Source organism: Pieris napi, chromosome 6 (assembly GCF_905475465.1).
Source record: "Pieris napi chromosome 6, ilPieNapi1.2, whole genome shotgun sequence".
Lineage (NCBI taxonomy): Eukaryota > Metazoa > Arthropoda > Insecta > Lepidoptera > Pieridae > Pieris > Pieris napi.
Window position 1 is genome coordinate 3,552,058 of NC_062239.1, and position 144,179 is coordinate 3,696,236.

Below are 144,179 nucleotides of genomic sequence, written 5' to 3' on the forward strand. Positions count from 1 at the left end.
TAAATAGTAATCTCGGTCCGATAACTCGCAGTCTTTAAGCAGATAAGTATGAGGTTTTTAGATACGTATTGGAAAGTGGAGGTCTGTAACAAAACCAAATTATATCATCATCATGCAAATAATTCACTTTAATGATCAGGCTTATTATAATCTCCAATCCCATTTTAATTAAATCTATTTACTAATTGCGCTACAATAATATTCCTGTAAGTGTCAGATATATACGAAATTTGTTCCGGGAAAATCAAATATTTTATTTTGAATTAACTGGGTGTTTTTGGAAAAAAAAATTAGCTTCTATTCATGACATCGTAGTATAGCTATAAGTTTTAATCGAATCGCTTTATTACCAGGAAATAAATCTAGGTGGATTGTCCACCTATTTGCCTCCAAAGAAGATATGGTCCACGAAACAGACCAAAACAGAGGTCAAAGGTATAGTACCATTTAGACTTTTGGATGGCAAAGGAAAACGTCATGTGAAAACCGGCATTTAACCCAAACACAACGGCGTGTACCAGCCACAGACGCCTGATCTACTTACAGAGTTGGAGATGACTGATTAGATAATTACTATAACGGAACTTAAGTCTATTCTCTTAAAATACTAATAGAATTTTAACACATTAAAATATCTCAGTTTTACAATTATTTAACTTTATTTTATACTAACTGTGCTTCATGATTTCACCCATGTTTGGTCACAGCACGATGTATGCTGTGCCTGTAGCCTTTTACAATACTTAGCTAAATGTATCGACCATACTGCCTATACACACACACATATACATATTTCTATTTAGAAGCTTGTAATCGGCTCTTCCATTCAAACAATCTTTTCAGTTTTGTAAATCAGTGTAGAATGAATTTATGTAAATGTTTCAAGTCGTAATAATTAATCGTATTTCCAGTAGAATACTTCTAATCCAAATTTAAGTACAGCATTTGTCCTATTAGAGCACAAAATTCGTTATGTAAATTCAATTATAACATTTTTACGTCAGAAAATTCCAAGATTTAACCGATAAGAGCAGAAATTCCAAAATGAGTGCAACTTAAGTACTTCGTATAGAAATTCACTAGCCGTGAAAATCCGGCCCTCTGAGGTATCAAGTACCCTCAAAGGTATGAAAGAGGGTGTCCTAATGGAACGCTCAGGCACTCAAGATGCTGTCCACTCCCAACCTTAATTCAAGTTTTGCGAAACTATGATTTTGAAGATGTTGAATCCAGATTACGAGGCTACAAAGCTGATATTATCACTGATGACCGAAATAAAAATATAATTTATTCTTATACGTAATGTACGCTTATGAACGTTAGTAAAAAAAATCTAAATCTACATTGTTATGTAAGTATTAATAAGTATGTTATAATAAAGTATTTGGGTCAACCAGAGACAAAACAGTTTATTCTGAGGATTGGATTTGAGGAACTAATTAAAATACTTTGTTCCATTATACCATAAAATTGAATCGTGTCCTTCAAATTAATCTCTCTCTGGGTAACTCATATCGGAGTATGAACTGTATAATGATCTGGCGCGAATAATTTTCCTCCACCAATTTAGGTCCTACGTTTCTTTTACAACGGTATATAATTTTGAGGACGACGAGTCTTTGACTTGATCAGTCTATCTCGTTGGCGAACGTCCACGTTTTGCCTTCGGTGTTGCCAATCACGATGTGCTTTTCCAGGTTCTCGTCGCCCCTACGCATTGTTTGACCAAACTACGAAATGATGCGTTGTCGGCTTATATTTGATAAACGGGTTTTAATATGGAGCTGGGGAGCTTTAGCGGTCTACGGTATTCTTAACATCAACCTAATTCTTTGCCTTTCTTGGGCTAAGACTGTCCACGTTTTTGCTACATATAGGAAGATAGAAAATACAAGAGCACGGCTCAGTGAGATTTTGGTTTCAATACCAAATCCTATCCTCTTCCATATGTTACCAAAACATGTCAAAGCATCTTTCGCCATTCCAATTCTCCTTCTTATCGGAGATAATACTGCCATCATTGTAGGTTTGCGATCCCAAGTACACAGCGGTTGACAATATTTAAACTTGTAAATCTGTACATTGATCAATGATCACAATGATCGACATTTCATCGCTTCAAATAGTCATCATGGTATGAAGTGCTATGCGTTCCGTTTTCAATTAACGAATTTTCGAAAACTGCCGTAATAATAAGCCAATGTCCTGATAGAGCTTCGAACATTTTGTAGCGATTTTTTAATATTTTAAAGGCTAATTTGAATCATCCTCATTCTCGGTACGAAGAATGAGCTTCTTCGTACACGCTTGCACTGTTAAGATTTAATATTTACGTACTATCAAAGCGATAGAGGATAGTCTTTAAGTACTAAATCTGATGTTTTATACACATTTCTGAAATCCATTTATATTTAACTTATTGTGAGATTAATAATAATTATAATTTAATTTGTCGAAAGTTTTGCGAAACAATTCGACTTAGGGTATTTAAAGAAAATTACTTCTTCTTTTTCTTTATCATTTAACATCGGGTAAGCCCTTCGTTCTGTAGAAAAAGTTATAACACTTTTGTATAGAAAAGATTCGAATAGTATAGCTTAAAATGACAATAATAAACGTGATGCAGAAAAAATCGTATATGGATATTTGATGCGAATATGTAACTGAATTTATGAGCTTGCACTTATTAATTGTAAATACACTACAGTTAGGACCAAATTTTTAAATTACTACTGCGGTACGTAGATTAAGTAAATATTTTATTATCAAAATATTATTTCTATACAAGTCGTTGGCATCTGTCCTTTATACCATTTTAAATAACCGTAAATATACCGTATATAATACAAGACTGAAACATTGATGGGACTTGTATTTTTTTGCAATTGTCTGTGTGGTAATATTCATTGTTCAATTGTTATGATCGCTAATTACAACGTGCACTCAGACTTATTGTCAAATTGAATTGATTTTCGATAGTTTAATTAATTTTCTCGTCTGTCATCACTATAAAAATACTTTCAAAGTTCGATGAACATGACCGTTATTTGTTATCTCTAATAGTTCTATGTAACATTTTGTAGTTCTACTTGTTGAAAATTTAGATAAGTAATATTCTTTCATACTTATCTTTGGTATTACTTATGAAGATTTTCGTAACACGCCCAGAATACGAATATTTTATTTATAATTCCACTTCTAGCAATAGTAGCAGCCTGTCACGTTATTTGCGAACTTATACAAAATTTTGGCCTTAAGCAAAGACGTCCCTTAAGGTCGGCGATGCGCTTGTCGACGTATCCTGATGTCCATGGGTGGCGATTGCCATTTTTACAAAATCCTTGTTGATCCTTTATAAAATTAACAATGTTATTTAACTGATAATACTGTGTTGGCGACGTGGTTAAAGCGTGCCACTCTTATCTCTGAGGTCGTGACTTCGAATCACGAGTGAGCACTATTGGAATTTTCTTTCTGTGTCCGCAATCAGCACTTGCTCCTACGGTGAAAGCAAACATCGTGAGGAGATTGGCATGTCACAACCCAAAAATCGATGTGTCAGACATAAAAACGATCGAAGAAACGGATGCAATCTGAGACCAACACCCGTTTAGGGTTGTAGTGCCCCTGGATTACTACATAAGATATATATATATATATAAGATATATATATAGATAGCTCTTCTAAACTTATATCTATCACTTATCAGCTTCTCAGTCTTGTTGAACTATGAACATGCTTAACCTTCAATTGTCATCAAGTCTCTGTACGTGCAATGTTCTAAATAGCTGCTATTCTTACATTTTATCATGTTTTGTTTAGTGGGAATATTATATACACCTTTATTTAAGTTTAATTTCCTTAAAACTAGGCTAATGAAAGCTATTTGCGAGATGTAATAACGATGATTTAATATAGCGAAGCTATTAACCCAATACTTATTCGGAAAAGGAAGGAAAGAAGAAAATAAATCTCTGTCGTAATACCTTAGTTTTGCGAGCATTAACTTAGTTATTTTTGTTTATGCACACTTTTATATTATTTTTACACGTGGTTTTTACTTATGTTGAAAGACTGATTTCAGCTGATAATGTATGATAACTAGCTGACCGGGCAAACGTCGTTTTGCCATGTATATCATTTATAATTAAAAAATAGGAGTTGATCGTAGAGGGGTGAAAGTTAGGGGTTGTATGTATTTTTTAATGCTGTATCATAAATAAACAGAAAAAAATATCTAAAAATAAAAAAAATATTTAAGGGTGGACTACCCTTAAAATTTAGGGGGATGAAAAATAGATGTTGTCCGATTCTCAGACATACACATATGCACACAAAATTTCATGAGAATCGTTCGAGTCGTTTCGGAGGAGTTTAACAACAAAGACAGCGACACGAGAATTTTATATATTGGATTATGACTTTTAAATAGCGTAGCATACGCATTAACATCACTTGCCTTTAATTCTCTCTCCTTCTATTATATGCATTTAGCCGATGACCAACATTTGCCAGTTTTTTTAATAAAAATACTGTGTGCTGTGATATTATATTATTCAAAATTAAATTCAACAGAAGTCCAAAAATAGTTCGCAAAATTCCGCTTAAACGGAATATGGAGAATAGCAAACGAATAAATAAATGGGATCGTAGATCTTTAGGGTGTGTATTATTTAGTAGGCGTACAACCTTTTTACAAACTTTCCGCCTGACACACGTGGCCCACGGGACTGACACGCGGCCTTCCCTGAAAAATTGATTCACATTCCAAAACAAAATTAAAATTACGATATTTCTTAGCGCTCTTCGCTTTACAACTTTGGCAATGCCGAGCTCATTATAGAACAAGCTATAAATACAACCTGGAGCGTAACCCTGCTCTAAACCGCTTAAGGCTAACGTGAAATTAACCCGGAAATGCTGCTTCGAGGCGTTGAAGTCTTGGGAAGTTCGCTTGCATCTCGTACGAATTTAACCCAGCACTCTTTAGTAACGAGTTATTGATTAAGCGCCTTTAGCAACGTTTAGTTGGATATTAATGTACTGAAAGAGTGATCTGAGATTATAACTTGTGGAGTTTTGTTTGAATGCCGAAGAATTCACTTGTTCTAATGGTAAGTAATTTTGAAGGATTTTCGTATAAGCCGTAAACTGTATTAAAATGAGTTTTTCTTTATTTATTAAAAAGTCAAAAAATCATTTATTCATATAGGTAACACTTATGAACGTCAAAAAAGAAATATACATTAAATGCTTCTAATTTTACATTTACTGCCAGTTCTCAAATCAAGAGCGTAGAAAGGAAGAGAAGAACTGGCAATAAACTCTCCGCCACTCTGTTTAATCGCCAAGTTTTTTGTTTTACACAACGTTTGTAAGGAGCTGCAAAATTTACACCTTGTTTATTGTATTTATTTTCCCCAGATATCTTATTTTCTATCTTTAATATATCAAACACAAAATGTATTTAAGTTTACATTTTATTAATAAGTAAATTTACTCACACAAAGTCACAGGCATTAGGCAGTTCATAACAATAATTTAATTCTAACAGTACGTAATTTCCCGACATTAAATCATGTGCCAAATTAAACTGAAAACTGGGCCGAGTCACGCCCTTGTATAAAATGAATAAGATAAATCTCACTGGCCAAAAGCTTTCACGTATCGCGGAAATAAATTAACCAGAATCACGATCCCATTTCACAGTTTCAATAAGATTTGTTTTAATTATTCGATTAATGTGTTTATTCAAATTGTAGTGTTATCACTTGTTTGGGCTACCACCTCAGTAATCACTCGAATTTATACGACTTTTCACCGTTGACTATTTATAAATGATAAATAATTTTCACAAATGTTATTTAAACATTAGAGATGTTAATATGGTCAGTTCGATTGTTGGCGAGTTATTTATATCTTTAGGTTAGGTAAGTATAGCTCTGCTAGAAGGGATTCTGACTCATTCTTGTAAGCATTGGACCCGACTTCCGTGCTTGCGAAGCCGTGGCTTGAACGGCGACAATGCGGAAAAAGCTAAGTTGTTGTGCCTCAGGTGATTGCTGGTGGTGCCGTGGGGTTCTATGCAATGGTGAGTCCCTCATAATCCCTTCACATCAAAGCAGTCGCGCCGCCGGATATGCATAACGCTTTTTCACACGAAAAATAGTGAAGTAAAAAGCAGATACTTGTAAATATTTTTGCATACAATAAAGCAAGTTGTTGTGCATACATAGGTCAGTATACTGTACTGCTGAATTTGTTAATAAACATGCGTTTTGTTATTTTTACAGACCAATTTATACATTTAGAGCTAGCAAGTAAAATAAAATCACAAAAATCTAATATTGCTAAATAGGTCTCATTGAAGTTTGTAGGCTTCGGAGAAATTAATTTAGCCAGTAATTGGTTGTATTCGTATATAGAGACATTCCGTGTTGGCGTATATGTTTTAATTTAGTTTGGTACAAGTGTATGTTATTTATTATTTTTATTTTACAAGCGTTTCCGATTTTTTTTCTTTTCCTTACAAGGATGGCCTAGGTAGGATATCTTTGGATTTTTTCTACATTACAGGATATTCCAACTTAGACCAGACACAAGATTATGAGATTTTATGAGATAGATTACTAGATAACCAATTAAATTTAATTTCAATATTGGTTAAGAAATGATATATGGACCCATCAACATGGGTCGAAAAATATTTTTTTTTCGTTTATAGTAAGGTCAATTTTCAAAATAATAAATGTTACTAAATTTACATTTACAACCAGTCATCAAGTCAAGGACGTAAAACAGATGAGACATATAACCTTAGTTCATTTTCATCTTTGGTCAGGCTTGTCGATATCGTTTTTGCATCAAACCTAAACATATACAGGGTGGCCAAAAAGTCGTGGATCAAACGCAAATAGGGGATAGATGAGGTCATCAGCTGCAAAAAATTGTTCTACGGGAGGTCTCTAAGCTCAACCCCTGCAGAGCTATAATTTATTTTGCGTTTTATAAGAAAATTTATTTTTTTTACTAATTCTTGTTAAAATTCGAAAAAATTTACATCCTGTATCTATTTCATAATATCCACTTGATTGGCACTGATGAGTTATTGCGTTAGACATACTATTTAAAGTTGTTTATTGAGTGTATTAAAAAATATTAAGTTATACGATATAATTATTTTTCAAATCAAAACTTTTTGTTTACTTTGAATCCCACTGTGAAAAAAAAATTACTCTACCGAAAAGTGACCCTGTATTACAAGTTTTGGCGCATTTAATAGGGATTCTAAAAAGGTATTACACATGGCCATGAGCCAAACGCATGAATATCATAATAATGCGATATTATAAATGTAATAATAAATAGAATTCGACAAATAATTGTTTACAGGGTGTTTATAATAAAAATATTCACAATTCTGCTTCTTACTAAGGATACTACACTATTGTATGTTACAAAAAATATTATGTCTAATGAAAATTAAAATGCAACAAGAGTGTTTGTACGAATGTTCTAATAGCCTACATTTACTAATGAAGTAATAAAATGTGCACTTGGCACGTGTTTAGCTCGTCGGAGCATCTTAGACAACAGTAGTGCTCTTAGCCTGCCATAGAACGGAATGAAATTTGTGTAGAAATAGCCTAGTACAAGCTATTGGATTTAATTAATAGCCAGCCTAAGATAGCGCTAAAGTTTGCTTCGGCTTTCTAAAATTTAGTCCTTTGAAAGTTGAAGCTTTCGTATTTGTAATACTAGTGAATTTTTCAAGTGTGCTGCTAAATCCTTTAGGAAATGCAATGAATGGAGACTCGGTACTGATTTTGGCAAAAATATTCCGATCTTAATAAAACCTTGTTGATGACAATGATTCTGATTAAGAATATTCTAGAAGTAACATAGTGAAAAGGCTTTTGAGCGTAATACCAAACCTACGCACAAGTTAAAGGATTAAGCTTTGATTTTTAAATATGACTCATTAACGAAGCATTTTAATACACATATCACTGAATAATATAAAACAAAGTCGCTTTCTCTGTCCCTAAGTATGCTTAAATCTACGAACCCTACGAGATTTATCAAAATAATGTGCTAAGTATTGTGCACATTGAAAAGGTCTTCAGAAAACTCCGCGATGGTATGTGTCTATCTCTTATTGATATCCCACAATAACATTTTTTTGTCATTTACTTTTTACGACGAATAATGGCTAATTTTCGAAGCGATTTTAACCAATACAGCATTAATCCTTATCCAATTAAATACCTTAAATACATTGTTAATTAAATATAGATTTATATGGCCCTTTACAGCAGAATATGATTTTAATGAATATTTTAGAAGATATTACAAATTTAAAAATTGCGGGACGCAGCGCGTCGGAGGCCGCGGTTCTCCCTATACTCTATAGCACTTTGAATTTAGTATCAGCATTGAATCCGTGCGAAGCCTGGGCGGGTCGCTAGTAATCCATAAAACCTTTGTATGAAACCTTCCAAATGTATAGGGCAATGCATAGGGCAGGCGCAGGCTTCGTCTCTTTCAGTCTTTTTACAAGAAAGATTATATTCAGTTCTATGCCTGATAGGCGATTATTTAGGTTATATTACACGATATTTTGCTTCACCGTACAACTGTTAATTTCGCATTACATTAGAGTTGAAATTCACTTACTAGCTCGCCTTTAAACGAACTAACGCCAAAAATTCCCACTTTCCGCAATAATAACGATATGTCAGTATAAACAAGACTGACCCTCATCAAACGGTATACAAATAGTACAATTATGCATCCCTTTGCGGCTGGCTATTTATTATTGACGTAAAAAGGTAAGCATAGCTTCGCACTCAACTGGGAGCTGTCTCGACTGTATTTTAGCCCAAACTGTCTGTCAAGTATACAGTTTCATTTCGGATTCCAGCCGATTGGGAGCTTTCATGAATATAGTATGAGTGCCCTCAAAAAAGTAAATGTATTTGACTTAACGCAGTCCCACATTTATTTTTAAATAAAAAATTGATGAGTGTTTGAGTTTAAATTGAAGTTTTTAAATGCTATGTATGGAATGAATATGTTTAACTTTATTGATCTAACAATGAAAAGCTTAGATTCGTCAGTGTAACATACAAATGTAATGTTCGTTAACATAGTTAAAAAAATCAAAGTTATGTATGCGTTGGATTTGAAACGGTTACTGGACAATAATATATACTTGTAATTTAATATAACAATAAATTTAATATGGATATAATAAAAAGGAGTGAAAAGTTTCCAATTGTGGGACTTAAAACGTTTTCTAACGTCTCTGTAATTTATAAAAGTAATCATAACACTAGCAATACTTATGTTAAACATAAATCTAACAAAAACTTTTGAATTTTTAAAATGTTTCTCCCATTCTTCCGGGACATTGGCAAAATCCATGTTTTGTATTGCGAAGCCATTTTATAACCCTTTTAGTAGCCTTATTATATTATATAGGCACAGAAGGCTATTCTGTGCCTATATAATATATGATTCTATGACATGCTGGTTTACTGAAGATACGTACATAGCCGTACGAGCAAGTTTTTTTAAATATAAAATCATCTAATGGGGTTCGAATGCACGACCTGACGATTGAGAATAGTACGATTGGGCAAGTTACACTAAGTCTAGTCGCGTAGTATATACTTAGTTGTATGTGTGATTTGGTATGCCGCAGCTTAGAAATGGATATAAAGAAATATACGGGACATTAATGTGGAAGATGTATGTACATAATAAATATGCCTGGTATGAGTAAGTATACACAGACTGCATGGGCCTGCTTTCGGGATTGCTTAGACTTTATGTGCCTGAAAAGTATTTCAGATCCGAGAGGCATGCCTTGCTGTCTCAGTGAAGCTCACGAGCTGTCCTAAGCCCGCAGTCACCGCCCGCAGTCGTCCGCTCATGATCTCGCTGGTTAACCGTTTCCTAAGTTCTGCACCACAACTGGATATATTTGTGATAGGTCTGGGAAGTTGTTAGTAGTGTAAGTTAGTCTATAATTATTGTTTGGCATGTATCTAATATATAAAATTCTCGTGTCACAGTTTTCGTTGCCATACTCCTCCGAAACGGCTTGACCGATTTTGATGAAATTTTTTGTGCTTATCCGGTATCTATGAGAATCGGCCAACATCTATTTTTCATCCCCCTAAATGTTAGGGGTAGTCCACCCCTAAATTTTATTTTTTATTTTTTAGACAAAATTTTTAATTTCAATTTTTTTATGATACAGCTTTAAAAAATACATACAACCCCTATAATTTTTTTATTATAAATGATATACATGGCAAAACGACGTTTGCCCGGTCAGCTAGTAATGTATAAATAACAAATAACCACTACCGGCTCCCTGTATATAGGCTAACAGGAAGGCTTCACTTGCTTAATAGTTGACGTAGTCTAGAAGAGTCTTTGTCTAGATTGTCTTTTCAAGCAAGAGTAAGTCCGTCTCTTTGGGCCAGCAATTCCCACATTCCCTGCGCTATTACACAGCCCCGGCGCAGAAGCCCATAAAGGATTTTCCCTCTTAAAAACTTGACTAACGATAGTCAACAAGATTCAGGGTGCTAATGATCATAATGATATTAACGTTTGACCTATATGAAACTACAAGAAAAACTAGATTTTTGTAATACACACATCCACATGATGAAGGGAGCATATTTTCGTAATTTAGCGTTTACTCAAATGAAATGATAAAATTGCGTATTCAAATCAGGATTTCAGTACATTTATACATGTCTCAAATAACGTATCAGCTGTGACAGGTACAAAGTGGAGATTTTATCGTGGTGGTAACACGGAATGGGAATAGGTATAATCTACAGTCATATTGTATGGATTTTACGTCATAAGCTTTTCTACAATACTCGTTATTTTCAATTTACGAAAATTAAGAGAGTACTGCACTTATTTATTTATGTTGTCTATTAGGTAGTAATAACATTCACCAAGAAATACTTACATCTCATCTTTATAGCACAAACATATAGTATCAAATGTACTGAGTAAAATTATGCGAATTAACAAAAGAAATATGTATGTGTCTATAGTTAACAGAGCATCGACATCATCCCTATTATCCCTATAATATTATGGCTTTAACCCTTTTTATCAAACGTATATTATATTGTTAATAGTGTATTTGTTACCATGGTTACAATGTTATTCTCATATAAAATAATGGTTACCATGGAAACAAGTACCGGACAAACTTCAGCGCGGAAGTTATATAATGCCACATGTCTTACCTTTCTGCATAACGTACTTTTATATATTGCGTATTATGAAAGTCAGGTACGAGATTTTGAAATAAAAGTCATATAAAAATCTAAGCTATAAACCAATTAGATCACTTCAACATTCATCCGACCGCTGTCAGTTTAACAATGAAACGGCTAAATCTTTTAATAAAAATTCCTTTGAAAATTCAAGTTCTTTGCTGGGGACATTGTGTTGAGAGACAGATATTTTTGTAGCTTCCCACAATATTATGTTAGTAGATAAAATTCAGTGTGCATTTATTTGCCTCAGGGTAGAGTGCAGTACTTTGTAGACTGGGTGTACTCTGTTTGTGTGGGGCGACAGGAATTTAATAAATACGAATTCTAGAGCAACTGTCAAGATCCGAAATAATGTTTTTACGATATTATTTTAATTTTCTATCTGTCTATCAGAATAAGATACAAAAATTGTCAAAGCTCCAAGCACAAAACTAGTTGATACTTTTGTCAAGTATTTCATGTAAACTATACCACTCCTTGCAATTACATTACTCAATAGCACAAATCCATTTGATTGTGTTACATCGAGTAAACTTCATTGAAATAAAAATTATTTTCAATACGGAATCTCGTTGTTCTCTTGTTTCACGTTGACCAGTCATCCCGAGCAGTTTGTTGTAGCTCTGCCTGAAGATAAAATCTACTAATTATCTCGTAAATAAATAGAATTGGATTGATTTGCATAATCTGGGAATAATTCGTGTTATAAATAAAAGCAAATTTTAAATTATGTACATTGACTTGTTTACTGTTTGTTATAGATTATCCATTTACATGGTCAGATAAATAGGAAAACGGCCGATTTGGGGCATGGTAAATAAATTAACATTTAAATTGTTTTCGTCCGCGTATTTGCATCACAAAGAGTGTCATCGGCATGAGCTGAACAATAAATAAGGTCTAAGGGTCACTTTCTTTAAACCCATGTCTCAAATTTACATTTATATAAGTTGTTGACATTGAATGAGTTTAGTTGCTATTAAATTATGTTGGAAATTATTTAGATGACAACGACGGCGATTTGCATAATAGAATAAAGTTGAGAGTTGAACAATAGCTTCTATTTTCATATTACTGAAATCTCTTTCGAGGAAATCTACGTTGTATCCGTTTATATGACGCAACTTGGTAATGATAACACACTTATCGTGTAACTTGTGTAATTGAAACTAAGAATGTCTGATGAAATGCCTGATTAGGAAATCTTGTCGTTGGATTTTGAGTTGCCGATTTTTGGGATATGTGTCTGGCTGCGTGTAACCTTTCTCTACATGAAAATACTTTTTTACACGCTTTATATTAGCTTCACCGTATGTATGTATGTATGTAACCGACTCCTTCGGACTCGATTTTGACCCACTTTAACAGATTTTACTCAAATTTTGCGCACCTGTCAAAATTCGATAACAATGCAATAATCCGAAAAAAAATAAAAAAATAAATAATAGTTTTAAAAAAACACGCTTTTAAAGCACATCAAACTAAAAAGTGAAAAATAATTCCTAATTTAGGCTGAAAATGGTAATGAACAAAAAATACTGGTATTATTGTGAAAAAGCGTGGGGCGCTCTGTGCCATATATTTCGTCTATAGAGCAACCCACGCTTTTTCACAATAATACCAGTATTTTTTGTTCATTACCATTTTCAGCCTAAATTAGGAATTATTAGTACTGAAAATCACCCTTTTGTGGCGATATTTCTAACGTCATTTTCCTAATGATACCGATGTGTAGGCCCTATTTATTAAATCCTCCCCCTGTAGTTTCCTACATCGTCGATTTGTACTAATTATACAGATGGAAACAGTAAAGCACCAATGCGATCGAGGTAAAGGGACAAAAGAATGTCCTTCGTTGCGTGATACGCTGTGGCTTTCGCTAGTGCAGAAGCAGCAACTTCTGCTGTGCATTAAAAGCACTCTGTCACAGGCATCAAACGAATTATAATTATGTTTTATTTATTTCTTCTGAGTCATTAATTTTAATTATTGTATTGTTTTAAAATAATAATTACCATTGTAATAAATAAACCTAATTCTACGCAAACAAATGTGCTTCTCTATGCATTCTATATTTTATTTAGCATCGCAATTTTAGATTACAATAGTGAAGCTGACAGCGGTTCATACAAAACATGTAATACAATAATATACGGTTAGTTTGATAAGCTTTGACATGATGTTTGATATAGGCTCTGCGGCATTACAGCAAATATTAACAGTACATTAGCTTCGAAAATAATTACGTTGCATACGGCCCCTTGTTTCATTGAATTAGGGCAATTACAATTTATTTACTGTGTATCTATGAAATTGAATTTGGAATTAGGGCTTTACAGTTCAAACGTGAAGCTAATTTTGGTAGAAATGTGCCTACGAATGAAACGAATGTTTTTATTGTTATATACAGTTATCTGCAGTATAATGAGTTTGTAAGTTTATTATGTTAGTTTAGTTGATAGTAATTAACAGCAAAGTTGTTTTAGATAGTTTATGACCGTCTTTAGGTAAGCTAATTGGGCGAATGTCAACGAAGCCCTGGATAGAGTTCTATTCTCACCTCTGGGCAGGAGCGCCCCAGTACCAGCTCCTTCCGCTTGACCGTATTCAACGAAGAGCTATTCGAATCGTCGACGACTAGTCACTTTCCGAGTTCCAGTTCACTTCTACCGCATTTACCATGGAGAGTGTTCAGAGGAGTTGTTCGGACTAATACCTGCTAAGTTTCGTTATCGGACGTCAAAGTAGAATACAAAATACCACGTGTACCTATCACTTCGACGTCCGTCGTTCCACAACTGATCGTTTCTTAAGGCAGTTTTTGCCGCGTGCCACCACTATGTGGAACCAGCTGCCCACTGAAATCTTTCCGAACCAATTCAACTTAGGGTCTTTCAAGAACATAGCGTACTAATCCTACTTCTTGCAATTAATTGTACGTTAACATCAGGTGAGCCTCCTGCCCCTTTGCCTCCTATTACATAAAAAGAATCAATAATGTATACGTCTCTATACGATATTTCGTCCAAATAAAAATGATCGTCAACCGAACTTTCTTCCTTTGCAAGCCATCTGGTTGCATGAGCGACGGTTACTACTTAACTCTAAGTGACCCGTTGGTAAAAAAATCTCTATTTAATCTAGTTTGAGTTTAACTAGGATAATTAAAATAACTCTTCATAATAAAATACACAATATAAACCCCTTAAAAAATTAGTTTTATTATCATGAATTGAATAATACGCTAAGTTAGCCGATCATGGCCGTGGTATACGCCAAGGTCTATTCTGATAAATTAGTCAAGACTACTTTGGGAGTAAAAAGGGTTGCCACAGTGGGTTCATCGTGTGACTCTCAGCCGAGTCTGTGCTATTGAGCTGCTGAGAACCAATTTGTAATTCACTCTGCGCTCATTTAACACGTGCTCTAATACGGGTTGCAGACCAAGAGCTTAGCTAAGTTAGTTTAGCTTAGCTCGCATAGCTGACGCAGTTTTCCATACTTGTGTGCAGACCGCAAACTGTGCGAACTAAGCTATGTGAGCTAACTATAATATGCGAAGCTAAGTTAGTTGTGTATGCCGATGCGCAGCTACACGAGCTAAGCTAAGCCCCTCCCGCTACCCCGCACTCCCTTTGCACACACTGACTGAGCTTTGGCTTAGCTGTTGGTGTGCATGCTATTTATTTCTAGCTTAGCTTAACTTAGCTTGCTTGGCATAGCTTAGTTTAGCCTTGGCATAGCTTAGTTTTCGGTCTGCAACCGGCTTGAAGGTGAACAGCGTGGTAAGGTTTAGTCGTATAAATGAAATGTCAGGCACAGAAGGTAATGTATTCTCAAAAATATGATAAAAGAAACATGAAATCTAGGCCAATTACTACTTAGTGTATTGTTATATTTTTCCTGGTAAACGGTTTAAGCAAATTTGGACAATATCGAAATTTGATATAATCAGAAAATACAGTTGCGTGCACAACAAAAACAATCGTTAATGGGATTTGTTTTTACTGTTTATTTCGGGCTCGTTAGTATAATAACGTGATTCGGATACTTTGTGTTTTGCTGGATACATGGAAATTATTATAACAATATGTTTTTATCAACGATGTTTTTAACGTATTTTTTTTAATCAGTTCATAAAGATGCATGCTTACTGTATATTTGTTAAGCATTAGCACAAAGATTGCATTAGTATTAATGTGTTTGCTTGTACAATGGAAACTAATATAACCCCGGTTTTACTTCTCTCTTCTCTTCAATTCTAGAGATTCTGTATCAAATATCTGGGTGCTTCTTGCGTGAGCAATTGAGCATTATATTATTATGTGAAAAACTGCTTGCTTTTTGTTTTTAGATTTTTATCGAGTCTCCGCCAGCTTATATAGAAGTCTTTAGTTCTCCGTTATCTTCGTTCGCAATTGGAATCACACTTAAGAAGGTCTTTTTCTACTCGCAAGACTTTCTCTTGCAGATGTTTTAGACGCGAAAATACTGGGCAATAACAACATTCAATGAAACATGTGTCTGCTATGCCCAGGTTAATGGTTAATTAAATAAAATAAATATTATTATTAAACAATTTATTGATTTATTTACATTTTCCCATAAGCTACCTTATAAACTAATTCTACAGAGAACAGGGTAATAAAATGGCTTATTTATATGTCAGTATTTACATAACATCTTCTAAAACTAAATAACGCTTATTTTAAATAAATTTAGGCTATTTTTAAGAAGCAGTTAAGAAAATTAAATATAAAAAGTTTACTTTTTCATAGTAAGTAAAGGTTTTGAGTAATCCCATAGTTCTCGTGTTCTATGCTTGATTAGTCGTGTAAGTGCTTTTAGCTCTTAAACTGACTTTTTTAACTTACTGATCTAGCCTGGCTAGTATATGATAAGATTTATTCGGGTATTTAATAAAATAATGATACTTGAAATGGTTGGCCGCATCAATTCTGTGAAAAAATGCGAATTGTAAATAATTTATGTAGAAAACAATGGCAAACCATAGGCTATTTTTTTCCTAATTCACTGAGATTAATTGAATCTAATAAGTTTCTAGATTTGAGTAACGAAATCAGTTAATATACCTTCATTACCTACTCAAACAGGTGATTACTGCCTGTGCGTAGGATTCACATAACAGTAAGTTAAAAAATAAGGTAATTAAACACCAAACACTGAATCAATCTTTAATATGGACAATGTTAGTTTTATAAAATAAAATGTTTTGCAAACAAAAAAATATTTCCAATACAACATCGCTCGTTCATGTTGATAGATATATCATCTAGTTATTGGTGACAATCTCGTTAGTTTGGCGTACCGTTGGTTCAGAACAATGAGTCTACATAATGGATATTGTTTTTCACGAAATTTCCAAATGTATTAATTACATCTAGGTTCTATATTGAAAATAGTAATTGCCAAATATAGTAGGTTAATCAACGTTTTAAGGCGTCTATATCTGTCCAACTGAGTTTACAATGAGGCGAAAAAAGATTCATGGTTATTCCTCATACATAATAATTATAAGCACTGTCGTTAACTAGACCACTAGACCATGGCCCGAGCGAGTCAACTCTCAGCCCTGAGAATTATTATATATTTCCGCAATTAATAGTCGCTCGTACGGCGAAGTAGAAGTAGTAGAAGTTCCTTTCATTATTACGATGATCAACTACTTGCCTATTAAGAAAAAAAGTGATCGTGAAACAGATCTAATCCTAGACCAAGACCAGAAATCCAAGACCTAGAGGTTGTAGCGCCACTTTTTTTTAATAATAGGAGACAGATAATAATTTAATATCTCTGCTTTAGTCTGTAAAGATCTACGAGTTATAGAAATTACTGGAGTAAGAAGATAGCAACCTAAAAGTATTATTGAGACTTTACTGTTCAATCAAAAAAATGTAAGGAGATATTCTTAAATTTATTATTGGTGTATAGCTATCTATGTACAATGTATTGTTATTGATATGCTTCTTTAAGATTAAACGTCTTTGTACATATTACAGTTTCGTAGTGTACTGTTATTGGGTAAGTATAATATAAAAAAAATCATTATGATATTTATTTTAAAATTACTGCCGCGAAAATAAAACGTCAGATTCAACTTACAGCTGTACTGAGCCGTCCATCAGAGTTAACTGTTACGCCATGAATACAATTGGATGTTAATATGTATTTTTCAATGCATAATGTAATAAATCATTAAATTTTGACTTGTTCTCTTGATAAATGAATGTATCATTAGAAATGATACATAGACGATTGAGTACATCTGCAAGTAGCTGCATTAATCAGTTAAAAGGAATTTTATTTCTTTGTTTTTTTACTTAAATTAACCATTACGTAAATTATTTACAAAATATATACTAGACTGAAACTTAATCTGAACTAACACAACAAAATTATAAAATTTACATAGAAAAATCTATATCACTTAACTTATCACCTTGAATATTGGATATCGTATTTATTTTCTAAAATTAAATATGTTTGTAGTCTATGTAGAAAGTGACATAATGTGGGTAGTAATAAAATTGTTGTTGATGTTCGAAGCGAGCGCGCACTTGACTCCACAGTCGGCAACCAGTTGTTGTCGAGGACGGACTGCTCTATGACATTTTGCATTGTATCTGTGGATTGTTCATATTTATATTTAATTACTTCTTCTTGACTTCTAAAATGCCTTTAAGAGTAAAATACTATTAGCAAATAATCAGTAGGTTTTAGGTTCGATTGACAACGAAATAGTAATGGTAATGCAAAACATTTTGCAGGAAACACAAGCTGATCACCATGGCTTAAATCGGCACTTTATTCGTGCCTGTATCAAGGAAATATTGATTTTTATTACAAAATGAATACTACTTTGTGGAATGATACCTTTAAAGTATAGAGTTTTTAAATTTTGAAATAATTATTTATTACTTACCAAAAGTGGTTACGTCTGGTGTATAGAATTTTTGCTCAGCGGGCTGCAACGCTACTATGTAATCTAAAACAAAGTAGTTTTAGTTAAGCTTACATTTTCTACACCTATTGTTATGAAAATATTATACAATTTTAAAAACTTATACACATATTATAAGTAAATACAAATATTATTTACCCCTTAACAACGATATAAGTCGATTAAAAAAAAATTACCCGATTATTATCTTTTAGCCCTTTGAATTCAACTTATAAACGCGTTTTATCTGATAATTCTAAATTTTCTCCTCGTATTTTAGAAATTTAAATATTAGCACGGCAAGGTAAATTTAACAAGGGTACGCATATACTATGTTAACTCTATTACTTGCTATGACTGGCTTTGCCGTTAGTATTAAACTCACGTCAGAAACACCGAATTGCTACATTATATTCCACGTTCATAATACATATAAGATCGACTTCTGCATAGAGTAAGCAAGATTTAACCTATTAACTTTAAAGCGCTTTTAAACCACTAGGTGTAACTTTAAAAATTATCATGAAAATATTATCATAACTGCATTATAAGCTTCTTTTACACTCTACCCTAACACTTAATACCTTTACTTTTATACTAATGTACTCTTTTCGTTTTCTCAAATTGTTTTTATTCCGGGATGAAGGGACACATGAGTAGGTACTTTAGTACAATTAATTTTTTTACTAAAAGACATAAGTAATACTCATACCAAATAACGTACCGAGACCTATTATAAGTAATAACTTACGTGGCTGTGTAGTGAGTTCTGTCGTGGTGGGCGGCGGCGTTGTCGTTGTCGTCGTCGTAGTTGTTGTTGTTGTTGTAGTTGTCGTTGTGGTAGTGATTTTTATTTCTAGAATAAATTTAATAAAGTTATTTTATTTGCGAACATATTTTTCTTTATTAACAAAGTTATTGCGTATCATATTATCCTCAGTAAGCAAACTCTTCTAGGAAAACCTGTGTTTAAAGCAATTTAGAAACAAAAATGTGACATGATTGGATTATACTGTTAACACTTACCATACAACCTCAAAGTTCCCTCTGCTTTGCCGAAATTATTACTCGACACACACGTATAGGTCCCAGTATCTTCCATAGAAAACTCCGATATTGTTAAAGTAACCTTTACTTGATATGCGGACGTCCTCACTTCTTTGATTTCATGTTTGTTACTGTAAACAAATGAAGTATTAATAAGCATTATTTGTTCAATATAGAAAAAAAGCGGGTGAGCAGCCTTTCTGTACCTAACGCATGCTGTAAAATTCTGGCTCTAAGAGATCATCAATGGACGACATAAGAATTTATAGTCATAAACCTAGCCAATATTGCTTTAGAAACATTGAAAAAGCATTACCAAGCGAAAATGCTCAGTAACCGATAGGAAAAGAGATTTTCTGTGACTTATCGTTAGCTCTGATTGTAGATTTAGTACGTTCAGCAAATAGCGCACAGAACGGCTGTCAATCTCCACTTGTATTTCACAGTAAAGTGCCGGAAAATTCAGCTTCGACAAGTTTCCAAAGTGTAAAATAAAATCCAGCATGTAACGCTATCGCATTCTTAATGGTCGGTCGGTTAAATTTGATTCAGTCCCATACGAGTTTGATTTTAAACTTTCGGCAGAGCTTTTTGTAAATAGTTCATTGTCTGCATGTTGATCAATTAATGAGCAATTGATATTTTTCGTTATTTTTTATTGAACCTTAAAAATTACGTTTTGTTTGTATTTGTGTTTTGTTTTCTAAAAAATGTTGATTGAAACTTCTTCTATCACGAGTACTTTCGAGAGACCCTTAAAAAAGAAGGCACTTACGTCCCCTTCTATCATTATAACTTTTTAATTTGTAAGTATATTTAATCTAACTTACTTACCTAGCCAGAATCATTGTTTTATCCCCACTCCGTAGCCAAAAGTTTATAGGGTGTGGATATGCTTCAACGATACATTCTAAAGTGGCTTGTGAACCCGTAGGAACTCCCATCACCTTCGTCGACGTCAAAATTGATGGACTAACTATAAGAAACATAAATAAATTTAGAGTTAAATGGTCTGTCTCTGCATTCATATGCACAAAATATAGGGGATAAATGGCGTGATCCGAGCCTTTTTATATGTAGACTAGATAAGTAATTAAGCATTTAACATCTATATCTTTACTCATATTAAAACATATAAAATATTAGTATGTTTTTACTGATAGCTCAAAAGCTTCTGAACCGACTTCAATCATTCTTTCATCATAAGAATGTATATAACATTCCTGAATTCGATCCCTCAGTGGCATATGCCATATTCATATGTTTTTATATACATATTAAAAAATAAATGTCCAGTAGAGCGAAGCTGTGACAGTTTCCTATCAGTACAATACCATAATACCATATTTTATAGAGACACTAGCTGCAGCAAACGTTTGTATTGCCATGTATATTATTTCTAGGAAACATTTTTTTTAGTTCAATAAAAATGACAATAATAAAAATATAGGGGTTGATCGTAGAGGGATGAAAATTAAGGGTTGTATGTATTTTTGTATGATGTATCATAAATCACTTAGGGGTTTGAAATATAGATAGTAGCCGATTCTTAGACTTCCTAAAGAATATGCATAAAAAATTTTATAAGAATTGGTCGAGCCGTTTCGGAGGAGTATGGGAACGAACATTGTGACACGAGAATTTTATATATTAGATTCCTTATAAAGCATTGGAAATAGAACTACAAAGATAAATCAGTGGCAATGTAAATAAATTTTAACAAATGAACTTAGCTTGTATTAAATTAGCTAAGCTAGCTAAATTGGCCCATTTCAGATGCCATTTATGTAAGTATTTTAATAATTGATGTCTATACCTGACCATTATGTTTAATAGCCATTGCGGTAAGCCATAACGTGTAAATTATGATTAAATTGCGACAATATGTTGACACTAATATCTTCTAAGGAACAAGAGTAGGGATTAAGTCGTCACTATTAATTTGACGAGATAGGGACAGTTAGAATACCTCGTAAAGAGCTGTGCTGCTAGTGTGTTTTTTATAATTTTTTCTTTTAAATTTCCTAGAAAAATAGCATACGCAAGGAACAAAAGTAGGCCCGCTGTTGGCGAAGATATCAAAAGAAAGATGTTTCAATTGTTTTAACTACAAACCCTAACGTCTAAATAATTCGACATTGGTATATAATGATTGTACAGTTGTACACGATGGACGTCACAAAAACGCGCAGTCCCACATCGTCCAAATAAAATGTTACTTACAATTAACACTTAGCATGATCCTCTTGCTAACGGAGGGTGGAACGTCGTTGGAGGCTATGCAGAGATAGGCACCCATTTGTCTTCGATCGACCTTCGTGAGATTCAGTGATGGCCCAGTGTACATGTCAACTATAACAAAGAAGTCTCTCAGTACATAGAATAGGAACAGGAAAATGCACGTCGTATTGTAAAATACTTCCTTAGGGTGGAGAACTCGGTTTATAAGACCCTTATGCTGAGTATATTTATTATATGCACCAACAGCACTATATGATTACAATAAACAAATACATAATACCTAGGTAACACTGAAAATGTTCAGAAAATGAAAAACGGCTTAATGTAGAAAGTTGCCAATACTTTTACTGTTTTTCGAAGTAATCTCCATTCCTCTCTACACATCGTCGCATTCGATGGAACCACTGAGAAAAGCAGTGGGCCCATTCTTCCTTAGGTCTCTTCTAGGGAATTTTCCTACGCTTTCATCTTCAGGGCTCGTAAAGCAAATATGTTGGGTTCGTAGCATTATTTACAGCTTTCATCACCTGTGACGATGTCAAATGCAGCATTTGAGTTACCGCCGTTGAACTTTGGCCACACCAGTCCATGCGAAGGTGTTTCTGGTCGTTGGTTAAAGTATGGGGGAATCCATCTGGTACAAAGGTTCCTGACGCCTAAATGTTCGTGTAATATTTTTTTGATCTTGACTCATACCAATGCCTAGGCTTGCCCGTATCTGCTGATAGGTCACTCTCTTATCTTCCTCTATCATGCGTCGCACAGCACTGATGTTATCTTAAGTAGTCGCTGTTAAAGGACGTCCTTCAAGCATCCGCTGTCAATGATCCCATCATTGAGATTGCTAAGTCCACGCTTAAACTCATTGAAGCAATTGTAAATAGTGGCACGAGATGGGGCTTCAATAAGAAATGCTAATTGCAGCCTATCATAGCTTTGTTGTTGATTAAGCCCACAACGAAAGTCATAATAAATCATTGACCGAAAATTTTCTCGCGTTTGGTTCATTTTCACGTGTAACAAGAGTTTTAGATTTGCCGCCAATTCACAAAAACAAATGACAAATGAATGCAATATACTAGCATTAGGTTACCAAAAAGTTCTAAAATTGAAATTCAAAAAAAAATCATCAGCAATGTTTCTAACTGGTCCATTCTAAACATTTTCATTTTTCAGTGTTACCCACGTATAAGGATAAAATATTAACAAAGATTTTATATATTAGTTTATATATAGATTTTATATACTCGTTTACAGACAAAAACAAAACAAAATCTGTAATAGTAATCAATTAGTTAATATGTATGTCCAAATATCTCATTAAGCGATCGGCTATACAACGTTCCCGCATATACCACATATTTACATACAGCAAAACAAAAGTTGAAAATACAAGTTAATTAATTGAAATTTAATAAATCATTTAATTTAATTAATCAATTTAATTTAATATTGTAAAAATGTATGATAAACATTTATTCATCATACTACAGTGAACCTTATCTTTATAAAACACGATGCCCTATTAGAATTCTAGGCAAGTTCACCTAGTTGTAAATCCGAATTAGTGTAATTATAATACATTATCCTAGCTTGTGAATTCATCTACATTTTATTATATACTAAAGGTCGTAACTATAACATTTCTAACTATAACACAAAGGAGCTATTTGATGTTTTGTTATTTCACTTTCATGTCGCTAAGGAAATGAATAATCATAACAACATATAACATTACACAGTGTTTGTAAGCAGTACATAAACTACTTCTATATATTTGTATTGTACATAAAATGTGATTACCGTACATTAGCTGTTAGATTTTTGTTTATATTATTTTTTTAGATTCTACTTTATTTTAGTTATAGTGTGACATGTTCTTTTATGTTTTTTGTTTGTTAATTATATGTATGTGCAGTTCTTGTACTACTTCTGTAGGTGTTTTTTTTATTGTTCCTTACAAAGAAGAGATTTCTGGAAGGATTGCTTTTTTATGTATGTTTTTGTATACGGTAATGAAGTGTAAACGTTAAAGTTTATGATTTAGCATCAATAACGACATGGATCCTAATTTCATTATGCGTTTATGAAGTTTGCTTCAAGGAGTTTTAAATAACATTTCCTACATACAAAATATACCAAGACAATGCTGTATGGTTTACGTTGTAAATAATTTTAATATAAATTTCTTAAGTTTCAGCAAGCCTTTTAATAATTAACTTTTCTTCTTGTACGAGTTCTCGTAAGCTTAACTTTGTTTTCAATTCCCTATAGAATAAACAAGCATTTAGTACGAATACCTTTTTATTAGGTTTTAAAAAGTAGAAAGGTTTAAAAGATAGACTAGAGTAGCTTTCATCAAACCTTTCTATCAATTTCAATTGATAATAATTCAGCCTTACTAGCATTCTAAAAAGAATACAACAAGTATTATACGTATATACACCGATGGCAGTAAGGTAATGATTATGTGAGATATGATATATGATCCCCAAAAAGATGTAAGCTTTGTTCTAGATAAATTAAAACCGGTTGTCTGTAAAGTCGGTTTACTGACGATAGTTGAACGTGATAACGTCATAAGAAAATACTGATGGAATGGTTGCATTTTTCAAAAGAATATTTTAATATTATTTGTTTGATAGATATTTTGTATGGATATACAGGAGGTAAATGGAAATCACAATTGAATTGATCAAGTTACATTTATTTGTACGCATATACATGTATACATGTCAATTTTTTTACGAACGAACGCTGCCGAACGCGAAGGCCGATATGGCCTCTTTGTTGCTCGTTCCGCGCTCTCGCTTGCACTTCAAGCTTTAAATGGAATGCCTCAGAGCGAGGTAACGCCGCATGCGTCATGTTTTTTCGTGCGTGCAGCTGGCTCCATCGAATTATAAGACGTTGTCACGTCAAAAGTACTTTTACATTTTTACAGCCAAGGTATATAATCTTGACGTCTTGTGAATTGTCTGAAGCATGTTAGTATAATTTTTAAAACTATTAATTTATTATATTATTAATTTTAGTAAAGATTTTGTCATTTGGTTATTACGATGTAAATAACTTCTTAAAAAATACATGGATAAACTTTTGTAAAGAGGATCAAATAGGGAAAAGAAAATGGTACGGAAGTATCCACAGCAGAATTTACCGAAAAGACGCTGGTAATATGTGATTTGGCCACAACATTGCAATCGCACTCCTCGCAAAACTTTAATATTAAGCAATATAAGGCACTACTTTCAATAACCACGAGATCGCAGACACGATCCATATTTACTTAAAATGTGAGAATTAGTGCCCAAAAAAAAGAATTGGTAAGGTCTCGTTACGAATCGAGTCTATGGATAAGTTATTGTGCTTTTCCACACTATAATAGCAATTTTTTAACAATACATGCGTATTATTTGGTCGTTGTAACATATATCCTACAATTTGTATTTGCAAGTCTACCATTATTTTTCAGTATCTTCTTATATTTGTATACTTCTATACACAAATATAAGAATACGTGTTGATCCGTCACCGATAATAACAATTTCAACGTAGAAATATATTAATTTTTAAATTCCATATTTGTATTTCTTAATATAGTTTATTGTCTTCTATTTTTATTGTATAATTTCTTTTCTCTTTTATCATTGTAATGTTTCTCTTTCAATGTTGTGCACACTTGTCACTGATGCACATCCATGTATTGTGTTTTTGTATGTATGTTCTCTGTAAGTGTGTGTATGTATTTCGATAGTGTGCCTTTTTAAAGTTATTAAAAAATTGTTATTACAAACGCGGTAGATGTTATTAATCTTAGCTGATCACGCGTTTGCGACATTCGATGCCTTAAAGACAGAGGTCTGGGATTCGAATTACGAAAATTTATTATTAAAAAAGTCTGGACACAGAATGTGTCTGTTTCATACCTTAATTGGAAGTTTCCATAACTTCCAATTAACCTACATAAATGTTACGAATATTAATGTTTGCTTTGGATCGATGTTTACTAAAATAATAATATTATGTTCTCAGGTACATGTTTGAATTAAGTTCTTTGCTAAAGGAAAATCAATTACCGTAGTAAATCAAACTCAGAAAGGCAATTACACGAGAAACATCCGATAATTGTTTCGCTTCGCTTATCAGTATATCTTTCAGGCTAAGTGCTTTTATTATTGAAATTTTCTTTGATATTGGTTGCCTCGATCGTTTTGATAAATATGATTGTAGCTTATTTTGATTTAAGTTTTCGCAGAAATAAAATCTTTTTGAGCAGTGATGGACTTGAAGTTAAGCCGGCGACTCTCAACGTTGAGGTCGAAGGTTCGAGCTCTAGCTAGGCACTACTTGAATTTTTTTCTATGAGCACAAGAAAACATCGTAAGGAAACGGCTAGTCCTATACCCAAATATCTATGTATTCTTGTTAAAGAAAGTACTTTATCTGAAAGCCACTCAACGATTTTAGCGCCAATTTAATATTATTATGTAACATATTATTATTGCAATACCTTTGTGCAACTCCCCAGCTTCGTTTCTCAACATAATATTTGTACCGTCTTCTCTCCTCCATAGTATCCGTGGAAGTGGTCTACCCTCAGCCTTACAAGAGATGCTCACATCCATGCCTTCTCGGGCCACCAGGTCACCGCTTGTGCCTTCATCTACGATGTTTGGAGGTACTGTAAAAAAGATTTTATTGAATACAATAACACTAGAAGAAAAACTTGAATAATTTTAACTGTTGAATAAATTTTAAGTTAGAGTTATTAAGTTTATATAATTATGATAATATTTGTATGTCCCATGTGTAATGGATTATAAGATACAACAATTGTCTATGCCGGACTTATTATTTATCACATGACATTTTTAAACAGTTCTTGTGTCTATTCTAGTTCATCAAGAAACATTTGGCCAAATACATTAACGATATCCTATCAATTCTAAATTGCTAATTGAAAGCTCTTACTTAATTTTAATCTTTAGATAGAAATATTAGGCGAAGAGATTTTTTGTTAAATTTATGAAAAGCCACTCGCATCGTAGAAACAGAAAATATATACAGAAAAGGCAAAATATGTAATTTAATATCGAGAGCTATAAAAACATTCGATTCAAAGCAAAAACTTTTACTACAAGAGTTTTATATACGAAAAAGGTAAAAATATTGAATTGGATCGTTAGTTAGGAGTTGTGATCGTTGAGCTTAGAAATTACTTTGAACTTTTATTAAAATCAATTTTCGGGAAAGGCTCTATAACAACCTTAACGCTTTACGCCGACATTTTTCTAGGCGAATAGACTTACGTGGTTTATGGAGCGAACTTTCAGTCTATATCTTTTCAATAAACTTATACACGAGGCGAAACTTTTTCTTTCTGTATAATCAGCTTTTTACAGAAATGGCTGTTACAGACGTAAATCTTATATATATATTAGGTAGTTTATTGTTCTGTCACTTTTTCTTAAATCTTAGTCTGCCAACATATTCTTAGAAGTTATACAATTTTATTAGGTATTGAAAGAATAAAATATGATTAAAATAAATAAGATGCTGCATACATCTTACTTTATGAAACCACTAAAATTATGATAACCATTTACGATTTAATACAACACACTCGTTTTAATATAGACGAAACTAAATTTTTATGTACATGAGTTTTGGGGGATGTGATTAAGGATGTTTTTTTATATTAATTTTATATTTGTAATATGTATGCTGAATGTCGTGAAAGTGGATAAAGCGAGAGAGATATGCCAGGATCGTAGCAAGTGGAAAATCGGTACTCTCTGCCTACACCTTCGGGAATAAGGCATGAATGTATAGATAGATAGATATAGTATATGTTGTATTTCCAATTTTCATATAGTTTAATGTAAATTATAATTGAATACGAACAAGGTTTTTTATTAAAAAATATACGTGAGAGTGAGCACCTTCAAAGAACTTATGTATTAATTTAAGATAAAAGGTTCATAATAGAATTATTTAGCTAAAAGCCTTTTAAGTTATTAAAAATAAATTGTGATCCTGCAAGTTGCAAGCTAAGATAATTGGTTCTTAATAAAATTGCTTGGTTTTCTAGTACTAAGAATTTAACGCAAAGTATTCTATTCTATCGGATAGTAATTATAAAATCAAACAATTCTTGACTTAATTAAGTTTCTTTTTCAGACACAGTTCTTTCTGGCTTGCTGTTAACTTTTTTATTACATATTATAATAAAGTGAGTTACAAATGAGGTCTAGTAAGATAAATTTAAAATTTTCATTAAACTAGGATCTGTGAATATTAGTTATGTAACCGATCAAATAATTTTCCAATTAAAAACATAATTTGACAAGTACAAAAGTATTTGTAATAACTCAGTACGATATATTTACGCAAGCCTACTTAGACACCTGCTCGTAAATCTCTAAATATCGACAAATTCAATGCGATATTACCAGATAATAAATCTTTAGAAGAAATTTCCTCGTATTTTACAGCTGAATACTTCGGTAGCTTTCGGTTATTTTCATTCCAACTGTGGGCATTATAAAAAACAATGGAACTCGACGTGAACGAAGTAATTTATATATCATGGGATTGTTATGCCGGGGAGGTTTTTACGATTTTATTCGTTATGTTTACAGGAGGGAAATTGTTACCGTACCTACGCCTTTATACACAAATTATATAAACATTTGAATGCTTTCTATGTGCTATGTTAAATTGTGTTTTGAAAATTATGCGTGGATTTATTAGCATTATTAAATTATACTTAATTTAAAATGCAGAAATAAATAAAATAGCCCGTAGAATAATAGTAATATTGATTAAGGAAAAGAAACTGCCGTTGATGCATTTAATTTATGCGCGGTGTACCTACTTAAAAAAAATTAAAATTATTTTTTAATATAGGTAACGCAATGTACAAGAACGTCAAAAAAGATATAAATAGGAAATGCTTTTAATTTTACATTTACTGCCAGTTCTCAAATCAAGGTCGTAGACCGGAAGAGAAGAACTGGCAATAAACTCTGTTTTACACAACGTTAGTAAGGAGCTCCAACCATTACACCATGTTCCACATGACATCATAAGTAATTAATAATAATAAAATAAATTAAAAACAAAGATTTGTCCTCTATTAGCAGGAGGCATGGTGAAATAGGAATAACTTTAGTGGATGAGTCTTGCTAATCTAAAAACTGTAATTTCCCGAGTACAATAATGTTTATTTATACCCGCAATTAGTTAGACCCAAAATTAAATAACGACTTGTTCGAGACACAGAATACAGTCAATAAATTTTGCCTATAATTAAGGAAATTATATAAAACCTATGCAAAAATCTGAGACCAAATCGTAAAGGTCGTCGTATGTCGTCGGCGCCTTGTATCTACCTAGAAGTGTTACATAATTAATCACGTCCATACTTTCTTCGACTACGTACTTAACTTCGAGTTCCTTGTTGGGGCAGTCATAGGTTCCGATTTAGTACGTTCAAAGGCGATTCGAAAAAGGTTTTAATTAAAGCAGCAAAATATTTATTGTCAGGCAGTATCGAAGTTAACACATACTAGTACAATACACACACATAATATAGAGGGAATTTCCTATATATAGTTTTCCGCTAAAAAAACTCCCTTTGTCGCTACTCCCCTCTTCGAAGACACTCTCCTTAAAGCCTCAGCTAGCATCGGAATACTGGGCGTTGACATATCGAATAACGTTCAGTTTCGCGGTCATCTGGAAGGAAAGGCTAAATTAGCCTCCAAAAAGCTTGGTGTGCTCAGCAAGGCGAGACGGTACTTCACTCCGGGCCACCGCTTGCAACTATATAAAGCGCAAATTCGGCCCCACATGGAGTACTGCTCTCACCTCTGGGCGGGAGCTCCCCAGTACCAGCTCCTTCCACTTGACCGTATTCAACGAAGAGCGGTTCGAATCGTCGACGACCAGTCACTTTCCGTGCGGCTTGATCCCTTGGCGTTGCGTAGAGATGTAGGATCTCTCTGCATCTTCTACCGCATTTACCATGGAGAGTGTTCAGAGGAGTTGTTCGGTCTAATACCTGCAGCTGAGTTTCATCATCGGACGTCAAGGCAAAATACAAAATACCATCCGTATCACCTCGACGTCCGTCGTTCCACAACAGAGCGTTTTCTAAGGCAGTTTTTGCCGCGCACCACCACTATGTGGAACCAGCTTCCCACAGAAGTATTTCCGAACCAATTCGACTTAGGGTCCTTCAAGAAAAGAGCGTACCAATTCTTGAAAGGCCGGCAACGCACTTGCGAGCCTTCTGGCATTGTGAGTGTCCATGGGCGGCGGTATCACTTAACATCAGGTGAGCCTCCTGCCCGTTTGCCTCCTATTACATAAAAAAAAAAAAAAAAAATATAAATTACTAGCTGACCCAGCAAAACTTTAACCTAATAAAGTTAGAGATATATTGTCGCTGAGTTTTTTGTAGGCATTATCAAGCTCTACAACTTTCTCTAGAACTGATTCATATATCGTCAAGGCAGTGTTCGTAAGAAACGTTGTCGTTCCACAGTTTCTTTGGCTTACTTTGCTCATTCGACTATCACGATTAATTTTTCGGGTTACTATACGAGTATAGACACTAAAATTACGTGGCTTTCTATTACCACCATGTAGGTGGTTTATAAACCTCATAAACTTTACCTCTTTATAATATTAGTATAGATATGATAAATTGAAACTGTAGAAAAGTCTGATGAGTTCGGAATACGCATTCATCGAGGAAGATAAATTGTACTTATATAAACTTTATCTTTGATCGAACAAAGCTAACGAAGTTTTCCTCAGAAATATGAAATTGCTGTAACTTGAAGACAGCTGTTGTTCCTATTTTACATTTATTTTATTAAGAGATAAGGGGTTTAACTCACTAAGATTAAATAAGTTCAACTTTGAATCTGACGTTAAAATTATTCAATTTTTAGACGATTTGCACAGTTGTTTGTTAATACAACTACTACTAGATACTATTAAGAGATATTTCTTTTACTTCGTTGCGAAATCAGTAACATTTGAATAGATAAATAATAATTAAACAGGCGGCCTTTTGCAGCTTTCGGGCGATCTCTTCAATGCAATCACCATGAATGTATGGTTGACATGAGGTAAGGTGTGAGTCAAGCAACTTCAAGTCTTGGAGCCAAATAAAGGTAAGTAATAAGTAATTTTGAAGATAAGTAAGTACCTGGAGAATCTATGCAAACGGGTGGTTCAGCAACTTCAAGTAAGAAATAAAAATGAAACAGTTTTGCAGCCTGCGGACACCAGGTAGTTCGTCTATAATAAAATATCTTCCATATTGCGAAAGAGGTATAAGCAAATAGATAATAAAAGATAATATCAAACACATTCCTTCATATGTAAACGTATATAGGGATCCATTGCTCTTTGAATATTTGTCCTTGTCATTCTCGTAAGGTTTTCCCATCACATAGACAAAATGAAATTATTTGAAAACTATAAATGATAAATGATAAATGATAAATGATTTATTTCTGTAAGTAGGTTTTTACAAACACTTTTACACGTCAAACATTTTTTTTTTTAAACTAGATGAGATCGACGTTTCCTATCTGACTGCTCTGAGAAGAAACGCCGAAACAAACTCAGAGGTCACAGTCTCTTTTAAAGTCCAGACATAACAAGATTATGTGAAGACCATGTAGATTGATGTCTGAAATGGTCTTTTGAGGAAAGAACCACACAGATTGAGTGGACCTGTATAAAAAATCATTTAAAAAGTTAAAAAGGAATTGAAAATGATAAAAATTAACGATACTAAAGTTTGTTTATACTTAGGTACGTATACTAGGTACTGAAAATAGATCAAAGTTGAACAGTTTCCATATTTTAGAATATACCATTAAATCAAATCATCTTTATATAACGTTAGGCCACGTGCTTATAAAGTAGATTGTCATACTCAAAAATGTAATTCTAACATATTATGTTCATAAAGTGTGAAGTTAACAATTATAAATAATAAATTAAATCTTCATATAATGTATACACTTTAAAACAATTAATTTCCTCTGTTAAAATTGTGTTGCGAAAGAATGCATTCTTCTATATAAAAGACATTATTTTTTTGCAAGAGATATTTGTCTATGTAGGCCATAAATTATCCTACAAAGTAGGGACTAACGACAAATTCCTAATTTATACGACCCGATTAACTAAGTGATCGAACGGGAACAGTCATTTGTTTCAGAGGTTATTTGAGTGAAATTCCCCCGTTCTTGCTGCAGATATATTCAATGGCAATATTCGGGTAAAATCGATTTATGGTCTGATATAGGTTAAACCCCCCTTTGATCTCGCGTAAAGGCAGCGTTAGAACTCTATTGGAAAATTAATATTGCGCTAGTCCTAATAGTTTTTAGGTAGGGGTTTTATGCGGAAACCAATATGTGTATTAAACTTTTACATGCGTTTATTATTCTACTAGCACTTCTGTGGACCAGTTTTTATGCTTTTAGTTATTATGCCATTGATTCTTCCCTTATCACAAGCATCAATTATTAATAACTTCTTGAATCATAATATAAATATTTTAATAATGCTACAAATACATAGGTCAATTGGAACCAATTATTGTTAATTTCCATTTCTAAATAACCACATTATTTTCTAATATTATCTAAATATGGCGGGATATGTAATTAATTTTTTACAAGAATCCATATTGTTACATGTTTCCTAAGTATACAGATTAATTAGTAATAACACAATTGGGTCATTTATCGAGTTTTACACAGAAAATAATTGTTAGATCATGACACTGAACGCAAACAATTTTAATTGAGATATAAGGCAAGGGCCGCGATACCATCGTATCAGTTAAATTCTATAAAAAAAATATTTTTCTAATAGCTGCGCAATTTTATAATCGGGATAGGTTTTCTAACGCATAGGTCGAATGCCAATTTCAATGACAGATATACCATTATCAAGGGCTAATTCATATTAAACGAAATCTAATTTAAAATCAATTTAACGTCACGAAGTGTTACACGCTTACATTGTGTTTGACTCAATATTATTAGAAGAAAACACCGGTTTTGATAACATTCACAAAGTGTGCAAGTCATTGTAATGCTATGTATAATGGATATGGATCTACAAACCAGCCCTCAATTTTTGGTCTGCAAAGGCTACCAAGACACCAAGGATCTATTTCAGACAGGAAACATGTTAATCTTATCAGGGCCGTACAGTGACTGGCATTTCCTTCTATTTAAATCTACGATTTCAGTATTTAATATTATATTACAATTATTCTACAGTCCACATAGTATCATCAATACATGTTTTTAGACACTTACTGACAGGTTATTGATACTAAATAACTGTATAAATAATAAAGTATATTTAACCATGGATTTTGATAAAGTACATTTAGATCCGTATTTAAAACCTTCGTTTTATAAATTTTGTTTATTAATTGTCTACAGTCGAGTTCTTTGTTTGGTGAGTCGTATTAAGCAAATATCATTTCAATTAAACACACAAATCATATAAAAAGTGCTTGGCTAGCCCTGAAGTTACCCCAGAAAACATTGAGAGTTTCGGAGTTTTTGGAGCTTGCGGAGTTATTGTCTGGTTGTTATCTGAATAAATGATTACCAGTATACAATTCACTTAGATAAGACCGTTTTGTTCCGTATTTTAGGTAGTTGACAATACCCTGAATAATTTTATAGGTTGTTGTTATTTTATCGAATCTGTGTCTGAGTAATATCTTTACAATATGGAACTAGCCCCAAATACATTTTATCTGTGTAGTGCATTCATCTTAACGGTTATATTGAAAAACGTTTGAAGTGAAAAATGGCCTGATACAACAATTTTCCTAATGTTATTAATTAAAGTTATATAAAGGATAGTATCACTCATGTTTTGTTTGTCCCGTTATCCGTTATTGTGTATGGGGTAAAAAAAATTTCAGGTTTACGTCTTGTAACTAAGTCACCAAGGCGATGATAATGGGGTTGACTAAAATAATTATGTTCGAATTTTAAAATACACTCACCCAGAACATCGACACACCCAATCTGCTTCTTCATAGTGCTTGTATTAATTTGGCACATGTAGCAGCCACGGTCTTCAATTTTCAAAGGTCGTATGTGCAGCTGCCAGGACGAGGGAGAGTCGTTGGTGACGGCATACCGCGAACTGTGCGTTACTAACCGTGTATGAAGGGTCAGTATTGTCTGATCGTCGGCTCGTATCCACGCTACCTATAAATTAATTAGAATATAGAACAGGTGTTGAAAAAACTTTTTACAAATTTAGAACTTCGAAGACGTAACCATTTTATATTCGAATATCTTTTTTTTAGTTTCCATCAGCTTGACACTCTGCTGCATTTAAATATCGAATGTTAAAAATACTAAGAATAGGTTCCTGGGTCAACCTGGATGCTTTGAAAATAATAATATCAAATACTATATTGCATATATTTATTTCTCTTGTACAGTAAAATAATTTTTATTAATTAAATGCTATGCCATGCTTATAATGCTGAAGAGACTTCCTGCGTCTGGTTATACTTTTGGAGCGTAAATCCTGCGATTTAGGTAATCGCCACGCTTATAAAACTAAGTATAGGTACCTTTAAAAGAGATAAAGATTAAAATGATATAAGTAACGAAGAATAGCATTTATTACGTTTGTAAAATTGAGCATTTTAATCAGAATTATTTCCGGTTTTATTACACTAAACTACTTCTCTCTTTTATAAATTTTGTTCATGATATTAAGAAATTACTAAATAGGTATCTCTATTATGAGTGTGCCAAACATATTACACATTAAAGAAAAACATAACGAATTTCTAAATCACTTTCGTTTTCTTAAAACACGACTGTACAAAAGTCGAAAGTGCTTTTCGTGAAAAAACATTCCGTTAAAAAAACTTTGTGTATTTCGAATTAAGGATTACTAGGACAGTACTTTAGTTAAAGCGGTGCAATTAGGTTTAGTGTGTTCACAGTTATATATAATCTTATTTGTCGTGTAGTTACTAAATAAACCATAACTGTAAAATTTTGAATACATAAAGAACAAATCTCGCCCACGTACCATTTTGTAAAAAATATTTTTAACCAGCAAAATTGTCCAGAAATATATTACTTTTTACGCCTAGATCCAAATAGATTCGGAAAGGCTTGCGGCATTTTATAACGAACCAAAAGAGGTTTCAAGGATTTATTCGAAAATAGTAACCTTTTAAAAGCAATGACTTAAAATTATGATGAGTTTTATTTTACGAAATTTGAATGGATCTAAACGACGTCTTATACGATTATGTCAAAAAAACTTAAGTCCTTTAAAGGATAAAAATGAAATTGTAATTTAAGTATAGTGTGCAAATTAAAATCAGTTTGAAAAACTAATTTTTATAAAAATTTGTAAATAGTTTTTCAGAAATAATCTTATCGATTTTAACTAAATATATTATTTAGAATTAAAACTTTACTCTGAATTATGTATTTATTATTTTATCTTTCGAAATAATAGAATCGAGTTTAGATTTATTTTACTAGTACGCTTGTTATATATATATAATATAATTTTTTTTTTGAACAGAGTCAAAGAGTTAAGCATAAAGTAAATAAATAGAGAACATTTTCAAACCTATTAAAGTTTTATATTTGTTGACTCAAGCTTGAGCTTTTCTCGTTCAATGTATTAGCATCGCCGTATATGCTGGCAGCATTAAGTGGAATCAAGAATTTCAAAATATCGTTGTGTTACACGATAAATATATCTTTAACGTATAATATCTTTGAAATAATATACGAATTCTGTCATTAACTGCGTAGCTCAATACTATTTATCAATGTCGAATTTGCTATTTTCTGCTACATTAGTTCAGGATTAGCGGTTTAAATCTATTTCTAAATTCGAAATGATCTAGGCTTAGTGGTTTTGATGCTTAGTGGTTCAAAATGGTCAAATACAGTTAAATGTGTTTCGGGATAATTATCGCTAAGTTTTATAATATATATAATATATATGTTCATATATAACCTAAATATGTTATAGCAGTAAATAATTTTAACGCGTTTTTAATGAGAACTTACACAGATATAAATATATGTACTAAAAGTATAAAATGTATTTTTTTTAGTTTAGGTGAGCCATGTATTTATATAGATATTAATGGATTTTATTGCATAGAAAATATGTAATTAAAATCAACGAAAAAACCTTATGTTTTTGCCAATGGACATAAGAATAACTGCTTGTAAAATATCAAGTTAACATTGTCCTAATCATAAAAAATTGTAAAAAGATTACATATTCCAATTAGGCTTGTTGCGTTCTCTTGAAATCAAAATAGCTTGTATGGCAACATCAATAAATATTGAAATGGAGGTTAAATTGAATTCAGATGAACTAGGAATGATAATTTAATATTCAAGATTACTTTGTTTGTTAACTCAATTCAGAAATACTGCAGAAAGCAAATGAGGGAAAAATAAAAAGACGTAACAAGCCGACGATATTATGCAAATGGGTTTAATGGTTGGACGACTGATGTTTCAAATTGTGATTCATAGAAAAAGATTTTTTAATTTCAATAATTGTAGAAGGGAACAATGTAATAGTTTTAATGAGGAATAATTTGACTTCTTTGGACAAGAATCAAAAAGAGTTTTAAACTTTATTTCCAATAGAATTATGGAGATTGTTACATAAAGAGGCGTAATCCCTGTGATACCTAATCAATGACCAAATTTTAAACTGCTAAAACTATACAGAGGTTTTTTATGACGTAAACTTAAAAACACTGTCTGAATTGTATCTTTCATAACTTAGATAGAAACTCTCGTTATTAATATTAAAAACAAAATATAAAAATTACTCAAACACTTCTCCATAAATACACAGTATGACACATAATCCCATAAATATCTCAATGTAACATCCATAAATGAAAAAATCATAAATTTCTGAAGCCAGTAAGGTTCGAACATGACTTTTATATCAAGACTGTTCCTGCACTCCATAGTCCCAGAGCGAAGACTAAGGGCTCATGCCCACGAGCCGGTTTGAACACGGCCCGGTTTTTGGCCGGCGCCGGGTAGAAACCGTCTGAGCTTGCACACAAGACGGTTTGTACACAACCCGGTTTCATTGAGGTGCCGCCTTCATACGCTCTTTTCATTCAATGAATTGTGGACGTATAAAATGTTGAGTGTTAAAAAGAGGAAATGTATTATTGCGTGGTACATGTATAAATAGCTTAAAAAAGACGAGAAAAAATACATAGACGACATTGGGTACCTCCCATGTTAACAGAAAGAGAAGATCATGGTGCATTTCATACGCTCATTCAGAAGCAACTTTGACGAGAAATTTGAGAAGTACTTTCGAATGAAAAAAGAAACATTATAAAAATGTTACATATTTTGGAACCCAAACTTAGACATGTAGATACAAATATGCGCAGTAGTATATCTCCAATTAATAATTCCTGGTCGACTTCAATAATTATATAATATAATATTGCGTTGTGCGTACTGCGTAGGTAGTCGACACGCGCCGGGTTTAGGCCCGGTCTCGTGTGCATGCGCTCATACACTGCCATACTCCACTGCGCACCGGGCGTAGACGCGGCGAGCACTGTGCCCGGTTGCGCGGAAAGCCGGCGCTAGCGCCGGCGTCGTGTGCATGGCGTCATAGTGTCCCATACAAGACTGTCGACCGGACATAGACATAGGGTCGTGGGCATGAGCCGTAAGGGTATTTTTCAGTATTTGTACTAGCCCCGTTATCAAGATAGTGCCACCACTTTTTTAACAATATTCTGGTTCTATATTCTATTTGATTGACGAATGTATACTTACTGTATTCAATAAACAATAATAATTACATTTTGTATGAAACGACAAATACATCAGGGAATCCATTTAAATAACTCAAAAAAGCACTTACTAATTGTTATCGGTTACGTAGTTAAGTTGAAAGTAGAACCTCGTTAAGTCGAACCTCGATAAGTCAAAAACCTCCAAATCTCGAAAAAATGTTTTGTTCCCTTCCCTTAAAACACCAAAACCTCCATTACTTGAAATCTTGACCCTCTGTTAATCGAAATAATCACCGAGTCCCTCCAAGCCATTTTGGTACATATTTTCACTCTATAACTCGAAAAATTAAATTTGACCTCTGTATCTCGAACATAGGAACGTTTTATTTTACAACCTTTACAACTTGATCATTTGGAATTTATTATCTCTATTGTTCGAACAAAAATAAGTTACCGACTTTAAGAACTTGCCGACAATGTGAGTACACTATTGTTTCTTAGAAAACATTTTAGGAGTATACAATAATAAATTTATGACTCATGGAAACACGTGTTTGCTTGCTTTGTCAGGTGTTCAATTTTGATTCCCTTTGAAATTTTGCTAAGCCAGTCATTTGTTTTCGACTTAAATACTGTCAGAAGTAGTTTGGTTCTACTGCAATACACATCAATTAGTACAACAGTTAACATGAGTGCTGTGAAACGTAAACTAAAAACTTTGAGTCTTGCTGAAAAATTAGAAGTGCTCGAAGCTGTGAAGAGCTGTCAAAAAAAGAAAGATGTTGCTGAACAATTTGGCCTGCCAATGAGTACTCTTTCAACAATAATAAAAAATGAATCAGACATCATGAGAAAAATACAAAACGGTCAAAGTTTGTCCTGCAAAAGACGACCTCCATAAGTTGAAAACTCTATAACTCGAATTTTTTGGCGTCTCCCTTGATGTTCGACTTATAGAGGTTCTACTGTATATTGAAAAATAACGATCAGTCGTTGTGTGAGTTTTAATTAAAATTTGTATTACTTCGCCAAATGTTTTCAAAGGGAAAACAAAAATTAAATGACGTGACATAAGTTTGTCAAAAGACTTTCCTGTTTGTATCGCAATAAATTAATCAAACCTTTGATGTCAAAGGAATTTCTTTTGTTTTATTTGTAAGGCAATTTGTAGCTGTTAAACAATAAGAAATTAAATATTTCTCCTCTTCCATTATGATACTGTTTTTCCTAAATTGTTTTTTTTTTATTTTAATTTCAGAATAAATATGCTGACGTTTCTTGTGTTTATTGACTGCTTGTCTTGAAATGAAAGCCTTTAAACTTAACACTTTAGTTACAAATAGAATATACATTTTTATATTGAAAGCTGGAAAGTTTTGAGAAGTAAATACTTAAATACATGACTATTGCTATGACAAAGGTAAGAATATGCCTAACGGGAGAAAAAGTTTGGAAGGCTAACATAATTCATGTTACCCAGTAAAGTTAATAAAGTAATAAATCCTCTGAAATATTGGATCAGAGCTAAAAGGTCCAATAAGTTCGCATTATATTTGAGAAGGTCACCCTGAATTAAAGTTATAATATATGATGCCTCTGTAATGTCAAAACTTGCGTTCTTTTGGTATCAAGAAGCAGGGTTATAATTTACTTTAAGACAGCAATTGTACATTTTTAAAACTTACAATTGCTATATTTGCTTCAACGTAAATGCAAGACGGTTATAGCAGCTAACTTTAAGCTAATATAAAATAATTATGTATGCATTATCATGACTAATAATATAATGATATATATAGTTAAGAGTTTAACCTTTACGTTAGCAGTAAATTTTTAAAACTTTTGATGTTATACTTTTTTACAACAACATTCGAATAATAATAGAATTTATGTTACACTTAATATAAGAGAATAATAATAAATATTTATTTATTTAATTTTTCTAATGTAAACTGAACTTTATTGACTATAATGACTCCTTTTCCAGTCTTTGATTATTTAATTGTAATTAATTATTTGCATGCAATCAAAAACTATTTTTAATAATGCCAAAGAAGTATAACTTCTTACGCGCGTACATAAGTACACGCACCCTTCTTTTTTAAACTCCGTTCTTACTTCATCTAACCACTAATGATAGGCGGTTTTAGCAGCTATTTTGTATCGATCGATGTTGTAATTAGTCTTGTAATATTATAAAAGCTAGCATAGCAAATGCTGGGTAATAGTGGATATAGAAAAACTGAAATATTCATAGCTTAAATATAGTTTTAATTGAATAATATTTGCTTCGTCTAAGTGAAAAATATTACATACATTAGATTTACCGTGGGAAAACGTGACCTAATTAGGGTTTTACATTTAATTACGAAATTATAACGCTGTAAGTCAAATAAAATGCAGTATGTAGTGTTTTGTTACTTAAAACCTGGATATTTTAAAACAAAATTAATTTTGTCGCAATTAAACCGTAAGTTTAACAAATTATTATTTAAACGGTACATTTAGGACATATATGTTTAGATATTCATCTGCGAAACTACCGACTTCACAGGCTTACATATAACTATTATGGTTATTATGCCTCGTACTACTGCAAATTTTCGTATTTTTTGCAAAGTTTGTATTATCCACGCACTTGTTATATCTTTCTTATTTCTTTAGTAACTGACCCATTCATTAGTAACCATTCATTGGATTTTTATTGGACCTATGCTTTCTTGTTTATAAAGGATACGTGATTAATAAATGTTTCAAAATTAATTATTTCCTTAGGAGATTAATGGTTTTTCTCGATATATTGTTATTGGTTTTGATTTATCGTAATAAGCGTTTGCTATGCGCCCAAATATGACTTACGTCACTTTACATTATTACAACTGCGTTACAATTTATTGCGTTGTTTAAAACATGTAAACGTACAGACATAAGTGACTGTGTATTCTTGTCTGACTAGTAGTATAAGATCCCGATATACAACGACCTTCACCGAGATGCTTATTTAATGAAACGTATTTTATATATTTTAATTTAATATGTCAATAAATATATTTTTTTAAATCTTTTTCAATCAATATTTTTAATCAGGGTAGTATTATATATGTATCACTATAACTTTCTTTTTTAATAAAGATGTATAATATACTTTAGTGTCACATAAAAAATATACACATACATAATTAATTGATTTTAAACAACCTAACGTTTGCATATTCTATGGGCTTCATACTTTCGATTGGTATAGAATTTATCTAATAATCATACCGGTGAAATGTTTAAAAAATTTTTTTTTTATATTAATTAAAATAATCTGGACTAAAATTTGCTAGGCAACCCATATGGATTATATTTATGGATCTTAGACCATAGGGAGGAGGGAGTTATTAAAAACTTACGTTTATTCCTTAGTGAAATCGTAAAATAAGTTCAATTTTACAGTTTCAACAAAAATAATAATTATCTCCATTTCATCTCGTTACAAATAACTCGTGAATAAAAGACGAACTGTGAAAAATGGACGTACTAATGCTCACCTTCTATGAATTTTTTATCTATCCGGCGTAATAAAAGCGGAATTTTGAATGGGAAATAGAACGAGATATATTAGGGCGAGGTGTCAGCTTAAATTATTGAGATTAAAAAACAAGATCCAAGGAAATGAAACGCAAAAACATTCCCTTCCATTTATCATAGGAAAAATACAATATCCTAAAAGAAATCGCAACTGCTTGTCATCTTCCCTAATCCTACTTTGACAGATCACATCTACCCTGTTCTTTTTGCTTTGTATTGAGAGTCCGTAAGCTTAGTTACAAATACGGCGTCAATATCCTTTGTAATAAAGATACATACGACCTTTTCAATATCGATGAGTGATACTTGCAAGTCACCGGGATCATCGCTAAAACAGTGCTTAAATATCATTAGCGTGATAAATCGACGCTTAAAAGACGTAGCCTCGTTTGTCATGAGGGCACTAAATGGCGGCTATTTACGTACCGCTCCAAGTAAAAACAAACGAGTGAATATAAAGTGTTTGGAATTTTGTATTGAAAGATCATTAATTTACCCTCCGCCAATGCTGTCTGCGTCAGCTTTTGGTTCAGACAGCTTCACTTTATCTGTCATTGCGAGTTATTATTAATATCCGATTTTGATAGCAGTTTAAAATTCAATTTATTAGCAAAATAATCACAATATAAAACAAAAAATATTACACACTAGAAATATCACCACTCTATATAATAAGGATACTTAATCTTATTCGGAACTATGTAAGTAATTATGAAAACTAAAATGATTGCACATTATTAAATTAATTACACCTCACAAGTATGTTAAAAACTACAATGAAATGACGTTTGTACCAGAAATAATTTGCATCGCTTATTCGATTCGAAAACTTCGTAAGATTATAGATAGATAGATAGATAAGATATTTTGGCGTCGGGATGTGACGACCCCATCGCCCACTGGTGAAATAACCTGTGACAGAGGTTATTTCATCAGCGCAATCAGTCAACCCCTTCCTAGTGGGAGTGCCATGCTGTTGCCTTCGGGCTTCAGCCAAATGGGCAGGCACGACCGGGGCAGTACCACTGTCTCTCAGAAAACCGGCGTGAAGTGATGCAATAGGTTCGCCCTATTGTACTCGCGTTTCGTGCGGTGAGAGAGACTCCCGGAGCCCATCCCTCTCCCTCCCCCCCCTCTACAAGAAATATGAAGGTGCAGAAAAAACAGAAACTACCCCAGGGGGGTACCACACGCGCTCGCGGTGGAGAATCCCCCTCTGGGCGTCCAACACCGGGACACACAGCACCCGGTGGTGGACGCACAGGCTGCCCTTCGTATTCTGGGGGGGGCAATTCTGCGCTCGATAAAAACAACAGTAATCGTTCTCGGGGCAAACGGAGCAATTTAACAAAGGCACCCCCGTCCACACTCGCCGTGGACTTCACAAATGTTAGGGGGCTCAATTCCAACATCAACGCTGTCCACCATCATCTAGAGACTGCGAAGCCGGCCTTGCTCTTTCTTACCGAGACTCAGATTTCCTCCCCGGCTGATACTTCCTACCTCTCCTACCCGGGGTACAAATTGGAACATTCATTTGTGCCGCGGGCTGGAGTTTGCGTGTACGTCAGAGAGGATATCTGTTCTCGTCGCCTCGGGACGCTTGAAGGAAGGGACCTATCTAACCTCTGGCTGCGCGTAGACTGCGATGACCATCCGCGATTCTACGCATGCCTGTATAGGTCCCATAGCGGAAATACCGAAACTGACCGACTCATTGAGCACATCCAAATGGCTACAGATTCCCTGCTCGAAAGGGTTCCTACCGCTGAAATCGTGATACTTGGCGATTTTAACGCCCACCATGCCGATTGGCTCGGTTCTGAAACTACCGATCACGCGGGAAGATCCTTTCACGACTTTGCTTTAGCCTACGACCTGACACAAATGGTCCCTGCGATTACGCGAATACCAGATGTGGATGGTCATAAACCCTCTTTGTTGGACCTTCTGCTGACTTCACATCCGGAGAACTACCAAGTCTCTGTTGAACCGCCATTGGGTTCATCAGATCATTGTGTGGTCCGGAGCATTGTGCCGTTCACGCGCCCTCTACGGCCTAGCTTCGCGGGCTGTCGCCGCGTGTGGCACTATAAGTCAGCAGATTGGGATGGGATGCGGTCTTTTTTTGCGTCCTACCCTTGGGGGCCCATTTGCTTTTCGTCGAGTACTCCAGATGCCGTCGCTGACTCTGTCGCCGAGGTGGTCCTGCAGGGTATGGATCTTTTTATTCCATTATCTTCGGTGCCGGTCGGTGGCAAGTCCCAGCCTTGGTTTAGGCGTTCTTGCAAAGCGGCTTTGCGCCGTAAGCATGAATGCTTCAAAGCCTGGGCAGAAGCGGTGACATCCTGTGATGTGACTATCGGCGAACGTAAAAAAGCATACAATTCAGCCTCCAGGTCCTTCAAGCGGGAAATCGCTAAAGCAAAGTCAGAGCACATTGCCAGATTTGGTGAGAAGTTGGCCCACCTCCCTTCGGGAACTCGAGCCTTCTGGTCTCTTGCCAAAGCTGTCCAAGGGAATTTCTGTCAGCCCTCAATTCCACCATTGCATAGGGAGGATGACTCACTGGCCCATACCGCGAAAGAGAAGGCCGATCTTCTATGGTAGGGGAGCCCATGATGCTAAATGGGGATTTACTCGAGCGTCGTAGAGACCTATTGGGATGCAAAGCTTAGATAAAAAGAAGAAAAAAATGTTATATGATAAATTCCTTTTCATCGGTGGGGGAAGCGGCTATAGATAGTTAAATATGTAAAAAAAAACTGTTGCATGGACATCCTCGAGCGCGTCAGATATTGATAGCATCTATGCCCTACGTATTTTTAATAATGTACGTATGTTAATCTGATCGTTTGCATGATGCGGGTGGTTGTATTTAAGGGTTGAAAATTAAAAAAAAAAAAAAAATATCGAGCGCGTCAGATTTTCTAAGGGAGTGTTAAGTGCACCAAAAAAAAGCTCTCATTCACTAATCTGACGATTTCGATGGGACGCAAACCCACAGCCATTTTCTTAATTTGCAAAAAAAAATCGCAATTTTGAAATACTCAAGCGCGTCAGATTAAGATATATGTGGTTCATCTTTATGTTCTAAACGTACTGTCTCATAATCTGACGATTATCTAGAGGGATTCGCCTGATCTGACAAAAAAAAATTAGAAAAACGGTTCACCTAAAGGGCCATCCCTGCAACTTCCCGCTAATTCCATTCCTGGGCGCTTAAAATTGATATTTTGAGCTCGCTGAGTTCAAAGAAATAACATTTCTATGCATTTGAGCTCTCCCAGCTTGAAAGTCTGATAGAAGTTTCATAGAACACTATTTTTGGAATTTTCAAACCGCAATAACTTTTGAATGGATCAAGCAATTTTCACGCGGTTGGCAGCATTCGACGCAGTTTTATCATCCTCATAAGTAATTTTGCAATTTTAATTGATCGAACCACAAATTTCGGAGTAATCCCGAAAAAACACTTTTTCGGGTTTCTTTCGTGTACGATATCTCTCGAACGAATCAACCGCTTTTGACCAGCTTGGTGGCGATCGACGTGGTTTTTCAAGCTCAAAGGCGGATTAGTTTTTGAAGTTGATCGATAAAGAAACCACTTTAAAAAAAAATATTTCTTATTTTTTTAAGATTTTTCAAAATTTCTCAAAATCTATCGGTCCGAATCGGTTCAAATTCACAGGAAATGTAATTTTGAGGGAAATATTTAGAACGCCGTTTAGTAGATTCCGATCGGTTTAAGGAAATGTAGGCATCACGCAGCTGCACGCATTTAACTTTATCGACGAATTTTTGTTATTTCGGCTTGCGGAAATCGTCAGATTATATATTTTTCATTATTCTTGAATTATTTCCTTCAAAATAAAAAAAAAATTAGCTACGCTCGAGAATGTCGAGATGACGTTTTTTTTTTACAACTTTGTTGCCCTCCCCTTTTTTTCCGTCACTCTCAAATTGTCAGATTAGTGGAATATACACTTTTTAGGATGTAATTAACTCACCCTACCTTAATCTGACGCGCTCGGGAATTTCTGATGGTCAATTTTTTTTTACTAATCTGATCCTGTCTCCTTCACGTGCGGCCTTATATATGGGCCTCATATTTTGTGGAGGTACTTAACCGGGTACAAGGTATCCCCCTATATATTAATCTGCCGCGCTTTAGTAAATCCCGAAATCCCCTCTTGGGCTCCCCTACCATAGGCTGTCTCTTTGCGTCGAACTCCACTCTGGATGATCAAGGGAAGGAACCACCGACACTATTGCGGTGTGATACTACGATGGCCGAAGTTATATTCCGGCAACGTGCTATCCGTAAAGCTTTGTCTTCCTTGGACATCCATAAGTCGAGCGGGCCTGATGGCATTCCCCCAATTGTGCTGCGTACTTGTGCTCCTGAGTTGGCTCCGGTCCTAACGCGCCTTTTCCGGTACCTTTACACGCTCGGCGCTGTTCCGAAGTGCTGGAAGATCGCTTCGGTACATCCGATCCCTAAAAAAGGCGATCGCTCTGATCCGTCCAACTATCGCCCAATAGCTATAACCTCCTTGTTCTCCAAAATAATGGAAACCATTATTAACAGCCAGCTCTTGAGGTATCTAGAGGGCCACCAGCTGATTAGCGATTCCCAGTACGGTTTTCGTCGTGGTCGCTCGGCTGGTGACCTCCTTGTATACCTTACACATAGGTGGGCAGAGGCAATTGAGTCCAAGGGGGAAGCGCTGGCGGTAAGTTTGGACATAGCGAAAGCCTTCGATCGGGTGTGGCACAGAGCATTGCTCTCGAAGCTTCCAGCCTATGGGCTCCCTGAGAAATTATGCAACTGGATTTCCAGCTTTCTCGCTGATCGAAGCATCAAAGTCGTCATCGACGGAGCATGCTCCGACCTGAAACCTGTGAATGCTGGTGTCCCACAAGGCTGTGTCCTATCCCCGACCCTGTTTATTCTGCATATCAATGATATGTTGCAGCTTAGCAACATCCATTGCTATGCGGACGACAGCACTGGGGATACTTTTTACACTGGCCGGGCAGGTATTTCTCGGGCTGTTGTCGATGAGTACCGGAACAAACTTGTGTCTGAAGTCGAAACTCTTCTACGTGGAGTCTCGGACTGGGGTAGACTAAATCTAGTCCAATTTAACCCCAAGAAGACACAAGTATGCGCGTTTTCCGCTAAAAAAACTCCCTTTGTCGCTACTCCCCTCTTCGAAGACACTCTCCTTAAAGCCTCAGCTAGCATCGGAATACTGGGCGTTGACATATCGAATAACGTTCAGTTTCGCGGTCATCTGGAAGGAAAGGCTAAATTAGCCTCCAAAAAGCTTGGTGTGCTCAGCAAGGCGAGACGGTACTTCACTCCGGGCCACCGCTTGCAACTATATAAGGCGCAAATTCGGCCCCACATGGAGTACTGCTCTCACCTCTGGGCGGGAGCTCCCCAGTACCAGCTCCTTCCACTTGACCGTATTCAACGAAGAGCGGTTCGAATCGTCGACGACCAGTCACTTTCCGTGCGGCTTGATCCCTTGGCGTTGCGTAGAGATGTAGGATCTCTCTGCATCTTCTACCGCATTTACCATGGAGAGTGTTCAGAGGAGTTGTTCGGTCTAATACCTGCAGCTGAGTTTCATCATCGGACGTCAAGGCAAAATACAAAATACCATCCGTATCACCTCGACGTCCGTCGTTCCACAACAGAGCGTTTTCTAAGGCAGTTTTTGCCGCGCACCACCACTATGTGGAACCAGCTGCCCACAGAAGTTTTTCCGAACCAATTCGACTTAGGGTCCTTCAAGAAAAGAGCGTACCAATTCTTGAAAGGCCGGCAACGCACGTGCGAGCCTTCTGGCATTGTGAGTGTCCATGGGCGGAGGTATCACTTAACATCAGGTGAGCCTCCTGCCCGTTTGCCTCCTATTACATAAAAAAAAAAAAAAAAAAAAAAAGATGAGCATGTTTAATGTACTTAAATCATAGGTGCGTCACACATCTAAAAGTGTGTAAATTAAAATTGCATTCCAGTATAACGACTACGAACATATTTCAAAAAGTTTTAAGCAAAACTTATTAAGCATAAACCGCTTAACTTACAACTATAGTGACCTTAGAGTTGAACGCTTTATGAGTAATTCAGCTTGAGAAAGTCTCCACAAGTAAGAAAGACAAATTGCTTTATAGAAATAAAAACTTTAAGATGTGTAGTCTGTGCTGTCATTTGTTTTCATTTGACATATACAGTATTCATTTTACTTTTGACAGTTGACACGCCTGTGAAGTTCTATAATTAAAACCAGATGATTTATTTGGAATATAAAATCGAATTGGTAACGCATATAACCTTACTAAAGGAATCGAGTGTCAAAAGTAAAATGGTATAGACAGGCTTAAGTTTAACGAGTTTTCTCCATCAGAGGTGTATAAACTTGGTAATGGAAGCTTTTCTAATCCAGTTTGTTTCGAGTTAGATTTGAAATGGCTCTGTTCGATTCAATTTTTCAGAGGAAGTAATGTAAGTTGAATGTTTTCGAGAGCTGTTGTATTGGAGTTTTTCGGAATTTAAAAGTTTAATTCGGTAACATATTTATTGGAACGAATCGCTCTGACCTACATAAAGTACGCGATTATGTCCTGTGTAGCCTAAATAAAATAAATAAATAATGTTCGTAAATATTTTTCCATTGATTGATTGGAATTTTCCATAGAAAATTGATTCAGTATATCAGCTTTCTTTGTTGAATACCGTAGTAGATAGTAGTAGTAGATGAAATCACCACAAGAATTGGGTTTGTTTTAAAAAACTGATAAGTCTCGAAAAAAATTTTTTTACTACGTCTATCATAAGCCCAGGCTTAACTAACTTAGTTATTGCTCTAATTCGTATTTCATACCTTATAATCGCCAATATCAGAGACGGAACAAGTGAGCACTGCCTCTCTTCCCAAGGCAACTGTGACGTTCTCAATGGGTCGAACGAAGTTAGGCTCCACATCCCGCTGGGAAGCTGTGGGGCCGACTCGGCTTAGGGGCGACGTGGTCTGATATCTCATGTTGCTTTTCACCACTGAAAATAGATTATTTGTTAAAAATATACTCATCGATTATATTATCAGCATCTTACTATATTATTACATTTACAGGATCGTAGCGTAATTAAATATTTGTTTAAGTCAAACCTACGCATGGTAAATGTAGTGATAAAAGTGGATATATAATATATATATTTATATATATACCTATATATATCTTTTGTGTTGTAGCTTATTAAAGGTCATGTAAAATTTATTGATTTTTGAATTTTCATTTTGTTTCAATTATTTCCATAACTATTATGCGTGAAATATATTGAATTCGTAAGAACTAATGAAACTTAAGTAACTAATGAGAGTTTGTATTTATCGAAAACCCATCTTTAATATTAACTAATTTCTATTATCGACACGACGTATCCAATTTCTAATGAAACCCCTAAGTTACGCGATGAAAGAAAGTTAATTGCAAAACTTACTGTAGGTACTTGTAAAAGTAGTAAAAAGATCTTTAGACGCTATCTATCTTCCCATCATCGAAATCCATTTAACTTTGTACAGCTGATTTTCTTTCCTTCACCATTGTGTTTTATTTGATTTCATATTAGATAAAGACTACACATGTTTATTTTGAATTTTTTTTTTTTTTTATGATTGGACAATTCACACCAATTGACCTAGCCCCACGCTAAGCTGGTGAAGCTTGTGTTATGGGTACTAGGCAACGGATATACATACATATTATAGATAGATAGACATATAAATACATATTTAAACACATTTAAACACCCAATTTAAGCACAACACCAAATGCTCATCACATCGATGTTTGTCTCAGCCGGGGATCGAACCCGGGGCCCATGGATTCACAGTCATGGGTACTAACCACAAGACCAATGAGCCGTCTTGGCCAAAATTGGAACTGTTAATGTCACATGCAGAAGCCAATTTACTTAATTCTTGAAGGAACTATTTGTCAAAATAGCTAGGTCTAGTAAAATACAATTTATCAAATTTAGTACATTAATGAATAAAACTGAGCTTTATCTTAGTAAATTAGTAGAAAAACAAAAACTGTAAGGAACGAGTGATGGGTGTTATACTCAGATAAAACATGTAAAAGTTTTTCTTTGATCTTTAAATTGCTTTGAAGGCTTCTAAAGCGTTTGTGTCTTAGTTCTAAGACTCAAAGGCTAAGGCTTTTATTTAAGTTACATACAAGTAACTACGATAAAATATATTAAACTTAACATAATAATTTATAATCCGGTGGCGCTACAATCCTATATGGGTCTTAGTCTCAGATTGCAACCGATTCTTTGATTATTTTTATTTCATAGACAAGGCATGTCGTCGATTTTTTTATTTGAATTAACGACTCTCTTTTTTTAAATAAAGTATAATACTTTCTGATGGTTATCATTAGTCGGTCATCGTACTATTCAAATGCAACTATAAAAATAACTTACTAATTACCCTTTAAAAAGGAATTGGTGTCAAATTATTTTCTGTGTAAAACTTCTGAAAAATCCCGGAAAATTTCTACTATAATTAATTATAACTTATATATCATTAACAATCCCAATCCAATTTTTACTACTTCAATTTCAAAAATTCTTTATTTTATTGCACAATGGATCCTCAATGGAATCCTGGAATGTATCAAACTTATAACTAGACACGTTTTTAAAGCCGTTTTGCTTTTTAAAAACTTATAAAATAGATAAAACTAAAGTTATAATGTTTCGAAAGGTTTTAACAATAACAAACTAAATTTAACAATAAGGTAAACTACCTGTTAACAATGCAATCTTTAGATGAGATTTGGATTTTTGTCTTTTTTTAATTTTTACTACTAGCGATTTATATTTCAATCCATTTCTCAGAAACTACTTTTCAATAACCGTCAATCTGATTTTATAAACCATTTTTGAGAGGACCGATCGGTATTTTTGGATTGATATTTGTATGAAAATTCTACACCGACGCTTTCTATAAAATATCTTCGAATTTTGACATTTATCAATCTAAATTTGCGATCTTCCCTTTTTGATTGATTCACGATTGTTGCGGGGCTTTTTTGATTTGTAATATTTACCTAGCACGTGTTAAGTGTACAGCATACCATGTCTAAAGTATCAGATCTTAAGAATAATGATTTTCAATTTATCAGTAATTAATTCAGTCATTCATTTGTTAGTCATTTATTTGAGTTATGAATGTTATGAGATATGAATGTCTTTTTATATCACAAAGGAGAATATTAACTCTATATAGGTAAGTTCTTAGCTAAGGTTAGTAATATATATTACGCTAAGGTATAACATGGACGTAGTACGGACATAAATTGGTTTTAGTGCAAGCTTCACCTACATTAGTTTCCGCTTAATATAAACGGACGTAAAGTAATCTACGCTAGGGTAATGCTGGGAATTTAATGACATTACAAATTAATATTTATTGAGACACGGGTTTTCTTATTAGAAATGTTTTACTGAAAACCCATTAACCGATTTCTAGAATTATACAGCTTAAGCGAAATTATTTATAATTGTATTTAATAGAGTGTATTATGTACATGATATATATGTGCTATATATATGATGTACTGGGGGTCATCGATACATTTCACTGTAATATTGAATAGGTAATTTTTAGATAACAATTATTAGTAAGCTAGCTTGGCATAGTAAATGTAGTTTAAACATCTACATTTACTATGGCAAGTCGCACAAAGTAAAATTAAAATTAGTTTCAGTGATCGATTTTTGTAGGCAGTAATCAGCCTTCTGTTCCCGACCGGAAACAATTCCTGTTTAATCGGGTATCCTGGAATATTCTTGATAGTCATATTAAACAGTGTAAAGTCCAAACAGTGTTATGTCGCCCTATATTGTATATAACTTAACAATCGAGAAGTCGGGAAGGTTTTTAATCTACGTTAGGGGTTCTAATGTGCTTTTAATCAATAGGCAAAGAGACTCAATAGGAAGGTTTGTATGTAAAATGAACTACGAAGTTGAAATGGCGATCCGTATATCAAAATCCAATACATTTTTCTCGACTCTGAATTCTAGTTTCCCTTTTTTTTAACAGGCTTTTCCTTTACATGCCCAGTATGAAATTGGCATTACTAAAGCAGTAGTACATTTTTGGTACCAACTAGCGTTTACAATCATCGTTTTTAAAAAAAAGGAGGCTCTACAATCTTTTTTTAAGGTTTTTAAGGGCCTTAGTTTGTGTATGTTTCATGGCATGTCAATCTAATAGGCAAGTAGGTGATCAGCCTCTTGTCTTCAGCCTTGGGTCTAAGGCAAGCCGGTTTCCATTCACCGTTAGAGCGCGAATGTTAAATGCGCACATAGACAGAAAGTCTATTGGTACACAGCCGGGGATCGAACCTACGACCTTCACGCTGAAGCCACTAGGTTAACATTGCTCTCATCATTATAAGGTTAGTAACCTAAAATATATATTTAAAAGACCGATATTGGAGTTGAAATAAAATTTATAAATAGCTCCTTAAGTAATGAAACCCCAAGAATATAATTTAATTTCACAGTTCTGCGAAAACATTTTCACAATTTTCACTACCCGAAGATGTGAATCATATTTATTACATTCCTATTACATCTAAAGTTAATTAACTTCTAAGTGATGACAAATTATAATTAAAGCTCTAACAATTGCTGGAAATTAAAGCTTTCAGAGTTTTCTCCTAGACATATAAATTATATTGTCACATACTGTTAGTGTTATCAGTGTGATGATGACAAAAAAAATCGATAGCCTTATCAGGCATAATACGATTGTCAAAAGATTAAAATTTGTTTATTGTATGTGAGCATTATCTAAATTTTTTTACTCTTTTACACAATCATATACATTCTAGAATGAAAATATCTGATCAAAATAAAATAACCTCAGTGAAGTTTTTTTTTAAATAACATGTGCCTTATGATGATTGTTATTTTTTGAACACCGATTTCCTAATATATAAGTGGGCGTTCAATGGAGAAAGTTGTTTAGTCTTACATCAAAAGAAAGTTTCAGGAAAAATTATTATAATTATACCGAACCAATTTAATTAATTAACGCTAACACTTCAAGAACGTTTTAATATTTGGGAATTATATTTTTTGATGAACTTTTTGATGTTATTAAACTAAATAAACGAATACATAAAATTATCTTACACTTATGCTACTACAATTTGCATATAAATACGATAAATAAAATGTAATCAAATCCAATTAACTACACTGTTGACAGACAACTTTTTACGTATAGATGGCATTTTTATTTTGATAGAATTCAGTAGATATATATTGATTCCGTTTATATTGTCTTTATATGATATATTTTGGATATCCTTGAAAAGCCAAGAAATTAATTTTGTAAACAATTTATAAACTCTTTATTCGACTCGACACAATAGCTGTCAAGAGCATCCTCCACTGAAAATTGGAAATTAAACTTTACAAATAACAACTTAAAACAAATGAAAGTCAAAGTCAAGTTCGTTTATTTACTTAGAATCAACATGATTACTTATGGACGTCGCTTGTCTAAGTTTACAGACAGATAAACTCGGCCTGAAAGGTCTAATATGAATTTGCTACGGCATGCAGGATATTATATGACAGTCTGGTTGAAAAATTTATACTACGGTCACCATTTTAAAATATGATCATTCCATTTAAGAAAATAGCTTATGGTAATAATTTCTGACTATAATAATAGCAAATGTGTGAAATTATACTTTATTTACATCTATTGCATAACAACCATTTAAGCCATATGCTATTGTATTAGAAGCCGCAGTTAGTATATTATCTCGTAATCATTAATATGTTCAAGCTACTCTACAAATGATGAGTTACCGGAACTGAAACGAGTAGTTAGTATAGTTAAGAGCACTTGCGATCCCTTTAGCAATGTGATTGTCAATGGGCGGCATACATATAAAAAAAGATTACCACAAGAATGCTTACGTACAAGCGATGTATAGGCGCGCTTCCGTTTCGTTCCAAATACGGGAATGGAGCGTGTATTGTTGTCATCTTTTGGTCTTAAACTAATATAATATTAAGTAAATAAAGTATTAAGCAGAACATTAAGTAACTTAACTAAAAGTACATAAATATTATATAGAATATCATTGAGTTTCTGAATGCTAGGATTAATGTAAATTAAACTTATTTGAGTTTCAGACTGCAATTATTGAGTTGGCTTGAAAGTGATTTTAGCTGAATGCTTCTATTCATAGAGTCTCTGGTTTCCACTATAGTAAGTAGAATATAATTCTAGAGGCGAATCTGCAAGATTTTGATCAAATGAAACTTAGAGACTTTTTCATACATTTTTATTTCTAATATTGGTTCTAAAATCTTGTGATAGCGTATGAAAAGTTTGTGTTGATTGTAGTTGAATACAGTGGTATTTATTCTTTTACCAATACAGAATTATCCCTAATAAAACAAAATTAAGTCGCTAATTCGTTTATTTTTTTTAACTAACATAAACGCGCATGTAAAATCCCAAGTCTCTATATCCGAGCTTGTTTAAAAAGATGTAAAATAATTTACTTTTATATAAGATCCAAATTAAATATAGGTGGCTTATTATTTAGATTTTATTTATCTATTGAGTTATTAAATCGATTTTTCTATGTAAAAATGGTAACCACTATCACAATAAGGTATAATTTAGTCCACATAGCGTAGTTTGAAGGCGTAATTGTGTTTCTTTTCAGATAAAATCTGGTATAGCAAACCTATACACGTATATCACGTGATTTATAAACAATAATTCAAAAGAGCTTTAAACTCATCAAATATTAAAGCGATGGTATTAAAAATAAATGTGACATACAATGCAGATCGTATGTTATTCCGTAACAAAACCCGTCGTCGTTACTCGTATAGCGTTTCACCTCCAAACAATTGTTCATGAAATGTTCATGTAGGGTTTTAAATTTTGCAACTTCGAGTTTACAAAATGGAAGTTTGGGGTTATTTGCTTAACTGTAGTCTCATGTCCCCTAACAGGGTAAAGGATACATATATTATTGACTTTAAATTTGTAGTTAAAATAGGCTTGAACACTTTTGATATCATGTTTTAAGTATTAGCTTTTCGTTACTATTTAAGTCATTCTTAGAGATAGACTGGAGTCATGGCTCAGTTGGTAAATCAGTTAAGTGTCTCTGGGTCCAATACTAATCCTTTTGTTGGTTACAAGATCTTTTTACAGATAAAAATCGAAAGTACTAGAAATCAATTAGTATTTTTAATTAACAGAACCCGTTTATTATCTTTATTGTTTATACCTAGTGGAAAGCTGAACACTAATTAATTTTAATTAAAATTGCAACGAATATTAAATACTGTTTTTAAATCGAATAATATAGCGTTGAATTATTTATATCAGAGTTCCCTATAATAATTAACATCTACATAATATTCTTACCAATGTTTTGTGATACCGCCCGCCCTTGGACACTCTCAATGTCAGAGGGCTCGCAAGTGCGTTGTCGGCCTTTTAATAATTGATACGGTCTTCCTGTAGGCATCTTAGTCAAATTTGATCGGATACACTTTATCAGGTGCTAGTGTCACATAGTGGTGATGGGCGGCAAAAACTGCCTTAAATAATGCGCAGTTGTGAAATGACGGACGTCGAGGTGATACGGGTGTAATTTCCTATTCCGCCTCGACGTCATATGACAATACGAGTGATTTTTATGCTTCATTTAAGAATTTTTATGTACAAAATAATATATAAGTATATTTATTGTAGCTAAACACGCAAAATAAAAATCTTTTTATTTAGTGCGCATACAACAACTTTTACAAATTTCATTTAATATTAAAAAAAGGTTCACAAATTTCTCCGTAACGTATTTTTTTTTTAATAGAACGGGGGGCAAACGGGCAGGAGGCTCACCTGATATTAAGTGATACCGCCGCCGCCCATGGACACTCTCAATACCAGAGGGCTCGCGAGTGCGTTGCCGGCCTTTTAAGAATTGGTACGCTCAAAAATTGGTACATGTGCGCTTGCATGGTACAAATAGGATCACTACCACAATGTTGTCAAGCAATATCAATGTGAACTTTTGACAAACTTTACATCTAAGTACTCAACATGCTGGCTTATGTCCAAACTCCTTTGTAATCCTTGCAACGCGAAAACGTCCGGAAACGTACTTATAAGTTACAAACTTAACTCAAAGCATACAAAGTTTGCCTTCCGGGTATATTTTTGCGGGAAATATCCAAACGTTAAGTGACAAATGATCATGTGAACAATTCTGAATTACAACAATGTTCCAAATTAGAACATTAATGGGTATTCAGTTAAATCTTAGATTTATCTTTGAAATTAATCAATATATAATATGTATTGCGAGAACCGTCGATCTCCACCGCGATCTGGAGCTCCCTACCATAGCCAATGGATGAAGTTGGCGTCCACACGCCACTTCGACAAGGCTAAACATCACCCCAACCCGTTGGTAAGAAAAAGCATCAATTATTACCTCTTCCCGACAAAAAAGGCCTGTAGGAGGCCCCGACACGTCCTAACGGATCCGGTTGATCCAATCACCGTAGTAAACGAGAAATTAAAAGCCGCGCAGAAAATAATAATAGTCAAAAACAGATTAGGGTCTTCGCCGGGGAAGGCGAGGACCTTTACTTCGCACTTCGCTCACTCCGGTGAGCTTCCGTCCTGCCCTTCAGGCGATTGACCACCCCGCGACGGCCCAAGCCGAGGTCCGAGTCTCACAGGAGACACCCATGCGTGTGTGCATAATCGTGGGAAAAACGCCCATTCAGGCCGAGCTACGTTTGCCAAAACAGCCCGTGCTGAGCTGTAAAGGCCCTTTAGGTAAACAGCGAGATTCCATAAAAAAAAAGCTTTATAGTAATCGTGGCCAGCGAGAAACAGTTTTAAGGCCTTGACTGCAGCAGAAGATTGAACATATTTAGAGAATTTTAATGGGAAAGTCTATAACTACCTATACTGTAAAACATAATATTAATAAATGATGAAAAAAAAGAATGTAGAAAAGTACTTCTTACATTAAAATTCTCTTAATAATAATAATTATCGAAATATAATATATAGAGAAAATATTGTTTTAGGGCGTATGAAAGAATATTAAAATTTGATTTACGTTTTCATATACGAAACTAAAACTCGAATACCTACTCTAAATATTGTATAAAAATATTAAGAGAATTCAAAACATCAACGACACTTACCTCGAATTTATATCTTTTACGAATTTTATTTTACAAAGTAAGTATTTACAAATTTACAAAAAATGTTCTCTCTTTAACATTTTGCAAATATTTAGAGCATAACATTCGAAATTCAAAAGCTTACTTTAAACAATTTTACATTTCACGAGCTTCCCGGAAGTGTTAATCGATCATCCATTAATCACGAATTCCGTGTATTATCTATATTTTATAATTCAACATTATTTTATAGCACAAATAAAAAACGTTTAGTTTAATTGTCACATTTTACATATGAAGCGATTGTAATAAGTATTTAATTTAGTATTTGATTCATTTATCTGCCACTCGCAAAAAAAAATACAATTTAATACCTTATTAATTTTATAGTCGTTATGTTCTCTACGTGTACATGCCTACGGTCACTGACGGTCGGTCTCTGGACGACCGCGATTGCTGAATAGCAGCCGCACCGTTCATTTATGTAAATATTATAATAATATATTAGTCTTTTTAACAAGAGTACTGTAATGTTTTCCAACCACCGTGGTTTAGTCGTTAACGAACATGGCCTGGCCAACTTGGATATAATTCAAAAATATGTATCTCTGCTCTGTAGTTTTGAATTTCCGCCACTATCCAAGCTAAATAATTTTGCGAGGCATTTTAAACATCTTGTGATGGGCTCTTTTGTTCTCTAAAAGCGTGGTAAGATAACGTCACTATTTCCGGATGTATGGGGTCACTAAATCGGCCTGTGCCGGAATGGACTGGCGACAATGGCTGTCATATATCTTGGTACGCGAAATTCTAATGGCTTTATTAACGTTAGTTGCATGCGACTTCGAATGATTCAAGGATTCAATTTTTTTATTGAAATGCTTACATTTAATCTATCTTTCACACTATATTTTATTTTTGTAAGGAAAAGAAAATAATGCTTTCTTAGTAATGTCTTATAAACTTACAACGATGAAATACCTTATTAGCTGTTAATTTATATAAAACTTAAAACTATCTATAAATCTACACGATAGTGTTGGCCTAGTGGCGAGCGACTCTCATCCCTGAGATCGTAGGTTCGATCCCCGGCTGTGCACCAATGGACTTTCTTTCAATTTACGCATATTTTAACATTCGCTCGATCGGTGAAGGAAAACATCGTGAAGAAACCGGCTTGCCTTAGACCCAAAAAGTCGACGGCGTGTGTCAGACACAGGAGGCTGATCACGTACTTGCTTTTTAGGCCTGAGGCCCAGACCTAAAAAAGCGAGACTGATTTAAAATCTAGATAAAAATAACATTAGATATATATAACCTTCCTATAACATCCCCTATTACGTCTGAGTGCATTGAACTAATCAATAAATTACTGATAAATAGACACGACCTATTAGCACGCAAAGTTGTTGGGGCAGAGTAACGATGACGTCACATTCGTACCCTGTCCATCCCCAGCGATGCCCCTGCACATCTGTGTCACTACAATACATATACAAGGGGAGCTTAGGTGATTTATTGCACCTTATACTGATTGAAACTGATTCTGACTTCAGTTAATTTACTAGCGCTTCCCAAATTATTCGAAGCACGTTTAGTACGTGGGCGTTCTTCAATATTCTATTCTATAAGACATAGAAATATTGTATATGGTTGTGTCATGTTATTGAGGCAATCGAACCATTTAAGTTAGTAATTATTTTTTGGGGAAAGGGATACTCTTCTTAAATAAAATCCCTTTTAATAAATTTAAGAAATGTATTAAAGAAAAGCTGTGTAAACTACTTACGGCTTACTATAAAGTCAATGATTATCTAGTTGATAAAAGGGCCTGGGACTAGTGATAGACAGGCTACTTCTAATTTATTTGCGATATTTGTTTTAAATAAGTGTTGTTTGATGATTTGCTGTTTTAAAAGAGTACCGAGAGTTTTTTACGCCGGCTTTTTCTCTCGGCCTACACCCTCTGTCTTCTTTGCCGATGAGTAGGGATGCCTACAAATTCAAATTTAATGACGTGGAATAAGTGATACATGTATCTTATGTTCCATAATAAACATATTTTATTTTACCACTTAGGTTGTGAAAACCAGACCTAAATGCCATTAATTGGCAATACTAAAGAAAATTCTCGAATATTAGATCAAAAACATCCCTTTTGTAGACTAGATTACAGATGTTACCAAATAAGAACAAATGTTTGCCGAGTAACGCATTGTCTATTTTTTTTAAATCGTCAGCAAAAACAAAAAGGTCACAAGAACTAATCCAGCCCAGAACAAAAAGCTTGGCAAACGCTGTTTTATTTCTCCCCTGGAATTGTTATTTTTGTAACGTTATCCACTAGAGACTCCTACACTTCGGACTATATTCGAGGGTTCAGTTACTAACAACGCTGACAATGTTAACCAGTTTTTTCATGACCCTTATTTACAAATGTTACAGTATTCAATGTATAAAGTGTTAGAGCCATAGAGTAAGTAGTAGAACAATTAAGTTTACAATAAAATAAAAATTAATCAGTGGCGGTGACCTCTTTAGGTCTGGGCCACAGATGTCTGAATCTGTTTCATGATCATTTTTCAATCTAATAGGCAAGTAGATGATCAGCCTCCTGTGCTTGATATAAGCCGTCGACTTTTTGGGTCTAATACATATCGGTTTCCTCACGATGTTTTCCCTCACGTTCGAGCTAATGTTAAATTGCATAGAAAGTCCATTGGGGCACAGCTGGGGACCGAACCTACGACCTCAGGGATGAGAGTCGCACGTTGAAGCCATCACTGCTCAAGTAGACAATATATTTGTATACTTAATTAGAATTTTCAAATGCTTTAAAACAGCCTCGATAGCTTATTTTCCAAAGTTTCACAGGGTTCAGTTTCAGATCTACAACCCACTGGTGTGACTAAGTCACGATTTCACTTTCACCGTAACAGCTGCACGAGGGAAGCTACCGACTGAAGAAAGTGGCGGAAAATCACCTTACAGTGGCACGACCTTGAATTAATGAAAAATATCTCTGAGTAGAAGACAGCCTTCCGCTTTTTTGTTATAATAATAATGACAATAATAAAATAAGAGTAACATAAAAATAATGATTTAGAAACCACATCAAAGAACCTTTTCCTGTCATAAATAATTATACTATATGATATTTAATCCTAGCGCATCACCTCATTAGCATTCTTGAAATCGTAATCTTAAATATCGCGAGAGTTAATCTAAAAAAGCGCATTGTAACCGAAGTTGAGTAAAATGGACAGTCATTTATAATTAAAGGAGTAGGGTAGAGAAAGCCTCTTAAAAAGTAATTTCCTCGCTGCCAACTTAATCCTCAAAGGGAGAGAGGGTGAAAAAATGGTTCAGAAACAGCTATTTAGGACTACAATACAGGGTGAAAACACAATAGTTTGTCCCTTCAATAGGTACAAGCTTTTAGCGATATTCCATTTTTAAAACTTCAGTTTGCCATTTAATCTACGTATCAACCTTTCTTAATATGGGCACAAAGAAAATGCCACATGAATATTATATGAAGATTCAATGAAGAAAATCCTTTTATAAAAGCATTTGTGAGTGCTTTTTGCCATCAGCATTCTAGATTTCTTTTTGATTCACTTCATTTTATACACTATTTATTTTAATACGAATATAATGAGATGTTTCACATTGATAAATGGTATTTTACTTTTTAAATTTTAACTCAAATTTATATCGTCAATTCAATCAGGGGAGACGTAAGTCAATGTAATCGCCAAATAATAAAATTTTAAAATAAAATCGTAATCGCGGTCGATTAAGTCGTATGCTATTATATCCATTGTCTATGGCTTAGCGGCAAATGCAAAATATATGTCCATTGCTTTGTTTACCAGCAAAACAACTATTTACGATTTATACGTACCGTCTGCTAATCTTAGTAATGCATTTTCGTGCTTGCAACGGCATTTCAATCTTAATAATAAATCCCAACTTCGAAACTAAACGATATTCGACGCACATTACACGTAAAATCAATATAGTTAATGCATAGGTAATGAGAGACATCGATCAACATTTGCTCGGAAAGTTCATTTTCATCACAACCATTCCCAGGGGTCGGCCCCCAGCGCCCAAGAGAGCTGTAAAATGTGCAAACAATTAGACGAAACACTTTTTTGCCCCATGGGGTTGTCCACAATAGCACTTTATGGTAACGACAGCTTCTCTATTCAAACCTATACGCGCGTGCTTTGGACATCTGTTGTGTTCTGATACGCCATAAATCACTCATAATCGATGTTGACATATGATATTATCATTACGTAATTTATAACATGTCAATTGTCATTTGTCAACTAAAGTACGTACGAACTACGGAAAAAAAATGTTTACCTACGAAGGCGCACAGCTGTATAATAAACTACCCACAGATATAAAAAATATTACTTCTATCAATTCATTCAAATCGACGCTAAGTGAATATTGTAGACAAAATTACTTTTGAATTAATATTTCTTTGGTTACTTTTACTTTTAATTTTATTGCATGTACGGCTATCTTTTATTGTGATTATTTTAAGAATGAGTACAATGTTATGTTAATTTAAAGTATTATTCTCATGTAAGTGACATTTTTTGTCTTTTTGAGAAATAAAGTCTTTAAACCGAATTACATTTTTCATTTAGTATACGAAAACAATAAAAGTAAAAAAAAAATGTATGAAATATATTTATGAAAATAAATAAATTTATGAAATGGATTTTAAGATTGTTCCTTAATGCTTCCAATTCGTGGATACCAACTTATAGTGCTGTTAAATTATTATTTCCTAATACTGAATATATATACGAGTATATATATAATTTGAAAGCATCAGCTTGCCGGATAATTTTCTAAGCTAATAATCGTTATCCCTTAAAAAGTATTAATGTTCCCCTGGATTGAACTAGAACCGCCGACCTAAAGGACCGAATCATTTGAAAGTTGCTTATATACTGGGTCGCTATTATAATTATTAAGTATATGCTACAAAAAATATTTATTATATTTAGAAATACGATTAATGTATATGTTCTTTCATTTCCTTGTCCTTATTTATTGAATAAGAATCCAATTTTTATTGATTTCACCAGTGTATGGAAACGCCTTTCGTACCCTGATTTATTTTCTGTAACTGGAATATAAAGGGCTATTGTATTGAACTGAAATTACATTTTTCTTCGCGATATAAGTAGCAATCGGTAAACTGTAGGATCCGCTGCGTGAATTCAATCTCATGCATTTAAATTTAGAATTAGCGAGACGCCCTCTCACAGACTTTAAAGGTAAACAAATCACTACGATTTTATTAAATTCCCAAGACGCGACTGAATTTAATTTACTCACAAAGAAAGCTTTTAAATAATATCAAAAAGTAATTGATGTTAGTGAAAGATATTGTGTAAAATGTTTCACTTAATTTATTGAGAAGTCGTAGATTTTTACTTTGCGACAAAAGGTTTTGTACAAAGGGAGTGAATTGGAATAAAAATGAGATGATCTATAACTATATTAATTTTCTCTTCAGACAGAAAGTTAATATACTAAGATATTTAATATTTGTGTTTGAATTATTCGTTTAGAAAATACTATTGTTACAGATTTAATTTTGGATACGTGTAAATGTATAGGTAGTATAATTAATATTATTTCATTAGCAATTAGTACGGACAATATTATACAGAAAGCAGGAGATGTACTGAATAAAAGACATTCAAAAGAAGTGAAAGAATATGTCTCTTACAATTCTTCTTTTAGGTAAATTAAAAATTCAAACAAGGAACCAACATATCGTCGCTCCTTTAAATTAAATTATTAATGGATTATAAACGATGTTAAATTAAATCTGTGTAATTTATTACGTATGTAGTATAGGTTGCGTATGTACATATATTTAAAATGTTATTTATTCTATCCTTCATCGTGTCCACCGTGATTGGGGTGCAAACATATTGAGTCAATGTTTACTTTAGCTAATAACATAGGGGCGATTTAGGATAGATATAAAAAGTTTAACAATTTTTTATGTGCAGTAATAATCGCAGTGCTATTGTACTTGGTCACTCAAATATTCTTGCAAATACTAATTAAGAACTAAAAAGAAGATCTATATATTGATAATAAAATCACGTATGAAATGACTACGGAATATTTTTTTTAGCTTTTGGTTATATAAAACAGCCGTTGAAAGATGTATTTAACATATTTTAAAACTTTCGGCTGATTCACGTTCTAAAATATATTAGCGCGATATATGACTGGACTTATTTTTAATAATTGTAAAATTAACATATATAGCATATATAACGTATATAACATACCATTGAATTAAGGCTCTTAAGTAGAAGCCCATTAAAACATAAATCTAGTTATAAGAGTCGTCAAAAAAAAATTTCGTTTATAAATTTGACATGTTTGATAGAACTCAAATGATCCTAGAGACTTAAGATTGATAGATATGATCTTCATTCCCCGTAAAAAAAAAAACATTATTTTATACATTTAATTCTCTTGACAAGACCAATCAATCAAAACAATATGTTATATACTTTGTAGTGCAATTTGAAGTCGGTTCTATTTTAAAGGAAGTTATAAGTTGTTTTATCATGTATATGTAAACCTTAAATAAATAAAATAGTTCTTCCACATAGGATCTAGAGTATTTACGTTAAGGATTCCAACTTTCGGAAACCCTTTGATTTTATATTTCCGTTCCTCCGTAAACTTCAAAGTTTGTGTACGTTATGTAGCTTTTATCCATGGCACACCCACTCAAAGGAAACGCCATAACAATAAAACTGAAAGGAGTTTTGGCGCGGAACAATAATATACAAAATAAATGGGCCTAACCGCCTTATGTATAAAATCAGTATAATTGCACTCATTTAACGAAAGTACCTACTCTTTCATCTCTTTCCGACAAATCGTGTTTACACTGAGTTGAAAAAAATACTTTAGTTCAAACGGTCCGACTAGGTTTTCTTAATAAATTAGGGGTTGACAAGGGCCAACCTGTGATGTAATAGATAAGGTAAATAATAAAAACCGGCTCAAGGATTCCTGAAGGGACTGAAGTTGGCTAAAGATTTTCACACTAAAACGTAATAATTATTATTTTTATGTAACATTCATTAATTTCAAATAACACTATTTACAATGGAGATTAATATAGATACTTAACATTACCAAGACTTTTTCGATGGTTAAAAATTAAGGGCTACCAATGCAAATTTACTTTATGCTTCAGTGGGGTGCAGTAACCCTGTACGATTTCCAATAATCGACTGGTGTTATCACAGTCTTTCAAAGTGATTTTGTTCTGTTAGTATCAAGTTTCTAGTCGCAATCTTAGACATAGTGAGACACGTTACCAATCTAATTTAAATTTATGTGATAAGATAATAAATAAAAGCGTTATTCTTAAGTACACGATACATAAGCTAATAGAACCAATAATTACTTGTAATTGATATCGTTTGTTTTTAGAAAGCTAACACTTGACTAATTTCTATAAAATACACGGTAAAAATACAGATAGTATAAATAAGCAAATATAGGTCTACTCAATCAAAATAGCAGTCAGCTACTTCGTGGATAAATCTTAAGTTTATACTTGACCCAGTATCGCATTCATACCAATTATATTTCTTCATTTACAGACTGATGAGAAGACAAGTTGTTCTATTTTTAAAAATATTCATCAAGAATTTCGCTCTTATTCCCAACATTACAATGGTAGTTAGTTTTATTGCAAGTTCTATCCGACAGGGGCCGCTAGTAATCAGCATACCTGCCACAGAGTCTGGCCATAAATAATCTATACGGAGACAAGTGGTTGTTCAGCGTTGGAAAAATGTATCAGTGACATGAAAGGATGAGGTCTCGGTTCGTTACGTTTTGTCACCCTCCAGGGAGCGGTATTCCATGAATCTCTTCTACCCGCGTCACAATTCTGATTTGTAACCACTAGTCAACAATGTTTATGGCCCTATATCTCGACAAGACACTTATTGATTTTTTCACGCCTGAAAGCCGGTTTTATTGTTGGCTTTTCTATTTTTCGGCTAATTTGGCTATCGTTTTGTGTTTAAATGATTTATTTGAAAAATTGCCTAAATATTTTGTGTTTGATATTGTTATATTGAAACATTACGAACAGGGTTTTTTATATATCGCTCACTAATATTACGCCAGTTGCCATTCTTTTGATTTAATTATGTTCAATATTTATTATGTTAATGCAACGAAGTGTTAATAAATAAAATTATATATATACGTTCAAAATAAACAACAACAATTACAATAAAAATTTCATACTATAAAAAGTGAGTAAATGAACATGACTCGATGTGAATTATTAAATTTAATGACAAAGTACATAGTCCGTTTACTGACGTAATTCTACGACCTGTAAACACCACAGAGCACAGTTAAATACATTTTTAACAGGCATTAAACAATATGTTTACTCATCACATTGCATACATCGAAACCTCCATAGATGCATATGCATGAAAACCCGACTGAATATCGAAGACATAAAACAGTACCGCAGCGCAATAAAAGAAACTAATTTACATAATGCTCAGGATGACAGAATATACAACTTGTAGACAAGATTGAGGCTGCGGGCTCTATTTGTCTACATTTTGCAAATTACAATCTCAAAGATGTGTTTGATATATATTATATTTGTATTCTTGTAGCATATTCTTGTATTTCAATAGCATATAACTTTAACGATTTATTAAAATAAATCTTATGACACTGTTATAAAAACGAAAAAGATTCGACGTCGATTGATTCTGTACTTGACGCTTGAATAGACACCATTTTATTTTACACATGCAAAAGCATGAGGTACTCATGCGGCAAGTACTTTATAAGGCTACATGACACTAATAAGTCCATCTTAAATAAAGTACGCTTTTTTTCCACAGGTTGTAACTTAAACTTTCTCACGCTTACGATTACGCTTTTTTTCTTAATTGTTATATGTTTCTTGCGGGTTACTTAGTGTTTTTTATAGAACAAACGGGCAAAAGGATCACATGGCAAGTGATATTGCCGTCCATAGATACTAAATGTTAAAAAATATATATAGTCTTACACTAACCTTTAGTGCTTTCGACGACACAATCGATCCGCCACAGAAGAAGTGCAACGTAGAAATTACGCAGCATTTTGTCGAGAGAATGAAACTTTGTCTTACGAAAGCGTCTCATCTCTTAAATGTACGCCACCTCTGCCTTATCATTGAAATGTATTTGCCAATAAATTTACTACCGTTAACACTATGCAAATCGTTTTTTGTAACATTTGGTTTATCTTTCAGGAACTAACATTATTTATGTAAATTTTATGTTAGAACATTTAACATCCACCCTGTAACACCTGAAACAAAAAGAAACTTTATTAATATGGGTTTGGTATAAAAATTATCTTAATATTGTGAGTACAATTTAGTGTTTGATATGGAAGAGCTGAGAACTCTGACGCAGGTATTTTTTACTTATAAGGGTCCTCAAATATTAAAATTATTATGCATTTACTTATAACGAATAAATACATTATCTTTATTAAAACTTATAATTTTAAATATTGCACTTGAAGAGCTTTAGTAGACGCTAAGATTTTACCAAAATCCTTAGATCTTATTCTACAAACTATGAGAATGCGGATTTAACACATGCGAGAAATGCGTGGTTAGCATCCGACCCAGGCTTGAGTTTACCTTCGTCAACTTTCAAAAGAACTGCGATGATCCTCTTTGTAAATGTAAATTCCAAACTTATTAGGTCACACCTCAGTTACAGACCACGTGAGGTTGGAGGGAGTGGGTTCAAGGGTAGCCGGTCTTTTATTAATATTACAGGTCCACTATACTAGATTAAACCGTATACACAACTTTTTATCTTATTTATAAATTGTATGCATACTATAACGAACGCGATACGTCTGGACAATAATAAAATGTTTATTCAAAATTGTTAAATTGTTACGTCGTTGTAATACATTCACCATGTTTCCTTTAAACCGAGATCTTAGATATCTAAAGAAAATATTGTATATGTTGAAATGCATACTTAAGAGATAATTCATTTTGATATTCTGTTGATATATCTAAATTGAAACTGGCTAATAAAGGAAAATATGAAATACTTTGGATAATACATGTTTAATTATTCATTATATTTGAATACATCAAATATATTTTCATACAAAGTCATGGACTCAACAGTTAAATATAAAACCCGATATCCAAACATGCCCTTTCCTGACATGTGTTCACTTTTATTTGTAAACACAGCAGCTGTTTAACATGTCTTTAGAATATTACTATGTCTATAAAAGTATACATTCTTTTATTGTGATTCATTAAGAGTAGATTAAATATAATATAATTATAATAATATAATTTTTAGACGATATTATCAATGCTTATTTACTAATGATTTTATACTTCATACACATTCATACAGCTCTGGCTTCGCATGGCTGGATATATTTTTTTTTAATATTCAGCCCTACCGTACAAATTTTTATACAGGTATAGTAGCATTCCAATAGTGTATTTTTTTTATTGATCTAGTTATGTTATTACATGTATCTCTTTAAATAATACTATTGTTTTATGATATTCAAACAGAATATTCACATGGCTTTGGGCTACTGTTCTGTTTGTAAATTATTCCAAATTTAAGGAACAAAGGCATTCTCGTTATTTACATTGTAATATAAATAATGTGTTTTAGTCTCAGATTTTTGCAACATATATTTAATGTATATAAACAAGTATAGCCTTATGTGGCAAATGTCATAAATTGGATTAAATACATAGTTTCCTTCACCGTTCAAACAACAACCGGGGTTTTGAATGCACGAACTCAGGGTTAAGAATCGCACATTTACTCACGAAACTTGATAGTGATTACATTATATTTAAATTCTAATCCTATTTTGTAACAATGCTCAAAGACACGAAAGCGTATTCAGATTTGAGCCCTCGTTGTAACCGTAAAAACATTTTCTTAGCGTTACAAAATTTCCACCTTCCGACGTCGCTCCTACAAAATTCCATTACTGGAATAGCCAAGTGAAGCTAAGCTCTTTTATTTTATACCCTATTTATTTTTACATGTTCAAATAGGTACGTTTAGTTCGTTTTAAACTTAATTAGTGTAATAAAGTTGTTAGCGGTCCCTAATAGTTCGGGTGAATGAAATTGTTCGCGGAATTATGTATACCGTCTAGACATTGTAAACGGTGGTTAGGTTAAATGCAGTTTTTTATTGTTGGATTATTTTGTACATCTATACTGAGAAATAGAAATGACTTGTATATGACCTCAAAAAATACTGGAACGATTTCAAAAAAGTCCAGCCGGGACAGGCCACTAAATAGATCGCATGTACTTATCTAAATAAAAATTTCTTTATATTCGACGTAAAATTGTACTACATACTTGAAAACTTCAACATCGTGTTGAAAAAGTTTGCAATGTCCCTATAAATATTTGTAGTACATTTTTTTAACCCTTTTTTGTATTTGAAATATAATTGACCAACCCATTTTTACGTTTAATTTAAAATCACCTTCAATCCTTATTACGCAAATATGAAACAACTGTAACCAAACTAAATCCAACTTCAGTAATAATCAGAAAATGACCCTTACAAACTTTCCCCACAACCATTAAAGTTATCCTTATAAAATATTCGTAAACAACCGTGATGTTTACCCCGTGAAAATATCCTTTTATTTACAAGGATAATCTTTCCGTGAAATATATGGCCGTACCTGCCCATAATCTATAGCGCTTTTGTGTTACTTTCTGTACACCTGTAGTTTACGAAGATAACAAATTTTACGTCGTAACATTAAATAAATATCAACTAAGGCGGCAATTTCGTATTTTATTAATCTAATCGCTTGGATTATAAGCCATTTTATCGCTCACGATGAATTGCTAAGTTAGGAGCTATTAAACTTTGTAGTAATCGAGTTAAATTGAATTTAATCCAAAGTGCGATCTTACTGATAGCCCGATTTTATAGTGCTTTATGTACTGAATTGAGTCATAATAATTTAAATGGTGTTCTGTTTTTGATATAAATTTATGCACATATACTGCTCCGAATTTCTAATTCAAGGCGGTGAGTTCAAATTAGAAGTTAAGAACCTAACTTTGGGACGACCTTGGTAATTTTTGACATGATATCGGACCTTAAGAATCATTTAGATTTAAAATTTAAATTTACAAATCTGATCGGGGTTTGATTCCGATAGTAGAACGTAGAGACGTCACAGTGGCTCTACCGCTTAGCCACAAGGCCCTTAGAGCTATGGACAATGCAAACCATTTCCATCTAATTACTTTTCTAATAACGTCACGCCCTACATAGATAAACCATATAAAATTGGGGCTAAATATGGGAGGGACAAAAAGTACATTTTTTAAACTAGAATATATTTGTATAATCCAAGTATGCACCCGTGCTATTTAAGCCCTTTTGCCATCTTAAAGGTTCATTGATTCCTTTACTAAAAAACCATTCGGACGGGAATCAATCAAATCTTTAAAGGAGGTTTTAACTGGCGCATCAGAGTTGAATTTTTTACCTTGGATTCTTCTAGCAAAATTTTTGTTAAAATTTGAATTTTGTCTGATATTTTTGTGTGATATGGACCTGGCCAAATGCAAATAAAAATAAAAAGCGTCACAATATACGTAGAATAAAAGCACGTTTGTAGAGAAAATGTCACAACTGCAACAGCCGATAGCATCGCTCTCGGGGGAAAATGACAGCTCTCTTCAGTTGAAACATTTTTATAGTATAATCAATTTATAAATAGCATTTTCACTCTACCGAAGTGGCGAAAAAATAACTGAATACGCATTTGAGAAACGGAAATTCCACGGTTATTTATTATTTATAAATGGCACTTCTGCACGCTCCAATGAAATATTGTTGCACAATTTATTTGTTCTCATAATTCTTTCAATGTTACTAGAGTTTTAAAAAGCATATTATTAAAAAATCCTTAAATTAATAGAATGTACTTTAGAATAAACCCTATTATCTTTCGACGTCGACGTCTTTCGTAACAAACTTATTTCGTACCTTTGAAATGTTAACTCCCAATTCTACAAAGCTGAGCCGAGGGTAGATACAATTTTTATTTGAGTGTTTAAAAGCCGAAAACAACCTCAATTCATACAATTAAATCGTTGTATCAAAGTATTTAAATGTGCCTTGTTTGACTGCACAAATAAAGAATTTTACGGAGATTGTAATTCCGTTAAATTATATTTACAATTCACTTATATCGAGTAGGGACAATAAAAAATCGTTGGAGGCCGGTTTCGAACATTTACTGTAACGGCAGTGGGACATAAGAGAATTTTATAAAATAAATGTATTATGTACTTTGTTGTTGACAAAATTTTTCAAAAAATACAGTTTGATCCTTTTACCTTGTAATACTCGGAGTGTACGTCATCGATTTAAAACGATTTGTATATGAAGGAGTAAGGACCCGAAGAAGCTACGCAAACTGCTACCGTGGGGGTTGTACCTCGTACGGTTCACTGTGGTCCATCATTATTTCCGCGGAGCGGTTAAACACTTAAAATTTTTATTTTTATTATGTATGGTAGAATATTTTGAATATAAAGAAACTGCACGAACAGTGAATTACTAAACTTTTTTGATTAAATATAATTCATAGACTAGTACGACAAATGACGCTTTACGAATTACGCACCATAGTAGTTCATGATAACGAGTATAGAGGGCGCGGATAGGACGTTACTTGTAATTGGGTATAAAGACTGATGCTTGACGTATCCATATATGGACTCCGGATGTTGGAAACGGAACCATAATAAACCTTAATTTGTGTGCTTTCATTATTTTTATCAGATTAGTATCTCTACTGTATGAGTACATTCTTTATTTATTATATGTGTTGAAGCAATAGCGCTGGTGTCAGCTGTAATTGTCATTGAATTCATAAATTAACAACGTCAATCACTTTACAATCTTTAATAATTGTAGTTTATTCACAGTCAATAGTGATTCTATAGTAATTATTATTAAAAGTATTTTATTATGTCGGAACAATGGCGTTAGTGACAGCTGCTATTGTCATTATAATTTAATAACATCAAAGTTAAATTGATTAAACCGTTAATACAGTTATTTGACAATATGGCTTCTATAAATGAACGACTATTCAATGGTCGATACAAAGTTATGCTAAATAACTTTTAAACTACTTTTACTTTAAACGTAATGAACTTTAAGTTAATAAATATTAATCTAATAATTTGACACTCGTTCCTACGGGCTACGACTGCCGTTTGACTCTTCTCTATCACAAATTAAGGTTTCTTTAAATACAGGCACTGATTACTGCGGTGCTTCCCAGTGTTGGGAAGTCCTTCGACCTGCTCTTCAGACGACTGACCACCCCGCGACGGCCCAAGCCGGCCGTCCGTCCGCAGGAGACGCCCTTGCGCTAGTCGCGGGAAAGCCCAATTCCAGCCGAGCGACGTTGCACCGGGCCGAGCTGTCAAGGCCTTTCAGATCAACAGCAAGATTTTAAATTAATGCAATGGTCAGTTCGTTAGACCGGTCGAACCGAGCAGAAGTCTAAAAAGTGGACTCTAATGTCAAAATTAAACTGCTGATAAAGAAATAAACAAATTTTTGATGTCAGCAATGTTGATCCTGTTTTTGTTAAAATCCAGGTCATGCTTTCTAGTCATTGTGTAGCTTCTGTCACTACCTTTGACGTTCTTCCTTCCTTTCTCCACGCGTAATACGACGAATAAACGATTTTAAAACAAATGGTGACTTTCACCAGTATAATACGCGAAGTAGAACTAATTTGAGTGTACGACCAACCAGGCTCCAAAAGATAAACCACTCCTTATATGGAAATTGTATTCGTTTTTACAACAAGCTCCCAAGCGAAATTAGAGAATTATCACTAAATAAATTCAAAGCCCTCGTTAAACGAAAATTAATCAACAAAGCTTTTTATAAATTTGAGGACTACTTAAATGATCCTAATCCTTGGGATTGAATTGCTCCAGTTCAAACAATTTGTATGACAATACTTGGCGATTAAAAAGAGTGGCGGAAAGTTTCTTGCCAGTTCTTCTTACCCGCTCTACGCCCTTGACTTGCGAACTGGTAGTAAATGTAAATTTACGATTAATTTAACTTGACGATTCAAAAGTGTACTTGGTTACCTACTTGAATAAAGATATTTTGAGTTTGAGTTTGAGTTTGAGTTACCGATATGAAATAAACTTATATAGACTTATATAGTTTTTCTATTAATCTTTAGATGTACAATGTACTTATATCTATGTAATGGTAGTCTAATATGTATATTATACATTACATATATATATAGGCTGTTGGTGAATTTATAAAAATCTCTATATGCTACGATTTAAATCAGAAACGACAATAGTGGCTTCAGCGTGCGATTCTCATTCCTGAGGTCATAGGTTCCCCGGCTGTGTACCAATGGACTTTATATCGCATAGGTATAACACTCACTCGTAACGGAGGAAAACAACGTGGGTATACCGGCATATGTCAAATAAAAAAAGACGACATGTGTCAGAGAGAAGGCTGATCCCCTACTTGTCTATGAAATAAAAATGATTGGCCTCAGATTGCATCCGATTCCCATACAGCGTTGTAGCGCCACTGTATCTGTTACAATATTTTGGTAACATTTATAAGGTTTTATTTTTTTTACCTTTTCGTGGCGTTGCATTTTTTGTAGTAAAATTTTAAAATGTATCAAAGAAAATTTCTTCATAAGTATCACTCACCTTGACAGTACGGAAAATAAATAAAAATCACACTTTTTCTCATTTGAATCTGGAATTATCTTCTTAAAAATTTAAATTTTTAATGATACCAAAACCATCCAGATACAAATAGTATAGCCAATGAGAGCCAAGTTCATACATACTATAATGCGAAAAGACTTTTTCCCCAACCTATTTATTATATAAACAGACAGTTTCTAGTAATAAATCTATGGAAAAACAGCTTCCCATGGGACTAATACAATGTTATATTTATAGACATAATTAACTCTTTAATGTCTTGAGACACATGTTTGACTAAGAGTAGGGAAAGTGGATGAATTCCTAATTAGACACGCTCACCTATAAAGTGATTTATGTGCCAAGTAATTTGTTAAAAATACTCCTAAAGTGTCGAGATGTATTACGTCATTGACCTTTGATTATAGGTATAATTTGTTTTATTTATTTAGTAAGAAACGATCACTATAGTAGACAGAAAAAATCAGAATATTGGATGAAACGGTTACATAGAAACAAAAATAATGATATACTCGTACATGACAGCAGAACGGTAAGATAAGTGAACAATATAATTATATTTACATGACACATAAGAAGACGAAAAAAATAGTCTTTATTTCTTTTTTATTAAATATTATTTGTCCTTTGTAATTGTTTTATTTATTTATTTATTAAGGAACACCAACCGATTACATGTATATATTCTCTAATTAACAATATTGGGTTTTATTCTAGCATGCAATCTAATAATAGGTGTACACAACATTGACTCTAATAAATGATAGCGGACAGAGTTTACTTAAGTATTTGTATCTTTAAACATAAATAAATTGAAACGTGGAAAAAATTACATGACTTATGGCTGAGATGACTAAATTTTCTTCTTAAAACTAGGAAGTGAATCATATTACACGTCAAGACTATGTCTACAATTACATTGGTTAAAATTCCTAAGCATTCTACTAAGGGGCGCATGTTTACCTAGATTGGTTAAGGACTGTGGAACGACAAAAGTATCAGCCTGTCTTCTTCTTGCGTTGATTCTAGGCACTACGAAGTAAATCTTTTTTAAAATATCTGGACAAATAATCGTGCCGTGCATCAATTTGTACAAAAACACCAGGTCCACAATCATACGACGAGAGTTTGCAAATTGAACTTCTGTAATTAATCAACATAATCACTTCTGTAGCAAAATTTAGGGGTTTTGTACGCCAGGAACCGTGTGAATGCTCTTTGTGGACGTTCTAGTGCATACTTGTGTGTTTTGGTTTTAGTCTCTCTTTATTTTATCCGAATTCTTTGTAAAGGGTTTTCTTAATATTGAATATATTCATTAATAATATGATATATGATTGATGTAATCATAATAGACAAAACAAACTCATTATAAAACCGGGCTATCCCATGGCCTACGAGAATTAAACGGCGCTACACCGTATTACAATTACACATATATGTGCTTCATTTTAAAATGTTGCCCACACAAAGACTTTATAAATTGCAGTAAATACATTTTGAGTTCCATTACCCTGTGTAAATTTTTCACTAAAAATGTTTCATACATTATACTCCGAGCGGGTTTTATTAAACGGACAAAAGAATTGCCTACAATTAAATAAGAATAATATGGTGTAATTAAAGTTTATTCAGGTTTTGTTTACCTTTTGTTTCAGTTAAGATTTGAAAAAGGAGTCTACTTTTTACTTAGATGTATAAATATGTATTTTGTACATGTTCCTGTTTATAGTTGAAGCAAAGACAAGTTTATTTTGTCTTGCTATATGTGTGCTTTTATTCATAAGTTCAAATAGATGGTTGGTCTTTATTGATGATGTTCGTTAGATTTTCGTAAACAAACCTAGATTTTATAAGTGAAAAAACTTATTGCCTCTCCTGTACTTTTAATAGAACTGGTAGTCTATAAAACTAAAATTTAAGCGTATGTCATGTCCAGAGATTCCACAACTTCATATATTTATTGTATATACATATGTGGGATTTATATTTTATAACACTATGAAATTGTTGCATAAGGATCAGTCAAACATCTAATGGGTATTTTATGACTGTACGTACATTATTTTACTATCATCAAATATAAGCTAAAATAATAAGTTTTTAAAGAATTTAAATTCAAAACGTATAAACGGCGCCAAAACTCGGCGCACAACATGACCGCGCGGCGCTCATGCCAAAAGCGCGGGCTGTCACAGATAAGTAACAATAATTGGAATGTGACATAGGCGGGCTGGGTTTCGCCAAGTAAAAATGTTTAAAAAATAGGTACTGAGTATATGTAAATACGTTTCAAAAGAATATAATTTTCTATTTGTAATTCAAATTTTGGACACGGCCATAGATAATAAATTTAAATGAGATATTTTTCACCTTTAAAAGGTAAAGAATATACAACAAACGTTTCATTCTTTTGGATTCGATTAAACATTGTTTTATTAAATTTTATTCCCATGTTGCATTTAATAAGTGGCGTCCTTACGTTATTATTGTCCTACATACTAAGTCCTTTAATTAAAAATTCTTATTACCGTATGTTCTAGTTTTAATTATTATGTGCAGGCAACATTATTCTGCTTATTTAACGCATCTGAAAGGGAAAATTCTTCATTTTAATAAATTAATAATATTAGTTAAGACAGTAAAGACAAGTTTGCAGCGCGGTAGTATCGTAAAAATAAGCTTTTAAGCGTAGGTGAGGTCGCCATTACTGCCTTTTGTCTTATGAAAAGATACTTAAAGAATTCGTTCTATTTTCAAACTCGCTGACCTTTTCCGCTTTCTCATTATCTCACTGACAAACGTTTGAAATAGCCTAAAAACTTTAATGGAATGTTTATACCACAAAAATATCGAGCTTAAATCCTCGTAGCTTTGATGGTGAATTAATGAAGTAAAAATAAACGCGGAAATTGTCTTTTGGTAATAATTTATACTGAGATCTAAATGTTACAAGAACAATGCTTAATGGGTTTGGTGATAGCTTTATAAAAATGTACGACTTAATAAATGTTACGTGAGCACTTGTAAGTTGTAGAATCACATTATTGGCATTGTAATTGATTGCATAGATTCATTTAAAGAAAAACGCTTTTTACCGGATTAAAGTTATGTATTATTATTATAAATTTACAACTATTTGACATAATTTTAAATTTATCCGACGTTTCGCGTGCTTTACAGCGTGCGTGGTCACGGTGACTGAAGACAAAAGATGTTGAATGTCAAAAGGTATCACAGCTGCAGAGAAAGTTGCCTTATCTGTATTTGTTTCCCCGGAGTTGGTATCGACTAAAAGATGGAGGGTTTTGGCAAAAATGGCTCACGGTGTCCTCTATTTTCGCGGATTGTTTTTCTTTTTGAGATTTTAATTTGGATATTATTGGATCCCAGGTGTTTGACAATTTTAGGCCGTCTTCTCTATTGAAATTGGGGTGTTTTTTGATTTCAATGGCTTCGCGTACCAATCTTGGGAAGAATCTTTTCTCTTTCGCAAGTACTTTTGGTTGGTCAAAGCGTATGTAGTGATTATTACTTTAATCCGGTAAAAAGCGTTTTTCTTTAAATGTGTAAAAGTTATGTAAATCAAAGACAATACTATGCATAGATTCATTTAGTAGTCATAGACAATTTCGGTATTTTAAAAGCTAGCTGCATATTCAAGTTACCCTACAATTAAGTATGAGGTGAAGAGATTTTGTTTGATTCAGTGATTAGTTCTTCAGGCAACATCGACTTTCTGTATTAACCAGTATTGTATTATGTATTATAGGGAACAAAACGTCTCCGGGTTATATGTCTTTGATATTAATTTACGTAGGTATGTTTAAATAATTTTTATGACATAAAGGGTTATTTCCTAGTCTCGTATTAGTTTGAATGACATATGACATAGGTCTGAGTATCTGATACTTTTTAGGTTCTATAGTTTGTAATAAATGTATTTCATTAGTAAGTCGCTAAATCAAAGTAATTTTTATCTAACCAAAGTATATTTAAGGTTCTCAAAACAGTGGGTCCGTGTATTTTAATAGGATAAAACCCAATTTGGCTCAACATTCTTTCTTTTGAGCCATGAATAATTCATTCAGATCCTGCGGGAGACGTGTCAATAAATGAGAACAGATTTTATATAAAATTGTAGACATTATGTAACCTCCACTCAGGCCGTGAAATTTAATTTATACTTGTCCTTTGTTTCCTAATCTCCATGATGGCTCCAGAGGCGCTATTACTCTGTATAGGTCTCCTCTTTATCACTAGTTGTGTCTCGCGGTTTTACTCTAACTCGCTCGAAGCGTTATATGCTACGCTTTTCTCGATAAATCAAGGGCAGACATAGAAGGGTGGTATCCTACTAGGGTTGGTGGACTCAGTTTCCGCAATGAGACACTTAATTGGTCCGTTGTGTGTAAAGTCCTGGCTAAATTAGCCAGCCCAGCTCCTTCCAGAAGCACAGAAGTCTCCTGGGTACTTCACAGGCTTCACGGCTTTCTTCTGCACGTTGATTAGCCACAGCCTCGCATTCCAGGACTACGTGGACGACTGATTCATGATAACCTACTATAAAATCAAATTACAAAAATTTGAGGCCTATATCTTAAAAGGGCTATACCGCCACTGGTTCTTTTTGAAGTGAAACTTCTTTAGGCCAATGAGGGTAATTTTTTAAGGATGAAACGCAATAATAATAATATTAGCCTCACGAAGATGTGCAGCGTTTTTGTCGAAGAAAAGGGAGAGAGCAATTGAGACCGGTTGAGGGAGAGTGAGAAAGGGCGAACGTAGCATGTAGCAAAAAGCCACGGAGCGAGAGTAGGGAGCAAGCAAGTGAGAAAGAAAGAGATAGAGAGTGAGATAGAGCGAACGTCGCGTCACTCACAGTGCCATGGAGCGAGAGAAGGGAGAAAGGAACAGTGAGAAAGATTGAGAGAGAGAGAGAGTAAGGGAGATCGAGAAAAATATACGCTGTTGGTTGATGTATTCGTTGAGTAGTTACATATTAGAACTTTAGATGGCAATTCTGTCGCATAACGTCTTGTACAGTAAACGCAGATTTTTTATTTATCATTAGCACGTATACAGTGTGTAAACAGTGTGAATATAGATATATACAAATATGTACATGCAGTGATCATATACTGGTACATGATCATCTATTGGGGCTTTTACTTTATTAATAATTAATTTACAAAGAAGTTTCATTTCTGACATGTGTAATTTGTACGCACGCACTTTTTTTCGATAAATAAACCATCTAAGGAAACTATTATTTAATTAGTTACTACTGAGCTCGTTAAACTAAACTTTTAAGCTTTATTAAAGTAAATGTTTTATATCATAGGACGCTCTTAAGACAGTTTGTATCTAATAAATACGTCAATCAAGAATGTTCTAAGAAATTTCACAGCCGGGATTGGTATTAAGTGATTATTCTACTTACTATGTAAAATAAATAATAAAATTAATTTAATGCTGCTTAACTTACATGCTAAAATATAAAGTAGTAATATCTTGTGGCAAACGCTTATTTTTTATACTTGTCCTCCGACAAAGGCCTCCTCTAAATTGTTCTAATCTTGCCATTCTCTAGCGGCGCGTAGCCACATTGGACCCGCTATCTTTTTGATATGGAACTATTATCTTCTTGTCTGATATATTTAATTATGTTAATCTGCTGCGTGCAATAGCCCGAAATAAGTTCGGAAAGTCCGGAAATCAAAGCCAGGTCTTGTGTGGACCATTACAATACTAGAGTACAAAATATGCCTCATACTATTTAACGTTCATTAATTAATAGTTGACATACCGCGTAACCAATAATATGAAACAAAAGTACAAAATTAACTCCATAATGAAACGATATTGATTATTTACAACAACGAATAATTAATATCAGAGTCTATACGAAATGAGATTTTTAATTAGCTCAATTGGCGAACGATGACGAATTGATAAATCAGACTTTTAAAATGGATTACAAAAGCCTTCAACTACGTCAGGTTGATTGCTGATTGAAAAACTGAAAATCGTATTATACCACTCAGTTTTTGCTATCGTGATAGACGTATAGGATTCAGACAGGAAATTTTATTACAAAGGATATCTCGTTGTAATAATTACAATTAAAAGAAATAAAAAAAGGGTGCGTGTACTTATGTACGCATGTAAGAAGTTATACTTCTTTGGCATTATTAAAAATAGTTTTTGATTGCTAGCAAATAATTAATTACAATTAAATAATCAAAGACTGGAAAAGGAGTCATTATAGTCAATAAAGTTTAGTTTACATTTGAAAAATTAAATAAATAAATATTTATTATTATTCTCTTACATTAAGTGTAACGTAAATTCTATTATTATTCGAATGTTGTTTTTAAATTATGTCCAATGCCGTAGCATCTTCCGTGGGCAACTTCATTCTGTTAATTTTGTGTCACGGTGCGCGCGCATCGTAAAATTTGACTCTCATCAATTTTTTATAACGCGCCTAAAGTAGTATAACTTCAAAAATAATTTTAATGTATAAATAATGACAGTGATTGACGTGAGGTATACGAAACGTCAGGTTTAATAATAAAGGGCGTATCACATAGATTTCTAAGTATTTGGTTGTTGGTTTTTTTATATAAAATCAAGTCACGGTCGCGTTTTACAATATTGACCTTACCAATAATGAAAGTAAAGTAAAAGAATTAAAGTTTATTACGTTATTTTAGTATAGACATTTCTGTCAAATTGTAACGCCCACAAAATCAGACCAGCTTTTCATTTAAAACAGGATAATGAGTTATACTAATTTACTTTTTGTAATAAGAACATTCATATAAATCAGCAATCTGTCTTTTTGATGTTAAGTGCTACTGCCGCCGCCCATAGACACAAAGCCAGAGTGCTCGCGAGTGCGTTGCCGGCCTTTTAAGAATTGGTACTCTCTTTTCTTGAAGGATCCTAAGTTCATAATTCTTACCCTCATGTCAAATTTACTGAAAAACATTGTTTTATTTTTATTTTAGTAATAGTATAAACTATGCAAAAACAATTCATGTATGTCTGAACTACCTTATTCATGGTCCTACAATAGGCCTTCGGCAATCAATTTTAATGAAATAGATCCATATATGTGTCGGCCCCGTTTGGGGGTTACGGGACTTCAAACAAAGTACTAGCAATTCGTTCACAATTGATGCTAAACTGCTACATAAACTATGCATTTCGAAACGAACGCTTCGACAAATGTAAATGGACCACAATGTTCATTTAAACTGTACTCCATTTAGGAAACACATTTGAAAGTACGTTTATTAAGAGGCGTTAAAAAGATTATAGCTCTTAAGCAAATGCAGAGACGTCGAAGGGTAAGACTAAGCTAAATTATGACTCCCATATATCAAATCCTATATGTTTTTGATATACGCGCCTGTCGCAAAGTAATTTTTTTAAATTTGAAAAAGTTTTCGAAAAATTTGTGAACAAAAAAAATACACACGCAAACTCTTATGTGTTCACAACAGTACGTATGTCTAAATGAATATACTAAAATATAATTCAATTCCAAGAACAAACATACAACTGATAACCATATCTTTCAAAGTCACTTTTAACTTTCGAATCCGTTCGTAAACATTGATCGTTTACGATAGGCGTATAAAATACCTAACTGTTTTATCATTCGCGTATATCTTAACAATGAACCTCTTAACAGCCTTATAAACTTTGTTGTAATAAATATGTTTGTATTAGGCGTACGTTATCGTGTTGGCGTAATTGAAAAAGTTCTGACAAGGGTTAACTGGTCCCCGAAACATTGTGCCACTGGTCGCAAGTATGTGCAAGTATTATAGCCGTTTAATTTGGCAAGTATGTATATACATTTGCCACCCTGCCTTAGTGGTTAAAACAAAGGTTCTGGTTTAGATTCCCAGTGAAATAGGTTAATAGGGATCTTAATTTAAAGATACTGAAACATGCAAATTGTCAGCCCTATTTTGGAAAGGTATTTGCCAGGACTTCAAAAAAAACCAGTGGTCCTACAAGCCTTGTTTACTAAAACAAGCCGCAGTATTCCGTATGTGAATCTTGATATCTCTTAACGAGTAGGTGATCTGCCCTCTTAGCCTAGCACATGTCGTCGATTTTTGGTCGTCGATTTTCTAAGGTAGTGGCACTTTGAGACCTGACGAAGTATTTTGTGAGCTTAATGTTTTTCACATAAAGAACGGTTCGTTGTTGCACTGCCGTAATTTGAGCGCACGCTCAGCTTGGAGAATCGCACGCTCTATCCACGAGGCCAACAAGCAGTGTTGGGCCGAGACTTTTATCATATCTAGAAAAAAATAAGTATATATAGAAAAAATACCTCTCGGCGCTATATTGCCACTAGGTCGTATTAAAAATAAATGGCAATATTAAAAATAAAACTAGGGTGCGGCAATGCTGTTGTAATAATATCTCATTAAGTACGTAATGTGTCCTTATTTTTAACATTTTAATACTTAATTATTATGAGTTTATTAAATACTTTAGTTTTTCAAAAGCCAAGCGATATTAAATTATATTCCCTCTTTTTTAATTTATTGCAGTTTGTTTTAGTCGATACGATAAACTTATTATTACTAAAGAAGTTAAATAGGTTAAGACTAATTATTTTTAGCAGGTATCTCTTAACTAAATCTCAATATTACATCTGAGTAAATGTAAAATTACAGTTAACCGCTATTTGATGAGAGCATTTCATTAAAATTCAAGTTCTCTTACAAAACTGTGTAAGCTTTAATAAAGTTATTTAATGTTGTGAATAATTCCCTATGAAAGGCTCTTTCCGTCTTGGAACTTTAATTTCAAACTTATAAGAGAAACTTATTAGTTGAATTTTTAAGGAAATTTTAAGTAAGGGCAGAGTGACTGAAGCACCGTTAAGCCATACTTAAGGAATAAGAACCCCTCGCCTAATGAATTTTGAGATGACACTCATAATTCTAATCTTAAGATCTCTTTGAAGTGGGAAAACCCTGTGATAAACGCGCTTTTAAATAGAAAACCACGATCGCAAAGTACACGGTTTTAAAAAAGTATATTTACACTTCTCCAAAATAGCAGCGAGACGTATCTCCAACTAGTACTACAAGACGTAAAGTTTCGTATTAATAGTGCGTACGGTTTTTTAAGATTTGGGGCCAGGCAGAAAAGAAGCATTTATATTGCGACTATTCTTATTTTTATAAATTACAAGCTGCAACCGCGAACTTCGTTTCTCCTTAATGTGATTTTACTTAGCCTACCTTTTTAGTACATACCAACATGAAACATTTTGCTATGCTACCCCGGAGAATGTTCGGTTTTCCGGAAAGAAAACTTTTGAGGTTTTCTGTGAATTTTTCTCTATATAAACCTCAGAGTTCAAGTCATAAGATTTTAATTAACAAATAAAAGATAGGGGTTGATCGTAAAGGGGTGAAAGTTATGGATTATATGTATTTTTTAATGGCACATAAAAATACACTATACACAATACACATAGATAGTAGCAGATTCTCAGACTTACTGAATATGCATAAACCATTTCATAAGAATCGGTCGAGCCGTTTCGTTTTATTGACGTGATAACGTCTTTAAAATCGTTTTAGTCGGGTGACATGTTCAGAAACTTGTGTCACACCAAAACCTCACGAGCGCGATCGCAGGTATAACGAGAGAGAGACGGACCGATCTCCCGTCTCATCTCGAGCGCTGCCAGTCATTCCGTGAATGTATGAAGAAAAATGTATATCATAGTCGAATAAGTAAACTTGTCATTTTACACCCGAAATTTATCATCAAAAGTGTGAATAAAACGATAGATGTAATTTAAAATTTGAAAAAATTGTTATCTTCATTAATTTCTTACTTCCCAAAAACTTATATCACCAATAAGACGTTATCACGTAAACATCTCGATCGTAAACCTACTTTACAAACAACCAATATTTTTTTTAAATTAGATTTAAGGCAACGACATTAAAAATTATACAGTCTTCCTATTATGGACTCGATTTTTATTCGCTGTTAGCATCAAGAGCGTTTCCATACATCTGGAATAGCTTACCATACCAATACTATTTTATAGCGAATATCATGTTCTTCCAGTTTATAGTTCCAAATCCACACAGCCACATATTTTCAGATGATACAGAGCCGCCGAGGCTATTTTTAGACTTAGAGCTTCAAATCAGACTTTGCTGGCACTACGTCGAAGCATCGAATAGACGCTACGGGGATATGATTAAGATGTAACACGTAATTGACCACGGAACTAGGGTGTCTGCCCTTCTTTCTTCCTGTTATAATGATATTTAGTAATGTAATGCTAAAGTACTAGCAGTAACACGGCAGCCAAATGCTGTTTCTATACAATAATCTACGACTGGAATAACAAGTATTCTTATATTGATTACAATCCATATTCTAGTCACCAAACCTCCTCTAGCACCAAAATTATTACATGATTCTTCTCTTAGAAACGTGAAGGGCCGTATATTAAAACATATATAACAAGTATAGACTATATCAAAGATGGATTAAATTGAGTGGAACGTATTTGATTACAATATCAAAGGCTGCCTTCGAGACTCTTCTTAATAGTTTCTAAGCCAATAAAGTGACATGAAAACTCCACGCCACACTTGACAAGATCCCAAAATAGTTTCGTCATACTATCCTCCCCTTAACATCAATTAATCGTAAACAGCTACATAATAAAAATAGTGACTATAATTATTATCCTTATTTTCGTTAGACACGTGAAAGTCGAAGATATTCAAGTTTTTGATATCACGGGTTGAAACGAAAAATCTTTTGAAATAGTAGTATTAAATATTTTTTAAAAGCAGCGAAAAGTGGAGATATGCGGAACAAATAAAACAAAAGAACAGAGTGATGTTTATTAAACACTTTCTTATTAGTAAATAACTAGACAATTGTGGACTAAAGAAAAAACTTTTTAACCGGATTAAAGTTATTTAACATAATTTTAAATTTAACCGACGTTTTGCGTGCTTTACAGCGTGCGTGGTCACGGTGACCGTGTAAAGGTTATGTCAATAAAAGACAATACGATTGTGCACTAGTCTAAAATTCGTCTAAATTGTCCAAGGGGGCCTCGACCAAGAGAAGATTCACTAAACAAATTGTACTTCTCAATCCTGTTCACTGAAACAGTATTGTGGTCAAAATGTCATTACGAGTATACTATTTAAGGTTATTTTTTACTATTTAAGGTTTTTTGACTGTAATGTTTGTGTGTTATTTTTATATAAGTGTGTTATGTTTGTATTATGTTGTAGTGATGAATATCTCTTTAATACGTTGTTTTGTTTAATTTACAAATTTAATTTTAATTTAATATTTAATTAGTTATTTATTATATAAAAGGAATCAAAACAAACGATAATAATACCAGTGGTTCTACAATCTTATAGGTTTGCGTATCAGATTCGTTTCTCGAAATCGTATTTTTCTCTCTCTCTAACACGCCGTTGACTTTTTCGGTCTAAGGCGAAGAGATTTCCTGAATATGTTTTTCTTTACCATACGAACGAAAGTAAAAATACAGAAAGTCCATTGGTACTCAACCGGGAATCCAACGTATTACCTTAAGTATAAGAGTCGCACGCTGAAGCCACTAGGCCAACACTGCTCAATACAAAGATATAATATAAGGATTAACTATTAACAAATTCAAAATAAAATAACAAAACTGTATTTTATTATACCTATATGTATTAATCATTTTTAATTGCCTGTCTTTGGTAAAAAAAATTTAAAAAGAGCGTACCAATTCGTAAAAGGCCGGTAACGCACTTGCGAGCCTTTTGGCAATGTGAGTGTATCATATAGCATTAGATGGGCGTAACTGTACTTTAATACTTTGAAAAGATCAGATATCACATGGACAAGTGCACTATTCAAAATAAAATCATAAACGTATGCGAAGCAATAACCGTTACAAATAACATTGATATTCTACCTCTAATATAATATACATTTGTTTTCGATATTAAAATACAGATAAGAATAAAGCCATTTTATACAAATTTGCTACTGTATCTATACAAGATGAAATATTTGTTTTATGTTTGTAACGAATAAAATCAAGACTCCTGGATCGATTAACACATTCTTTCACAAGCTACATAGCTGAGTAACATTAGGTTATTTAATTTCCAAATTTAAGCAAATAATCATTTTTCAGCCGTGCAAAGCTGGGTTGGGCAGTTGTTTACAAATTAACTGCGGTATATGATTTTACGTCTAACTTCGCAGGTCGCCAACTACTCGCTACTACAATGCGAATATAAGGAATTTTATGATCTCAATTATTTTGGGGCAACGGTCTTTAATAAAATTACGATAAATATAATTCAGTTTCCAGGTTGGTATTCATATACCACGTGGACAAGTAAATTTTTAAGTACGCACACACACACATTTTAGTGTCTATTTTATTTATATCGCCTTTTTTGGAAACAAACACCGACCACACCACATCATACACAACATAAACCTACATATAAGCTACCAAAAAAACCACACATTCTTCGCCCAACGCTTTTTCTCTCACCGTTTCATCTTTGACCATTTTCTTAAAACAAAATTTTCACTATCGATTCAAAACTTTACAAATAACCATTTTAAGAAACATCTACGTCCTATACTGAAACCGGAAGTATTTTTCTAGTGCAACAGTATTTTGATTATAAAATTGTGTAAGTATTATGTAGAATTTATAGTTTAATAAGTACCTAAAATCATTATCATGTCTCATGGAAGAGACTAGCTGCCAACAACACAAGGAATTCTAGTAGGTATGGGGGCTAGTACATATATAGTCATCCTTTTCTATTACGTGTAATAATGGTGTTTATTTTTCTTTCTTTTGATAATTTCTAAGTGTGAACACTGATTCTTTTGCAGATTTCATGTATGAAATACATGTAAAATTTAATCATTTATTTTTTTCATTTGCATTACATTCTTTGTTATCACAGCCGGGGTGCAAACTCATGACTTCAAATCAAATCATCATCATCAATCAGAATCAAATTAATAATCGTAGATGGCATACATGTAATGTTATAACCTATTTCTTTATGAAAAATAAGAGAATTACACAAGTACAAGTAAAGAGAGATTTCTTATATTCATTTTATACCTCTTACTAACCTAACCGTTTATTCGGAATTCCATAGATAGCTCATGCACTTCCGAAAATGTATAATAACATATATTATATTTTCCAAAAACCATTTAATTTTATATTTCATGGAGTTACTAAAATTTTCTCGGAAAATATATCGACAGAGGTGTTAAATTTTATTACCAACGGTTTTACATACTTTCATGTTTTAATAACTCAATTTAACAGCTACCGGTATCAACCATATCGTTACTGTATGTCCCAAAATCGAAATTATATTGTGGGCATAACGTTATATGGCTTTTGTCTATAGGAAACATGTTTTGGGTCTCTGTAATTGCCTTTTATTTCCCCTTTTGTTTTCTGGTAATGTCTCCTTATAATAAATAAATAGCAGGAATATGTGTGAACTTCGCAAAACAATGTTATAATTGAATTGATCTACGTACCTACTTATATATACTTATGTGACTATATATCTTAATATCAGCTATTCTATTCAAGGCTTAAATTAAAAATTCTTTGACGGATATAAACGCAATTTATTAGATTATTATACTTTTCGCTTTTAAAGTGAGTAAAAGTTTAGGTGGAAACAAGTATTAAATTATTTCTATAACAAGAAACTTTACAAACAAACTTTGATTATATGATTAAAATACTTTGAACACTCACATGAAACACTCGTAAACAGTCAACACTTCCCAGAACTTCATGTAAAGCTCAATCACAAACACACATTAATTACGATACATCCGTCAACACACAATTTTCGTAATGAGAGTTTTGTATGCGCGAAAATACGTCTCGCCTGTCTCACGAGCCGCGGAGATCTAAAAAATATTAGTCCTGGAAGCGTATTGCTGTACCGCTTTAATCTTGATTTCCATAGACGAAGGAAAGACAACTTTATGTCTATATAGATAAGTCTGGCGTTAAAATTGTGTTACGCCTTTCTGGTTTTGGGGTTGAGATAGGGGAAGCACAGATGCTGCGCGCATGCGTAGCTCACGTTGAAGTATTTGTGTGTGAATGACATAACAGTTGGACACTGTTGTTAAGTATTCTGCATCTTCCCAGGCTGCGTAAGTCTGTGGTGGTTCCACAAGTGTAACTAATAATAAGAAGGTTCTCAACTTTTTTTTTGTATGTTTCATTTACTCAAAGATATTTTGAAACAACTTTTGTTTGCACTTGACAAGTAATCTGGTGATGGAGTGATCTATTCATTCGTGTTATAATTTATTCGTTAGATTGACGGCAACTCTATAAGCTAAATAAGTTCTGAATTAGATTTAATATTGCAAATCACAATATTTTCTCTATTACCATGCCGTTAATCATTCTCTTTTTTTATTTTCCAGCACTTTTATTTAACAATGAGTTGAATTCAGATTCGGTTAATTCAAACATTTTAATATTAATAATTTTTAAGTCTCTAAGACTTGATGTGTTCGTTTAAACGTATTTAAACTGTAACCTGAATGATACGATTGCAAAAAAATAATTAACATAAAATGCCTATTTGTCTACATAAATTATCTTTGAATCAAATTACCTAAGACCTACACTACCAGAAGGCTTGCGAGAGCGATACTGCGATATATATAAGAGATATAAGTTATAAAATCATAAATATTGATTCAATTGCCCACGTTTTGACTAAGGTTTTTAGACGATTCAAACTTGAACTTGAAGGCAACCCTTTTAATCCTATTTTCCTAATTAAATCTTCAATAAAATGTAAAAGCCATTTAAAATACGAATCGTAATAAGAAGATTTAACTTCGTGCTGAAAATTCTATTAAACGAGATGCAAGGTTTTCTGAATGTTCTCGAAATTTTACTTTTTGTTAATTACGTCGAACTTTTGATAAACAAAAACGTATACATGGAAATGCTTGCTGTATTGTTAAACTTTGTTGTTATTAATTTGTAAATTGCAACTTATATTATAACATAAATTGGTTTTTATTTTTCGCTCTTGTACTTATAAGTTTGTTCTAGAATCTATTTCTGTCACTATTTATTTTATTTTTCCTATTTGGTATGCAAATCTATGAAGATTCATTATTTAATAGCACTTAGCAATGCTTAGATCCGCCCCTAAGACGAAAAATATAATTGCATGGGCATGAAACTCGGAAAAGTCTAGTTTTAGAAAGACAATGATTTTTCAATCAAAACATATTTTATTCTTAGAAAGTAAAAATCTTTTTAAAAATGTAGCTGCCGTATATGGTTACAGAATAACATGTGACAATCTTTCATCACATCATATGTCATCTTCACGATGTAAAAATACAAACAGTTATTGCATGAAGGGCTCGTATTTATGAAGTCGTAAAACGATAATGATGTTAAACATTTTTTTACTTTTATTTATGAATAAATCATCGTTAAATTTTGTATTTAACGCAAAAATCTAAATAAATAAAAATTAATCGCAAAATATGTTGCTAAGCTCAAAACTCGGAAAGTCCTGGGGCAATTAGAGTTTTTTTTTTATTTATTTATTCCTTGGAAGGATTTCATGGAGAGAAAAATTTCACGGAAAAAGCTAAAAGCTTGGTTTTAAACTAAAAAAAATAGTGTTATTTAGTAACACTATTTTAGTAATGCTTAGGTTTTTATTCCGGAAAAGCGAACAACCTCTATTAGTATAAGATCCCGCAATACAACGACCTTCACCGAGATGCTTATTTAATGAAACTTATCTTATATTTAATTTAATATGTCAATAAATATAATCCATATGGGTTGCCTAGCAAATTTCAGTCCAGAGTATGTTTAATTAATATTTAAAAAAAAATTTTTTTTTTTATAATTAGCATGTAGTAAATTTTTTGAACTTTTTTCAATCAATAATTTTAATCAGGGTAGAATTATATATGTATCACTATAACCTTCTTTTATACTAAAGATGTATATATACCTACTTTAGTGTCACATAAAAAATATACACATAAATAATTAATTGATTAAAAACAACCTAACTTTTGCATATTCTATGGGCTTTATACTTTCGATTGGTATAGAATTTATCTAATAATCATACCGGTGAAATGTTTAAAAAAATATTTTTTTTTTAAATTAATTAAAAATACTCTGGACTGAAATTTGCTAGGCAACCCATATGGATTATATTTATTGACATATTAAATTATATATAAAATAAGTTTCATTAAATAAGCATCTCGGTGAAGGTCGTTGTATAGCGGGATCTTAGACCATATGAGCCAGCATAGCTAAAAAGGTAGCTTTACTAAAAAAATATATTAAGGCGAACCGAAAAAAGCGCGGGCAGCTAATTGATAACATAGTTGAAATAAGTGATAATAGAAAAGTAAACAGAAAACAGATAAGTAAAAAAATTACTTTGGAAATATATTTTTGCCATCGATTGCCGACTTTATTGTCAACACCTCTAAATGTGAAATAATTTAAAAGAATAGATTCATAAAAAGTATAAAATTTTCTATATCACCTTTTAACATACACTCAAATAACAAAGCCTTAACTTTCATTTAAACAAATGAAAGCCATTAAAAACAAATACATAATACAACAGTCATATACAGAATAAAAATAATATGTTTATAATAAAATAATGTGGCATTTGTTATATAAAACTGTGGCGATCATACCCGGTATTAAACAACGGTATTTGGTGACAAGGATATTAAGTGTAAACATATATTATACTTAAACGTTTCATTATTGGAAGTCAATAGGTATATACTTATCCGACTTCCATAAAATCTACGAATGGTAACAAATGGGGTATTTCAAGGTCTAAATAATGCAGAAATTAAAATAAGTTTTTTATATCCGACTAAAGTTTTCCAATGTGTTATTTACGTACAAGAGTATTAAGATCCAATAAGATTAATTATAGGCATTTCATTTTGATAAAAATCAGGGTGCATTGTATCTTGAACGCTCCACATACCGAAACTCTAGCACATAGACAAAACATTCCAGGATGAAAAAGGTTTTTTTAAAGTCGGTCAAAAATTACTGTGTTTACGTGTAGACCTAACAAATTTTTGTTCAATGTTGATATTCATTACGTTGTCGAGGTATCGAGGTATCGTGATTGCGGCGAATGGCTCCACAAACACAGACACGCATACGATTTGCAAATATGAATCCGAATTGAGTACCGCCCCTGTAGACAAATGTTTGGCGGCTTAACGTCGGATTTTTAAATATAGAATGCGAATTCGATATACAAAACACATTTAACCCTTTCACTGTGTTTGTTTTCTTGAGTGGATTTGTTTAATCTGTTTTATTTTGTGATGCTTTACACGCAAAACCAGAAACAACAACGTAAAAGTATAGCTGTCAATGTTGGCTTTGGTTCGGTATTGCCATATTTTTTAATAAAATTAAAATGAGTCCAGTGAGCGGTGAATAGAGTGAACATATCCATCCAAGTTATATTTTACTTTCTAGTTTTCCTCCTACTATGGAGGTGGACGTAACGAATATTTTTTTGTTAATTAACAAGTTCAATTAGATATCTTGGACACAATTTAATACATTAAAAGAACAACTATAATAAAAGTGTGAAAAAAGGAAGCTACTGTTCTTTCGATCTACATAAACGATCCTGGACCAGTCTATGTACTTACTGGCGCGAAGGCCCAAGTGGCTAAGATCGAGATGTTGTTTATATATTTAGCGAATAACTGTGGGGCATTTCAGGCTATGACGTCATCACCGTGAGTGTAGTTGTAGATTGTAGTTGTCTATAATAAATCAATAAACTGAAGGTGTTAAAGATAACACATATTTATAAAATAATAAAGCTACCATATGTTTAATTCCGTTCGGATTAGTTCCTGTAAAGCTGTATGAGAAAATTATGATACAGGATAATTCAATTTATGAAATATTCATACAAATATGGGAGCAATTTCGACCAAACGTTAAATAGCCCTCCATGTCAGCTGCATTGGGCCATTACGTCAGCTAATCGCCTTTAATAAAATTTTATAACGTTATAATCATGTTACAATGTATAATGGTTTTTATTATACAGATTAAAATTAATTACGATGAAATTCAAATTTTATTTAATTACCGATTTATGTATCAGAAAGGAAGGCTTTCATGATCATCAACGGATTCACGAGGCTTGGCAAGTGGGTTGCCGACTTTTGATTCTAGTTTTTTTTTTTGTAAATTTGTTTTGACTTTCAGTCTTTAATCTCCACAGCCATAGATCGAACGAAGAACTGGCGCGTAGTTTTCGCCACATTAAAGTCTATTTAAAAAAAGCTCCTAAAGTTTACTTCAAGCATTATAAAGAGTTCCTACCAATCGACACGAGTTTTAAAGCCGGGAGTTACTTAATTTCTAATTAGCAAAGTTTATCGCACATCTAAAAGTTTGTATTGCCTGATGTTGCACATTTCATGAATCTTGACTGTAGCTACTGGTTGCCTATATGCCTTCTAAAAATAATACTCACGAGAAAAATAATAATAAATAGGGTTGTAGAGCCACTGGATTATGGGACTCGGATTGCTTCGGTTTCTTTGATCATTTTTATTTTATACACAAGTAGGTGATCAACCTTCTCAATCTGACACATGTCATTGATTTTTGGTTTTAATACATGTCGATTTCCTCACGATGTTTGCTCCTTTACCTTAGGAGCAAGTGTTAATTGCGCTTATAGAAAGGAAATTTCATTCGTACGGTGATTGCAACGAGGGAAACAAAAAGATATATATATGTTAACGTAAAATTGTAAACACCGTTAGATTGTAATCTATCTCGCGAGATTACAAACTGTCGAAAGATTGTGAACCTCAGCGTACTGCTTACAATTTAACGTATTATTATTCGGTAGATTGTACTACACTAACTTAGTTATCATTCAAACTTCTTTGGTCAATTACAGATTAATTTTACTTCCCAACCATTTCATATAACTACCGAATAATAATACGTTAATTTGTAAGCAGTTCGTTGAGGTTCACAATCTTTCGACAGTTTACAATCTCGCGAGATAGATTACAATCTAACGGTTTTTACAATTTTACGGTGACATATATCTTTTGTACGCCATCTCTGGTCTACGGTTCCTCTTCACGCTAAACTCTAAGAATTCCATGATACATGTTCTCGTAAATGTATAAAAAAAAATCGTTTCGAGTGCAAGGTAAACAATAAACAGAGTGTCAGACGTACTGTCTTATTTATGGCCCCGTATGTCTAAACATTTCAAACCTTCACTCAAAACTTAACCTTTCATTCCGCACTCAATTGTTTAGCTATAATTATTGTTACATAATTCTAAGGCTAAGAGTACACGTAGATACACGATATTTTTTTTAAATTGCTTTAAATATGTAGATCCGGGGTAATACCGGCAGGAGGCTCACTTGATATTACATGTGAACCACTCTCAACTCTAGGGGGCTCGCGAGGGCCTTGCCCGGCTTTTGGAATTGGTACTTGCTTTCCTTAAACGACCCTAAGTCGAATTGGTTCGGAAATATTTCAGCGGGTAGCTGGTTCTACATATTAGCGGTGCGCTCAATAACTGCCTTCAATAACACTCAGTAGGGAAACAACGGACGTCGAGGTGATACGGGTGGAATAAACTAAATAAAAACTACATAAATAAAACTTTATTTCTATTACTCTATAACAGTTTCTTATGAAAGTATGCTTTTGCGCTCTATTAAAAATAGCTAAAATATTGAAATGATTGAACTTTATAAAATGTTTAACGTTTTAAAATAATACTACTATATTTTTTTATGTTTTCTAAATAATATTCTTATGTAATATGAAACATTTCAAAACCTGAGAGAGTTCGATTGATTGCTGTTTAATAAACAAAAATATCGTTCATAGAAATATTACCAGCTGCTAATATCGAGTGAATGGAGAGCCTTATTTATCAATATTATTTATCTTATTCTTAAATTATGATGTTTACGCAATTTTTATCAATAAATAGTTATACTATACATCGTATGGTCTTTTATGATATCTTTATTTTTCTGGTTAACAAAAAAGAGAGCCCACTTTCACGATATTATTAACAAGATATTTTAAATTATAAACAAATAACTTAAAAAATCAGATACCGTAGATTGCTCCTCAATAACAACGTTACTTACAAATGTACATAAACTTAATTACAGTTTTTGTCACCTTAATAAGTTTTAAACTCATCCGAGAGTAGTAGTAGAAGTTTTATAGGTGTTGAAAGTTTATTATTATTATTGTGTAATAATTATTAATACCAAGGCAACCAAGGATGGTGATATCAGGTCGGGTCGTACATATCAGGACCAAATCCAGCACGTGTACGAGCATGCATGGTGAATGTCATGAAAGTGGATCAAGCGATAGGTCGGTGAAGATCCGTGTTTTTCTCTTTCGGGGCAAAGCCGTGAATATGTAAATAAGTATATTATTGTGTTTTTAAAATACTTTAAAAGTAACCTTTCTAATATATTTTTTTAAATATAAACAACCCGTGGGACTACAAATCCTTGGGTCTTAGCCTCAGATTTCTGATGTTCCATTTAATAATGGTTCTTTATTAGCCAATACGCCTTTCGAACATACTACCGCCAAGGTCTCAGGATATGCGCCTCTATTTTAACACTGCTCTATTTGTGAAATATAATATTGTGATCATTACAATAACCAACTCAATAATAGATTTTCGTATACAGCTACTCAGTAGGCAACAAAAACATTACTAGTACATAAAAAAGTTTTTGATAAACAACCGTGGTATAAATTTATATCGAATTAAATTTTTTCCTATTACACATGCGAAACGGGTCTCCAAGTTCGCAAGTCGATTTTATTACGAAGTTTGTCACTCGAGAGAAGTTCGTAAAAATTCTAAATAAACTCGAAAATTTTACCGAGAAAGAAGGCAGTTGGAAACGTCACTAACACATCTGAGAGGCATTGTTGAACCGACAGATGTTAGAATTCATTCTCAGGTGGTTCCTTCGATTATCCGTTTACAAAGTCGTGCTCAATTCTCACCAAACTTGTTTAATTAAAGTTTTCTCACTCTTTTTTCCTAAGGCGGGGAAATAATCCCTTGTCGGGAACAGCGTCGTGAGTGGAGTGTTATCAATATAGTCGACCATGACCTAAACGGCCTTTTGCGTCGTGTTCGATGCATTTCGATATTGCTTTGGGATATTGGGATTTAAAAATAGAAAAGCAATTGAAACTGGAATTTCATGTTTCTCATACGTTTACGGAAATTAATCGGGGGCTTTTCAATTGTTTCTTGGTACGTGTATATCCGAACGTGTATCATATCAAATATTTTCTATGTTTATTTTTATACGGCAAAATGATTTCTGGTCACGTCTTGCGTTACCTGTAATAAAAGGCTGCTCGACTCCGTTCTCTGTCCTCACGTTCCAAGTTTTTGTGCTCGGTGTTTGCTTTCGGGATTCGAGTTCGTGTTCCAATATGGAGGAAAGTATTCTTACATTCGCATACTCGAACACTCGGCAATAAGTTCCCACTATCAGATTCTAAACTTCACCATTGGGAATGTACTGGACGTGAGTTATTGCTTATGTAAATATAGTTAGCCATTAGCGTTCGAAAACCGCTCTAGCTGAATTATATTTCCTATTGTTACCTGTTTCCTGAAATACTGCACAGTTAAATGTATTTGCGCTATACTCAGCATATTGTATGTCAAAGTGTTACTTAAATATAGTTACTGTTACAAAATACTATTTGTTTGTGTGAAAAATCCAATTAAATATGGTAATGATCAATCAAAGAATAAAAGAATGTGATAGTTTTCAATTGTTTTTTTTCAATGTATAATACATACATTAGTAATATGTTGTTTAAACATTTACCAAATTAAAATTGGTAATTCCAGTTTTAATATCGATATTTTGTTATTGTGATAGTTTTATAAAGACGTGCTTTTTCTTTTGTTAAAGACACTGTTTCCAAAGTCCTGAACTTTGTATTGTTTATATGTCTTTGTAGTTCAATAACTTGAATGTTAACAACGGAATACACCAGACACTTTGACCAACGCGTGCCGATGGTATCAGGCAAGTCGAGTTTAATATAGTGTTAAATGTTACAATTTAAAGCGATACCTATTATAGGTTTCTTTATGACTAAACGAAAAGTGAATACACTTATATTAGAGTAGTGTTTATCCTGTCAGTGTTTATCAATACCAAAACAAAATGATATCTCAATCCATTACAAAGATTAACTTAGAAGAAATTGTTCGTATTTCATTCCTTAACGGAGATGGAAAATTGAATTCCCAAATAAAAATAAAGAGAAGTTTTAGCGAGACAATAGAACTTCACCAGATTCTCAGCCGTCTTACCACAACGGCGACATTCTCCAGATAATATTGGACACAACTATTTTCGTTTCGCTGTTATAAAATCTTTTATAACGTTTTGCTAATAAGTACGGTATTTATTAGAAGAAAGATTTAAATGTTCTTTGTTTGTAATGGATTATTTAAACTCTTTCACTTATTACAACACAGAAGATTAATTAATTAACTCAGTAACCGTTAACTGGTAATATATGACTCTGAGTACTAGTGCGTGAGTCATATTTTATGAAGACCGTAGCAGTGGCTACTACGTAGTATCCTTTATCTCTTTAAACTGACGAAATAGACTTCTAATTACAGCATGTGCAATGAAACGAAAAATAATTTGTCTCAAAGCCATGCTTATTATGCAATAATCAGTAATATATTATACTTTTTATAGTTTGCGAGTTTGTGCTCATGTTTCCTCATTATACTAATTTGTATTTCGCCGGTGTTTTCTTAAACATTTTAACGCCTCAATTATCGTAGAAGCATGAACCGAGTCAGGGTACCAGGATTAGCGGCTTACGAGTGATTATCACCCGGCTTCACGGTTTGCCTTGAAATTTTAAAACAGATTTTGCAAGAGCAGCGCTGACGTGAATATTCGTTAATTGTTTTATAAGCGGAAGTGTTTAAATGTAGGTATTGTAAAGTGTTAGGAACTTTGGAAGTCATTGCGCCTTTCAGTCATAGCATAGACGCCATAGACGCGATATGACGCTTTTTTTTACTAGAAACTTTTTAATAATGTACAAGTGTATGAGTTGATGGTAATTTTATTCGATTGCTAAATATAGTTTGTTATACACTTCACAAATTGGGGAAAACTTTTTATTGTCCAGTTCCAGTTGTGGTTATAAATAAAGACCAGGGTAAATTCTACCCGTTCTGCCTTGATGTCTGCCGATGACCGAGCACTGTTAAAGACTTCTTGCCACGCACTACCACATTATGGAACCAGCTGCCATTCTAGATTTCCGAACCGTTACGACTTAGAGGCCTTTAAGAGTCCACTATCTTTAAGGCCGGCAATGCATTTGCCAACCTACTGGTGTTACAGGTGTCCACGGGCGACGGCAAACACTTAACAAGTTTGGCTCCTATCCCATGAAATAAGCAGGGGTAAAAACCGGATAAAACCTACTAAGCTAAGAAAATTAAGACAATAACAAGCCACAAGCTCAACAGAAGCAATAACGTTAGTTTAAAATTACTTTTGGTCCCAAATTCCGATATCGTATTGTCAAGTGGCAAAACTTTCTCTATCGTTGGTCCAACTCAGATTGTCCCCTGTAATCAACGAACTTTAATAATATTAGTTTCGCTCGAAATCTAGTTATCATACAGATCGAGCCGTCAATCAAGTGTAAATTAATTTTCTCGTGGAAAACAGTATTCAAATTCCAAATATTGATAATTGACGATTTTTCCACTTCAGTGTCTTGAATAATAACAGACAAATTAACACAGAAATAATTGTCTATTCGAGCCAAAAATCTAATTTATTAGCCTTGATCAATATTTCAAATATTACCTTTCTATAATAAAAATTTAAATGAATGAATTAATGAAAAAGAAAAAGATGGTCAAATAGCCTATGTTTTTACCTGGCACCAATTGTTTTTATTTATTCTAGAATTACTTATTACATAATATGCAGAATTAATAGAATATAGGTCTCTAATTTAAAAAACTTACAAAAATATAGTTTTATGTAATTATTTTAAATTCTAAAGCCTTTATTATAAAATGGTAAAATTTAATGTAATTAAATATGCTCCTTCTATCACGAGGGCCACCGGTATATGATATTAATTATATAGCACGAGTAGACTCAAAAGTGACCTCGGTTTAACTAAGTTAGCCAGACTTAGCTCTTGTATCCATTTACGAAGCTCAATTCATCACAGGAGTCACTTGAGAGTTAATTGCAATTAGTCGCATTAACCAGACGCTTACTAGCACCGTCCAAAACGTACAGAAATCCCCACAGTGGCCGGATAAAGTTCATAAAACTGAAAAAATATGACCCCCATTTTAAATCTCATAATGGAAGCGCTGTGTATAAGCTGTATAAGTTAGCTTAATGGCGCATTTGCAATGATTTATAAAAATACGAGAGAGATAACCTCTGTTGCGAATATTTCAATGTTTCGTATAGAGGTGCGGCAAAGCGTTACTTTTACATCACAGTGATTGTTGTTCCACTTTCCCAAGAATCACTGTTCCATTTTCAAACCAGGGTCATAACATATACCTCTTATTGGTGCTTCTCATTGTGACCCTTTATTACACCGTGTCTACGCCACTCTTCTATTAAATCTTTTATAAACTTAATGAGTTTATAATGGATCAACGCTTCTTATTGAAATTATTCCTTAAATATAATGACTTAAGAAAAATAAATCCAAAGACTACAAATTTAATGTAATAGGAAGGAAAAAGCACGTTATAGTCAAATGGTATGACAATGATACTATGAACTATAGGCTGGAAACTGTTTTACATAGAATTCTTTCTTGTGAATGTTAAGTTTGTTTGTGCACATCCGGGGATATATCCTACGACCTCAGGGATGAGAGTCGCCCACTGAATCCACTAGGCGCACGCTATTTGGTATGGTACAAATTATATATTAATCAGATTTTTTAGAATAAGCAGTATTTAGTGGCTAAGTATGCGGCTTTTGATTATTTCTAAACAAAGTTACGCCAGGAGGTCTACCTACGATTGTAGGTAATTACTGACTATAAGCTGAAATATGATCAATAGCTTATGATATTATAAAATGCTATTAACTTCCAAATGTAAATTGTAATTTTAAAAGTAGATGGAAATTACAGTTTTGATATAAACACGGACAAAAGGCGATCGAAATTAAACCTTAATTGACTTTCACGATAAATTTTAATATCGAAATACCTGCTTTATTTATGTCATGTTAAAATTTCATCAAACTTTTGTAAAGTTTTTTCTGTTTCAGCCTATTTTGTTTATCGAGTGGAAATTTCTTAATAAAAATATACCAACTATATCAGTTATTATTAATCTAAATTAAGGTGTAGCCCAAGTAATATATTTAATGTAGTAAAGATTTAAAGACGAAAGCGACCTTTTTTAGCTTTCAATTGAATATAAACATTCCTTTGTTTATGACGTCACTTATTATAATTAATATAGTACTATCTTCCGCCCACTACATCGCCCGCGTAGATTTCCTGTATTTGACAACGTTTGCAATCGCTTCAACAATGAACGTAATATTTCCGAATAATAGACATAACCCTCACTCAGTCACTTTCTCAATCACATCATAAAATTGTACCGTACACAATTTCGTTCGATGATTTTTGAATATGGCGTTTATGAACAGAGTGTTACAATATGTAAAAATATGTTCTGATTAAAGTAAAGCTTTTCTTAGCATTATGAGTGTATTAAATGCACTTTGCATAACATAGAGTAAATATTTAATTTGAATTAAGAACATGTAGAAGAGGTTTCTCAAAAGCTTTTTAAAATAAGATATTTTGTTTTGGTATACCGATATACGTGTCTTTATGGACTAAGTTTAATGGTAGATAGGGATGAATTTCAAATAGCTAACCCCTAGTTTACCCGCAAATGGTATTACAATAAACGTTAGAGGCCAAAATATCATAAATATTATGACATAATGAAAATTAATCTTTACGATGTATAATAGCCAGAAGATGGTTTAGTAAACATTTATTTAATATAAGAATCTGCGACGCTGATACCTATACTTTTCAAATCATAATAACGTGTCATACCATTTTTTTATCCTACAAAAAGGATGAATTTTATTTTAATTCGATATATATTGTATACAAAATCACGGTACAACAATTTTGAATTGATGTTTTTGATTCAATCTCTAGCGAGGTTTGTGCTAAGTAAGCAACATGTAAATACACTTTTCCTAGAAATTCAGCTTAATATTTCACTGTCATCAACAACATTCAACGGATAAATACAATTTGCTTGGAGTCGTTGAAATCTATTAAGTTTCTCTTTGAGCTGTGCATTTGAATAAACGTATTTTGGTCCATGTCCGGTCTGTTAACTTGATAGTTTGCAATTATATTTTCTTAGTTTTGGCTTTGATCCTCCATTTTACCAAACATATTTTACATAACAAATAGTTCTATAGATTATTGAACATTCAAAATAGCATTTTTAATACCGAGATCACTTTATTATCCTATAAAGGATATGAATCTTTTCATGGTTTCTGGACTAACTAACATCGTTGGATCTCTGTTATCAAGTATCGGAGAGTTTGTCATGTGCATTTCGAATTTTAAGATAGACGACGATATTAAGTCCAATTGCTATACAAACATTGTTATTACCAGAAAAGGAAGGAAACGAAGCTGTTTTTACTATCGATACTTAGATCATATCATATAAAATTATTAAAAACTTTTGCTATAACAGGGAAAAAAAAATCTATTGCAAACAACATTTATTATTAATGTTTACAGTGTGTTAGTAGTGTACAATTTAAAATATAAACAGCTTATTCGAAGTGGTCTCCATCGGCTGCAATACAGTCCTTTAAACGTTCAAGCCGTTTATCAATAGAAGCACTTTCCATGGGAAAATTATTCACTGCCAATCGTAAGGATTTTTTTAGGGACTACAAATTATCATGGCGTTTAGAGCAAGCCGAACTCTCTAAAACTGACCATAAATCATAATCCAGCGGATTAATATCGGGACTAAACAACGTCGTAAGTGGAAGTTTATATCTGTAGATCACACCATAAACAACCTAATGTTTGATGATATTTTAGAAATTAAGGGTGCAATAAACCGTTAAGCTTTGAGCAAAAAAACTACCTAGCAAAGTTAGAATCTATGTTTAATGAGATAAACATTTTACTCGAGTCACAAGCGTGTCAGAATAGTGTCAGATAGAGTGACTGTGTTGCAGAATTAGGTTGCCACCTTAGAAGAATTACGGTCCTACATCATACAATAGAGGAATTGTGTCGTAACTGCGGGTTTGTCAACTAAATGTGGAACTTCATGGTATTCCCGAAAATTAAAACGAAAGCTTAATGTTATAGCTTATCCTCGTATTGTGGGATTCCTTTATACTCTAGCGACGTCAACTTGGTCACAAGGGTACAATCAATGAACCCATCAGCAACTGTATATTATCAAAAGGACGAATAAAAAATCCAAAGATAATTTCATCAGTCAGGTAAGAAAACAATTGACCTCTTCTACACTAGGTTTAAAACCTCAGGTGATACGACAAAAATTTATGATAAATTATGATTTGCATACATTTTTGTTTAAAAAACAAGAAGAGATTTTCTTACTAAAACTGCAGCACAAATATGTTCAAATCTGTCTAATCACTAAAGAACCGTTACAGATGATCAACTTGCATTAGACATAAATAGTTTTCTAATGCATTACTTGAAAATCGGACCCCTTTTTCTCAATTATAAGTTTATTATTGCGGGCGATTTTAATCTTTATAACATAGACTAAAACTTCGAAAAACCTTTCAACCGTGTCATATCCTATTATCCTTTATCGTTTGCATAAACTTCGTCATTTGGGTATCCATAGAGGTCTCTTGAGGTGGTTTGAATCATATTAAGGAAATTATAGTCTGGTCGTTGTCGGAGGTTTCAAATCAGACTATTTTAAGAACCGAATTTATAATTGACTTCGGAAACTTGTACCTTTATAGGATAGACGCTCTCTTCTGGACCAATGCCTACCACTCAACCTCCTTCATGGATGCCTAGAATGCCCAGATCCTCTATCTCAATTTAAGTTTTCTGTCCCTAGACGGAGAACATGACATACTACTCTTTTCTCGGTTAACACAAATAAAACTAACTTTTCTCGTAACGCCCCCATAAACAGAATTTGTCCCCAGTATAATAATTTATTTTCTCAATTTGATATTTTTAATAAAATCAAGGCCTCATACAACAAAATATATTAAGTAAATATTCACACATATTCTCTCTCAACACGCACACATACGTACGCACAGACAACAATATTTATAAGTCTTATCTTTTATTAGGGTAGGCTGTTCATAGCAATTCTTTGTTAATTATTATACATTTGTTTTTATAATTTTTGTATAAGCTGTTGTCTACCTAAATTAAATTAAATATTTTAGTTACCACTATTCCATGTCCAAGAAATATAAAATGCATGAATTCAGTCGAAGCAGCTACAGAAACTCGTATAAGACATAGTATTTATATCCGTTTTGTTATTATAATCTTTGTAATACGCGTAAATCATGATTATGGAATGAATATTAATTAACGCTACATCAAGCTGTATGCCCCATATGGGAATGATTTAGGACATGATGAATTGTTCTAATTTAGCCACTGAAGTCCGATAGATGTCAGCTGACCTTTACAGTCTGACCCTAGTATGACCAGTATTACTCGGCAGATTTTGAAGACGTAAGCCTTAAGCTCTTGACCTGAGTAATAAGAATTTTAATGAATTTAACAACTCAAAGGAAATCTTAAAGGCAAAACCTTGTCGGTTAAAGTAACATGAAGTGCCAATTTCACGACTTTTTAATACCGCTAATCATATTATGATTAATTCCAATACTTGTAATTCTTACTAACCGATCAGAGTGCCAAAAAACTATATATATTATAATAAATTAATACGTACGAATCCTCAAAAAGGTGCTTAGAATTTTATTTTTAACTAACTATGCCTTAGTCGCTTGGGGGACTGAACATATTTAGACTTCGACTACACCACTAAATTTTTAGATGTTCATTTCTTGCTTTATCTCAGGATTAAATACGTTTTAGTGGGGTGGAATTTGAAGTTATTTTAATTATCTAAATAAAAAGCTTTATTTCTTATAATACTACAACTTTACGTTCTATGCCCTTGATTCGAGAACTGGCAGTAAACGTAAAATTTGAGGCATTTAATGTATGTACATTTCTTTTTTTTGACGTTCATAAGTGTACATTGTGTTACCTACATGAATAAATGATTTTTGATTTGATTTATATCTTTTTGTGTAAAAGACAAACACTTGAATTTTATATCTGTAGCCATAGGTCAGAATATGTTAAATGCAATTCCATTACTATACAGGCAAGCAATTAAATTATTAATAAATCTTGAAGGCACTAAAATTATTATGATTGTCTGATCTATGACCACAGATTATAAAGAACTCGTAACAAAATGTAATAATTTTGAATTCGTAATTAAAACTTCAACTTTTAATAAGGGTTCAGAGTTAATGCGATGTAAAATAAGTAAAATTATAAACTGAGCTAGAAAAAATAATGATTACAACAGAAATTAGACCCTTTATCCACTTTGTAAGGACCGCCGTTTAAATTACTTTAGAAAATCTCATTTTCTTTTTTAAAGCGCTTAACAAAATACATAATGTCTGTCTGGCAAAGTACTACGCTCACAAAGTCTAGAATTTTCTCACAGTTTCGGTCCTTGGCGTCTTTTTTCTATTTTTAATTAGTCTAAACGGTGGTACGAATTTTAATAAACATGTTCAGTATTTTTTAAATAGTTTCGGATAATTTTTTACATAAAAATAAACAACGAAAATTTCATTTGTTTATCAGTCTCCGTGGCTCAGTGGTGGAGTGCGATACCAAGGTTCTGAGTTTATATTAATAATTCATTTTTAATTTATAGGCAATCAAGTAATTTTAGTTTCGCTCGACTTCTCGATTTACTTTTACCATACGACTCAGTTAATATACAAACAAAATTTTTGTTTCCGACTAAGCAACCACTGTTTACAGAATAACTCTTGCCCTAAGCGATATTTTCAGTCCTAACTTTAAAATTACTTAATATTTTACGATAAGAAATTACTAAGCGTAATATTAGTTACTGTTATCTTGAGAGTCGGGTTTGTTTTCACAGCAAACAGCTTAGCTTAGTACAATGTGTCAATTTATGCGAAACTGTGGCGTCGGATAAGATTTTGAATCATTTATTTAACTCTATTTAAATAAGGCTAGAAAAATAACGTTATTTATCTTCTTAAATTATTAGAATATGATTATTCAGGATTAAAATAAGGTGAAGTTTTCCGTTAAAAATATAGTTACATTTATGTATTGAAATAATTATCAGTTGCTATCTGTTTAGTACATCAAAATATTACAAGATTTTAGTAACATTTTCTCTAGCAGAATGCCTATCTACTGTAAGTCGTATCTCCGTATATAGAAAGAGTGATTATAATGTCAATTGTCTAAAAAGTTATCACTTATGATGATTCGATAAATATCGTATTTTCGAGACACGTTCCGTTCAGAACTCACGGCGGCAACTGAATTGACTAAATTCTGTAGACCATCGAGGCTCTCTGCTCTAATATTGTGTAAAAATACAGTATCAATATTCCCGCTATTGTTAGCAGGTGAAAGCAAGATACACGATTCCCGCATGATTTGCATAAAGCCGTGCCGACAACGTTTTGGCCCCAGTTCAGCTTCCTACTAATTAACATAACTGCTCAATTTTACTAATAGTTGTACAAATAAGTTGAAACTCAATTAAAAATGTCTTCTTGAAGCATAGAATCACTTTTAGTCCAGATTGATATTTTAATTAGTAAAAGAAATACTCCTTTAATATGTTTTATATGTTTAATTTATATTATAAACCCGCGAACTTCGATTCGCCTTAATATGTTTTTTCTTACTCAGCCTATCTTTTTAGTAGCTACATACCAACATATGGAACATAAAATCCTAAGTTACATATTTTTTTTTAAATAAAACTAAAATTTTCAATTTTTTTGCAATTTTTCTCTTCATAAAAAACCTTCCTCAGAATTTAAGGAATGAATAACAATAATAATACTTGATTTGGTCCAACAGTCTCCGAGTTTTGCGCTTCGCAACAAATTTTGCGATTCATTTTTATTTATATAAATTCAGAAGAACATTTGTATATTATTGAAAATTTTGTAGAATTGTGGTAAAGTGGAGAGCTTTTAAAATTTCCCCTGCACCGGTTGTTCATATCTCAATAAAAATTCACACTTGAAATACGGTTAAGGAATTCATTCCCCATTCGCTACATATACTCTTACATATTACACGAATTTTACATGTTCATGAATTATTCTATTAATTCATGACACTGTGTTCCTTCAACGACAAAGTCAGAGCCAACTTGTGATATATGAAAAGACATTTTCCCCAATTCGATCGGCATGCAAGCTCAAATGCACCTGCGATTCGTCACGGAACACTGCATAGAAAATGAAACTGTCGAAACAATACACGCAGTGCGATTTGTCTTTGCACCCAATAATGCCGTAGTAATAAATATTTTTTGAAATAGAAATAAATTATCAAAAATTTGTAAAACGATCGACCTGTTTTTTAAATAGTCGTTCTAATAATTATATGATTATAAGTTCGTTTCGAGGTCAAAGCCAAATCATTCATTTCAATTAGACCACCTAAAATGACACCTTTAAACGTCAAATAAAATATAAAAAAGATTCTAGTTGCCACTTCCAAAAGGTAGTTTCGTGTGGAGAAGAATGGGCAAGAAACTCCACACTTATTCTTTTAAAATAGGTTTACAATATTTTGTTTACATTATTCCATTAGGTCATTAACATTCCATTCATACTCCTCTTACGGTCCTTACCGACCATTTTTCAGCTCTTAAACTGTTATTGTTTTATCTATACTAATATTATGAAGAGGTAAAGTTTGAGGTTGTAAAAGGTAGGGGTTAATCTCTAGATCTACTAAATCTAGTTTGAAAAATATCAATAGAAAGCGATCCTATATATCAACCCGAAAAATGGAAAGACTTTTTGTGATAGTCGGATTTGCAAAAAAGGCGGAGAAAAAACGGTCGAACGAAAACATTTCTTACGAACGCTGCTTTAACGATTAGACACATGATTGAGTGTTGAAGAGTTACAGAACTTAATAATGCCTACAGATGAGTAAGCGACAGCATATATCTTACTTTTATATTATGTAAAAACAGGTCTTCCGCCGCGTCTATCTTTCTGTTTTTATCCATAAGGTAGGTTTTGGTATATAAAGTTTGACAAGATTTACGGTTTGGACCGGGTCACTAGTATTCAATAAATAAATTGCTCATGTCTTTATTCATTAATACAGAGCCTAAACCCTTATAATATTTAGTGTGTAAATAAAATATTATTTGCTAGATTCGAACCAATTCGACTTAGGGTCCTTCAAGAAAAGAGCGTACCAATTCTTAAAAGGCCGGCAACGCACTCGCGAGCCCTCTGACATTGAGAGTGTCCATGGGCGGCGGTATCACTTAACATCAGGTGAGCCTCCTGCCCGTTTGCCCCCCGTTATATAAAAAAAAAAAATAGATTTTGAACAGATCATTGGTTTGTATTTTTTTTTACAGAATAGTTATCGTCTACATTATTATTACTTCGAATACGTATTGAACTTTGTAACCCTCAAGCAAACAATTGTATACCAACTTAAGTTGTACACCTACTTAAGTAGCAACTGTAAATTGACCGAAAACACATGCCATTCGAAAGTCCATAATAATTTGGTGGCGTAGAGAGTCGTAAAATAAATAGTGTGTGAAATTTAGCGTTTCCTGTTGTCTGCGGTCTCACGCAGGCTAGTTTCAATGTGGACGTTTATTCGATTTAAGTTCCGACTAAAGTTTCCCGAAGCCGTGTGAATAAAGTTATGCTCAAAATTGAATTCTGTATGTGGTCGCAATCAGAATTCTGTGCCCTATTGTGTTTTCTCCCTGTAGGCTAGAAGTTTTACAGCGCAATTGTCTTTTTTATACAGTATCTATCGACTGTTGTACCAATTCCCTGGGCGGAGTAGCATTTTATGCCCATTTCTAACTGAAATAGACCAATCTCTGTCTGTAAAATTACAAACATATGAATAACAAACACGTAATAACGAAATGATTATTGCAATAATACCAATCGTATTATTAATCATAATAGTGTTATTGGCCTAGTAGTCAGTCTGTTCGACTACAGATTCTCGAAATCTTCTGTCATATGCTTGAAACCCGGGGCCATAGAACCGTACCGAAAAGAAATAGAATTATAATTAGGAAGTCGGCGATCTGAACACCAACATGTCCTAAATTAATACCCATTATATCTACGGTTGTAACTTTATTTAAATTTTCTGTAAAATGTTTAACCACTATCATACATTTTCTTAATAATCTAATAATGCAATATGAAAGCTATAAATGAATTTTATTCTTAATGAGAAAAAAATATCTTAAACAAAAGTGTAAAAGGGTTATTCAGATATGCTATGTAAAGGTTTATTTAGTGACTTAAATGAAAATATGTCTCTATTAATATGAAAAATAAAAATTCGCAGGCGGAATATAATCTAGAAGTTATGTATGTGACATAGATCGCGTTTTCTCATTTACTTTCCCGAGATGAAAACCTTTTCATCCTTATATTCTGCCTTATTTTAATTTTCTTAGATATCTGGAAGGCTGCGTTATCGACGTCATTTGCATAATACCCACATGCCAGCCAGCTTGATATTGCACGGCAGATAATCGTGGTATAAGCCGATGGCTGCCTCAATGGGATACAATGTGGGATTCCTGTATTAATAAATAGCAAATATTACGTATTAAAAATAATCATTTGTATTCAGCGATTTTTTACGTACGTAACTATTGAAAAGTTAATCTTTTGGCGTAAAATTTTATGGTATTAATAATTATGAGTTTAAAATAAAAATCTCGTTCAGGTTAACAGATTCCATATGAGAGTGGAAAATTATGACCTAGATCTGATACTTGAACAAGAATTAATATTCATATTACTGCTACTACACATGCAAAAAGGAGCGTCCAGTCGTAATAGAGGTTATCGGCCGTTGCTGATCGATCTGCAGATGGTCACTCATTATAAGGTTTTTAAAGTCAAGGTGCTTTTATAGCGTAGGCGAATATTTGGCCTATAAGTTTGACAACAATTGATTATAAATAGCTTGACTTATTACTATGACATTATGTTAATGTTTTTATTATATGACATAAAATTCTAATTTTTAATTATGTAAGATAAATTTGCACGCCATTATATGTGGCAGAATATGCGGAGTTAAGATTCTACAGTGTACAACCATAAGATTTTTATACCATATTCTTGCAAATAAATTATTATGATTATGGTTTTTATTAATAAGGTCATCGACATAACCTAAGACAAACTATTTATATATTGTTTTTTGTAATTAATCCAGTAGCAGTGTTGGCCTAGTAGCTTCACCGTGCGACTCTCATCCCTGAGGTCGTAGGTTCGAGCCCCAGCTGTACACCAATGGACTTTCTTTCTATGGGCGCGTTTAAAATTCGCTCGAACGGTGAAGAAAAACATCGTGAAGAAACTGGCTTGCCTTAGACACAAAACGTCAATGGCGTGTGTCATGCATAGGAGGCTGATCACTTACTTGCCTATTATATTGTCAAATGATCATGAAACAGATACAGAAATCTGAGGCAAAGACTTAAAAAGGTTGTAACGTTTTAATTAATCCAGTAAAAGCATGAAAGCTAAGCCATAGAACCTATAAAAGCAATCGCATTGTCCGTCGAAACAGACTGAATTATTTAGTCAATGTTTGACTCTAATTAAAGCTATAAATTTGCAACAGTAAATGCACGGTACAAACGGAATTACCGAATAAGTTTGGTCATAACGGCGTTGGGTGCAATACCTATTCAAATATTTCTCTATAAATCATGATAAGTTTGTAACCGCTCGAACTTAGGTAGACAATTCAATATCATTTTGAAAGGGTTTATATTTAACTGAATATCCCTTTGTTTAAGTTCGAGTCTCACCTCTAAGGTGCCGTGTTTCAGACTCTGCCGTTCACCAATGGTAGTATTCATAAATGCACAATAAACACTCTTATAATAAACGCAATTATTTTAATTAAACATGTCTTAGAACTAAAAATAGACGCCTATTGTCAGGCACAAGCTTCTCACAGACATAAGAAGACAATTCTCTTATATATTACTATTTGAAATACAACAAAGTTTAAATGTAATATTTTAAATACACCAGCGACACTGCAAATCACACGTAGCTACTAAAGAATAATTCAAGATTTCAAGTGAACGAGGGAATGCGCCCCAGCAAAGCTCCGACTTACTCGTATATCTCATATTTTAAAAGAAAATGCGAGGATCTGCATTCATATGTTTGTTCAGACGATTAAATCCACGCCATTATCCCGCCCTTACACCTTGCGAATGCATATTTCTTCGTTCTAAGAATTACTTATTTCGACTTAAAATTATGATAATATAAAAAATGTACGCTTACCGTGGAAGTTTTTTTACGTAAATAGGATCAAGTTACAAATGTGAAAGCTGGACCTGTTAGGGAAATATCGTGTATTTATTGTTTTACGAGTACGTAGTGTTTTTCTTCATCTCGCATGGCAGTGGCATGGAAATGCATGCTTTTCATGCCACTTTTTTCATCATATCCGGATGCCGGATGGAGGCTCGATATTTACTTACTTGAAACGTAATATATTACTTGATTTAATTTCGTTGCACAATACAAATCGCTCTGTGAACTAAATTATTAGGAGGGCAACCTATCACTTATTAAGCACCCCAAATTATAGATACAGCAATATTTTAAATATTCGATTCAGTTGTTGTTAATTAATAATTTAAAAAAATAAAATTTGAAAAATTTAATCCAGCGGAAGCTTGAATATGCCATATTTGCGGCAATAGGTGGCATTAACATGGAAACATTTTTATACTCTTATCAGAAAATTTAAGAGTGATTTAATAACTAATTTGCGTTTTTAGTCGCAAAGAAGTTTTATTTAAACATTCATTTCATACACTGAGATTATAAGTGCATGCATAGCAACTAACATAAATATACGAGTATCAATCCTATCCCCTTAACATGGCCGCTACTATGATACAAAAAAATGGTGCAATCGTGCGGTTATGTCTTAGTTAAGTTACTCATGAATAGAGTAATGAGATGATGCATCTTCCAAGGCAGAACTGGCGCTACTGCGCTGGGAATCCAATATAATATGAAAAATGATCACACTCAGCCCCTAACTATGAATAAGTGAACACTATTAGAATATTAAAGGTAAATTGGACACTTTGAAATCGTGTTTAATCAAACTAAAACGCATCTTATTTCTATCATATTCGTTATAATGTATTGAATAACAAAAGTACCTATCCTACATTTAACCTAATCCGTGAACTATACTTTTATTTTAATGTTTGGTTAAATTATTAAGCTACTAATAAGTAAGATCTGCCAATAAAGAGGGTCTAGTAAACTAACTAATACGCATTTTTTTTAATTCGAATTTATAATAGGAATAAGTTCCCTTGTTGACCTTTCTATATGAGTATGATGACCTCTTAAGCTTCCAAGCACGTGTTAAATGAAAAACTTTAAGTAATATCGAGATCATCAATTTAAATTTAAATCAACAGTTAATATCGATTCAGTTTTAGAGATATCCATGTAATTTTTTTATTATTGTTTTTGTTATCCCTTATTTTCTACTATTAGGTACTTAATTTTACTGGTCGTATTCACATTTTATATGTACGTCTATTTGTTTGAGGGTTTGTGTTCGGTGGTTCAAATTAAAACTATCTGGTTAAATAATAAATTATATCAGTTGAAAAGTTAATGTTGGTTTAATTTGTATCGTTTCTCTACGAGATTCAGTGATGCAATATATTTTTTAATTGTCAAAGTAGCACAATATACTGCAAAGTGGTGTTTTGAGCGTCAGACGGATGGGTAAGAGTAATGTTCGGTGGAAATGAAATTTTTAATAACGTGACCTTTGCTATAAGCCATCTAAAACCTGCTGACGCTCGCAATTTGACACGACAAAGGACTTGATGAAAAAAATTGGTTTATGTTAAAATGCACAGTTTTACATAGCGTATATTATTCGACTACCCACAATTCTGGGAATATCGTAGCATGTCGCAATTGGTTTTTTTGTTCAGGTGCAACGACCTATAACACTTTAATGTTCGGGGGCTACATAACATTGAACCTACATCTCCATAAAGCCTAGTACCTACACGATACTATAGATTTGACTAATAAAATTTTCGTCATATTAATTCAGCTCTACACTGCATGATGAGTATTTTCTTTTAATTCTGTTCTTTGACTTTTTAACAATAACGCCTGCACAATATATTTTTATTTAAAATCCCGTTTTTACAGGGTACCATTGAAACAATTAAAGCTAGTAAATCGCACTACTTTTAAGTAACTTTTATTATTCTAATTGTAATTTTAAATTCTTTAATTATATTGGGTGTAATGTAAATAAATATGTGAATTATAGAGGCATATTTAAACACATATTTCACTCTGTAATTTCCAATAGCGGTGCAGCCCTGCGATTCTGTAACTCACAATTTCTTAGTACAAAGTAACAAACCGCTGTGTGAGTTCGAAAAGTGAGTTACAGAATCGCAAGGCTGCACTTTCAATCTCGACGTTTTAGAATGCAGGTTCGATGTAGTTCTCTCAATCGTAGCGCTGATGTCACAACATTGATATCGCGTGGTAAAAAGACTCGTTATTGAAATCGGGATCGATATTGGTATTACAATTAACCGAGCTCTGATGATCTATCATAACCTGAGTTAAATGAGTAAGCCGAGTTAGAACTGGGAATCTATTATAGTGACAAAAATTTTCGAAATCGACACAAGAATAGCAAAGCAAGAAAGAGCTTTTTGAAATAAAAGTCTATTATTATTATTGTCAATACTTTTATTGTACTTAGCATCACATTTATTTCCCCGAGTTCAAAGCAACTCGGCTAGGATATACTATATATTCGTAAAGGATGGCAATTATTTACAATTTTGATTGGTTCTAATAACAACAATTATATAAAATACCTTACATGTTATATTTGAGTCGTAATTAGCCACCATAATAGCCGTAAAAAAACACAGTTTCAAATATTTTTTTTTTCTTGATTTGACAGTTTTAGTAAATTCTTCGTTAAGAAAATGTAACTTATTGTTTGAGCTAATAATGATATTAAATGAATCCGTGCTATGGCAGTAATATACATAGAATTAGGTACTTATTTTTTTTATTAGAATAATCTATAAAACAGTTTAAATAGTCACTTTGACAAAATTGTAATTACTAAAAGATATCGAACCGTTGACAAGTGAAATATGCAGCTTCAAAAGGAATAATATAGATTTTAACACCTCTACAATCTACAAATCATTCTTGAATAGAAAATTACGTCTAGTACTATATAGCAAAATCAGGGGCAGTTCAGCAGTGTTTTTTGTAGTTGTTTGTCGGTAAAATATATACATGTATATTTTTTTAAAGGCCATCTATTTCAAAACTCACACAAATATATACGGATAAACCTAAAAAATATATTAATCTACTAATTAAAAATATATTAATTCATCTTATTCGGTCAAATTGTTTGCTGCTGTTGTGTTGTAATTACAAGCACAAATTTAGTGAAATAATTGCCGCGTTTATTTAATTTTAACCTATTTCCAAAGACTTTTTTATACAATTGAGTGATAAGTCAAAAACTTTTAAGCAATGACGTCCATTTAGTTTATAAACAAGACCTGAAATAAAATAAACCCTTTAAATTTACCGCCCTATAAATATATTCACATCTGCAGTCCTGAAAAGTATGAAAATTTTCCGAATAAAGGTGGTCCAATGAACGCGGTTTATTGTTGAAATATTGAAGCCTTATGATAAGTAAATTACTCCAGTCTATTTGTGAGAGAAAATGTTTTTAGTTTATAAAGAAATACAAAGTTCGGTCACATAGTACGTTGCAGGAACCATAAAGTTAAACGAAGTGTCGGGTCAGAGGTAATAAGGAAAATTGTGGTACACGCGCAGATAAAACCTGTATGTCGCAAGCAGTACTAACAAAATATTTTTGTTGTTACTTATATCTATTATACTGCTGACCCGGCAAACGTTGTTTTGCCATTATTCCTGGGAAACATTTAGTTCAATAAAAATAACAATAATAAAAAATGGTGTTGATCGTAGAGGGGTGCTATGTTTTTTTGTATCTTATATCATAAAATAAAAACAAAAAATTTTGTCAAAAAAAAATAATAAAAATTTAGGGGTGGACTCCCCTTAACATTTAGGGGTTTGAAAGATAGATAGTAGCCGATTCTCAGACTTACTGAATATGAATAAAAAAAATCATAAGAATCATTTCGGAGGAGTACGGGAACGAACATTGTGACACGAGAATTTTATATATTAGATATATTAAGATATCGAATTTCTATAGTAGTAAAGATTTATGCATTTATAACATAACATAAGCAACCTAGCCCATACTAATTTGCTTAAATAAGTATTGATCAATTATTATTATAATGATTTTACATATTTTTACAACACACCTTCGTACACACCTATCTATATATAATCGCAATAAACTCCGTTGGGTACCTGAAGAAGCGTGGAGATGGAGATAATTTATATTGATGATACACAATTCAACAAGTTCATATAGATACTAAAATTACATCCAATGTGGGCTTTTTAGTAAATAGAAATTAATTGTACCGAGCACTTCCGTTAATAAAATTAATTCTAGCCTATGCGTCCAAGTGTTATATTAGTACAGCCATTAACTCAAGTGATACCAAAATTAAATAATCAAAAAAAGATTTAGTTTATTAGGTATTACGAAGCCGGTTATAAAAGAAGTTCGGTGGCAACCCTAACGGTTGATAGACTATTTAAATGTGACACCAATTTACAAGCACTTCAAATTTTATGAAAACTTCAGAGTTAGTAGTACTATGCCGCCCAATACAATGGGCATACCGGGATTCGAAGACATTTTCAAACAAATTAAAATTAATTTTTGGTTCATCGGTATACCGTTTGAGGAAAATGTAAAATTACGATTTTATATTATGTGGTCTTGGCTTTTCGTAATGATCACCCAAGAATGCTTATACTTCATATCGAAGTTTTCCAACGAAAATTTCCTGGACCTAACTCAACTCACTCCGTGTACTTGCATCGGTATATTGTCGATTATAAAAATTGTATTAATCGCTAAAAAAAGACTTAACGTCTCCAAATTGGCGAACAGCCTGAGAATATTGTACGAAGACATTATCCGAGATGACAAAAAGGTGTTCCTTGTCAAAGCAAATTTCGTATTTCTCAAATACTTGACCAAGTATTTCTTTATTCTTAACGCGATCCTCATTAGCGTTTATAACTTTGCATCGATTTTTCTTATTTTATATTTTTATCTTAAGAAAAATAAGGTCCAATTCTTTTTGCCGTATGCAATTCTCGTTCCGTTTCCAATTGATACTTGGGGTAAATGGTTTGTAACTTATATACATTCCATATTTACTGGTGAGTATTTTTTTATTATAATTATTGTGTTTATCATTTTAAAGAGACTTAAATCTAAAACGTATTAATTATAAGAATTAATTCTTAATCATTTATTTATCACTGCTGGGATAAACGCGATGTCTTTAATTAAATAAAAAATAAAGAAATAAAAGGCTAAATTAGCCTCCAAGAAGCTTGGTGTGATCAGCAAGACGAGACGGCAATTCATTCCGGATCATCTCTTGCATCTTTATATATCCACAATTGGCGTTGTGAAGACCATGTGGGGTGTCTCTGCTTCTACAACCGAATTTATCAGAGGAATTGTTCGAATTTATAGCAGCAGCTGAGTTTCGAACGTAAAGATATAATTGAATATATTAAATAATTTGCTTCAGGGTTCATATGTGTATTATACTTTACAACAGTCGATGCACTATACTTCATAATGACTACACATATGTGTAGTCACTTTACCATACTCAGTCAAGAAATAAAGGATTTGAAAGCCAATACAACCCATCTGTTAAAGGACATTGTAAAGAAACATCAATACATTTTAAAGTACGTTTATAATATTACTAAACTATGCTTAAATATTCTACTTCACTTAATTTAGTAAATATTTGGAGTGCATTGAAAGGTGGGTGTGACACGTTTTTGCATTTAAGAATATTTTTTTTAGTTATAGTAGATAGTGGATCAACCTGATGTGCCTACGAACACAAAATAATTTTTTTTCCGCCCTAAAGGCAACCTAAAACGTATTAATCGCACTGTCACACAACTGATGGTACTTATGGTGATATTATCACTGAGATTAATACTCGTAAAAGAAAATAATGGTATATTTATCTTTCGTCTTACGCAATTATTTAAAACTTTCATTTTCAGATTGTCACAAGATTTAGAAGAAATTTTTTCGGGGCCCAATCTTTTCAACGTTTTAATTGGTTCCATCGAAATTTGTGCGCTAGGATTTAATTTAACGGTAGGTGTATACACACAAAGACTTGAAAGTATAAAAGTCCAATGGTAGTCCTAAATTAGAAAGAGGTGGTATTTCAAAGTCCCTGTGCTTTGGTTGAGATTTTTTTTTATATAATCAAGAAATAAGAGGCACAACGAGACACCCAAAAAGGGCAGTCATCGCATTTTTAGTGGGTACCCTGCCGGCCTTTGAGGGAGGAGTACACTCTAACTTTGAATAGTTGGGAGTCGATTCCACAGTTCTTGTTCAGTTCAGTTGGACTTCTTTCGATATGCCAACCCCTAGCATACTGAGGCTTTGTAAACTACTAAGGAGAGCGTATACGTAATAAACTTTCTCCAGTATCGTTTCAATTTTGGAAAAAAGTTTGTTACGGTTCTCATCGACTTCAGATCGAGACATGAATCTAAGAGATATGAAATAAAAAGCAACCTGTCTCTGCACAGCTGTGCAATCTTCTACGAAAATGGTCAGTTTGAAAAGATTAATCGATGTAGAGATCATTGTGTAAGTTTCATTCAATGCTGTTCAACATCTGTAAAGCTAAAACGCGTTTTACTAAAAATGGGATTAAAAATCGGAGTAACGGAAAGCAATTTTGAGCGAAAATGTTTTGTAAAGACTGAAACAATAATATATTCTGTCATTGCAGATGGGCAAGTGGACTCAAATACCTGGTGTGGTTTTGTTTCTAATGTCCGTACTACTTCAAATACTAATGATAAGCGTTTATGGAGAGCATTTAATTATGGAGGTACAAAACATGAATATGGTGAATGTAACCAGCTAATAGCTAAACACTTTTCTAGTATAACATCGTTAAAAGTATTTTGTTAAAGACTTATTATAGGTGCAGGAACAAAAGTTTTCTTTAGCACTTGCTAACTAACATCTTTTTGCAACCAAGCTACGGGTATTAGGTTAGCTTTAATAAAATTCTTTAAGTTAGTCTCTCCCCTAAAGAATCTTTTAAGATAATACACATTGAATTTTTTTATTAATTGTAGTAATTAACGAATTAACAAGGTAAAAAATAGCGTACAAGTTAATTTAAATCTAATTTTAGTTTAAGCAATAGAAAGGAGAAAAATCTTGTTCCGCTAATTGTTTTGAGCAGTATATTTATATACTTAAATAAGCAGCTTAATAAGCTGATTTGGAGAAAATACCCAGTCTGTTTTTGAAAAAGTTCAAAAATCACACTAATTACACTATCTGTCTGGTCGGAAGTCTATTCCAGTCACTCAGTTTGGAAGAATTTTTTTTATGGAATTTATATTAGGTACTATTAGTATTCCAGTCAGCCACTACTCAGTTTAGAAGTATTTTTTTATGGAATTTATATTAGGTACTATATATAGGCCTTCAGATTTCCCCACAAATGTGTTTTCTCACTTAACAAAGAGTTTATCAAGGCTTGGGAAGATGAGACTGACAATTAAAATAAGCTGCGTTAATAAGCATCCATTAAGACAATCCTATATGGCTGATGAATCAAGGCTGTGAAATAATTATTTAATTTCTGTGACGTATATATATTTAATTAAGTAACATGTAATGTTTTTTTATCTTTGTAGAGTACAAAAATAAGCGATGCAGCCTTTGAAAGCGAATGGTATGCCATGGATGTAAAATCGAAAAAGATTATAATTTTAATCATGCTAAGGTATGCACAAGCTTTGCTTTATGCGCATTCATTTTTTATAGTGATATTAATTCTATAAAAATAGTCAATCCAACAGAAAATAGTTTTTTATCGCCACAGTGTTTCCTAAGATTAGCGCGTTCACAGGAAGTCTTTGCTTGATAATGTTGGTAATGGGTCACTAAGCGATGCTAATACGGCTTTGAAATACGACTTCCATAAATAAATGGCGACTAACAAGGGAAGACAGCGCTTTTGGTACTCTAGCCTACTGCGTCTATAGATAACGGTTTGATTAGCATTATGAAGCTCACTTACCCAACCCCTCAACTGATAATAAATAAAAGTACGAACCGCTTTTCTACTACATTATATTTCTCACGATCTTTCTTTTAAACGACCAAGGCGAACGTACCCATGACGATTACTTTTTACAGATTTGTAATGAAAAAAATGTATGTGCATATTTTGTTTTATCTAAATTAATTACAGGGCCAATAGACCGCAGACGCTCACCGCTTACAAATTTTCTGTAATTTCCTATGAGAGCTTCACCAAGGTACCAACCAGTTAAATTATTTACATTTACTACCCTTCCAATCTACGTTTACGAGCATAATGAGTAACAATGCACTTAGAGATGCAAGTATGAGCTCACGTAAAAATAATTATCATTCTAAAAGATTTTATCTCAGATCTGAGCTTAGGACTATGGAAGCAAATATTAATAATAAAATATAAACAACATCAGATCAAGTGAACTAGAATTAAATAGACCTTTTCGTTTTTTGAGACGTTCAAAGCATTTATATAACATTCCAACCGATATTTATTTTTTTCAGATAATCAGTACATCTTGGTCTTACTTTACAATACTGAAATCTGTCTACAAATCACCAGGACAAGTACCAAACGAGAAGTAAACAAATTAATAGAAAGATGCTAGCGTTAGTGTAGTTCTAGTCAAAGTTTCTTTTAAACAACAATTGTTTGAAATTAATTAAACTGATAATTAATGGAACGAATTATCTGTATTCGAATTAATTAAATCAGAGTTTACAAGCTGTATGGTTTCGGATTGATCCTACAGACCAAACAAGTAAAGCATACAAAATAATCGCAAAGTTGTAATAAATTAATGCGTAATCAGACAAAGCTGTTAGGTCTAATAATTATATATTGAACTACAATTTAAACGTGGCTACACTATTAAGGTTTTTATGAGTAGTATGGCTCGAGTGGCTTAAGCGGCTGTGCACAAATTGAATTTTCTACGCAATTAATAGTCGCTTGCGTTGAAAGCAAACATCGTGAGGAAAGCGGCTTGACTCAAACCCAAATTCAGATATGTGTCAGATACAAATGGCCGATCACCTACTTGTATTTAAAACAAAACGTGGATCAAATATCAGGAAATAGAATAAAAAGCTGAAATTTTATCATGTTTTATTTTAATTACATAAAATAATTACAATAACATGTTCTTATCTTTTTTAATACCACAAATGCAATCGCATTACGCAAAATAAAAATTATCTTTCAATATATTATTATTATTTAATTACATCGGAATTTAGTATGATAATTTTTGAGTCGATTTATATTATTACCGTACTTTGTCAATAAGGATAGCTACCTCTTGTGTCCACTCTGTATATTCCAGATCTGAAAAAGAAATTTCAATGAAATTAGAGTGCTTAAATATTAACAATACAACAATTAAAAAGTTGTTAGACATTAGAAGGCGAAGAATCTAAGTCAAAAGTAAAAACAAAAGAAATTCCATATTTTGTTTTAATTAGATTCAAAGCTACAGCGAACCGAAAATCACATTGATAACTATACTTTACAGAAGCTACCAACTGTTATAAGAACCAAGTAATCAAATGTAATGACAGTGCAATGAATTTAGCTGCGAGGTCTTAGTTTTAAGTGAACAGCAAGAGACAAGTCTTCACAATATGGCCCAGAAATAAAATTGCTTAATTATAATCATGTGGCTATAGTTATAGTATAATCTGCAAAATACTTACCCTCGTTTATTCAAAATATCGTTGCCCATACGTAACCCCCTCCCGCGGCAAGAGTTCAAATTAACCTGAGTCATGGAGGAGCACAGTCTTCCTTCTAGATGATTTCTTGTCACCGTAGAGGCGAATAACTGCCAAGCGCGATTATGGTTGCATACGTTGGTGAGACATCCAGGCTGTCTTATACCACCGTTAGGGAAGAAATCGGCATCAGCAATTGCCGTACCAATTCCAAGACCGCCGACAGTGTATCCACTGTCAGTGTGAATAGCCTCTACATAGACACCGTCGGAGGAACTTAGGCGATTTCTGTTGAGATTCCATAGAGGCCCGGCTGGATCTAAACCTGTATGTGATGTTTATCTATAAGCCACAGTGTAAAAAAGCCAAAAAGTATTTGCCTCAAATTTCTGAACCGACTTTTTGCTTCACTTTGTAAGATATTAATGTCTGTTGGAATTTTCATCGTCATTAGTCTGAGAGATTTCACGAAATATGTAAACCCTGTTAATAGTCGCTTTAAATAATCTCGATGAAATGTGTTATTTCACGGTATGTGCCTAGTTCCATACCGTGTTAAAACATTATTTTCCAAATGAAAGAATACGAATCTCACCTGTGACTCTAGCTATTCGTCCTCTCAATTCTCTTCCTGCGTTTCCTACAAGGTGTGCACCGAGACTGAATCCTACAAGGTGCATTTTATCAAATGGAGCTCCCGTAGTTTGGTGAAGGAAATTTAGAAATTGTCCCAAACCGCGTCCAACAGCTGGTACACCAGCCGCAGCGGTTGCATAATCACGTCTTGCAAGTCTGCTCCAATCTAGTATAATAACATTGTAGTCACCTTTACCGAGAAGAGCTGTAAAAAATATAAAATAATTATTTAATTTTGACTTAAGCTTCAAAAAACAAATCTATAAAATTATACAGTATTCTGTCCCTTTTTATCACAACGAAAATACAATTTGACAGTAAAAGACGAAGTAAGTATAAAGGCTGATTTAGTTTTAATGAGTAATAGTCTTGAAACAATAAATTCTACTAATGACCCCGTGCTTGAATTATAATAAAATATTCCGAACAAAGATAAATGTCTAGAAAAATAAATAGCAACATCATCAATAATGATGAAAGCAATGACAAGCAACACTGAAATAATCTATTTTTTTTTATACCTAGCCACAGGGGTGTAGTATAACGAGTAGGAGGCTCACCAGATATTAAGTGGCTGTCGCCCATGGACACTTAAAATATAATGTGGTTCATGAGTGTGTTACCAATCTTTCAATAATTGGTACAATTTTTCTAGAAGAATCTTAAGTCAAATTAGTTCGGAAATACCACGATAAGCAGCTGGTTCCATAAAATGGTGGTACGCGGCCATAATCTTGGAGAGAATAACATGTTTCAAATAAATAAATGCATATACCGTTACGAATTGTTGGATTAATCTGAGTGTTTTGATTACTAAGCCAGCCATGGACTGACACAACTGTGGGGTGTTGAGCATTGAAGTTCGAATTTCTTATTGAATTGGCATCGTTCATACGTAGGCTCTGCGAGTTTCTCGAATTACGTCTGGAAATTAATCACAAAGGTTAAACTAAAACAATACTGCGAATATTTATATTTTTCATGAGTTATTTCAGCTGATATCTTATCCTAAGATCCTTTCGCAACACTGACGGAGAATAAATAATTCACCATACACAAACACGTGTTACTATACACAAAGTTGAAGGTATACTTCTGTAGGTATTGTCTCAATTGTCACACAAGTTTGACGGGTACTTAAAATTTTTCGATGACCTATTTGATTTTTAAATAAAACCTGGCCGCAACTGCTTTATAAGCCGAAACTACAATATTATAATATGTCAATATTTTGGCCTAATTTAGTATTGATTCTTTATTGAAATTGTACGTACCGTGTGTACAAGAGGTATTGATTATTCGCCGCATTCCTTTGTATCTCATTCAAAAACTCCACATCAGGCTGGGCTTCTAAATCAACTTGGTGCATCTCACCGTCGCCGTCAGGGAATTGTATGTAGCGCGGATATAATTCCCTCTCCGACGTCGTCGAGGCATACACTGGAATATTTAAAAACAGCAACGTCATGGAAAATTTAAAATCAAGGTACATTTACGTATTTTGTCTTGTATTTTATGTTCGAACGTTGGATTCGTAGTGAGGTGAAGTAGTCTGTATGTTCATTTGCTTCTCTTGGTTTAGTAAATACTTTTAATTTATGAACTTGCAACTCACGTACAATTAGGATTACTTAGGCATGGGTATATGGTTATAATTCAGTGGTTTACTTCTTATATTTAGAGTGATATAAACAAGTGTTCGTTACCCAAAAAAATTAATAAAGCCCCGTTTTTAAATTTTCTGTAGTATCCCCAAAGAGTTCTTACACAAGTATAACATTTATATTGCTTCGCAATACATACCAAAAAGACTTATAAAAACTAAAATCTTCATTTTGGATTATTGCACGAAAACGAATTGTTTTAAAAACCGCGACGTACGTATTTATAGCAGCTGACAGATAAGTATCAAATGATTGCGATAAAAATATAACGATCTTTTTCAGAATTCCGTACACAGAGATAAAAAACCTAGAGGAGGTCTGTCAAATATGTCCGAGACGGTTGGAGACCAGGTACCGCTGGATTGACAGAGTGGCGGAGAACTTGCTGCAGCTGAAAGCCAGCAATTGGCGAGAGATGGCACAGTACAAGGAGCGCTGGAAGTTTCTCGTTTCGGAGGCCAAGATACTTTTTGGGTCGCAGAGCCAGCCGAGAGTAAGATTGTGAGACTCGTGAACGGGTGCTACGCGTGGTGACTGGTCATACATGTATTCGTGTATGCGGTGAAGTTAGTTATTTGGACTATGTATTTGCGTTGTTCCCACGAGAATGTAAGTGCGTGCCTACTGCTGATAGAGGACAAATCTTTGTTTTCAATTTATTTCATTATTATGAATTACTTAACATGTCATGTGGAACATGGTGTAATGGTTGCAGCTTCTTACAAACGTTGTGTATAACAAAAAACTTGGCGATTAAAAAGAGTGGCGAAGTGTTTATTGCCAGTGTAAATGTAAAATTAGAAGCATTTCATAAATATATATTTTTTTGACGCTAATATACACTATATTGTGTTACCTATATGAATAAATGATTTTTGAATTCTGAATTGAGTGAGGTCAATATAACAAAATTAGTTTACGCTTTATGTTACTAAACTATTATAAGAGCCTTAAAAAAGGTATTTAAAACTCGTAAGCTGTAAGTTATCAATTCTCATTAAACAATTAATTAAACGAGCATTAACAAAGTAATTATTTAAACGAGCAGCTTTTTTCTTACATCTCCCCAATTGGTGAACCTGTAAGCCTGTTGGTAAACTGAACTAATGAGCTTCGGGGGCTTATACCTTCCCAAAGAACTAATAATATTTTAATATGTTTTAATTACGAGGTTGGTAGTCTAGAGTTTATTTGTTAGCAGAAGTCAAAAAATATTATTAAAGATTTAAACAAAGCAATATGTTTTAGGTAAATGCACAAATATTTTACTGTATCTTACTTTGTTTGTCAGTGAGGGTATAGGAAGATGGTTGCGTTAAGTCCCGTAAAGCCACCCTTCTCTGATCCTCAAATCTTGGCAATCGAACTCAGCCTGAGTTCGGGTACAGGTACCATGGCTGACTATTAATCCGTTAACCGTTAATCGTCTCCAGAACAAATCACATATAGCGATGGTACGGACATAAAATGGTTTTTTTAAAGCTTATACTCAAGATGGTAATTTTTATGTTTTTATGGATATTTAGCAAAAACCCATTCCAATGATTGTAACATGCTTTGCCTTGTAATCTCTTTTTAAAAAGTCATTATCTACTTTTACATTAACAGATAGGAAAATAATTATTACGTCGTTTAAATGGAGGGAAAATTACTATCCTTAATTTAATGGTAAATGAAGATATTTTTTAATATACTAGAATTAGTCTACACACTACTTGTTTTAAAAATTATCAAGGCCAATCAATAATGAAACATGAATTAAAATACTGAAACATCTTACGTGTGATACGTTTTGACGTAGTTGACTGAGCATTTTTAAGGCACTTTTTGCCGCGCACCACCACCACCAGGAACCAACTGCTCGTTGCCGAACTAATTCGGCTAAGAAAAGAGCATAACAATTCTTAAAAGGTCGAAAATGCAGTTATGAGCCTTCGAGCAGTGTGCGTCCATGTATATCACTTAACATCAGATGATCCTCTTGCCCGTTTGCCCCTGTTTTATAAAAAAGCGTATAAGTCCCGCATAAAAAAATATATTTTGATATAGCTCACGTAAGTTGATTTGAGTTTGAATTTTACACTTATACGGAGACAAAGATTAATTTAATTAAAGTTATATGACTAATTACCGCCATTTTCTATTAAACTTTCTCAGTTGAAAAATTATAAGTTCTGACTGTAAAGGTTAATTTAAAAATAATTCTAGGATAATTATTGCTAACCGTATTCATTTGCATACATAGTACTACTTACTACTAGTAGTATACTTATTTTTTTTTAAATGTATGTAATACTGACGGCACCAAATTATAAACAAAAAACCGTACAGACTATTCAGGAAAAAACAGGAAAATACATATGTATAAAAACAACGTTTTTTATTTTAGCAGTTCGCATTTTACAAATGTAGTAAAACCAATCAAATTGTACAAAATTGTAATGCAAAAACCATTCACAATTCCTGTACATTTATTAAACCAATTCCGCTTTTAAAATTGGGAAATAAATCAAACTTGAAATGAAAAACCTTCGACATCCCTTTCTTGTCGTGGTTTGTCAGAATAATAAATATTGGATGGATACAGATTTCCGAGACCAAACGTTTCTTCAGCAAATATATTTCACGAAATCATGTAGTATTACATTTCATTAATCTATATATATAAAAATGAAACCCGTTTTCCGTTGTCACGACATAACATGAAAACGGCTTGACCGATTTGTCTGACTTTTTTTTTGTTGTGTTTGTAATTGTCAGAAGAAGGTTCTTATAAAAGAAAAAAGAAAAAAATTGCGCGGAAAATTAGAAAATTTAAGAATACTTAACCACCATACAATTCGAACTTTTTGATGAAACCTTATGGCGTTTGACATAACATTGACAGAATGCGTGCTGCAAATATCGTCAAAGAGGATGAAAGAAAAATGAAGATCGTTTAAAATAAATGCTTCGATCGGAGTTATTATATTGATAATATAATAATATGCGAGCCAGAAAAACAAACAAAAAATGTTGTATAACATAAAGCATTAGAATAATAAACACTTTGTTTCTGAAATATTTTTTAAATAATTATACCAATTTGAAATCAATATTCATAGTTAAGACAGGACAACGTCTGTCGGGCCGCTAGTATACAATAAAAACTAACAAATCGATCCCTATCAAATGGTTGGTGTCTCTGTAGCAGCAGCATTAAAATTCTCGTGTCACAATGTTCGTTTCCATACTCCTACGAAACGGCTCGACCGATACTTATGAATTTTTTATGCATATTTACTAAGTCTGAGAATCGGCTACTATCTATCTTTCAAACCCCTAAGTGATAAGGGGTGGCTACCCCAAATTTATTTTATGGACAAAATTGTTTGTTTTAATTTTTTAATGATACAGTATACAAAAATACTGTATACAATCCTTAATTTACAGCTCTCTACGATCAGCCCCTATTTTTTATTATAGCAGATAGTTATTTTTATTGAACTAAAGCAATGTTTTTTAGAAATAATATACATGGCAAAACAAGGTTTATCGGGTCAGCTAGTATTCCATAAAAATGCAATGCATCCGAACTATAAGACAACGCATATAATTACATTTTAAGTGTGATGTTTGTCTTGCTAATTATCAGGAGATTAATCACTAGATTAAATACTGTCACATTAAAGATACCATAGCAAAGCAACTACTGGTGTCACAACAAAAAAATAATTTTTCTTATCAATTCCGATCGAAAACAATTCATTATTACCAGCAAATAAATCTTCTTTAGATAATTTATAAGGTGTGTTCTAGATTCGTCCATTATCATAAATAACAAGTAATTAATAACTCGATAAATAAGATTCTTATCCAATATATGAAAATAAATTAGTTCGAAACACGAATTCGAACGGTTTCTCTGCTTTTTTATATTAGAGCGATCAAAGAAATTCTATTCAGTACCTGATAAAAACATAAACTGTTTAATTGAAGCTTCATATAAACTTTGACTTTAGTCTGAGCAGTGTACTCGTAGGCCTAGTAGCATCAGCATGACTGAGGTAAGTTCGATCCCCGGCTGTACACTAATGAAGTTAATGTCCATGTGCGCATTTTAAACTCACTCGCACGGTGCAGGAAAACATAGTGACGAAACTGGCATGAAGGAAAAATGGGCAGCGTGTGTCAAGCACGCTGTCCACTTTTTGCTGAACAGCTGACAGCTGAACTTTTACTTGCCTATTAGAAAAACAAATGAACACGAAACAAACAAAAGAAGGTTGCGGTAACTGGTTTTTCTGTCTAATAACCCCTTTTCAAGCTAAAAATATAGAAAATTTCGATCCATTATATAACAATGGCGATACATTATAATAATAGGTTGGGGAAAAAGTTTCTTCGCATTTTTTAAGAAAATTCAAAACATTTTTTAATATAGTTTATTTACATTTAACTAAAGTATGTAGGTACCATTTTGTTCGATAACTTTTTGCCATTATTTAGGTAGGGACATGATCCCATTGCTATAGAAATTTTGGGGCTTCTGATCAAAATACCGCGATAATTGGTTTTGGCAGTCCTCTCGTGATGATAAACTGACACTGCCTAAAGAATTCTGAAGAGACTGAAACAGGTGGAAATCTGAAGGTGCAAGGTCAGGACTATACGTCGGATGCATTATCACCTCCCAGCCAAGCTCTCTTAGTTTTTGCTGAGTGGCCAAAGATGTGTGAGGTCTAGCGTTATCATGATGAAAAACCACACCCCTTCTGGTGATTAATTCCGGCCGCTTTCTCTCAAATTCTTGCTTTAATCTCATCAGTTGTTAGCAGTAGAGTTCAGAATTGATGGTCCTGCCTGGTGGTAACAGCTCATAATGAATAATGCCCTTCCAATCCCACCACACACACAGCATCACCTTGTTGCGAGTTATCCCGGGTTTCGCCACAGTCTGTGAAGCCTGACCGGCCTTTGACCACGACCTTTTTCGCACGTTCTTGTCGTACGTGATCCACTTTTCATCATCAGTTATCAGCTTCTTCATAAATGGTTCGGTTTCATTAAGTCGTAATAAAGAATCAAAAATGAGTACACAGTTCATTAGGTTTCTTACAGTGAGCTCGTGAGGTACCCAAGTATTGAGCTTTTTTGTGTACCCAGTTTTTTTCAAATGCGCCAAAACTGTTTTGTGGTCAATTCCCCGTTCTTCAGCTACGTCGTAACTACTGATATGCCGATCTTGCTCCACTTTTTCAAAATCTGTCATAGGGCGGGGCGACCAGAGCGACTTGGATCTTTGACATCAAAATTTCCGGATTGAAAACGCTTAAACCAAATTTGTGCTACTCTCACAGACACTGCACTAGGTCCATAAACATCGCAAAAAAATTTCGCGGCTTGTGTTGCATTTTGACCTTTTTTGTAGTAAAATTTTAAAATGTATCGAATTTCTTCATTCGATTCACTCATCTTGACGGTACGAAAAATAAATAAAAAACAGTCATTATCTTAATTTGATTTTGGAATTATCTTCTTTAAAATCTCAACTTTCCTTGATAACAAAACCAGCCAGATACATATAGTATAGCCAAAGAGATTTTATTACAAGTTCATACATACTATAATGCGAAAAGACTTTTTCCCCAACCTAATATAACTACAATTTAGCGTTTCTATTCAGAACGCTATCGGCAAACGAATGAAATAGCTATTGTGCAGTGAGAAACTGCACAAAGCGATACACTGAAAAAGTAACGATACTGAATATCTGTAATGCAAATTACGTCTTTGACTATGAGCATCTAGACTGTACAGTGTACAGGCCACTTGATATAAAAACTTTCAGATCAAGCGAATAGATACAATATCTTTGATTATTCAAAGCTCTTACTTTAAAACTTTGAATCGTGAACAGTTCTTTCACATTTAGGACGCCAAAATGACATTATCTTTGGTCTGGACATGTTGGTCCAAATTGGAGGGAATTTACATATTTTTTTTGTTAGTTGGTGATACCTTGTGTCCACCGAATCTATAATTAGTCGGGCAGCAATCTCAATCTCAAAACTGTAACCCGCAGGCAATAGCTACGCGTCTACTGCTGTATTTATCTTTTAGAGGTATGTAAGTTTCCTTGTTCTTGAATATATATATAAGCTTAGTTAGTGGCTTGAGCGTGCGAATCTCGTCCCTGAGGTCATAGTTTCGATCCCCGGCTCTACCAATTAACTTTTCTTTGTATGTACGCATTTAACACTCACTTGGTAAGGGTAAGGTATAGTAAACATTCTGAGGAAACCAGTATGCCTTAAACCCTCGACGGCGAGTGACAGGTGCAGAACGTTGAAGGTAGACTAAAAAAACTATAGTCTGAGGATATCATAGCGACCAAACAATGAATGTAAGTATCATTATACAAAGATGATTGGCATAAGAGGAGGCCTATATCCAGGATGGGGTTCTAATCCTTCTAACTTTATTCAATGTAATACATTGTAAATTCAATTATTTGTATCTAAATCCTTTTTTGTTGTCTATAAAAATAAAATATTTACATTTGATTTTTATAAGGTTGGAAATAAATAAAGACTTAATTATATAATCTTCGAAGACTTCTTAAAGCTTAGCATAGGAATACTTAGCGTTGATATATTGAATGACATTCAGGTCATTTGAAAGGTAAGGCTAAATTAGTATCCAAGAAGCTTGGTGTGCTTAGCAAGGCGAGACGGTACTTCATTTCGGGCCATCGCTTGTAACTCTATAAAGCGCAATTCAACCCCACATGGTGTACTGTTCTCACCTCAGGGCAGCTCCCCAGTACCAGTTCCTACTACATGAGCGTATTCAACGAAGTGCGATTCGAATCATCGACCACCAGGCACTTTCCGAGATCGATATCTCGGCGTCGCGTAGAGATGTGGGGTATGTCTGCATTGTCTTTCGAATTTACCATGGAAAGTCTTCAGTAGAGTTGTTTTAATTAATAGCAGCTGAGTTTAATCATCGGACGTCGAGGCGGAATACGAAATTGCATCCGTATTACCTCGACGTCCGTCATTTTACAACTGAGGTGTTTTAATTGCCCTTGCAAATTCTGGCATTGAGAGTAGGGTCATGCGCGGCGGTAACACGTTACATCAGATGAGCCTCCTGCCCGATTGCCCTGTTATAAAAAAATAATAATAAATGACAGACTTGGTTTATGATATACGACTAACGATTCCTTGATATGTCATCTCAGGTTCATTATACAACTGAGCTAGAAGCGTAGTTGTTAGCCCAGTTATTCTACTTGTGCCTAGAATATGAATTGCCGCACAATGAGACCGTGAAAAACACTCGGTACCCATCTTCTCACATGACGAAAATTTGTAACCAATCACAGCATAATACACAATATGTGTCATGTTATAAGGGCGAATTTCCCTTATATAATAAAATTTTATGTGATAATAATACGTTTGATATTCTGATATCATTTCGAAAATATGAAATGCGAAGATACTCATTTAGCCTTCGTGAGTTTGAAAATAGTTAACTTTTGTTTAAGGTTCATCCATTTAACCTAACTTGAAAGCGAGTTTAGTCTGCATCTGATAAAATGATAATGTTTTTTCAGATAATGAACGATGTAGAAAAATATTAATTAATGTTGCATCTGCTTTTATTACGGGAAATACATTTTACATTTTGCGATACGCTGTTATCTTTGAGAGAGAATTAAAGACGGAGAGAAACTATTTTTTTTATTTGGTTTGAAACATTTTTAATTAGTAGCTATGCCTTTTTACTATTAATCGATAATTTATGGACTGGTTGTACAACTGATAATTTCATGAAATTTCTAGTCAATGAATAAATAGGTATCGCCTAAATGTCAAAATTTAATGAAATAACTGATCGTGTACTGAAAACTTATACCCAAATCTTAATGCAATAATAAAACAACCATTGTATGAAAACCATAAACCTATCTAAGAAAGAACAGAAAGATTACCGTTTTACTAATTTAAGTTTGTGTTTATCGCTCAAAATATCACTTTTTCAGTGCCTCAATCGTTTCTAGTCGCAATACAATACGGTCACAGCAATCATGTTTTAATGAATTCTTTCTAGGACTCTTATTTCTAAAGGGCAGCTAGTGACTTCGTATCTCTGTCGAGAATCTCTTTTATCTTTAAAACCTTAATGACTGGGGCACACTTAACATCTACTTGACTTGTCATTGTCATAAAAGCTTCCCTTTGTCGGTTGAATGCAATTAATTGATGCAATAGAAAATTTTCATTATTTATCTAATAAATTAATCTGATAGTGTTCTTTGAGTTAGATAAGTCCCGTAATTAAGATATCCCAAAATAACATGAAAATACATTTAGATAAGTAATACATATGTTTATTTACGAAATGCCAATACAATTAATTTAAAAACGTCACATATATTTTTTAAATCGAAGCAATTGTATGCGCACGTGTTTTTATACGTGCGAGGGTAGGAAGGCGTAAATGTGTGGTTTGTTATTAATTATTTGTTTCTAACAGATATAGCGGATAGTACGTATTATCTTTTTAATTCATTGTTTCTTTTAATTGTACATTAAATATAAAAGATAGGCATGTACATACATGTTTTGTAAATTCCAACTAAAATTAAATAAGTTGGTTACTGTAAATAGGAATTTGTTGTGTCTTAATCCAACTAAGATGTCCAAAAATAACATAAAAACTACGTTTAGATAGCACGATAAAATTCCAACTTGAATTGTATGACACTTTCCATAAAGTCATTAGCGAAAAGTTCATAGAACATTAACTCTGATTAAATGGAAGACTTAGCGGACATAAAAACGGGAAAATAAAACTTATTCCTCATAAGTGGGATAACTGTTCGCGCGAATGTGAGAGTTTTTGTCAGATTTTTGCGGAAAATCCCAAAATCTGTTGTATTAGTGAAGCAATTTGTCGCCCGCTCGCGGCCACAACTTTTCTAATCTAAACTGTTGGCTGGTTGCGTTCAATCTTCGTGGAAACTTCACTGTCCACACTGGGCATATACAGCTTTTGTCATTTACGATATCAATGTTACTTTTAATAGCACCGCAATCCCACCCACAGCTTCGCTCGCCTTTTATTTTGGCAACATTTTTTGCTAGCTCCTCAATTTTAAACCACAATAAACTATACACCTAAATCTTCGTTAGTAATCACATTATTTATCCGTCCGAATAGAATCGTCTGTTCGGTAAATATCGAGTTTACCGCACTTATACAGGCGCTACCGGGGAACTTCTTTTTGTAATAAGTTATCCTTCTGCGATTTAGAACTTATTATAACATGTATAGTGCTTTTCATGAAAGAAGTCCCGCGGTGATTTTTGGAACTAAATTTGACAGGTCGGCAATGTTGTCATTCGTCGATGTTATCAAGCTCGTTTGTTGTGGTAGATTTTTGTGAATTTTTAACTAGCTTAGTGCATTTTAAAGATTGATTACAATGCCAAAAGTTGTAAAAAGTTCGGCTCGAGAAATTATATTAAAGGTGAAAGAGTTCTGTGAAGCGGAACATAAGAATCAAGGTGTTTTAATACCACTAAACAATGTTCGAAAGAGAGTTGCCGCCATAACGGGTACGTTTTAGAGTTACCATTTAATAATTTTTTGCTGTATTGATGGGACTTTTATGATTTAAATTCGTTTTTGCGACAAAATTGAATAAATACATAACGCGATGAAACTAGGTAACTGCAATTAAACATATATTACATAAGCAATCTAAACTTAAAGTTACTATTATTTTTAATTGTTCATAATTTAATTGCAGGTGTGTCAGAGAAAACTGTAACAAGAATTACAAACAATTAAAAAAATTGTAACCCAACTATTATTTACTAAAACTCTGAATAAAAAATTGTATTGCTTTTCTTTACCCTATTTTCTCATCTTTTCCCTGTAAGTAGGTAGAACACCGCTAATATAAGTAAATAAAAATATACTTTTTACATAACAGAAATGCAAACTTTTTACATGCAGAAAATAATATTATTTGATAAATTACATCTGCTAAATGTAAATAAAATAGGTAAATTTTTTACTCATAAATGGCAACATTACGTTATGCGATTGCAGCGCCGCGTCTGGGGGACTTCTTTCATGAAAAGGACTATACCTCGAATCAATAGGTTCAATGCCCAGCAGATAATTTGAGTTTTAAGCAGAATGAGGCATAGAAGTCACATGAAACAAATACATTTATGGGTCTTCGTGAACACTACTTGGTGTTGGAAGTGGTGGTGGTCTGTGTTTTAAAGTTTGTTCTTTACTCTGTGGTTTAGAACAAATAAAATATTAAAATACATTTTTAAAAGCCCTTTGCTGTCGGTTGAATATTTAAAATTTTTTTTACACAAAACATCATATACGTATATAATTCCTAATTTGAACTTGATAAAAAAAAATTAATCAGTGGCACTACAACCTCTTTAGGTCTTGGCCTCAGATTTCTGAATCTGTTTCATGATCATTTTTTAAATCTAATAGGCAAATAGGTGATGAGCTTCCAGTACCTGACACACGCCGTCGACTTTTTGGGTCTAAGACATGTCGGTTTCCTTACGATGTTTTCCTTCACCGTTCCAGCAAATGTTAAATGCTCACATAGAAAGAAAGTCCATTGGTGCACAGCCAGGGATCGAACCTACCTCAGGTATGAGAGTCGCACGCTGAAGCCACTAGGCCAACACTGCTCTTTAAACTTCATAAATACATTCCAAATATATTTTTTTTAATTATTCCCTAAATAAATGAATACAGTCGAAAGTGAAATGTAAATAACTTTTTTAATCTAAGTCACTTTGGGTCATATGTATGTGCGGATGGGATCATAATTAGCCTCTGTCAGGCTTTAGCTCCCTCCGGAGGTTTCAACTTGTCAGAGTGTCATTGACACGAGGGTCCTCTAATTTTGACGTATGCATTTTTATTACTTGTTTCATTTAAGTGAATTTTATTATTCACGATGGGTCGCCAGGGTTGGGTCAGTGGGATGAATATTTGATTTCATTTCTAAAAAAAGTTTCTTAACATCTAAAAGTTTTAGTGATGAGAAATGTTCGACTAGTTGAATGAGCATGCGCTTCATCACCCTGAGGTCGTGTGTTCGAATTACGCCTGTATAGTAATATCCGCCAATAGATTTTCTTTGAATGTGCGCGTAAAGGACAATCATCATGTGCAAACTGGCATTCCTAGAGTTGACACCGTGTTTGAGACACATAAGGATTACCATGCTTATGAGAAGTCAGTCTTAAAAAAATAAAAACCCCGTGAAATTCTGGGCATGTCACACAAAAAATATTTCAAAAATTAAACTCTAGAAAGTAACAACATATTAAGGGAATTAAATGATTACTATTCGATCTTTAGGAATAGATTTAACAATTATATAATAAGTACATATATATTAATATGATTGATCAAAGAGTTTATTACGCGTCCATTAATCTATCTGCTACTCTCAACTACTGTTCGTATGAATTTCAAAAATGCTCCAATCGAAAATAAGGTTCATTTTATTTTAACTCTACCCTGACAAGTTATGACTCTAAAGTAACTTGAATTGTAGAGATTTAAAATATTCGCTAGCACGAGATTTGTGCCCCTGAAAAATAACCGCAGACGAAATTAATCTCTTCTAAAAGTGCACTTTATATAAACCTGACGTTGACGCTAAACGAAATTCGATTTTTAAAATTAAAAGAAAATTCAATCTTGGTACTTTTATTTTGGAATTAACATTACGTTTTACGGTGTCATAGACTGGTGCGGCCCGTTTTTGCACTAATATTTAGCATAATGCGTTCTTCTCGTTCGTTCACCCTTAATTTGAACACTGGCAAAAAATATTAATTTATTAACAGCCCAAATTGAATTTAATTTATCATTATTTTATCTATGTAACACTGGTAATTCCATGGTATCTGTGTCCCCTTTTCTGGCAAAGGCCTCCTCTAAATAATAAATTCAATTAATAATTCAAAGGAATAAAATAATTAATTTAATTCCTTTGAATTTAAATTTAGAACAAATTTAAATTATTGACCATAAAAAGTGTACATTGTGTAAACAGCGATTGTAGCGACGAAGGCCCATGTTGCTCAAAAGACCCTACTTGTCATTATTAATAATAAATTAAAATTAAATATACAGATTCAGAAATCTAAGGTAACCAATAAAGAGTTAATTTGTGACTAAATAAAGACGTAATTTCATCCGCACCACCTTGATGGCTTCACAAGATATTTTCCTTTGCGAACTAGCGAACTGTGGAATCAACATCCGAGAGAAACAACCTTCAATTGTTTAAAAAAGAGTATATTCCCCCCTCAAATGTTGGCAACGCACCCACTAAAATGGGTGTTCATGGGCTGCGGTGACTGCCCTTTTTTAACCTCCCGTAGATTCGTTTTCCCCCCTTTCCTATAAAAAATATGAGGCCTGCTCAGTTAAATATTATTTATTTGTCGCAACTTATTCCTCTCCAAAACCTAACCAAAACTTTACAAGATTATCTCTGAAACATTATTTAGGCAAATATTTATTCAGATTTGTAGGTATATTTAAACTTTTTCATTTGGGCCAATACATAATCAAGTCGAAAAATCACAAATTATATCTGTGGTCATAGATCAGACAATGATAAATAAGTACATTCATTCATATATCGAGTGTTTCATATTTTAATAGTGCCTTCAAGATTTCTCAATAATTTAATTGCTTGTCCTGTAAAGTAATGAAATATGGCCACAGATATATATTTGCCAGTACACGCAGATCTGCCCCGTGTCTTACTCTTTACCAATAACAATTTCAGACTTCAGTATAAAGTTTAAAAACTCAATTGGGGCATATTCACATGACCCCTAATTTGTGGGGCGTACGTGGGACTAATGCGTCACAGGTGTCGCATACTGTAACGATGACAGGATCGCTAATTGTTTCGTGTTTGCAAACATATTAATGTTGCCACAACTTCTTGCTATTATAAACACTGGTGACAAAATTCACTTTAAACAAGGGTTAAGGATCGGTTTATTAAACAAATGATAATGCAGTCAAAATATATACAGCGAAGCTAATCGCAAATCGATTTTACCGGTTTGGTTTAAGTTTCTAAGCAGATACTGAAAACAGATAGACCCTACTATGAATTCAAGGATATTTCGGTAGTTCCGAATAATATTTTGTTTTGTCGACACCATTATGTTTATAGCAAGTCTAATTTGAAAACAAGTCTCTTGCCAAAATAATATCTAAAAAACCCGAAGATTCAGGATTCGACTATCTGCGGAACTCGTTGTTTTTTTAACGTTTTAATTTATACTGTTAAGCACTATTCGTTTAGCGTTTGTCTAGAAAGTTTGTGAATTACTTTGTTTCTATCATATATTGTTGGTGCGAATCAAAAATGTTATACAGTTCGCGTACAAAATTGAAAAAAACGAAGCAGAAATAATTAAGATTCTATATATATAATTTTCATAAATATAACAAGAATATCGATAGTCGTTCGTACGTAAATGTACCACTTTATTTGCGGCAATCAACTTTTAATTTTATCCGCTCTTTGAACTAGTTAGACTGTTCAAAGAGAAGTTTTTCGGTTAAGATGTGAGCAAGTACGTGCTGATAAAAGGGAACTTCAAGACGTGACCTTTATGGATCAAATCTACTCTTATTCACTTGAATAAGAGAAGATTTGAACTAAGTAGTTCTTACTGTTTTTAATAGGAAAATTATAATTACATAGTTTAGCCATAGTCTGCTGCGGGGCCCGAACGATCTTGGTATTTTTTCGAACCGCCCACTGATGATAGGAAAGGCATTCCGTCATCACTTCGTTCCTTTGCTATATTTTGTAATTCTTGGTCTCATACATATTATATTATAGTCTAGTCGACAAGTTGAAAATGGAACAAATTAGAGATACTGCTCTTAAAATTATGTGCGATAGCTCATTGTATCCGGAATGACGTCTAGAAAAATGTGCTAAAAGCGTGTATTAGCACATAAAAAATTGCAAAAGTTATAGACCATTAAAGATGAAAAAAAATGGCATTTAGTTTTTTGCCAATATTTAATCAACTATTAATATTTAAGAAATTTCAAATAAAGATTCGGAAAGAGGAGGAAATTTCCAATAAAAAACTCCTGACTCCCAGAACTCTATCTCCATTATTTATAATGTTAATTTAACGCTGAAAATAGGTCTGCGGGTGACATTTTTAGGATTCGCGCGTGGCGTCAAAATCGACTACGGCACATTAATTAATTTATTTAAGGTATTGAATATTTTTTTTTACACTTGAAAAAAAATTTTTTGTAAATTTTTTGATTATCATGAATATTACTTTTATTTAAAATTAAAAAAAAATTTTTTTTTCTGTTACTTTATAGAAGACTGACAATTATGATTTTTAGAAAAAAAAATTTCTTAACTAATTATTTAAACAATAGAAAATTTAAAAAACGATTATAAACAATTAAAAATTGTTATTAAGGAAATTTTTTTTTTTAAAAAATCATAAAATTTTTAATGTAATAAAGTTGTGTTAATTTTTTTTTTTAAATATTGATTTAATCAATTTGTTTAAAAAAAAATTATCAACAAATGGCGGGAATTTTTTTTTTGCAAATCAATAAATATCTTGTATTGATAAAATAACGATTATATGATGATTTAGAAAAAAAAATTTTTTTTAACAACATTACATGGATTTTTAAGTTTTTGTTTAAGTAAAAAAATTGTTATAAACAAAGTATAAATATTTTTTTAACTTTTATGGCACGATCTTGTTAAGTATGTATATAAGAAAGGCTCCACGAAGCGAAATATTTTTACGACCATTATTTAAACATTTTTTTCACTTACAATTAAGACGGTCGTTCGAGAAAATTTCGTTAGTTAAAAATTATTTAACTTGTTGAAAAATTAACTTTAAGTAAAATTTTCAACGGGAATAAATTAATTATAGTGTTCAGAACACACCATAATTTTTTCAAATGTAAAAAAAAATATTCAATACCTTAAATAAATTAATTAATGTGCCGTAGTCGCTTTTGACGCCACGCGCGAATCCTAAAAATGTCACCCGCAGACCTATTTTCAGCGTTAAATTAACATTATAAATAATGGAGATAGAGTTCTGGGAGTCAGGAGTTTTTTATTGGAAATTTCCTCTTCTTTCCGAATCTTTATTTGAAATTTCTTAAATATTAATAGTTGATTAAATATTGGCAAAAAACTAAATGCCATTTTTTTTTCATCTTTAATGGTCTATAACTTTTGCAATTTTTTATGTGCTAATACACGCTTTTAGCACATTTTTCTAGACGTCATTCCGGATCCAATGAGCTATCGCACATAATTTTAAGAGCAGTATCTCTATTTTGTTCCATTTTCAACTTGTCGACTAGACTATTATAAGCATTGTGTACACTGTCTGCACCTATTATCGAAGCCACACATTGGTTCTAGTTTGTATAACTTGTTTCTTTTCTTTTTTCTGAAGTCACACCAAAAAGGCCAAAAGTTATTAATGGGTTTGATTGGTCGTTGGAACTGCACGTTACCAACTCTATGCACATGATAAAGTCAAGACTAAGTGTAAAATTAGCTAGAAATATATAAGGCCATTCTTAGTTATTTTATCAGTGCAGTTTTGACCTAGTGGTTTCAACGTACGACTCTCGGCAATGGCCTTTCTGTCTATGTGCCGATTTAACATTCGCTCGTACGGTCAAGGAAAATTTCGTGAGGAAAGTCATGCGTTAGATCCAAAATGTTGACGGCGTGTGTCACAACTTAACAAGACTGATCACCTCCTTGTCTATTAAGAAAAATATAAGATCACGAAACACATACAGAATTCTGAGGCCCAGACCTGATGGTTGTAGCGCCACTGATTTTTTAGTAAATATATCTGTTTAAATGTGTATAAGAAAATTGTTAATAATTGTTAATGATTTTTTTTTGTCTACTAAGACAATGTTCATTCCGAACATATTGAAACAAAAACAGCATCACGAAGCAGACTGTAAAATACTTTTTTGTTTTATTGATATTATAGAGAAAATATTGCGAATATATTTACACAGATTATGTGGACAGATGTAGTAATAATTAATCACACCACAATCTATGAGGTATCGACAGGTTTTGGAATATGATGACACATTGGAATTTACATGTTAACACTGCCAATCAAGAGATTGTAGCGAGTATTATTAACACTTAATATAATATTTTAAACTACGTTTTAATTTATTACCTATTATTTTGCATTACTATTAAGTTTGGAGAAATTTCGTGTATTACATATATACAGAAAAGGCTTGTTACAAACTTTTCTAAAGTTTATCTCAGGTGTAATACTAAAAAAAATCAGATATCTCACACTAATAGTGAGAATACAAAAGGTCAGATAAATAAGTGCACAAAAACATTGTTATATGCGAAGTTTTATATTTACTCAAATCAGCAACAATTTCAACAATTTGCCCTCTCTTATTTACAGCTTAAATTTTAAATCAATACATCTCTTCCAGCGAAGTCATATAATGCTCCTGTAGTTCCGAGTTATCGACGTGCCTCTTTCTAAACATCGACGCAATCACCGCTTCTTCAGTGGGCACATTCGTTTCCCTTTTTCCTTGTACCTTTTTATTTTTCTTGTTTGTTTTTCTTTTCGAAGCCGTCAGAATTAAATCAGCTTCGGGCGATTCGCAGGGTAAAGATTTTTGTATGCTGTAAACTTGGCACGTCGTAGAAATAGCTCGTGTTACGTTCGGTTCTGATATTAATTGATTGTTCGTTTCTTTCACCTTCAGCGCGTATATTTCACCATTCTCGTTATATTTTATTACTGATACCGACTTTTTCGCTTTAGTTTTCTTCGATTTCTTCTCGCCTTTTGTTTCAAAATGAACGCTTCTTTTCTGTTTTATTTTGTTATCTTTCTTTGTCAAAAGCTGGTAAATATCATCGACCCTAATTTTTGACAGGCGATGCACTTTGTGAGCTTTTACAACTCGTTCCATACAATTAACGCAGTTTTTGCAGGATGGATCCGTGAACACAGCCTGTAAATCACTCGCTTTATTATTATTAGCTTCAATATTAACATTTAACATTATATTTTTTCCAACGTTTACCCGCTTTTTTGTTATCGTATCATTGGCTGTATCATAATACGAATATCCCATTTTACTTTTTCCTGAAAAATTATACAGTCATTTTTAATTTAAAAGTAACGAGGAACTAGGAAGATAACCTAGTTATACTGTGATAATAGAAGTGTGCTAACGAAGAAAGTATGAGCGTTGGAGAAATTTTAATTAAGTACCTCAAGGAGTAACGAAAAGGGTAAAAGTAAATCAAAGCGTAGCTCCTCACCTCGCGCTTGCGGCACAAGTGTTAGAAATGCATACAACAGTAGCGGACTCATTAGTTCCATTTGCCTCTCACTCGCAAGGCGTCGTCCTTGCACCTGACAATGCAACAAATGCACACTAACAAGCTTCGTTACAGCAAATCTGTTACAAAACGCACACTTCACCGCTCCCGTGTCTTAGTTAAAGTAAATGTTTCAAAGTGCTTTGCTATTTCGCGCGTATTATCAAGCGTGGAATTAGAATAGGTCTTCTCAAATGGAAATAAATCGACAAGCGTTGTCTGCTAAATCGGAGCTTACATTAACCTGTTTAAGGGCATTTTGTGAGAATATATCAATATTTACTGAAGCGGAAGTGTTTACGTGAGATGGGTTTGACAATCGAATGTTTGATTTTCACCAGTCTCAGGGGGCTATTGTTCTCGTGTTTATATGTTTATGCAGACCGTTAACTGCACTGTGGAATCCGTGCAACACTATGTAACGATACACTGAAGCAGACAATTGCTTTGTACTGTAACTATTACGGCCTGGCCACGGGGATCGGCGGTGCGAACTGCGATGCGGGAGGCGAGGCGACCATTCGCGCGGGGCCGTTTGCAGGCCACGGACCAGTCACGTTTGCCGCCGCGACCAGTAAGGAAGTTCGACAGCGAAATGTCTTTATCGAAATCATCTCGATATTGCTTGGAAAGTAATAGCTTTTGGTTCAAGACCTAATATTTGGAGAAATTGTGGAGAATTCCACAAGAAGTATGAGAAATTCAGAATATATCCAGAATTATTTTTTTGAGTATACCAGAATGAGTATTGAAACCTTCAATTATATTCTTATGAAAATTCAACCAGAATTGGAGAAAAAAGTTAATGCAAATAGAATTTTAAGTGCCGCTGAAAAATTGTTTTTGAGATTAAGTTATATTAAATTAATGCTGTGGATGGCCAGACTTCCAAATAGCTGGTCTAGCCAGTATTTCAGTAACAAAAAACTCTGTATTCATTTTTCGCCGCGACCACGACTAAACTTATTTATTCCCTTCTCTATTCGCCGCGACTGCCGCTCGACTCCGTGGCTTGCACCGTACTGATTCATGCATTTGTTTCGCTCGCCCGTCGCGACGTCAGTCGCCCGCGCGATTCGCTCGGTACATTTTGCCGGTCGCATCGCTGGTCGCCGTTGCGCGTGGCTTGATTAGTACATTGCTATGAGTTTATTTCAGTCGCTAGACGCATCGCGGTTCGCACCGCGCGAATATTCGCGTCGGCGAATGTCCCGTGGCCAGGCTGTTAGGTGATACGTATGAGTGTTTCGTACCAATAAGTTATCGTAACTGGTATCGGATTTCGCATGTGTCTACACAGAAACAACAAGCTTAAAATAAACAACGGAAATTTATTAACTATTGTACTTATTTATTCAATTATATGTAAGTGCGTTGCCGACATTTCATGATTTTGTACGCAGGGCTAAAAATAATTAGTTAGACATGATACATAGTGGCGCACGAGGTAATGTAGTGATTGCTTTAACATAAAATGACTCCGCTATTATGTTAACCCATTCCACATGGTGAGCATTATTTAACTATACGTAGTTCGCAATATATTAGCATAGCAACTACAAAGGATATTGGCTCTTAGGATATTGTCTGTAATTATCAGATAACTTTAGTGTGAAGTGATCACAAGTGATACTAAATAGCTTGATCATAATAACCATCTATATAATCTATTGCGACAACGTATTGCGTATTTCAAGGGAACTAATTTTTTATGCTCTAATTGCAGATTCAGAAACTGCCACTAAAATTCCTGGCGTCAAATATATATTTTTTTATAAATTGTCTTTGACGCCAAGTAATTGATTAGTCAACCTGACATGCTCCCTTTTTTGGTTTGAAACGTTGTGGTTTTTTCATGATATTTCCTTTACTTGTGACTAATAGACCAATCTTTGATGCCAGGAATCGAACTCACAACTTCAGTGTTCTTCTTGACATAAAAAATGTAATTACATCAAGTGCAAAACGCCCCAAGTTTAAAAATTAATGCTCGCGAAAACGTCATGACTCTTGGCTTACGGTCGTGAACTTAAAATATTTTCAGTAGTTTTCGCGAATTCAGATAAAAAATGTGACATGGCATTAAATTAAATGAATTTCCCCAAGCCAAACTAGCGTCCCGCCGGCACAGGCTCATTTCGCTTATCAACCGTTTTCATGCGTTCCCACTTATCTTGCTGTCGTATATTCTTTTAAAGGAAAATAAGCACCTATAATTTTATTGTATGAGCAGTTTCGGCGAATAAGGTTTTATATTGGAATCTTTATTGGACAATGAATTAATTTTTATACTGTCTGGGTTTCATTTTCATTCAATAGCTATAAATGATTAGGATGAAATTAATGTACTTACAATTTGATGTTTCACTTTTCTATCTTGTTTTATTTATTTTGTTTTTTTTTATTTTTTTTAGTAATCTTACAGCTAACATACATATTATAAAACAAAACACTTAGACAATATAGAAAGCCAAAACAGATTACATAAATAAACAATATATATATGAAACAGAAATTAAATAAGTAAATAACAAATGAGAGGGTAAGGCAGAGGTATTTGCACCTTGGATAATTTTTTGAGAAATGTAAGGGATCTTCCGATCTTACTGTAAAACTGGTTTGCCGGGAATCAAAACCAGAACCACCGATTTACTAAATCACGAAGATAAAAAATAACAATTACTAAAAATTCTAGACAACGCTTTCATTCGTTTGTTATATTTCATCGGCTATCTTGTAGCTTGCTAGCTTCAAAGAATATGCTTCATCTTATTCAATACACAACCCTTGTTTTTCCAAGATAAATATAGTCTTCACTGGAGTAATACACATTTGAATAAAACTTCTTTGATGCCTATATTGCCCATGTCTGAGGTCTCAGAACGCACAATTTAAAATCGAATAAAAAAATGTTCGGTCATTTTGTGTGGCAAACATGTGGTAATGATATTTGGAACTACACGGGACAACGAACCTGTAGTGCTCAAAAAGAATACGTGTAGGCTAATAGTAGGGGGAAATCGATACTTTAAAGCTGTCAAAAACTGAAAGTTAAGTTACGAAACTTCTACGAGTATAGATTTAAAGCTAAGACAGACATAGAGACATAAGAAAACCACTAGAAACGTCGATTAATGAATAATATTTGCATTAGGTTTGGAAAAATTTAAATCTCTTTGTTCCTATACAGATACTTGAACATACTCGCATAAATAATAAAAAAGAATTGATAAGGAGCTTAGCATGCATTTTCTACAAATTCTTTCCTCATTTTATCGTTGGCGTGAGGTCATTTGTTTCTCTTATAAAGTACGTTGGGCTCCCATTTGTATGGTACTCTTCTGACTGGAAATCAGCGCGCTTTCTATGCATTTTTAAAGCGAACCAAAACGATGCCTTTAGATTTTTCTTTTATGAGCTTTATAAACGTGCTATCATTGTTTATTTTGCTAGAACATCAACGTCATATATTTTTTAGCTTTCATTTGAGCCTTTCATTAAGCTGTAGCGTTGTTTTAGTGGATTTTCAAGTTTATTTCAGAATTTAATTACTAATTAGTGCGCACGTGTAATCACGAGGCACAAATTCACTGTGTGTGTCAAATAGCGGGATATTTAATACTAAAATTGTATATATGGGTTAATATTCACTTAAATTATCTGCTATACTATACCTTTTGAAAATTACGGTGATTTAACATAAGCATTATTAGCCCGGTGTTTCAGCGACTCAGATTGCGCGTTCGAACTCCGGCAAATGTAATTTATTTTTAAGTGCCACATTAACGCTTTCTCATTACCTGTCGTTAGGTATTTATTGGCTTCTAAATTACATTATTTTAAGTGTATCAAAATATAGTTAGTCTGCGTGGATTTAGGATGACTAATTTATCTAAAGCTTTAAGTAAAACAAACTAACTTGAACTCCACATGTATAAAGTACTATATTTATATAAGTAAATAAATTTATTAGTAAATAAAAATCTTAATAATAATAATAAAGCCCGTTTTATTTCCAATCATGACAAAAACAAATTTTTATATACAGCTTAGATTTTTACATTTTTATATTTTTTTTTTCTTTTACTTGTTTTCCTATATCCTAGCTAGCTACCTTCAGTACCGTCGATCGGAACCGCTTCACGGGTAAAGGCCTCCTCCAGCTTTTTCCGACCGACTCTGTCTATAGCTCTCTTTCTCCATTCGTTTCCTGCTTTCTCTATTTCTTCTATCCACCTTTTTCTTTTAAATCAACAAAAAAATCTTAATTAAAATATATAAAAAATATTTAATTTACATGTAATACCTAATGTATTATATTAGGTTACATATTATCATAGAAAAAATAATATATGTATTATCAAACGTTTATTGATTATTCCTAGAAGTGTACGCTATCAGTTGGCAAAAGTAGGGATGGCTTGATGAATGACCTTAACTGAAGCGGCTAAGCTATACACAGGGATGGATTAATGTATTTTAAGCATAACGAATTTTAATAAACTCATGCTAGTTAATGAAATCAATCTATAAAGACAGTTAATACTTTTAAAACATTTACATGTCAATTTAGGGACAGTGTAACACGCTATTTGTGTTAGCAACTAAGCCACCGAAGGGGCAAATTCTAATATCTATAGTAATGACGTACATAAAGTAAATGTCGAGCAAATATATTTCAGGACCAAACCATAGGACGTGCATAGGTGCATAAAGGACATACGACGTGCATACTTCAGAAAGTTGTATTTTTATAATGAAAAATTACAGTCAGTATTGTAACAGATGAAGAAAAAATTATACCAATAGGTGCAAACATTAAGTTGTATATAAGTGGAGGATATAGATGTTATTATATAACATTAGACATTTACACATGCACACACACATACACAAACAAACACATATTCTATAAGCACAATATATGTATTTGTTACCAATTTATGGAAGAGCTTTGAATTTTAATTTACTTAAAAAGATCCGACACATTGTTTTTAATATTAGTTACTATATGATATTGTTAGGGTTAGTTGATCTGGTTCTTAGGGTAGGAAATTAAACACTCCAATGATGACTTGATTTACTATATTTCACACACTGACCCTACGTAAAATGTATAAACACCAACTTGAACAAAGGAATGGCCTGTGCGCATGTGTTACCCGTGTTTTTATCATCTCGTCCCCACTTCGACTCGACCTTCCCACTTCGGGCAGTTATTCGAGTCAATTCGTAACAAATCGTAAATAACCGAACGAGTCCAATGAGTAATTATTGCACATGCGCACTTGTAGCAAAAGAATATGTTTCATAAATTATTTAGAATATTATTAAATAAATAATAAAAGCTAACAATATTATATAAGCAATTTTTTTTTTCAATTTCAACAGATAAAGATTTCATATCTAAAATTTTCTCTTTCTTTAAAATTGTGTTTTCGCTGTGCTGAAAAGGGACAGTTTTTATGATTTTTTTAATTCACAGAAATAAATTGATACATTCAGCCCTGTACTCGCCAGTATGACAACTGCATCCATCATATCGAAATGCGCAAGCTTTTATCCAGCATCGTTTGATATAATATTTCACTTTGATACTACAATATTTACGCCACGAAAAAACCATTGACACAGACATAGTACGGCAATATTTATTTCCGATTTCTAAATTAATGAACAATACTAGTATTTAGGTAAACAGTGTATCGATAGTTACCGGTTTCGGTTAATATAAAAGTGCGCTTTGAAACAAGAACTAATATCGCTTAGTAAGTATTGCTTTTAAAAATAGTATCGAATGTTATAGCTTAAACATCGACTCAGACATCAAATTTTGGAAAATTGGGTTACAAAGACTGTGACGTGAGAATTTTATTTATTTAAAGAAGTGTCAGTAAAAATAAGTTTTTTTTTTTAAAGACAATTCACACCAATTGACCTAGTCCCATGCTAAGCTGGTGAAGCTTGTGTTATGGGTACTAGGCAACGGATATACATACATATTATAGATAGGTATACATATAAATACATATTTAAACACCCAAGACCTAAGAACAACACCAAATGCTCATCACATCGATGTTCGCCTCAGCCGGGGATCGAACCCGGGACCCATGGATTCGCAGTCAGGGGTACTAACCACTAGACCAATGAGTCGTCAAATTTTAAGTTTAATTGAAGAAATTCTCAAAATTACAATTATTAGTGTAACATAATTCAATTGGTAACAGTATATCAGTAGCACTGTTGTCAAAATCATACATCGGGAGGGATATTTGTAACTGATTAATTTTGTTACTATTTAATATTTAATGATAAACGTTATATCAAATTAAGAGCATCAACATTGCAGTTAGTTTTAATTATATAAAATAGATCACTCAATCATCAGATAATTGTGATTTTCCTATAACGAACTTTGCGCATATAATTAACAATCAATTTGACTTTTAATTACTGTGCATATAATATATT

At 33.2% G+C, this 144,179-nt stretch overlaps 4 protein-coding genes across 4 annotated transcripts; 1 reads left to right on the forward strand and 3 right to left on the reverse strand.

Annotated features, from left to right (window-relative positions):
* Positions 1–17,074: 17,074 nt before the first annotated feature.
* LOC125050618 (lachesin-like) lies at positions 17,075–86,184 on the reverse strand. Its single transcript, XM_047650573.1, has 11 exons — positions 86,040–86,184; positions 65,426–65,703; positions 47,900–48,072; positions 33,642–33,849; positions 26,082–26,252; positions 21,551–21,679; positions 20,162–20,303; positions 19,307–19,458; positions 19,032–19,136; positions 18,263–18,325; positions 17,075–17,963 (listed from the first exon to the last, which is right to left on the reverse strand). Exons 2-11 carry the CDS (start codon positions 65,532–65,534, stop codon positions 17,776–17,778), a joined length of 1,440 nt encoding a protein of 479 aa, XP_047506529.1. The 5' UTR covers positions 65,535–65,703; positions 86,040–86,184; the 3' UTR covers positions 17,075–17,775.
* A 26,496-nt stretch (positions 86,185–112,680) lies between these two features.
* Positions 112,681–116,780, forward strand: LOC125050487 (putative odorant receptor 85d). The gene is made up of 7 exons (XM_047650375.1): positions 112,681–113,239; positions 113,620–113,785; positions 114,116–114,212; positions 114,865–114,966; positions 115,790–115,878; positions 116,350–116,416; positions 116,700–116,780. The coding sequence occupies exons 1-7, from the start codon at positions 112,681–112,683 to the stop codon at positions 116,778–116,780; spliced, it is 1,161 nt and encodes a 386-aa protein (XP_047506331.1).
* A 669-nt stretch (positions 116,781–117,449) lies between these two features.
* LOC125050361 (pancreatic triacylglycerol lipase-like) lies at positions 117,450–120,450 on the reverse strand. The gene is made up of 6 exons (XM_047650138.1): positions 120,348–120,450; positions 119,819–119,984; positions 119,320–119,468; positions 118,504–118,749; positions 117,891–118,233; positions 117,450–117,522 (listed from the first exon to the last, which is right to left on the reverse strand). The coding sequence occupies exons 1-6, from the start codon at positions 120,376–120,378 to the stop codon at positions 117,477–117,479; spliced, it is 981 nt and encodes a 326-aa protein (XP_047506094.1). The 5' UTR covers positions 120,379–120,450; the 3' UTR covers positions 117,450–117,476.
* A 16,259-nt stretch (positions 120,451–136,709) lies between these two features.
* Positions 136,710–137,467, reverse strand: LOC125050577. Its single transcript, XM_047650508.1, has one exon. It carries the CDS (start codon positions 137,453–137,455, stop codon positions 136,781–136,783), a length of 675 nt encoding a protein of 224 aa, XP_047506464.1. The 5' UTR covers positions 137,456–137,467; the 3' UTR covers positions 136,710–136,780.
* Between the last annotated feature and the right edge of the window lie 6,712 nt (positions 137,468–144,179).

What these genes read in the sequence shown, in the direction of transcription:
- LOC125050618 (XM_047650573.1), bottom strand. Translation starts at nt 65,534, where the DNA reads ATGAGACGCTTTCGTAAGACAAAGTTTCATTCTCTCGACAAAATGCTG. An exon ending in GATCATGCTAAGTGTTAATT is followed by an intron (nt 20,304 to 21,550) that starts GTAAGTAACATT and finishes TGTTTCTTATAG; the next exon opens with TTAGTCCATCAATTTTGACG. An exon ending in AGAACTCACTACACAGCCAC is followed by an intron (nt 18,326 to 19,031) that starts GTAAGTTATTAC and finishes ACTTTGTTTTAG; the next exon opens with ATTACATAGTAGCGTTGCAG.
- LOC125050487 (XM_047650375.1), top strand. Translation starts at nt 112,681, where the DNA reads ATGGGCATACCGGGATTCGAAGACATTTTCAAACAAATTAAAATTAAT. An exon ending in TATACATTCCATATTTACTG is followed by an intron (nt 113,240 to 113,619) that starts GTGAGTATTTTT and finishes AATTTGCTTCAG; the next exon opens with GGTTCATATGTGTATTATAC. An exon ending in AAACATCAATACATTTTAAA is followed by an intron (nt 113,786 to 114,115) that starts GTACGTTTATAA and finishes TTTCATTTTCAG; the next exon opens with ATTGTCACAAGATTTAGAAG.
- LOC125050361 (XM_047650138.1), bottom strand. Translation starts at nt 120,378, where the DNA reads ATGAAGATTTTAGTTTTTATAAGTCTTTTTG. An exon ending in CAATACCTCTTGTACACACG is followed by an intron (nt 119,469 to 119,818) that starts GTACGTACAATT and finishes ATTAATTTCCAG; the next exon opens with ACGTAATTCGAGAAACTCGC. An exon ending in TAATCCAACAATTCGTAACG is followed by an intron (nt 118,750 to 119,319) that starts GTATATGCATTT and finishes TATTTTTTACAG; the next exon opens with CTCTTCTCGGTAAAGGTGAC.
- LOC125050577 (XM_047650508.1), bottom strand. Translation starts at nt 137,455, where the DNA reads ATGGGATATTCGTATTATGATACAGCCAATGATACGATAACAAAAAAG.